This window comes from Amblyomma mixtum, chromosome 6, assembly GCF_055824585.1.
Source record: "Amblyomma mixtum isolate Tamu chromosome 6, ASM5582458v1, whole genome shotgun sequence".
NCBI lineage: Eukaryota > Metazoa > Arthropoda > Arachnida > Ixodida > Ixodidae > Amblyomma > Amblyomma mixtum.
This window is the reverse complement of record NC_143017.1, coordinates 155,062,697-155,204,421: the sequence shown is the minus strand read 5'-3', so window position 1 is coordinate 155,204,421 and position 141,725 is coordinate 155,062,697. Positions and strand designations below refer to the sequence as shown.

Genomic DNA, 141,725 nt, shown 5'->3' with positions numbered 1-141,725 from the left:
GCGACTTGAGGATAAACTCCTTACCCTGAGCCAGTGCATTGCGACTGCACAGAAGGAAGAACGCGATCTTATCTGCTCCTTCTTGGATGTTTCGAACGCTTATGATAGCACACCGCACAGTGAGCTGTTCTGCAACCTCAAGACGCTAGGGATGCCACAAGTATGGCGAACATCCTTTGTCGCCTCTGTGCGAACTTCACAGCCAAGGCTTATGCATGCGGGGTGGAACCCGAGGAGGTACCAGAGTAGAGGTTGCTGAAGTAAAGATGTTTCATGTCACCCTTGCTCTACACGTTATATATGCAGCCCCTGTTGAGCGATATCTGCTAAGATCAGGGCTAGAGTTCGCACTGGATTTCGTCAACGGAGGGTTCAAGGAGAGATCTTCACCTGCTCTAGGGTTTTTGGATGTTATTGTACCGCTGGCAAACAAAGCGCAAGGAGTGCAAGTGCTGTTCATAGTTTTACCTAAGTTTTGCTTCAGTGCCGAAAAATTGGCCGTACTGGCATGCTTCCCCGTGTCTTCCAGCACCGTAGGCCTACACAAGCTACTAAGTGGAGAGTCGCTGTCTATGGCCTCAGTTTACCGGTATCGAAACGTAGAGCCAGGGTATGAATCGGTCTACGCAGCGCAACACGAGCTGGAAATATCCTACAGAGGCAGTGCCTACGAGGTGTGACCGGTTCCTCGTGGTACGAGAGATATGGAAGATGGTGCACGTTCCCGCCCCACCATTTGCTAATACCATAACTTGCTGCGCCGCAGCAACGCGGGAGTGCTGAAGCGAACCCAACGCTCAGCTGGCTCCGCGATGCCACGGCAACGTTTACAATCAGTCCATCCAGCGAGACCATGGGGCGACCTTCGAGGCACGCGAGGCGCGAAGGAGGCATATGCCGAGCTTGACGGCTGAATTAATCAAACAGCTGGGCCCAGAGGGTGGTCGTCAAGTGCACCGCCTCGGAGTACGTCAGGTGGACCTAGAGTGATTGCAGCACCTGCGCAAGCGGTGCGTCTTGTTCGGCCGCCCCGTGAGCGAGGATAAAGAGCACGAACGGGCCCAGGCGGTCGACACCAAGGCCCATGAAAAAGATAAAGTTGTGCACGAAATCCACGCTTCAACTGAGCACGAGATTCAAACAGGAAATCAGAGCGGAAAAACTGTACGACAACATTGTGGGCAGCAAACTCCTCTTTGAGACGCGGCAGGAGCGGGCGCTCTTCCAACGTTTGCCATCCGACAGCGCTAATAATGCAGACCAGAGTGTGCAGGATGTGCTGTGCCAGTGATTGAACTGCGGAGCACATTATCTTGCTCTCTTCGGGCCTTTCTCTGACGCCAAGAGAGGGCGCTACGCTGCCACAAACGCCCAGCGGCCCGGTTTCCACAGACTGGACGATGCTAACATCGCGGTTGCGACAGCCAAACGACGGCGCTCCCAGTGGTGGACGTCGATGCCGTGGCGCTAGGGGTTGTGGTTGAGCATTTGGTTATTGGGGGTTAACCACGGGGCATGAGACTGGGCACTTCTTAACCCCATATCTCCTTTTGCTGAGTCAAAAGCAGCTTAAGGCAATCCCCCCCCCCCCCCCCCCCCCCCCCGTCCTCTTCTTTAGCTGAGCCTCCATTGTAATGCGAGGACAAACTGGGCGACGTTACCGCCACTTCGAAGCCTAAAATAAGAGAGAATTAAGGAGAAGCCGATGGTGGGAGTCAGAATTGGCGCGAAGCCAGAACTTTCGCGCGGCCAGAAATAACAAGAAGCGGATGGTGGGAGCCGCAGTTGGCGCTACACAGACACTTCACGCAACCTATACTTAGAGCTATGAGGAGCAGGTGGTCGAACCGCGCCCAACTTTAGTTCTGCTAGAGCAGTGGCCGACAAAGAAGCGCTCGCCAGCAGCCGCGCTCAACAGCTCAGCATTCGTCGTCGCCGTAGAGGTGTCCGTGTCGGGCGCGAAAGCAATAAAAAAAGAAGTGCAAATTTTCGCCCCTTTTTATCGTACGTTCTTACCATAGCGTAGTGGGCTTGTGTTTCCTGTAGCTGCTCAGCGCTACGCAAGCAAAAAAGCAAAAAAGGAAAACAAAATAGCACAGCACGCAGTAAACCGCCTCTTGCCGGAAATTTAAGCAGTAAAACTTAAAGCTGTCTGTTCTTTTTCCATGCTTTTATATTTCGCTTGTTATTTTCATGCGCATGACCTGAGCATCAATGCAATGCCCACCGTTTCGAAAGACCATGGCCTCAATATCAAGGCTCTGGTCTGGGTCCTTTACTTTTTTTGATATATATTAATGACCTTCCGATTGGCATTAACTCTTCCCTTAAGCTTTTTGCTGATGACTGTGTTCTTTTTCGTGCAATACATAACATTAAAGACAGTTCCCTCCTTCAGTCCGATCTTGATAAAGTCTTAATTTGGTGTCAGAGATGGTCTATGGTTCTCAATCCATCAAAGTGCAAAATTGTGTACATCTCACGCCAATCTAACCCATCTAAAACATTCGATTACAAGCTTAATGGAGTTTCATTAGAGAACATTTCATCTTATAAATATCTGGGTGTTCACATCACTAACAACCTATCCTGGCGCATGCACATAGAATATGTTATTAACAATGCAAACCATGCTCTTGGTTACATACGCAGAAACTTCTCTCAGGCTTCATCCCATTTGAAGTTACTTTTATCTCAGACACTAATACGGCCAAAACTAGAATACGCATCATCAATATGAGACCCCGCACAACTCACTTTAATCGATGCTATAGAATCTGTTCAGAATCGGTCAGCTCGCTTCATCTTTTCCAATTATTCTCGCACGGCTAGTGTTTCCTTAATGAAAACTAAACAATTGGTCTGACTAATCTCGCAGTTCGCAGAAATATTTCACGCCTCAGTCTTTTCCGCAGCATTTTCTTCCATAACGAGACACTAAAACAGGAATTTTTTTCTTCTATACCATCATACGTGTCATCACGTGTTGATCATCCGCATAAAGTTTCCATCCCAACGTGTAAGACGAACGTGCTTTTTAATTCTTTCTTACCAAAGACTAGCACTGAGTGGAATCACCTTCCACCCCATATCGCCTGCACTGAAGACGCGTCATCTTTCAAGCTACTTATCACCAAGCATATTGCCACGTTTCCACAATTAGCCGCTGGGCGGCTGCTCTTCGCAAGTCGCATGCACCGGCGAGCGAAAGAAGAATCAGCTCGGTACCGGCCTCCTCTGGGTGTTCTTGGCTTGTTCTCCGGTGCCGTCCAGGTCAACCCCCCATTAAAGCCTTTCGGTTACGAGCCCCAAACGGCTACGTAACACTGGTGGAGGTGCATTCAAGATCCTATGTCCCGGACCTCTTCTCGCAGCGGTTCATCGAGTCCCGACCGACGTCCCGAAGACCCCCCCGTGACGACGCAGCGTGACGACAGTGGCAGGACGGCACTGAGCGAGTGATCGCGTACGCTAGCCGGGCTTTGTCTCGTGCTGAATCCAATTATTCCACCACCGAGAAAGAATGCCTCGCTGTTGTCTGGGCAGTGATGAAATTTCGCCCGTGTCTTTATGGCCGCCGCTTCCACGTCGTGAGCGACCATCATTCTTTTTGCTGGTTAACGAACTTGCGCGATCCCTCTGGACGCCTTGCACGTTGGAGTTTACGTCTACAGGAGTTCGACATGACTATCGTGTATAAGCTCGGGCGCCAGCACAACGACGCCGACTGCTTGTCCCATTCGCCTATCCAGTCGGCGAACGAAGACGAAGAGCCCGACTTCACTCTCATCGCAACTGCCGACGCATTCACTGTTTCGCAGCACCAACGTGAGGACCCGGGGCTCGCACCACTCATCGTCTTCCTGAAAGCGCGTACTACGGAAGTACCCCGTGCCTTCGCCAGAACGCACTCCTGCGACTAATGGATAATGCACCATACCTTAGCCACACTGCCCCATTGTTTAGGAAACACCAATTGCTTACACTGTGGAATGTTATAAACAAAAAGATAGCGTTAGCCACTTACCAACAAATGCATTCTGATCCTGCCGCCTTTTGTCATAAGTATCTCACGAAACCACACAGCTACAACATACGGCACATAAGTTATAATAAGGAAAAAATACGTACTAACTACGGCGCCCAGAAACTTAGCTACAGAATTTCCAGTTTTTTAAACGATCACCATCCTGCTGTAAACATTATTCAAGAAAGCAAATCATTGAAAGCTTTCAAAAATTGCATCACCATGTATCTGTTGTCACTCCAGGCATAACCACTTCTTTTTTTCTTTTTTATTCTGTTGTCTCTCATAGTACTTCTCCAACTGTAGATAAATGTTTAAGATGAAATTACTTCAGTTCACTGTTAACCAATCCTTTCTGTATTTCCATTTCGTTTTTATGTCTATTTTACTCGCTGAATGTCTTGTGCTCTCGAATGGGAGCAAGAAGGGTGTGGACTCTTTGTCAGGCATCCTTTTGCCTGCGCCCTAGGCAACTGTACCATTGAGTTGTCTAAATAAACACTTTGACACTTTGACACTTTGACACTTTGACACTCGTTTTGTCTCGTAAACGACGTGCTGTACAAGATCAACTTTTCTCCAACGGGAAGGGATTATCTCCTCGTCGTGCCGGAGACTCTCCACGACGAAGTCTTGCAGGCATGTCATGATGAGCCCACCGCCGGTCACCTCGGATATGCTCGAACTTTGGCTCGCATTCAAAAGCGTTTTTACTGGCTCAAACTTGCGGCGGCAGTGCGCCACTATGTACGGACGTGCCACGATTGCCAGCAACGGAAAATACCGTCTGTAAGACCAGCTGGTTTACTGCAGCTTGTTCAAGTGCCCAGACTTCCATTCGAGCAGGTTGGCATTGACTTGTTGGGCCCTTTTCCAACTTCCTCCTCGGGCGACCGGTGGATAATAGTCGCTACCGATTACCTCACGCGCTATTCTAAAACAAATCCCCTCGAACGAGGCATGGCAGCCGAAGCAGCGAAATTTTTCGTCGAGCGCATCGCCCTCAAGCATGGCGCCCCGTCAGTTGTCATAACGGACCGAGGCACAGCTTTCACGGCCAAGCTGCTCGAATCCGCCATGCAGCTGAGTGGCACTACCCACCGTAAATCCACCGCCTACCATTCACAGACGAATGGCCTGACCGAACGTCTCAACAAAACTCTCGCCGACATGCTGTCTATGTACGTGGTTGTTGAACATCGGTCTTGGGATGACATCCTACCGTACGTCACATTCGCGTACAATACGGCGCAACAACAGACCACGCGCATGACGCCCTTCTCTGTGTTGTATGGCCGCGAAGTGTCCACCATGCTAGAAGCCATGTTGCCCCATCACGGCCATGATCCCGAAGTCGGTACCGAGGAATTTACTCAGCGCGCCGAGGAAGCACGGCAGCTTGCGCGACTGCGCATCCGGAACCAGCAAGGCCGAGACGCTCGTCGTTACAATGACCGCCACCGAGCAGTGACCTTCGAACCGGACGACAGGGTGTGGGTGTGGACTCCGATTCGACGCCAAGGGCTTTCCGAGAAACTGCTAAAGCAGTACTTCGGTCCCTACAGAGTGGTCCGTCAGCTGACTGACGTCACATACGAACTTCTTCCCGACGGCTCTTCTACTACTCATCGTCGCCAGCAGAAGCCCGAAGTCGTCCACGTCGTGCGAATGAAGCCGTATTTTTCGCGCGAGCTCCGCTAGCAGCCTACCGCCATGCAATTAGCGCATGCTTCTTGTGACTGTTCATTTTCTCACCATCCTTGCTTACGAACTGCTTATTTTCTCCCATGTTCTTATGAACTGCTTTCCTTGCCTCCTTTTCTTGCGCATGCATCGGGTCGATGTTTTTTTTTTTTTTTTAGGGAGGGGGGTAATGTCACGTTTCCACTAGCAGCCGCTGGCGGCTGCTCTTCGCAAGTCGCGTGCACCGGCGAGCGAAAGAAGCAGCAGCTCGGTCGCGGCCTCCTCCGGGTGTTCTTGGCTTGTTCTCCGGTGCCGTCCAGGTCAACCCACCATTAAAGCCTTTCGGTTACGAGCCCCAACGGCTACGTAAGATTATCATCGAACAAGCGTCTGCATCATGATTTTTTGCCTTTGGCCTGTACTTTTTTACTATGTATTTTTTTTCCTTTTTTCACCCACCCCCCCCTATAACGTCCTGCGGGTATTGTAATAAATAAATAAATATCATCACCTATTGTCTGATAGTAAGTGTGGTGAACGAGGCTGGATTCTTTATTGTTACATTTACTCGCATAACGAACACACATGCATCATGAACGCATTCTCTGTATTAGCGGTTAGAATAAAAAATTAATTTGAAAAGTGCAAACTCTACCCCTCCCCCGTGATACCCCCCTCTCTAAGAACAAAAAGAAAGTGCGTGAGTGGGTTCACAAATCGCGTAGCTGTTAGGGCATGAGAAAGGTTCAGGTAAGTCAGAAGAAAGAAATATGTTAAGTGGACGCTAGGGCGATAGAATGCTGGTGAATGTTGTGAAATGAAAGCCGTTAATGAGGACGATGTCGACGGTTGATGACAAACTTTGCAGCAGGTGGGCAAGGTGCACGTGCACAGCTTATTTAAGTCAGTTTAATTGCCCGCCATAGAGGCCAAGAAATTTCTGGTTACGCTACAGGATGGCTTCCCTTGATACCTGCAGCCAGGGTGTCGAACCGGAATTTTTTCGGGTTCGGTTCAGGTTCGGGTTCACGCCTTTCGGGTTCAGTTCCGGGTTCGGCTCCGGAGCGACATTCCGTTCCGGTTCGAACCGCTGCGGATAGCGTCGAACCGGTTCAAACGGGTTCAAACGGGTTCAGACTGTAAAAAAATTCTGAACGTAGGTTTTTATTTCACCCTTTTTTGCTGTTTACTTTTTTTGTGATATCAGCATGTAAAACAGCACTGCAAAATTTGCTCAATGCGAGATGTTTTACTGTCCGCGGCAAAAAGATGTAAATTTACGCAAGAGCCGCGAAATCAAATGAACTCAGAATTAGTGTACACCGGCTATGCATATATACTAGACTCTATCTGATGAGATACATAAAAAGAAAAGCTGAATGATTTTTCATCTACAAAACCTTTCAGCTTCAGCAGTTTCGGACTCCCCGTCAGGCGAATAATAGGTCTCTCTTCAAGCCTGTGTCAATTGGGAATTTCTCCGGCGAAAAATGCTTAAGCGGGCGCCATCAGGACCGCTGCATGCGCCCACTATGAGCGGAAGTTGTCTTGTATTTGCAGGTATATACAGTCAAGACATCTTTCTGTCACACCAAAAGCGGCTTGCCAGTCACCCCCCCACTCTGGCACACCTGCAGCATACATCTAGAGAGTTCACCAAAAATATTTTATCTTCATCTCCTGCTCTACATCGCCTTTCTAACTCGCATTACGAGTATATGTCTCGACCACCTATACCTCAGTTTCTTGAAAAACACAGCTAATCGTGGCTTGTCGCTAGTACAGTGTAAAATTAAGATTTTGTCCTATGCTGATTTCGTCTCCGTCTCTTGCTCTGATGAAAAGAATCTGATAAAAAAGCAGGCTTGCATTGGTTGAGGGCTCTTCGTGTCTGTACGGACACAAACTTGCGACGTCTTCGATGCGACGTTGCGCTGTGAATATGTTGCAATTGGTGCATTGCAAGAGCACGATCGTAAATTCCTTAAATAGAATCTTTCTTACTTTTCTGGGTCGCTTTCAAAGGGCGCCCATGCGGGACAGAATTAAAACTACCTTGATACAGTATGGTGAGTCTTTCGTGCAGTTTTTGTCCAGTAACCTGTTTCATGATTTTTATTTTTTGAAACCGAAAACCACCGTTTCCTGGCAGCTGGGCTTATTAGGTGACTAAATGCTATCTGTCTTTTGTGTACATAGTCATGAGGGAATTTTGTGCTGATACACTTGATTTCCTAAGTATTCGCTTTTCCTGAGAATACCTGTACGGCTTCTCCAGAAGGCAGCTGACAAAGGTTCTGATCGGTCATTACTTCCTCTACGTGGAGCCTTACCTAGCCTTTCTTGACGGCCTTATATTAAGGCGAGTTCAGAGGATGTACATTCAATAGGCCCCAAAAACCTTTCTCAGACTTCAAAAGTCGACCTTACGTGTTAGGACATGCCATCGAGCCAAGCAGACGTTTGTGCCATGATCAGTGAATTGCTACATCTGCAAGCAAGGAGGAACTATTGAACAAAGAAATTATTTGTGACGCTATGTTCGCTTGAGACATAGCTCACTTTAGCAGTCTCTTAAAAAGGACGTTGAGGTCATGGCTTACACTATAAGATTTGTGCCAGTAATGAAGGACACCGGAATTCCGTGTGAACATTTCCTGTTAATAAGACTGCTTAGCGTGTGAAGAAGCTGTACGTATGCTTGATAAACACGCACAATCGCCACTTTCGGCGAGGTCACTGTTCAGAGAACAGTTCATTTTAGCTCAGAACGTATATGCTGCGAAAGTTCAACCTCCTGACTGATCGCCCTTTCTTGACGTGTGCGCCTTCAGGAATTTTTATGTGCGGGTAGAGCAAGGGAGTGATAGTGGCATGAGGCCGTATGCCGAGGTCGCGGAATTCGACCCAGTCAAGTAAGGCAAGACGAGGTCAGGGAGGTTCCTGATATTCCATGCATGCGGCAACAATAAAAAGAATCTTCGAAGATGGCCGAGTAGCCTAAGGCATCAGTAAACGAAGCTTCTCTGTTGCGCCCGCCGCCACTGGCTCGATTGCCACTCAGGGTTAGAGCATTGTAGTAGGTTTCTTTACTGCGTTAGCAGTTTAGTCCCCTTTCTCAAAAATTAAAAGAAAAATTCCGTGGTGTGTGCGTGTGCATATGCGTGCGCGTGCGTGTGGAGGGGGGGGGGGGGGGGGGTGCGTGCGTGCGTGCGTGCGTGCGCTTAAGCATGAGTATGCACACGCGTGCATAATCTAATGGGCGCACATCCGGGCACTCACTGGCAAAAAAATTGACAGACGGTTGCAATTGTCGGTAATGCGAAGTTTCAGCGCAACTCATCACACGCTACCTGGCGTGTGGCGTATTATGCTGCTAGCCGCTCTTGGGGTCTTCCCGTGACAGCCACCTTCCAGGTGGCGTTTAATTCGCTCTGCTACTTGGACAACCGGTTACGCCGACTACGACGCGGAACGCTAACGGGCGCATAATAGCTTCGGTCTAAAATGCCCCACCTACCTGCAGCCGATCTACTTGAGATGGAATGCTGTGAATGCTGCACGTGTGCCATTGCAAAGCTTTCCATAAAAGAACGCGAAAACGCTAGCGAATCCTGACGCCGCTTTGCAATAACTTGTATTTGAGTCGTAGCGGTGGTGAACGGCGAGGTTCCAACAAGTTGGAAATTTTCGCTTGGACGCGCCGCTCAGTCGCCCATTCGCTTGCACGTGAACCAACCATAAGCCTCTCGCCTCAGACACAAACAACCCGAAGTGAGGGTTCTCGCACAGCTTCTGCCCTCACCGTTCGACCACGTTTTTCATGTGGCACTCTCGGTAAAAGAAGACGCATTACGTTCGCTGCTCTTGACGGGGGTGGCGCTGGTGAACACTCTGATGGTTCGGTTACACTACACCCCGGTTGCACCCCCGAAAGCCAAAAAGATTAGACAGTCGTCACCGCAGCGCGGAAGTAGCGGACACCTTAAATTTCCTCACTGGGGCGCTTTCCTTTAGACTACCTGCAAGGGCGTCCGCAGAATTTTTTGCAGGGGGGGGCCCCATTGGCTGTTGGCGCCGGAGGGGGGGGGGGTTATGTTCGTAGCAAAAAGACACTATTTGCGGAGTAAATTTATTTATTTATAAATAAATAAAATAAATAAGTAAAATACACACATGAAAGAAAAATTACAAACAGCAAATTAAAGCGTGGCTAGGAGAGATACATTGGAGTTTATCAACGAAGAAACAATTAAAATTAATAAAAATGCAAAAAGATACTATCACTTCGTGGAGAAGAGTGCTCAGTCTTGCTGCATACGGGTTCTTGACACACCCGGATTGATGACCAGCACACAGCACAATATGTTCACAAACACGCAACGACAGTCAGTCAGTAAACAGCAACTGTAGACTCCTCGGATTTTTCTGGGCGAATTGCGTGATGACACGGGTGATAAATTCATTCCTGTGCTTCATTACACGCTCTCGGTGCACACTCATCATACAAAGGCCGTCCAGTCTGTCGTTTGTCATCGTTGAGCGTAGCCACGTTTTCACTCTCCTCATTGTATTGAAGGAGCGTTCTACCGTACAGGTAGTAACTGGCAAAGCCAGAGCCACCTCAATGGCTTTTGCAACACCAGGGAAGAATGTCTTGGCCTGATGTAGAAGCTCGCAGTAAGTTATTTCTGATGGGTCCCCAGTTTTGTTGCACCACATCTCGTACCAAGAGATGGCCTCTTCCTTGAAGTTGTCGATGCCGTAAAAGCACTGGAGTTCTTCGGCGAGAACAGCGAACTCAAAACGGCTCAAGTGCTTCATTTTTGATGGATGCAGCTGGAGAAGTTTGAAGCTCCTCTCATTGCTTTCAGAAAAGCGCCGAGCTAAAGAAGCAGTGAGGGAGTCCAAGTACGGCACATATATTGCCACACGGTAGTATTCCTCCGGCGACTGAATCCCGTAGTTGTCTCGGTGGGCCTGACGAGAGACTTGTCTTGGCACAGATATCACCACATTTAAGTGATTGGCTGCCTCCCTTGCTGCATTCATGATGTTAGAGAACTCCTCTACAGCGTTCGTCCGGTGGCCGCGAAAAATACGTTGCAGCTCAGTGATGTGGTCATGCACAGAATGGAAGTCCATGGATACACCTTGCAGAATGTTCGTAACTGGTTCGAGCCGAGCGCTGTACTTCGCTACAATATGCAAGCAGACGATGAAAGATGAGCTTGTTGTTGCGCAGTAGAGGATGTGAGCTCGTTGTCTAGTTGCAGCGTTCGAGCATGATTCCGTGGACGCGAGCTCCTCGAGTGCTTCGACTATGGCCACGTAATGCTGAGAGAAGATCCTAATAGACTTATATTTTGCAGACCATCTTGTCTCACACAGCATCGGAATGTTCGGCACCAATTTTCTCCGGAGTACGCTCTCGCGGAAGAAGTTTATGGTTTGTTTGATTATGCCAATTGTGTTTCGAATTTCAGAGACGTCGTTCAGATCGTTGATGACGAGATTTAGTTTGTGACTTGCACAGTGGAAAAATAGTGCCTTCGGGAACTGTTTTTGTATAATTTTGTTCACTCCAGCTTCTTTTCCAGCCATTGTAGAGCATCCATCGTACCCCTGTCCAACGAGGTTCGAAAGAATCAGCCCGACATTCGTCAAAAACTTCAAGATTGCCGCGGCGATGCAAGCGGAGTTTAATTGCTCCAGCTCTACAAATCCCAAAAACTGCTCTCGAACGCACACTTCGGCTCCCGCCTTGTCAATAAAGCGAACGCCTATAGACATCTGCTCTTTTCCTGAAATATCTGCAGTTTCGTCAGCAAGAACGGAAAAAGCAAACGCTTTGTTAGCTTCGGTAACTATCTGCTCTTTCAGGATGTCGCCACAGATTGTGATGATCTCGTTCTGGACGCGGACAGAAGTGTACTTGGCATTGCCAGCAGAAGAAGCGAAGTGCTCCTGAAGTAGAGTATCTCCAGCTTCTACACGAAAGTCAAGCAGATCATTGAAGACTCCACTATCGGACTGCTTGCCGCGAATTGGCAAGTCATGCGTCGCGCAAAAGACAATGGTGGAAACTATTGGAAATAGTTTCTCACGGTTCCTTTCAACTTGCGCGTGGAGTGCTCTGTTCAGCTGCTCTACAACGGGTAGCTGCTTGCCTTTCATCACATCCATAAAGTTCTGTGAGGCCGTCATTGCCTCCTGGTGCCATTGGGATTTTACGTGATCCCTGCACGCCTCGTGCATTTTTCTGTAGTTACTGAAAGCGCGCACGATAAAACTTCCTTGAGTACCCCGGTGAACACGTGGAGGAAAAATGACGCAAAAACGACAAATAGCGCCTTTCGCTGTCGCTGAGTACGCAAGCCAGGGGGCGTAACCTCCCAGCCATTGATGTCGAAAAGGCCTCTTTCCAGGTGTTACATCCTTCTTAAAATCGTATGTAACATTTGGTGACCATGGCTTAGTAAGAAGACGTAACTTCAAAAAGTCCGGTATGCCAGTGAGTTTAGCTTTGCCTAGAAACTCTCCTAAGTCATATTCTTGAGGCAAGTTATTTGTTTTCTTGATGTTGTCTCCGGACTTCGATCCCAAGCAAGGAGAAAGGGAATCGTCTCGGCTTACTGCGTGACCGGAGCTCGCTGGTGAAGTTCCTTCCATGGAGACGACGACGTCGGCTACTGTCCGGTGATGAAAGGTTGCATCGCTCTGGTCAAATCCGGACTTAAATCCCAAGAAAGCAGAAATGGAATCATCTCGGCCTGCTGCATTACCTGAACTCACTGTTGACAGAGTCCCTTCCATGGAGTCGACGACATCAGCTACTGTCCGGTGATAAAAGCTTGCATCACTCTGTTCAAATGCTACACCGTTGTCACATATCACACCAGAATCTGCAGGGGCGCATTTGGATAACGCTTCGTCAGACAACCGCTGACGCTTGAAGAAGCGCCGAATGTCCATCATTCGGAACCGCGCGAGACAAAGCTGGCTATGGAGTTCTTCGGGGTTGGTAGTGTTAAAAATATATACACATTGATTGAAAAAACGGTTGAATGCGTACGTTGAAAACAAAAAATGACTATATATACAACGAAAACTTATTTACAAGATAAATGCACGCTCGCAGCTTCATACACCTCGCTCCATCTTGCTCGCGCAACCGCACAGTCGAGTATTTGCACACACACTACTCGCCGCTCGTCGTTTTCTCGTCCGCTGTCTTGATTGTTCTCAGCTTCGTTGACAACCGGCCACTAAAAATACCGAAGCACAAACACAGAGGCGCGCACACATGCAAGGGCCTACTTGCCGCAGTATCCCCGAATACGCACTGTTGGAGTTGAGGGTTCAGGACAGGAGTGCCGCTGAGCGAAGAGGTAGATGGCGAAAGGAGAATAGGTTTATTTACATTTTACATTGGTGGTTAGAAGTGAGACGATTCTGCCGCATCCGTTGTCGAGTTTTATATCCTTCTTGTTCCCTAAAGTCCCTAGGTTGAGGACGCCCTTGCCGGAGTGGGAGGGGCCTAGAGCTTTCACCTGTGCGCACACACACGACACTGCACTCATGGTCACGCCCCCTTCACATGTGGAGTCTGAGGGAAAGAAGGTTGTCGTCGAGGTAGCGTTGACGGCGGTAGGTGATGGCCTCCGGCCAGCCGAAGGTTTCTGCGGGTCACCGACATCTGTTGATCATCAAATGCCACCCGCCGCTCGAGGCCAGACGCGAGGTCACGAAAACGCCGAAAGTGGTTCCTCGTGCTTGGGTCGGAGATGAGGCCCGCCAGCTTGTCGCGGTGCTTGGGCACGCCAAAGAGCAACCGGAGACGAGGCCCTTTGTTCCCTGGCACGGTCACGGCAAATGGGGAAGATAACGTTCGTCTCCCCGAGGCGGCGGCGGCGTACTACACGTGCAGGCACTTTGTGAAGGGGGTCTGGTTTTGTTCCTGCACTCCAACCGGGCAAACTCCGTAATTGAAGTCAGCTGGCACCTGGGTCCTCTCGGTGCTTGTGGTCCATGGCGGCAGGCCCGAAAGCAATCACCCTCAAGTCGCTAGCAGCCATACACAGTAGAAACAGGCGTGCTGGCGGCCACCCGGCGAGACTTGTTGTCGTCGTTCCTAATAGCACTTTGGGGGTGAAAGGAACGCCTCGCGACTTCCGAGGGGAAGGGACACTCGCCACTCCGGTCGGAATATTTGTTTTGTGTGTTTTTATGGGGTTCAGAGCCCCAAAACGACTCAGGCTATGAGGGACGGAGTAGTACAGAGTTCCGGATAATGTCGACCACCTGGGTCTCTTTACCATGCACTGACATCGCACAGTACATGGGCGCTGTTGGGATTTGAGGCCCAGCCAGAGGTGACAGGCGAGCCAGGCGAGCCAGGCAGGCGCCATCGGGCTGCCTTGACCAAAGGCGCTGGCTTCCGGAGAAGATGCAAGGAACGCTGGTGTGGGGGCGCCTCTGGAGACTGCGTCGCCGTGAACAAAAGCAACTGCTAATCCCCTTTGCCGAAGATTCTGAAAGCGGCGCTTCTACCGAACTGCGCTCTCCCGTGGATCGGAGGAGACAGCGAGCGGCGGCGGCGCCAACTCATCGCCTGCTTGCCCTTGAGCAGCCCGACAAAGCGGGGGTGGACACGGCTGATTTGTCCCTCCCTCCTGAAGAATTCATCGGTGGCCGGATTGTGCACTGTCTGCCTCCGTGTGGCTATCTCTCTAGAGATCAAAGAAACAGGCACCCATCTCAAGACGCCTCGAAACACATGCTCGCCGGTGCCGCTGTATGTCTGCAACGACGCGTCCCCGGACGCGGCACTTCGCAGATGTGACCCAAAGCTGGAAGCGGGGCCGCTTTTACTCTTTTTGCTGAGCGCACCGCCGCCCCTGGTGTGCGGCCATCACTCACGGTTAGAGTGAGTGATTTTCCAGGGGGGTGCAGCCGCCCCCCCTTGCCCCCCCCTCCGGACGCCCATGACTACCTGTATAGCCTCTCCAGAAGGCAGACGACTCAGGTACTTACAGGGTATTGGTTTCCTGTACTGTTGTATCGGCCACCTTTTCTGGAGTTCCTTAACACCAGTGCTTTAAAACGTGTAAAGCAAATGTACAATTATTTCTTTTGCTGCAAAAGCGTTCTTCTCTAAAATTCACACACCGACGCTGCCTATCAAGGCATTACTTCATGCTGAGATGTTTGTGTAATGGACGGTAAATTGCCGCGTACGCAGTGCGCCAAAGACCATTGTTTTATTCTGTGCAATGATGCTACGTTCTTCTGGGACATAATAACGGCGAACGTGCACTTGAGAAGGACATTGAAATCACACGTATTAGTACCCGTTTTTTCCAGTGGAGAAAAACTGTGTTGTGCCGTGTGATCTATTTATGTTGCGGTGACTCTTTAGTTTCAAGAGCCGTATGATGGATCACCGCCGAATCACCGGGGTAATCGAAATCTTTGTTCCGTGAGCAGTGCGCTTTGGTGAGGGGAGTATACGTTGCCCTGGAAGGGCCGCCTTGCTGGCTCCCCAGTCTGGATGCATGGGCGGGCCTCACATACTTTTGATGTTCAGGGAGGTGGAGATTTGCAGGGGTATGGTGGGCTCGTATTCCACAGCCCGGTGTTTTGTGGCATGGGCTTACTCCGATTTTCCTTTTCGGCACTATTTCCATGCAATAAAGAAAAAAATCGTCGCCGTAGCTCAGTTGGTAGAGCACCGGACGCAAAATTCGAACAAGGTTTCGGATCCTATTTTCGGAATGTGTTTTTTTTTCAGTTTAATCAATTATCGTTAAAAGTAATTACACTTTAAGCTCCTATTGATGAACACCACAAATTACTTTTAAAAAAGTACATCCCCTATGCTCCTTGGTTTCGGTTATTGTTCGCTTCCCTCATGTGCGGCAGAGAAAGCCGCCCGTCAGAGAATTCAAGATACAGAAATCTGAGAACAGCGTGACGAAGCTGCCCGCTAGCGATTGGCATTTTTTTTTATATAAGCAGAACAATTTCAATGCATCGACATTAACGAAAATCACTTCACCGCAGTTACATTTCATTTCAGTAGCACCTTTCTAGGCGTTTTTCACATCTCAGCGAGCGCAGGTATTTCCGCATTGCCTCTTTGTGTAATCACTATATTTTTCTAAGTATCGTACCGCTGCTACATGCCCGCCTTTCATTGTTTATTTCCGTCGCGTGCAACAAATAATGTTCGGATTCTTTAAAAAGAAAACACATATGTATATTTCTTTGTTTTGTAATAATAGTATTATGTGTGTTCTAACGCGTCAAAGCGGCGCGGAGTCTATCAGGAACGCTGTAGTGGAGGACTCCAGATTAGCGTAGACCAGCTGGGGTTCTTCAGAATGCACTCACATCGCACAGCACACACGCATTTTTGCATTTCCTCGCAATCAAAATGCGACCTCGCTACCGGTATCAAACTCGCGACCTTGGCATTAGCAGCTGAGCACCACAGCCACTGAGCCATCGTGAGGGGTCTTATTCATTATCTGCTATCTGAGACAAGGAATACCTCAGAAAGTAAACGTTGCACAACGTGATTGGGTCATGATTCACATATTTATGGTACTCGACACAAAGAAAAGGAAACCATTCTCACTCAGTGCTTTACGAGTTAAAGCAGTGCTAACAATTCGAGTAAAGCTGCACGTAAGCACGTGAAAGGGGGATACTATAAAATCCAACAATTCACGTAAATCTGATTTAAAATACTTCAGAATTACCAAAAGCACATTGCAGAAACGCCAATTAGCTTTCTTCCTATAGACACGAGACTTCTTTCAGTTTTGTTGTTGACCTGGATGCCATTTCGACTGGATGCCAATATCGCACTCTATAGCGCCGACAGCTTTCGCTGGGTAAATCTACTGTGCGATGTCAGTGCACGTTAAAGAACCCCAGGTGGTCGAAATTTCCGGAGCCCTCCACTGCGGCGTCTCTCATAGCCTTAGTCGCTTTGGGACGTTAAACCCCATAAACCATAACCATAAGCCCTGGCATATGCCATTTGTTCTCAAAAAAAGAAAAACAAGTATGCCGTGTTGCACAAAATGGGCGGCTGAACCGAGTCCCGAACCGGTTCGGAACGGTTCCTTTGAATCGTTCCGGTTCGGGTTCAGTTCCAAGATGGCGAAAAAAATTTCGGTTCGGTTCGGTTCCAGTTCCGGGCAAAAATTCGGGTTCGGTTCCGGTTTCGGGTTCAGGTTCGGTTCCGGTTCGACACCCTGCCTGCAGCTAATACGAGGCTTGCACTTAGGAGACAGGCAGCCAACGTGACAAAGTCGTCAAGGGCTATGTACTCTCGACCGCTTAACGCGACCTCTTGATACCAAGCTCTTTCCAACGGATAAAATGTTTTACAGTCAGTATGCCAAAATAAACCGGATGGAGGGTATTATGGTTCTTCGCTCAACTTCTAATTGCGCCGCCGCAACTGTTTCCTGTGAGCAGCGTCTGAGGTTACTTTCTAGCGCCTGTCCTGTGTGTTTCAGCTCGCTGTCCTTTGCATGTATTTTAGCGCGATTAATATGTCGGAGTCTGTTTCGCATACTTCGACGGTTTCGCATCTGCTTCTTACTGGAAACCTGCTGAACAGACACTGAATATTGCTACTTTCGCCTTAAAGTCAACTTGATTGCAGTGAACTGCACCTTTGAATGCTTGCAGCGCCAGGTCAACTTTTGCGACGGGATAACCTAGGCGCACACAGTCTTCGTGCGTTTTGCTCTTGGTTTTATTAAGTTATTTCTAAGGAATTATCAGCCAACTAGCTGATTAAAAACCCCTTTTAATGGGTGTAGTTGTCTATGAATTGTTCTTTGACATTTTTCAGCATCGCCGGTTTTATATTTACCAATCACTCCTCCAAACGTGTCAGACGACCTCTGATTTATGCTTAACTGCCTAATACGGTGTTCAGCTAGGTCTGTGTAGAATTTTTATTTGTGCGTGTTGTGCTCCCAAGTCTCTTTCTAAGAAGAATAAACAGACTGGCTGGGTGTTTCATGATGTGGCAAAAAGATAGAAGGCCAAAGGCTGTTCTTCTTTTTGATGCTTATCTGTAGCCGAAAGCAAATGAGAAAGCAGATGTTTATTGAACACATACTGCGGTGAGTCGCTTCCCCTAGTTAAGTACACCTCGGCAAGGCGGACCATGAGTAGCCATGAGAGCTCTTGGGTAGATCCTCGGAATACGGTTCGTTAGATGAAACTGTGGAGTCCATAAAGCAGGTAGAATATTGGGCGAGATATGTGACGTCCACGCTTACGATATCAGTTCTGCTCTGGCGCACACAAGGGCAAGTCTAGATGCGACGTCTGTTATCATGGTACCCTGAGTGTGCGAGTCCAGCCCTTTGCTGAGCAGCAAGCTTTGTTTTGTTAAAAACGGAAGCGATTAAACTAGACTCACATCAACTGGAAGTCTCCGGACGCACGCAGCATTTGCTGCGGTGAGTTCGGTCCCTGAGAGCAAAACTGGCAACTTCTCCATAGAGGGTCTCACAGCATGGAGCCAAACTCGTCGTGAGGAGTTGAGAATTACAAAGGTAATGTTACGAGTCCCAACGCGATCACATGCATAGTCCACCGCTGACCTCCATAACGGCACCGGTGACGAAGGAACTGGTGGTGGGCAGGCAGAGGAATTTGACTGCTTCGGCGATCTCGCGCGGCTGGGCCGATCGCTGGAGCGGCGTCATAGAAACCATCATGGCCCTGTACTCGTCTCTCGTAGCCTGCGTCATGGGTGTCTCTGTCCAGCCCGGCAGCACGGCGTTGCAGCGGATGCCGCAGTGCGCCAGTTCCTGCGCCACCGTCTTGGTGAGGGCTATGACTCCGGCCTTGGAAGCTGCGTATGCCCCGGCGTTTGACCAACCACTCTTGCCCGCGATGCTGGAGATGTTGACGATGGCTGCGCCACCTGCGGGTAGGGCCTTGCCGGAACGTAGCATTTCTCGCCCGGCGGCCCGGGTCACCAGGAAGGTCCCCTAAAGAAACAAGCCAACGGATGGCACTTATATGCGATGCACTGTCATGGAAAGTTGTAAGATTTTCAATTGGGTTAACATTATGGTGAACTAAAATAGGCACACGTCGATCACGGCGCATATATATGCTCTAGCACAGCGTAGGCCTTCTATCGCTACCGCAAATCGGTGGTTTGGCCTCATTTATTCTGAACTTACGTACGGTGTCTTAATGGCATGCTTCATGCAAGGGTGTGTTTCAAGAGAACAAAAGCGTTGTCGTGAAACAGCATTTTATACACAGCAAGGAAACAATACTGACAACGTAGAGGACGTACGCTCTTTGGTTAATGCTTAGTGGCGTGAATATGATCAACCAGTGTAGATAAACATCTGATTTTCCCATCATTCGCTGCTTATTTACGGCCTGGAAATCTTCATACGCCCATATTGAATAAGCACCTAGGACCGAGGAGTTGCGGTTGGGCATCAGTTACTCCTCAAAACAAGGAAGATATCTAGTGCATGGTAAGCGAGTGTACCGGGAAACGGAGTCTGTTCGGCGCTGGATTTATTAATGCAATAACTTTTAGGTTGTAGTCTGAGAAAAAATTTCCGCTCCTCTGTCACTAATTTATCTGATTGGTCTAGAGAGGTCACGCGACTTCTCTCCCCTCTAACGACAGGTGGCCACATGCCTAACGGATTGGGCACAAACTGCCCACCGTGGCGCGTGCGGCAGTTAAATTAATGATTGGTCGATAGAGGTCCGATTGATCGATAGAGGTACAGTCGGAGACAAAAGTCTCCGGATCACGTGCTCCTGTAACGAAGCCGATAGCTCTGCTATTAGTCGGCGGCTAGAGACCACACTTGTGGAGGTAAAAGTTAAATTTTTGTTCTTTCATCTCCACAAGTGCGGTCTTCAGCCGCTGTCTGATAGTAGAGCTATAAGCTTCGTTTGAGGAGCACGTGGTCCGGAGACTTTTGTCCCCGACTGTACCTGCCCACCGTGGTGCTGCGCATGAGCCTTACGGGAGCTAGGGAAGAGCGACCTGAGTCTCACAAACCCTACCGGTGGTTGTGTGTGTAACAGTTACCTGCCCGAGCAGAGGTACATCGGTTAACCGCTGCACCAGTTAAGATATAGGATGCGCCAGTAGCGGCAAATAGTTGGCGTTGGCAAACAGTTGTCAAATAGAAATGACTGCCAATCAGGGGAACTTTTGTGCAGGCCGTGCAATACGCCCCCCATCCCGGACGGTGCCCGAAAGCATCAGGTTTTGGTCACGTGTACACAACTCCTTGTTCGAGAGGAGTGGATTTCTCCCTCGTGTTAATCCCGAAGAGGAAAGGAGGTGGTGGTGGTGGTGGTGAAAATCATTTATTACAAGTTACACATAGAGAGGTAGTTTGGGAGGTGGCCCCTAGTGCGCCACCCCCCTCACACTACTAGGTGGGGTCCCTATTCCGGGACCCCATTTGACTCTGCCGCCGCTGGGGCACGCCGGACCATGGCCTGTTGGGCCGGAAGGTCGTGGCAGCCGAGCAGGGCCGCCTCCCAGTCCTATCGGGTTAAGTTGGGGTGGGGGGTGAGGGAAGGATTTTTCTGGCATGCCCACACCATATGGTAGGTGTCAGCCACCTCCTTACAGTATGGGCAGAGGCCAGAAAAGGAGGGGTCAAAGTGTTTCATGACTGCCGGGCACAGCAATGTATTTGTAAAAAGTCTTATCAGAAGACGCTCACCTGCTTTTCCCAGCCCCTTGAGGGGGGTCAGGTACTTGCGGTGAGAGTCTTGGTAGTGATTGACTATATCTTTAAATTTTAAAAGGGGTTCGTTGTCCATACCCGAATCGGTAAGGTCATCGCCAGGGGCCCGGGAAGTGTGCGCGCGGGCGGCTGCGTCTGCAGCCTCGTTACCTGGCAGGCCTTGGTGGCCCGGAGCCCAGACTAAGTAGCGGAGCGTAGGATCTCGGTCCCGTGCCGCGTTGCGAAGTATTCGATAAGCTGTGAGGAAGACCCAACCCAGCTCGTAATTTCGACAAGCTCCTTGCGAGTCTGATAGGATATATTGCGCCTGAGGGTGAGAGGCCGCCAGGGCGATAGCTACCCCCTCAGCGTGAGTTGCGCTGGGAGCTTTGAAAGTGAGCCCGTTCACCTGTATTTGCTGGTGTATGACCGCGGCCGTGTACCATCCCCCCCTAGAGCGGTGCGGGCCGCCCAAGTCCGTATAAAATACACCGTGTTTGTTGCCATAATGGCGGCGGAGGGCATCCGCCCGCGCCTGCCGCCGGCCATTATGGTCTTCTTTGGACATTTTCGTAGGAAGGGGTCGAACGTGGATGGCGCATTTCCAGATTTCGGGCACTCGTACCCTTTACTCTGCGTGATGGTTGTGTTGAATGTGTAGTCGGTCCAAAAGGCGACGACCGGACACGGTCCGGGCAAGACGCGTGTATTGGTTGGTGAGGTGCGCTTCTTGCAGCTCCCGATGGTGTTCACCACTCCCAGCGCGAGGAGCCTCGCGTTGGAGGTGGAGATCGGAAGGTCGAGCGCCCTTTTGATGATCTTACGGAGGGTAACCTCCAAGACATCTTCGTCCTGCTTGCGTAAGTGAAGGTAGGGGGTCGAATAGAGTATTCGACTCGTAACGAAAGCATGTGCGAGTCGCAACGCATGTGTGCTTCGTAGACCTCCGCGTTTGTTGGAGACCCGACGGACCATGCGGCCCACCTGTTCTCCAACCTTACGCAGCTTGACCAATGTTGTGTCTGCGCAAGCGGTCCGTCGGGTCTTGGCGCAATAAACCAGTTTGTTTCTTTTCCCGTTCGTTTCTTTTCTGTGTCATGTTGGTTGCGCAGTCTTTATGTTTAAATAATATCGTACGCACCTTTATCTTGCCCTGACTCGCGTATTGGTTTGGACAGCGTAATTTTAAAACAATGGCGGACGATTTAGTTTTGTTATGCCAAATGCGGATTAGGTGCGCTAGCACTTCAGTTTTCAAATCGGATTCGGTTCGAGGCTCGGTTTTCAAGGTCAAGCAGGCTTCAGGCAAATACCAACGAAATCAGACTTAAGCTCCGCCTTAAGGGTATGACGCTATAGCCTTAATGGGTTAATGCCCATATAAGCGGAATTGGTCATTCTCTACATTGCATTCATAGATCGCTGGGAATCCTCATACCTCCTAGCGCATTCGCGCATCGGCTGAGCGATGCGCAACTATGGCAGCTGCTGCCATCGGTCGATCGGTTGGGCTCGTGAGAACCAAGTTGCACTTCCCGAGGAACCTCAAGGCCACGGACAGAGGCTTCGAACAGACAAGCATCGGCGAAGTCTGAGATTGGGAGCTTTAGTGCTAACGCTATATATATATATATATATATATATATATATATATATATATATATATATATATATATATATATATATATATATATATATATGTGACAGAAGCCAACCGCCACAGAAACCAAGGGGCACAGGGGATTTTTTTTATTAATTTATCTATTTTGTGGTGTTGATCAATTTAGAATGTTTACATACATTCAAGACGTCTTGGCACTGTGCCGAAAGGTCGATCCCAACATGACCGAGGACGATAAGGTAGGCCACATTCTTAAAGGCATTGCCGACGATGCCTTCCACCTTCTTCTATGCCGGGACTGCTCTACGGTTGACTCCGTTCTGCAGGTGTGTCGACGCTTCGAGCAGGCCAAGCACCGGCGCATTGCACACCGCTTTGATCGCCTGCCTAACACCGCTGCCAGTTCCACGTGCGAGGATCTGCCGACACTGAGGCAGCCTTCAAACCCCGACAACGTGACTCGCATCGTGCGCCGTGAACTGGAGGCCCTGGCTCCTGTTACGACCAACGCGCCCTTGTCGGACAACACCCTGGCCACAATATCCCTTATTCAAGCTGTCGTCCGCCAGGAGGTCGCCAACTTGGGCATGCCCTCCAGCCATCGTCCCGTCGAACCACGGAGTGCGAGCCCCATCTCTCCCGTGGTCGCTACTGCTACGGCCCGCAACACCTTCGTCCCAAGTTACACAAGGTATCGCAATCCCGATGAGTGGCGTACTCCTGACGACCGGCCGATCTGCTTTACGTGCTCGCGCGTAGGCCACATCTCTCGCCACTGCCGCAGCCGTTGGTCCGCACCTCCCCGACCTTTGCCCTACGTCGACCGCCGTTATGACTATGGACCCCGTCGCTTCACGCCTCGGAATGACCCACCCAGCGCCGAGTCCACACCGCCTCCTCGCAGAACCAGCCGCTCTCCCTCTCCGACAGCCCACCGTTCCCGCTCACCTCTTCCGCACCGCAGTTACTCACCGTCCTCTGCAGGCCGCTTCGCGGGAAACTAGCCAGTGCAGCTCCCGGAGGTGATGCTGCATTGGTGCCCCGACCTGAAAATCCTCTACTGACCCAGCCTTCGCCCTGTAATCTGCTCGACGTTTTTGTGGACGGTGTTCCTGTTTCTGCCCTCATTGACACTGGTGCCCAAGTCTCGGTTCTTAGCTCATCCTTGTGCCGTCGCCTCAAAAAAGTTCAGACCCCTGCCGCTTCGCCCACCGTTCGCGTTGCCGATGGCAGCACTGCTGCCGTCACTGGCTTGTGCACTGCCCGTGTCACTCTTGCCGGTCATAACATCCCAGTTTTGTTCACCGTCCTCGAACACTGCCCTCACAATGTGATCCTTGGTCTAGACTTTCTAACCGCTCACTCTGCCCTTATCGACTGCTCCAGCGGCCTTCTACGATTGGACCTGCCTCTCAGCTCAGCCGACACACCCTCAAGCTCCACGCCCCGCCTTCGCTCCACCGAGTACGCTCGCCTGCCCCCTGACTCTGCCGTTTATCTGCCTATGTCACCATTTCCTGCGGTTCCTGATGGGGATTATCTTGCCTGCCCACTCGCCGATGTCGTTCTCTCTCGCAATGTTGTTCTTCCGCACCTCATCGTGAGCGTCACCAAGAATAGCACCTACCTCCCTGTCCTCAACTTCAGCTTGTCACCACAAGTTCTTCCTGCAGGCATATCGCTTGCTACTTTGTCTTCTCTCACCGACTGTACCGTCACTGCTCTCTCACCTGGACCGCCTTCTACTGTCTCTCAAGCGCCCGACATCCCGTCCAACGTTCCGCAATCCATTTCTGCGATGATTGCTTCTGACCTGAGCCCCGAGCATGCACAGGATCTTCACAACCTTTTGGTGTCCTACACCGACATTTTTGACTTCGCTTCTGCTCCTCTGGGTCAAACATCGGTAGTGACTCACCGCATTGACACCGGCGATGCAAGACCTATACACCGGAGGCCTTATCGTGTGTCGCTACCAGAGCGCCAGGTCATCCAGCGGGAGGTGGACAAGATGTTGGCCAACGATATCATCGAGCCTTCAAACAGCCCTTGGGCATCTCCTGTCGTGCTCGTGAAAAAGAAAGACCAGACTTGGCGGTTTTGCGTCGACTATCGTCATCTCAACAAGGTCACGAAGAAAGACGTCTATCCCCTTCCGCGCATAGATGATGCCCTGGACTGTTTACATGGCGCCCGCTACTTTTCTTCCATCGACCTTCGTAGCGGGTATTGGCAAATCTCTGTTGACGCAAGAGACCGCGAGAAAACAGCTTTCGTCACCCCTGATGGCCTTTACCAATTTAAGGTCATGCCCTTCGGCCTTTGTAACGCCCCTGCCACATTTGAACGGATGATGGATTCGTTACTCCGGGGCTTCAAATGGACGACCTGTCTTTGTTACTTAGATGATGTAATTGTTTTCTCGCCCTCTTTTGAAACCCACCTGCTTCGCCTTTCGTCCATCTTGGCACTTTTCCGCCGCGCAGGTCTTCAACTCAACTAAAAAAAATGTACTTTCGGCCGCCGCGAACTCAAAGTCCTCGGCCATTTGGTGAATGCGAGTGGCATACAACCTGACCCTGATAAAGTTCGTGCCGTCAGTGCTTTTCCCTGTCCCCGCTCGCCCAGCGATGTCCGCAGCTTCATCGGTCTCTGTTCCTACTTTCGCCGGTTCGTCCCGAACTTCGCAGCCGTCGCTCGCCCTCTCACCAATCTGTTGCAGAAAGGCGTTCCTTTTTCCTGGGGCCCAGATCAGGCTACTGCATTCTCCAGCCTTATCGCCGTCCTCACTAACCCTCCTGTATTGGCCCATTTCAACCCGTCTGCCCCGACTGAACTTCGCACTGATGCCAGTGGTCACGGAATTGGCGCCATCCTTGCTCAGCGACAACGCGGCCAGCACTGCGTGATTGCGTACGCCAGCCGTCTTCTTTCTTCCGCCGAGAAGAATTACTCTATCACAGAACGCGAGTGCCTGGCTCTTGTTTGGGCCATTGGAAAATTCCGCACATACTTGTTTGGCCGCCCATTCACTGTTATCAGCGACCACCACGCCCTGTGCTGGCTCTCCTCTCTCAAGGACCCTACTGGCCGCCTTGGCCGGTGGGCATTGCGATTGCAAGAATACACCTTTTCCGTGGTTCACAAGTCCGGTCGCCTTCATCAAGATGCAGACTGCCTGTCACGCTATCCCGTCGATCCTCCTTCTACAGACTGTGAGTCGGATGCCTGTGTCCTCTCCATCTCCGACCTCTCCCACATTGCCGACGAACAGCGCTTGGATCCCGCCCTCACCTCTCTCATCGACCGCGTCAGCACCGACCGGCGCGACACTTCTCTGGCCCGGTTTTTGCTCGACGGAAACACGCTGTACCGCCGCAACATGCGACCTGATGGCGCTGAGCACTTGCTCGTTGTTCCCCGACACCTACGTTCCACTATCCTCAAACAACTGCATGACGCACCTACGGCTGGTCATCTTGGTGTCTCCCGTACGTACGACCGCGTGCGCCGGCGTTTCTTCTGGCCTGGTCTGTACCGCTCCGTCCAACGCTACGTTGCCGCTTGCGACGTCTGTCAGCGCCGAAAGAAGCCCGCTGTCCTGCCGTCTGGACACCTGCAGCCGATTCCCATCCCGACCGACCCGTTTTCTCGTGTTGGGCTAGATTTACTTGGGCCCTTCCCGGAGTCCTCCTCGGGGAACAAGTGGATTGCCGTCGCCACCGATTATGCCACGCGGTACGTGATCACTCGCGCCATACCAACCAGCTGCGCCACTGACGTCGCTGACTTCCTTCTGCACGACGTCATATTACACCATGGCGCTCCCCGTCAACTCCTTACCGACCGTGGCCGCTGCTTCCTCTCCCGAGTTGTTGACGAAATCCTTCGTTCGTGCTCCGTTCGTCACAAGTTCACCACTGCTTATCATCCTCAGACGAACGGCCTAACGGAGCGTCTCAACCGCACGCTTACAGACATGCTCGCCATGTACGTATCCGACGACCACCGGGACTGGGACATAAGCTTGCCTTTTGTCACCTTCGCCTACAACTCGTCGCGCCATGATACCGCTGGTTACTCGCCCTTCTATCTTCTCTTTGGACGAGACCCCTTACTGCCCTTCGACACTCTGCTGCCCACAGCCGGCCCTGTCACTACATATGCGCATGACGCTATCGCCCGAGCAGACGCCGCCCGCCAGGTTGCTCGTCACAAGCTCTCCGCCTCCCAAGAGGCTCAAAAACACCGCTACGATGGCCTGCACCGTGATGTGCGCTACCCTGCCGGATCTCTCGTCTTGCTGTGGCTCCCATCCCGTCGTGTGGGGTTAAGTGAAAAACTTCTGCCGCGCTACACAGGTCCTTATCGTGTATTACGGGCAGTGACCGACGTCACGTATGAAATCACGCCGCTGCACCCAAAGTCGACGTCCGCTCCACTGAAGTCCGACGTCGTTCATGTAGCTCGCCTCAAGCCCTATCACCCACCATCGACATCGCACGCCTAACACGCACCGGGACGTTGCCTTCAGCCGAGGGGGATAGTGTTACCGATGAACCGTGAACGAAGAAGTGGCGGTGCGCTGAACGACGACGACGTTGTCAGTTGGTAGCTGGGCCCTCGGTGTCTGAGCTGAGTGCTGGCCATCTCAGAGCAGCCGCCAACACAGACTTACCGCCGTAACATCCCCGTAACAATATTATTGAATATGTTATCGCTTAAAGCTAATTGATTAGAAAAGCAGAAGAAAAAACAACCACATGCCGCCGGTGGGATATATATATATAGACACACACATAAACAGGTCAACCTATGCGCTAAGTATAGCACCCTATATGCGACCTATAAGAGTAGATACGGCAACAGGTAAAACCTAGCGTCAGCCACTATTGACAAGGTATCAGGCGTACTATGGCTATTATTATTCGTTCACTCTTACCTTGAGGTTTATTCTTAAGATATCGTCGAACGTCTCATCTGGGCAGTCTACGATAGGCGCCGCTCGATGAATGCCGGCGCTGTTGATGACGATGCTGAGCGGCAATGGGGATGCGCTCCGTACGGCGGCGAAGAGTTGCTGCACGGAGGAAGAGTCGCCGACGTCCACGTATTCGGCCAAATGCTGAACGTCTCCTATGCGAGAGTCCGGGGCACCGTCAACATGTGTGCGCAAATGCAACAGTAGGGGGTTAGAAAAAAGCTTGAACTGGAAAAACAACTCTTACATTTGGCACATGATTCCGTTTTAAATTCAGTTCCACGCCTGGTAAGCGGAAATTGGTTTCGTTTATGGAGGTTTAACGCCCCAAAACGACTCAGGCTATGAGGGACGCCGTAGTGAAGGGCTCCGGAAATTTCGGCCACCTGGGGTTCTTTAACGTGCACTGACAACGCACAGTACACGGGTCTCTAGAATTTCGCCTCCATCGAAATTCAGCCGCCGCGGCCGGGATCGAACCCGCGTCTTTCGGGTCAGCAGCCTAGCGCCGTAACCACTGAGCCACCGCGGCGGGTCAGTAAGCAGGAAATGAAGGTCTTAATTGGGATTTATGCTTTCTCTTTGGTTTTATGGATGAAAATACAAAACACACATCTACGAAATAACAACGGGGAAAAGCAGGAGAAGGAAAGGCAGGTAGATTAACCAGAACAACAAACCAGTTTGGTATACTCTGCACTTGGGGATAGGGTTCAGGGGATATAAATATTTCATTGCTTCCTTAAAGGCCTGAAGGAATGACATAAGGGGGAAGCATTGGTTTGCAACGGCGAAAGGCGATGTGAACTTGCATAACAAACAGAAAATCAAACATACAAACTCACATAACAAGTGCTCTAATCATGTCAAGGTTCAACAGCAGATGATATACACTCTCGAAAGACAGATTAAACAGTATTTGCTACAAGGTGCGCTGGAGTGATCAAAATCTATATGCGATGAATTTTTATTTTCTCGAGGAATGTTTTGTGATCCCTGCATGTGGCGATGTCGTTAGGCAGTGAATTCCAGAGTGCTATTTCGTTGGGAAAGGATGAGTTGTTGTAAGCAGACGTGTGGCCACTGATGAGTGCTATCAGGTTTCCGTGAATGAGCCGGGAGGACATTCGTAGTGGGGCGGTTAAGATGATGAAGGCGGAAAGGGAGTAGGAGGAAAACGAAGTCAGAATGCAAAGTCAGCGAGCGTTCGGTAAAGTCCCAGCCTACCGGGTAAAATGTCTGACATAGATGTGATATTGAAAAAGCAAATGCTGGTGAGGTTTCAAAGAGCACTCATCAAAGCACAAGAGGAGTGGACGGAAAAAAGTTCAATAATCCTGAGCTGCCACGCACAGGCGCGTAGAGCGATGCAACGACGCGTAAAAACGAACAAGAAGCATGGACATGCCGGTCACGACGATAAGTTCGAGCCTTTGTCTTCGAAGTGGTTGCGTCAAACAGTTCTCAACATATCTGTCAAACGCGCCAAAAGTAGGTCACAAGCACGCCAGAAGAACGTGCTTGTGACGTGCTTGTGACCCATTTTTGACGCGCACGCCAGAAGCACCTTTAACGTGCTTGTGACGTGCTTGTGACCCATTTTTGGCGCGCATTTGACAGGTCTTTTGCGCACTGGTTGACGCAACCACTTCGAAGACAAAGGCTCGCACTTATCGTCGTGACCGGCATGTCCATGCTTCTTGTTCGTTGTTACGGCGCTGACGTCGACTAGTGCGTATCATGTTTGCATGGCTGGTTTCAAGTTCTCTGAGCAGGGTCTCCAACTTCTCGCTGCATGGCCATAGCTGCTGCCGGACCCAGTGCGTGTTTTAGTTGACAATCTTTGCAACCAGCCCAACGGAGTTGTATGCCCGCCCCGATTCGCATTCATTAATCCACGCTCGTAATCGAGTTTTCGCAGCACGCAAGTGAATGCTAAACTCACAACAGGGATAATAACCCCTAAGTTTTTGTTATTTAGGCCGTTTATTAATGCCATTAATTTTCTTTGGAAATACGCTCGGTTTAATGGTCGCACTTAGTGTTTTTTTTTATAATGTTACACTAGAGCATTTGACTTCGAGACCTGTATCTGCATTATATCCACCGAAGTGCCTTTGAAGTATACTAATGAACCGACATTATGAGTAGGTCGAGTCAGCAGCGGATTTATGCCGGCAGTAGTGTCTCCGGGGCTTGACGTCGGAGAACTAAGAAAGCAGATTTAATGTGAAGTGTTGGGTGAGTCGGTATGATTCCATGGTGAAAACCGCGGAAAGTAACAGGATCGAAACAGGCAAAAATCGGATACGCGCCACTCGTGATTAAAACTTCATTGAAGACGTCTAGATTTGTCCAAAGAACAAAAAAGGCAAAGCACGCACAATAAACATCACGAGATCGGGATCAGGCCCCACCTAAAGATACGATTTCACCACTGATGAAAATTACAGAGGGGCAACTGATACAGTCGCGAACTGATTTCGCAGTAAGCACGGCCTCAATCCCTTCCTTGATAGATGGGTTCCGCTGCATTCTAAGATCAGTGGTGTTATCAGACATGAGAACATACTCACACTCATTTGGTTAACGGAAAGATGAGAGTCCTTTTCTGTTTTCGTGTTTTCGTTCTCTGAGCCGATGATTTCTACAGCGACCATACTGCCAGATATAGACATGGTCGCCGGAGGCAGGGATTTGATATACCACACCTGACCAGTAACAAGCTGTCAACATCATAGTGTGCTTTGATGCTTCCACTTCAAGTTCAAGAACTCAACTTCAAGTTCTTGAACTTGAAGTTGATGAGTTTTTTGTCGGCTCATGTTTTCTGGCACCTGTCTTTACACATAAAAAAAAAAAACGCCGCTCGATTTTTGCTCCGCGCAGTAATGAACGGTGAAGAATTCTGTCCCTCCTTCTTCTTTCAGACCTGTCTTTTCACTAAGCTGCATCCATACTCAGGAGCTAAGCTTTCAAAACCAGGCCGCGGAATTACACGCCTTCAGATTTTCCAGTACGGTGTTTTCAAGTGCATGTGAGAAGTTTATCATTTCGATAATGAGTGCTCTGGTGGCTGAGAAATTAGAGTTACGACGAAGGTGAGCATAATCCGCTACATGCAGTGGACGTCTCAGAGGTTAAAAATAACGCTAGCAGGTGGGATGTACACGAGTGGCCTTGTTCGGACGGGTGTCGAAAGGAAATGAAAGCGATAAAAGAAAAGGTTGGAGAGCAAAGTGCAACATAAAGCGTACTTCAATGCTCCAGTATAAGTGTCTTGTTGCGACGGCTAACGTAAGAAAAGTGAAATCGATAAAATAAAGCGTTAGAACAGCAGGTTCTAATAAGAAGTGTATAAGAAGAAAGCACATTAATGCCATGGAAGTTGACAAAAGCTCTCCTCTTTCCGCGAACTGCAATGAGTATAAGGGTGCTCCCTTCTCTGATAACATTTTAAATCTTTTCAAGCACTGGTGGCAGAGATATTGTGAAGTCAAGCAGCTACTGCATTAGTCGCCCTTTGGTCGCTATTACAAACAGTGGTGAAATCGCTTTGACAGACAAGGCCTCATTCTTGCGTTGGGTGCACCCACCACACCGTGCCGACCTGCAGCCTCAACCCACCTATTACTGACCCAATGACCTCCGCCTTAGACGCACAAAAAAGTTTTCTCTCTGTTTCTCAAACTCGACTGTTCCTTTTTTTCTTTTCTGCTATTGTAATGAGGTACGTTGCGCAGGTGCCAGTTTTTTTATATCCTGTGGTCTGTCTCTGCATACGTTTACGTCCCCTTCTTGCATAAAAAAAAAATTATTTGCGAGTCGCCCATGTGGTGCATTCTTCCTGTTCTGTCCTTGCCGATTTTGCGCTCTTTTCACTAAGAAATTAAACATAAGAGTGCTATCAGCCGTTCACCATGAATATCCTAAAGAAAGCCCCAAGAAAAGTTGTTTGACTATCATGCTGCGTTATGCGTTAGGATAACAAGGGATTAAAGTGAAGACCATTACATCAACTCGGAAGGTAGCGGAGGTACATCGAGAACCAAGGATGACCACAACGTAGAGGTCAAAAGTATGAAACGGGAGCTAGGAGAGGGCTGTGCGTGGCCTTCTAACCCTTGGTTATAAAGCTTGTGCTGGCTAAGGTGTCACGTAAGTCACTTGCAAAACTGTTTCATAAAGTTTCTTTATGTGACAATACCATGAGCACGCACTTCCAAACTAGATAACAAAAACTGGGAAGGTTCGTTTTCTATCGGTTCGACTAACGCTTCTACGTATAGCTTTTGTTAGCCACTATTATTATAGAGCAGCACAAGGCACTCAATGCATTCGCATCTAGGACATACCCTTTAGTAAAATACACCACTGTAGCCCGCAGAGACTTCCAGTGCGCCTTCCGACAAAAATAAGAGAAATGCGCACCGACGCTAGGCCTAGGAGGTACCGCATTCATAACAAAACGACACGCCATGGTTCGAATGGCCGCAACGCTTTGACAGAGAAAAATTCTAGCTCATTCAGATGAGCTTGCGATTGCTCTGTTTCACCACCACCGCTAACAATTTCGGGCCGTGACTGAGTTAACCTGCAGCAATAGCTATGACCAGTGCCAATAATAACCGACTAACCTGGCAAGGACTGGGCCACTTTTTTGGCAGCCTCAAGCTGCCTGTCAGCGACGACCACGGTGGCGCCATCTTCCGCCAGGGCGTGGCACACAGCCTCGCCAATGCCGCTGGCACCGCCCGTCACCAGAGCCAGTCTTCCGCTGAAGGCCATGTCCGCTGCAGCCTCGGTCGAATCGTAGCGAGCAACAAAACACGGGGCCCGATCAGCGAGCATTTAAAGCCAGATCGAGTGCCAGAGTTCGGCGACTCCGTGCGCTTTTGCACAATCGACGGATGAACACGGTTTTGAGTTGCATCGATTGCGGTAAATCCGTGCTGTATTGTAATGCACTGGCTCACTCTTGGCGAACAATGCAGGCGGCAATCAGCGTCCTGTTTCCGCGTTGTGATTGATGATAAGCAGAACGTAAAAAATGTGATCACAGGTTTTAAGGCTGTGTGCGTCAAGAGAGAGAGAGAGGCCTGAGAGAACGCTGCAAACGGAAGCGGCAGAGGAGAAGAAAGAGGGATACGATGGGTGACGACGTGGACAGAAGAGAGGTGGAATACTACCGGTTGTTTCAGAGCATCCTGCCAGCCCATCCCTCGGTAGCATGATTAAATACAGAGAGAGAGAGAGTAAAGCTTACCAAGCGGAAAAGCGGAGAGTAGGAGGGTGGCTTTTTCGGCATAGTAATGCCAGTAGTACTCGAACGGTAAAAAAAAAAATAACAAGAGAACTTCATTGACTGTGTACATGTTTGGTTATTTCTAACAGATAAAGTTTTAACTATTGCAGTGAGGCCCATGGTCGCAATTAGACATGTTCACGTGGCGGCTAGTAATAGACACATCAGTTCTTAGTATTTCGGAAACGTTATTGCGCTCTCCGCTGTGGCGCTACGAAGTTTGGTGATCCACACGTCGCTTGGCGGCGGACTTGTTACGTGACTTTACTGCCACTTTCTGGCGCAAAACATTGCTGGCCGCTGCTCACGCCTTAATTTTTGAGTCACTACTACATCTCCCCGCCCAACACCTCCTGGGCTATAGGAGGTGGTGTTGCCCCAGTGCGAGAAAGGAGTGAAGGCCACATGGCACGCGTAGCCGTGTGACGTTTGCTTGTGGGTATGTCTGGGCGCTCTCAGAACCAGCTATACTTTCATGGAACGGGCAGGATTTAAAATAATTCGTTGTGGCCGAGGGCCGAGCGTAATCCCGCTTTCAAAATTATAAATCATGATATAATTATTACTTTAGGCCAGCTACAAATCGCTTATTTCAAGAATGTAATGTATGGTACTAGAAATTAGTTTACAGTTAAAATGACTCCTCTTTTTCCTGCTACAGTTAACAGCCTAATACAGTTAAAATGATTCACCCTTTTTTCTGATGTCCGCCACCACTGTAGTATTACTGTGTCGCAAAAGCCATCGTTTTGCGTCAGAAAATATCTATTTCTAAAAATTACTGGGGGGGGGGCTTTCCTGAATCATGCGGTATTACCAGCACCTTACAAGCGCGTCTAATCCAAACTGTGAGCTGAGACCCGAGTTTCGCTAGAAATTAAACGTAACCGAGAAACGCAGAAAACCTTTTGTGTCCTAAATGTTGACAAAAAGGTCTTCTCCATCCTGCTGCAGTATGGAGTGGGATATTCTCAGGAGATGCGCATATACTTCAATGATATGCTACGCGTACTTGACCTGCAAAGACAGTAATCCCTCCGTGCTTGCTGTCGACCTTAGGCACACGGTTCAGCATAGTGTGGCGAGAGTCGGAAATTGTGGCTCGGGAAAAGCTCATGCAATACAGGACACGGGGTTTCCTTCCAAATAACACTTCACAACATGCACCCCTTTGTATACACACCCCAGGAAACATTAACAACGCTCAAAGAAAAAAAAGAGGAAAAATAGGAGCACCGATACAACTCCCGATACAAATCCGGCGATAACAGCGCATGAATTCAGCGAGGCATTGCACTCGATTTGCGGACTTAGACGCCAGAGGGTTTGACACCGTGGCGGTCTGTGCACGTGCATCGGCACAAGACCCGGGGCAATGATATTTCGTGGAGGCTTGATCCCGATAGCCTGGCGTATTGGCCTCGCGGAACGCTTCCCAGACTTGAAGCCGCCGACCATAGGTCGGCGAACTCGCCCATGAGTGGACTCATCCGGGCTCACTCACGCTAATTTCAGATCATGATCTGAGTCGTGAGTGAGTCCGGATTCACGTTCAGATCATGATCTAAGTCATGAGTGAGTTCGCACTCACATTCGATCATGATCTGAGTTGTGAGTGAGTTCGGGCTCACATTCAGATCACGATCTGAGTTGTGAGTCGTGGCGATTCCGGGCTCGCATGCAGGTTATGATGAATCGTTGTCAGTCCAGTCGAGTTTCCTGTGCACTCGCAATACTGAGCCCAGGTGGGTCATGAGCCGAAATGAGTGAGCCCAGATGAGTCGTGAGTCTGAGTGAGTCGTTATGAGGGGTTGATTCGTGATGACTAGTGAGTTTGAGTGAGCCCAAGTGAATTCTAATCCTAAATGAACTTGAGTTCATGAGCTCGAGTGAGCCCAGGCCTCTGTGAGCGTGAGTTTGAGTGAGCGCGTAGGTTGACCAAACTTTTATGAGTGAGCCTGAGTGGGCACTCGTGATTTTGCCGAGATATGCCGCCGACTACTCCTTTACTGTAGGGCCCAAGTGGCCTCGTTATTAAGAGCCTATCGGTTACGAAGGAGAGCCGACAAAGGCAGCGGGCGGGGCGAAGGTAAGGCGGCGGGCTCACCGAGAGTATAAAAGAGGGAGCCGACGGTGGGAACGAAGTGAGCTTTCGAAGCTAGCGGATGAGACGGTCGGCAAGAGCAAGACTGGAGACTGGTACTGCGCTACGACCTGGGAGCCCTGGGTTTTGCCGTTGCTCGAGATCGGCCTCCGCCAACGAGTCCCCACCCCCGGAAGCTTAGCGAGAATTCACGACCAGGAGGAAACGAAGGCAGCGCAACCGCAAGGAAGCCCCTAGCCTGGCCACAGAAGGCAGTCAACTTTTTTTCGAACCCGTGCCACACCACACCCAGGCAGTCCCGGCGACGACGAGCCCGACATCAGCATGTCCCGTAAGCGACAACGAGCCGACTACTTCCTCTCTCTGCTTCAATCTCCTGATGCCTATAGTGTGGACCCAGGTACATTTTAAGCAAGCGGTTCATCGCAACGCACACTTATAGAAGTGAAAAGAGAGAAGGAGATGGAATGGTGAAGCCAAAGGACGGCTCCTTTCCGCACCACTGCTGTATCGCGGGTTAAGGAAAGAAATTATTCAGGTTTGATTATTCGCCTGCGTGGCGAACTTTCACTACACCTCTTAGCAGGAAAAAAACAGAAAAGAGGAAGCCCGGACCACCGGAGTTTTGCCTGGTTTGAAGTCAGTAGAATATATAGGAAAAAAAGCGAAAAGCAAATATTGTGTTGTTGCATCCTCGTAAACGGGCAGGCTCTACATTGTTGCGAGGGTGGAAACTAAAAGGCCGAACTGAGGAGCAGGCCTTCAAGCAGAAACAACAGCACCGCAAGCTGCTCGCGTCTCAAACGACAGCAAAAGAAGAAAAGTTTGGCGGAAAAAGAAGGTGATGTGCCAGCAATTAATGCACTAACAGTCGTATTTAGAGCAATGCGTACAATGTGCAATGTTATCGCCCGCAAGAAAAAGTAACAGCGTAGAAGTGTAGAAATGCAACAATGTAAAATCCATGGAACGAAAACGCAACGAAAAAATGAATTTGCAAACACTAATTTGGGAAGCAAATTAAATAAATCAGAAAAAGTAAAAACTAACGCGCACAGCTGCCTCGTTTACGCAAGTGAAACCATGCCTTTCTCTCCAGCAACCTTCATATCTTTTGAAGATATGAGGAAACGTCAATCTGCACAAATGGGACAATTTGTTTGGGGCAGACAGCACAAGGCGAACTTCAGCAGTGCGCGGCACTGCGGGCACTGCTGTTTCGCATTAAATTTGGAAATTTTTTCTGATATTCATGCACGATATATAGCGTACATAATTTATATTACGCGCGAAATGTCATGTTGTGTTGGTCCAACACGTCTGCCCACCGCAGACGCAGCTGGTGGATTGCTTAGAAGAGGGGAGAGGTGTGTGATAAGATAAAGCTTCGGCCGATGTCCCAGGTTGGACGAGAAGTGACGCGTGAGCCATAATGAAACATACACACTGCATACCTCTTATGAAGGCATGCTTAGCGGACGAATGCAGTTTTTCATCTGTACGTCACAGGTGCAAGGACAAACACAATTCGCGTATCTCCTCACTGCCCTGTGACGTTTCTTATTACCTCATCCCCCCCCCCCCCCCCCCCCCCCCCCCGTTTTTCTATCGACGTCATGTATTTCGTTCTGACTTTTCAAAACACAAAAGAGCAGACGCGTGCCGGTTGCTGACAGCATTGTTCGATAAAAGCCTGTGCTTTGAGCGAATGCATGAAGCATGGAAAAGATTTCATACTATCTGTGGCAGTTGACAGGCACGTGCGCAGATGCTCAGGGTCGCCGAGCTCCATCGCACAAACTGACTGATTGCTGTGTGGTTGACACCCCTACTTTTGCACACTGTTTTGTTTTTTCAACCGAGACAGTGCCGGACACGGCTCGCAGCGATCGGCTGGCTCTGGTGACGGGCGGCGCGAGTGGCATCGGCGATACTCGATCTATATATGCCACGCTATGGCTGCAGAAGGCGTCGCATCTCACATTTCACAGGCAGCTCACAAAGTTATTATTCTTACTCGTCGTGGGCGCATCGTATCCGTGGAGCCAAAATTAACAGACTAGCACACTACTGTGCGAGTTAGACTAACAGTACATGCTATACTGCATTGTTGTGCTAAAGTTATAATCTTTCTCGCAACGTTTTCGGTAAGATTTAAGCAGCAGTTTGACATTGAAACTATGCATACAACGTTAGGCTGCTAAATGTTAAAATAATGTTCATATAAAAAGTGTATAATGGCGTCGCTAGTATATTTGAAGCGCGGATTCGTTCAAAGTCCATTTTTAGCCAGTAAGCACGTATTTCAGTTCAGACTAATTTGCATAGTTACATCAATTGAGTGGCGCCGGCTACAAATCGCAAGCATAGCGCTAAAGTGTCAATGTAATCTTTTGCTCACTAACAGTTCACCACCAAAACTACTGAGGATTCTCTTAATGGCAGGTATATGATAATGATGTCATGCTATCGTTTAAAATCAGGTGAGTTTATGAGAATGACCAGCCCGGTACGGTGTTATTGACTGCTCAGGAGTTTGAAAATAAAAGAGTCGCAGGTCCAGCTGCAGACGCGACGATTCTGCTTGGGTGGAGTGTTAGCCGATCCAAGCGTTGTGTATAGCTATACGGGCGCATTTATATCGCCGTAATCGATGTAATATCAGAACGCCACAATCTTTATCAAAAACACTTCTGTTTGTTGGTTATCTAAGCTAGCTGCTTGTCTGCATGTTTGTTACTTACAAGGAAAAAAAAAGCTGGCTCTTTATTCTCCTATTCCTGACGAATGCGCATTGTATAACCTATTGCAGATAACCTGCAGATAACCTATTGCAGGTTCTCTGCAGCTATTACAGAAAGAAGCCATCAGTGTCCAAGGGATCCCTGCGTGACTACCATGCTCAATGTTCTTAAAGCTACAGCTTCGACTAAGTTATCCTATCCTAAGCACAGTCTCAGTTAAAGTTCACTTAAAATCACATTTGCACATCTCCATTGCCTTGGTATCGAGTGTCGAAAACATCTTTAAAGCGCGTTCGTTACGGCCAGAGCAAGAAAGCGCTGTGGGGGAAGACGACTGGAGTTATGTCAATTGCGCTGCATTCTCATCATCTGATCATTATGGCTCGCTCTAGTGAAAATGTGCGTCCACGCCAAGAAAACCTCGTTTGCAGACAATATTTTATTATGGCTTGCGGATTCTTCTCACTTAAAGTGACTCGATGCCAGCTCCGAATAATCAAGTCTATTCGCACCAGAAGCTCCAACTCCAAGAGCAGGAATACAGGCGTACAAGGCCTCAAGCAGGCTGAAACAATGGCAGAGTTTTAACGCCACTAAATCGTGTATGACATGCTAAAGCACTTGGCTTGGAATAACCTTGACTATTGCGTAAACATTGCCTAAACTTATCCTTCGAATTCACTTGACTCTTACATAGAAACTTCTTTGCATTGTCCTCCAACAGAATTTCTTTTAAAGTTCCGCACCACGTGACTTTCCCGTAGCCACACGTATCCCTGTCTTTTCATAACAAAGGTCAAGGGTCAAAGGTAGAGGCGTCAGTATTGCTAGCGAAGTGTGTTTTCGCACTAAAAGAGACGCTGGTCTAGCGTTCTTGGATCGCACTCATCTGTCTAGCGTAGTTTCTACTTTCCGTTCATTTTCTCAGTGCCCATTTAGGATATTCATCCCTTTTCGAAGCTCCTGTCCATTGTTGAAACGGCATGACGAATGTACGGATTTTTATGCGAGAACGCGAATTCAGTGAAGGAGGTCGACGAGCAGACATCTGACTTTACATTGTAAAAAATAAGGTTGCATTCAGCTTCTTCATCATTCAAAATAATTGAAGTAGTTCTGCCAACAAAGAGCGGAGGATATACTTAAATCGTCCAGCATATTCATAAGTGGCGAAGCCTGCGTAAGCACACACGTCGCACATAACTGAGAAAAATGTCTGCTTAAAAAGCGATTCCAACGCACCCTGCCTCATTGGAGAACTGATGCTATCGGAAGGTAAGCTGGACAGCTGGTCGCAACGATATCAAACGAGCTGCTGCAACTGGTGTTCATTTTCTGAAGGAAAGAGTACATTCGCGGTAACTTGCTGTAAAGCAGGTACTTCCCTCAGACAGTGTTGTATCTGCCTGCTCTAAATCCTCGAAGAGGTTCGTATGCCGTGCGATAGTGCGAAGAAAGAGGTACGACATTTGCTGAGTATTTCAATCGGCGATCCGGAGCATGTTCTCTTGCCCCGCAAACCGAAAGTGGTGCTTCAAAGGGCGATTTGTATTGGAATCCTTAGCTATATTGGCTGAGAGCGATTTTTGCGCATCTTTGTGTATTCAGGCCTCTGCTTCTATACGCCGCTTGGAATACGCCATTAGAGTAATTGAGCGCAGCCAGCAGCTAATTCAATAATTAATCATGAAGTTCCTGCAAGGTTTCGAGCTGAAACTGCTTATTCAGGCGAACTTGGGCCAGCTACGAAAAGAAAGCAACTTGGCGGCGGCGATCGCAACTCGCACGGCAATTGTTGACATCACAATTACAGTGATAGTTCTTTATATCGCACTTTTCAAGTGGCGTAAAATAAATGGCGCGTGACCGCCTCCATTCGGTAACAGTAAAGTCGCGCGTCGCGAACATACACATGATAACTCGCGTCCCGTGGCAAGCAGAGAATGATAAGGACGCGTGTGCATGGCACTGTAATCAAGAAACGCTGTTGTAAAAGTCTTGACAGTATTTGTGACCTTCGCGAAAAGAAAGAAGTTTGCGTCACAGTTACGGCAATGTAACAGCTGGTGTACAACTGGAATGTGGTGAGGTAAGTAATACGTCAGAAACGGATTTTTCAGCTTGTGGCAAGCGATAGTAACGCTGTGGGGTCAATGCTGGGCCTCATACGACCACACCCAATGCAACTGTAATCAAACACAGGTTGTCCCGGAATATCTTGCGAAATGCATCTCTAACTCCTTCGGTTTTAGCTTTTACCTCCAAAAAGACACCTAGGCAGAAATCTTTTTCGGGACGAACAACAGCCAGGGCAGCAGCCTCCGCCAACAGAGTTCCAGAATAACTACCGCGGCCGTCAAGACCTCCTCTGTCAATAAAGCATTTTAACTACCACCACCGGGAGGAACTGAAGACAATTTCTTGTACCAGGGGAGGGGGGCTTAGCGGTGCACGCTCGAAGAGAAACTTCTAACAGAAAGGGGGGAGTAGGGGGGGGGGTTTGGCTTGCGCGACGCAAGGCATTGCGGAGTTTCTCCGCTGAAGCTGCCTTCCAAGAACAACAGGTAACTGGCCCAATATTGGCAACGTATTACAAAGGCCGGCCCTAGAAAGGACCAGAGTGAAACCAGCCATTTGCAATACTGGGCCGCGCTGCTAGGCTTATCTTCAGTGCCACATACCGCAATGTCTTCACGCCTCTTTCTCTTTGCTGAGGTTTCGGCGGCGTATACTGTGGGGTCTTGACGCTGATGCCTATTGGTCTCGCATTCTGCGTCGCACGAAGTGCGGGTTCTTTACGGGCTAGACAATTTATTTCCGGCCATCTGGCAAGCCTGCCAGCACGCGCAGGCTGGCGCCTGCAGGCCGTCTCAAGGCTGGCTCACATGCAAGCGGCTGAGCGATTGAGCGGCGCGTCGCAGCGAAAATTTCCAACTTGTTGGAACTTCGCCGCTCATCGCAGAAACGATTCAAAAACAGGTTTTTCCGCCGCGGCGACAGGATTCGCTAGCATTTTCGCTTGCATGTGAAACAGGCGTCAGGCATGCGCGTGTCTCCTCTCGCAGCTACGCGTGACACGGCCGTCGTACAACAGCCGAGATGTCGTGGCTGGGCCGCTAGTATCTCTTGCCCCCTTACAAAGCTCAAAACTTTAAGACAGTAGCATAAACTAAGAGGCTCTGAATAAAGTTGCGTGCGGTATGCGGACACGAATGTGTTTTTCTCAGGCGCTGACGTTGTGGACGTGTTTCATCAGGCCAACGAATGGTTAACTGGACTGAACTTATGGCTTCTTTCGAACAGACTCCAATTAAACACAAGTAAAACTAAATACATACTGTTTAGACCGAGGGGAACCCATCCGCCCATGAACTTGCACTTAAAATTTCATAACATTACTATCGAACAATCGACTACAGTTAGATTTTTGGGGGTAATATTCCAGGAGAACCTTTCATGGACGCCTCACGTTGACGCACTGCGTAGGGACCTTGGGCGAGCCGTGGGAATTTTAAACATGATAAGATACCATGTTCCGTCTGCTGTAAAAAAGCAAATCTACTATGCGCTTTTACATTCACGCTTCTGTTACTGTTTCCTAGTATGGGCTACAACGACTAAGACAAATTTGGATTGTCTTTTCTCTTTGCAAAAGCGAGCAGTGAGAGCAATAGACAATTTAGATCTTTCGGAGGACACTGCACGTCATTTTAAAAGTAATAAAATAATGCCCATTCACAAACTCCATAAACACAAACTGGCCCTGGAAATTTCGCGTCTTCACCATACAGATATAACATTTCAAACTAAATATCATGCCCAACCTGGTCCTTATTATCTACGACAAAACTTAATACCTAGGCCCCGTTCGCGTACAACATACGGTGATCAAAAACTAAGTTATTTGATTCCGGATTTCCTCAATGCGCATCCTGAATTAGCTGAGATACTGTTTACTGCCACCAAGGTGCAAAGACTGAGAAGAACACTTATAAACTTTTTCTTAAATGAAAACTAAAGACCATGCTGTGCTGATAATTTCGTTCGCCTTCACTCCGGATCTTTACCTTCATTGTGATGATTGGAGACGTGCGCACATAGATCACTGTTTTTCATAACACCACACTACTGATCCGACTTATTGTTTTTATGTACCTGTATTTTTGTGTTTTTCATGCCCTTTCATATCATGCAGTATTGATGTTTATTTTGCTTTGTAATTAATGTGCTTATGTTATGTTGTTTCCGCCGCAGCCAAGGCGGGCGCGGCCCCGTCAGGCATGTCTATTGCCTTTTGTCGCGTCCCCCAAGGCATTCCTGTAACGGAATGTCTTGAATAATGAAAGAAAGAAAGAAAGAAAGAAAGAAGGAAAGAAAGAAAGAAAGAAAGAAAGAAAGAAAGAAAGAAAGAAAGAAAGAAAGAAAGAAAGAAAGAAAGAAAGAAAGAAAGAAAGAAAGAAAGAAAGAAAGAAAGAAAGAAAGAAAGAAAGAAAGAAAGAAACGCCACTTCACAAATATCCTTCAGCAAGATTTTTTTTCAATGCGTTTGTTAGAAGCTGAGGTATCTGTAGTATAAAATGAATTTCGGCGCATTCAGGCATTTTCTTCTCCTCTCGTTACTTTTACCAAGCTGAAAGTTAGGCGCTTTTCCGCCGGCTCCTCCCCCTCGGCCCCATCACCATGCTGCCGACGCGGGCCGCAATCCCCGCTTGTAGGAGCTTGCTGACTTGCTGGAGCGAGGGTAAGGTGTGGCATAGTTACAGCAATGTCTTTACGTACATGCCTATTTAAGTACACGAAATGTGGTTCCCCTTTCTTCCGTTATAACTGGCGTCACGAATAAAAGGTGATCTCGAGCAGTCGAGTGCAAAGTTGATCTCCGACAACGTGGGCGAAATTATAGCACGAGAGAACAGCCCACAAAAAGGAACAGAACGCCAAAGCAACACAACAAGTAATCAAACAAGTAATCAGAGTACGCACTTAAGCTCCGCCTTAAGAGTGTGGCTCGGGAGCGTAATTGGTTAATTCCCATCCATTTAGAACGCCATTACCTACTCTACATTCATAGACCCATAGGAGTGCTCGCATCCCTCCTGGCGCAGTAGTGCAGCGGTTAAGCGATGCGCGATGGCAGGGGCTCCCAGCGTTGGGCCTTACGCTGCCCAAGTTGCCCTTCCCGAGCGACCAATCCTTCAAATTCCAACTGGCACGGTGGGCAGTTCGCTCACTATCCTGTGGGCAGGTTGTGATGACGTTGCAAGGTCACGTGACCTATAGGCGACCCACCTGCCTCCTAGGTTGCTCTCTGGGGACCACCTGCTACAGCCATGCCTGTGATTTTTCTCTCACAACGCCTACGCCAGTTTTTCATCGTAACAGAGACTTTAACGGTATCGCATTAAAACATTTCTATTGATGTCTAGAGAGTAGTTGTGCACTTTTTCAACCTTACCTCGGATAGGATTACCGGGTGGAGCTCTGCATGGTCTTCCTTCTTCACTTTTAGTTGGCTGCAACAGCGTGGCTTCGGCAGGCGACCCCGCTGACCGATTAACTGAAACACCGAGAAAGACACGCAAACGTGGCACACTGAATGCGGACGATCCCACCTTTTGCCTTTACTTGTGCTCTTGATATGATTAACGGGTCGGCTTCGGGAAAGATCAGGAGTGATATAAACACCTAGATGTTTATGCTCATGATATGATCATAGCTTAGAAGAGCGGAAAGTTGGGCGTGTTGGTTGCAATGCATAGCATAAAAAAGCGTGAAAGGGAACACACGGACTTAGAAAAGAATTACAAGAACAGCCGATAACTCGAAACTGAAGTTTATTCCAGAAAAGTACCAGTATAAATAGGAACACAAACGTCAAAAAAATAAAAATAAAGGCAGCAATCATCAAGTGAGACACCATGCGCAGAAAACAAAAGCACTAATAAGATCATCATTGAAAGCTGAGTGATAAGGCTCTAAATTCGAATCCCCTATCAGACAATCCTACGGAAGTTTGACTGATAAAGTTAGAACTAGTCAAGCGCATACGCTTGAATAGTGCACATTTTTTTTTTTATCCATTTCGCACCCATACTGTTTATATTTCACAGTCCTAATTCTTTATCAGTAAAAAATGAGGGACTACACACCACTTCCTAATGTCTAGAAACAACCACTCTATGTAGCAATTCTCATCCAAAGCTCCCGCTAAATCATGTGACAATTCAACCAACTGTGTTGTAAAGGAAAAACTATTACGAAATCCATGCCATTGGAGAATGAGCAGAGAGTCACGTTTATATGGCTCACAATATTAGTTTTATTTTGGCTTCTAATATACGAGATATCAGTACTAAGTCCTCAGTCAATTTTAAATTACCGCCATTATTTAAATGTTATTTCATTTTTCATCATCTTGAATTTTATATAGCGATGCAACGGAAACAAAAAGAACATCATTGTTGTAAAATACCCCGAGATTTCAGCGAAAGACCGCCAAAGAAAATAATGAAACTTTTGTTGCTTTCCGTCATTTATTAAAACAGGTCTTGATCCCTGACACTAAAGCTGTGCGAATGCTGGAACCGTTCAGATAAACTTATCTATATTTGGGCTTTTAATCGAATTTCATTACTAAGTGAACACAGAAGTTTTTGTCTAGTTTTTTTATGTTTTGTCAATGCTAGAATCCCTTAAACTTAATATTCACGATACTTCTGTGGTCTTCACGTTTAATTGCGGTCAGGTGGTGCTTTGATTCTTTTCTTTTTTTTTTGCCAGCAGTCGCGATCTTAAATTTCCGTCTACAGCTGCCGCCCATACAAAAATATACCTCGTGCCGACTACCTCCAGCTGCTGTTTTGGCGGCTGCATCCAAAAATGGAACAGCCCGAGCTCGGCTTATCTCCTAGGCAGTTATTCAGTGCTGAGCCAGGAGGTAGAAAATCTCTTCATATCTTTGCACAATCAGCCCACCTGCTTACGTCTGCCCACTTGAGTGTGCAGAAAAATCGACACACACACAAACAAATACACGTAGGCAAGGCCATCTGCCTTGTTGACGAAGAGATGCTTATACGGAGCTCTATCTCGGTATGCTTAACTTAGTTTGCGGATTTTCCAGCGTAATCGCCTCGGTGCAGAAACGTGATGTCGCTCCTGTCTCTCACATAAATTATGACCAATAAAGCGCCAGCAGGCGTTGAGAATGCCGGCAGGCAGACACTGAGTGGACCTAGGCGTCGGAGGACATGGCTCTTAGCGGTCGGCTGGCTCTCGTGACGGGGGGCTCGAGCGGCATCGGTGAAGCCGTCTGTCATGCCTTGGCCGCGGAGGGTGCTACCGTGGTAGTTGCAAACAGGAACGTGGAGGCTGCTCGGAAAGTGGTCGAATCGCTACCAGGTCAGTGAATCGTCGATATTCCCGGTAACATGACTAATTGAATTGGTTTAGTTTGGTTTATGGGGGTTTAACTTCCGAGAGCGACTCAGGCTACAAAAGACGCCGTAGTGAAGGGCTCAGGAAATTTCGACCACCTGGGGTTCTTTAACGTGCATTGACATCGCACAGTACACGGGCCTCTAGAATTTCGCCTCATTCAAAATTCGACCGCCGCGGCCAGGATCGAACCCGCGTCTTTCGGGTCAGCAGCCGAGCGCCATAAGCACTGAGCCACCACGGCGGCCCATGACTAAATGGAAGAGAGGTACAGCTTCCTTACCCCTCACGATGAATTTCAATAACATATTGAGATAGGGATCTCAATTACAGCAGAGGAAAAGCTGGCCCTCATAAATGAAACAAAATGCTGGCATAGTTTCGACGACCTGTTTCCTATACGAATACAGGAGAATAAGTTGTTGGCCAAGTGTATGCCTGCTGTCTAAAATTATTATATGGTCTGCGTTATAAACACCTGGCTGCACTAAGTATACTTAAAGCCAATGGTGAGATCATTCGCAGTCACACTGGGCTTGTCGCATGGTTACGGCGCTTAATTCTCCCGAAAACTGCAACTTTCGCCAATCTGGATATAGTCTGCATCGCCGCCCGCGAAAGAGTATCAAGATACCAAATTTTTACGTTCTGTTTTCTTGCTGATAACAGCGCGTGAGGCCTAAAGAACAATCAAACCGGAGAAAATACAAGTAAGCCCCAGCCCAGTGGTCGCTTCTTGTTGTCTTTAGTTGGGGCTGAAACGTGCACTAAAGAGGAATTTGAACTCGTCTTTTTACTGCTGAAACTCGATCTACACGTTCCGAACAATCTTAGAAACTTCGAATTATTGTCCGGTGCGGCCGATTTTTCTGTTTAAATCGGATTAAACGTCCCGGCTCCCGCCTTTTTTTGAACTAACCGCTGAAGGTAGGAATAGTCAACTAACGCGTGGAGTGCCTTTCAGGCAGTCACGTGGCATCTTCGATTTCGCTGTTATTTTGTTAATTTTACGTTTCCGTGAATAAATAGATCCAATCAGAGAAAACTTGACTGCAAATCAGATCGGCGGAAAAAGAAAATACGCGCGTGGACTCCTCGCTTTCGCCGATCGCAACGTATCACTCCGCCAGTGGCTGAGCGGCAAGCCGTCACGGGACTGGCTGAAAGGTTGGTTCACTCCTCCTTCCGTCAGCAGTGAGTTCAAAATAAGGCGGGAGCCGGGACGTTTAATCCCATTTAAATTAGGAAAATGCAGCGAGTCAATGACTATTTAGCTGCTCCGTTGACTACTACGAGCCGCAGTGACTTTTGCTGGTTCTTTGATTCACATCAATGCACCTGCCATTGAAGACTGAAACTAAAATTTAGGGTAGAATGCTAGGTGGTCTTTTATATCAAGCAGCCTAGAAGCTCGATAGAACCTCCATAGTCATTGTTTTCTTACATAGGTATAAATGCCATATTTACGCCGAACTTGGGCCGATCCTAGACTAAAGCGACTTCAGGATTGCCTGTGACGAAGGACCTTTACGTTTCCTTAGAGGCACAGGACTTATGTGCACCATGTGAAAATTGAATGTTCGTGTGTGCGCACTACTTTAGTGGGAATGTGGATTTTTTGAAGTACTGCCATTCCTCAGCTGGAGTATCCTGTATATTATATGTATATTACCGAGCTGTTTGCCGTTAAATAACGCCTCTCATAAGCACAGCAAATGTTGGCTCGCATTCTGAAGGAAGTTAATGCACGACGCACAGAGTAGAGTCCTTCCTCTGCGTGATATTAGATTTACTTTTGCCTTACTTTTCTTCATTTTCAATGGCTAGCCACACTCACTGAAGTTGTCGTTGCCTCGGATTCTGTCCTTCAGGAGATGTGCAGCACCTGGCCCTGCATGTGGACGTCGGAGATTCCTCTTCCGTTGAGAAACTCTTCGACAACATCAGGAGCGCATCCACTCTGCCGCTGAGCATCGTTGTGAACAGCGCAGCCATTTTTCGTGAATCACTTCTCACCGATACGACGGATGAGATGTTCGACGACATTACAAGAGTAAACCTGAAAGTAAGATTGCAAGTAATTTCAGAACAGTTTATGTGCGATGAAAGGTTATTACCGCTAAGTGCCTAAATCCATTGTAGACGACATTGAAAGTTGGTGAAACTGACCTCGTCAAACAGAAGGGAAAACAGGCCTATACCAAACAGGCTTACTGACACTTAAGAAAAGTTTAGCAAACTGCATGTTTTAATTGCTCGATATGTGTCGGTGGTTATCACGTTTTTGTGCCGAAAACGAGGTCGTGAATTCAGCTGCTGGATGCGTCGGGTGCATTTCGATGCGGTCCAAATGATAAAAATGACATGGTGCTGAAGTTCGGATCCGCCCTACGTTAAGCAAGCCCAGATTGCATAAATGAAATAAAATCCGACCATCCAGTACGGGCCCCCAAAGAACAACCAAAAATTGGAGAGGAATACGCGATAGCGTATTCGGTTAATCACAATATATGCAGGTCATTCTCTATTTTACATTATTAGATATCTGGGAGCGCTTATACCACTGCTGGCGCCGTGATGCAGCGGTTAAGCGATGCGTCACTGCCCTGCGAAGGCAGGTGCTTCCATCGAAAGGCCTTGTGCGTCCCAGGTTGCCGTTACCGGTCGGCCAACTATTAATTTAACTGCCACCTGCCACAGTGGGCAGTTTGCGCACTATCCAGTGGGCAGGTTGTGATGACGCCGCGAGGTCATGTAATCTCGGTGGCCCACCTGCCTCCTAGGTTGCCCTCTGGGGACCACCTGCCAGAGTCATGCCCGTGATTTTTCGCCCACAACGCCGACAACACCGACACCGTATTTTCTGCGAACGAGGCCTACAACGCTATCGCGTAAAAATCGATCCACACGATTAATGTGGCAGAGTATGCGTTAACATTTGTGTCTCCCCGTACGAAGCTGCCGTTGCCACTGACGAGTTGAGAACCTGCGAGCGGGTGGCATGATCCAGTTCATCAATAACCGTGTTACACGTTGTACCCTCGCTCCACTCACCCGACCCAATCCAACAATCAGAAGACACGCCGTATCCCTTGTCTTCGTATTCCATCTCCCACTTTCACTCTTCCTCCTCTCTCCTGAAAGTGAAGAGCGGGATTTCACGATCTCAACTTTGCTGCCTGCCAACCCAGGCTTCAGAGAGACGGACAGACAAATCTTTCAAACGTGGGGATTATAATGCTAACGCAAAAAAAAAGTTCATTGCAGTGGGTTCCAGCATTTGAGTAAAGTGATGAGCTCAAAGTTAAAATACTTAATTACCCCACTGACAATCAGCTAGCTACTTCAGCATTCCGCATGAGATGGCGCACGAAGTGAAAAGTGCACTGCGGGGTTGTTGTCATCATCTACTTTGAAACTTATGCTCAGATTTAATCTGTATGTACCACGCTTGAATGGAGCTAACAGAGGGAAAGTTCGGGCTCGCGGGTAATTAGTGGAAACATTTTGGTCAAATTTTAGGGGAATCCCCCAAGGTGGAGTAGAATTGTAGTAAGGGAGTAATTACTCATTGACATCCACCTTAGCGCAGCCATACGGCTACAAAGGAAAGCTATACAGCTTTCTCAAAAACATGTTTCCCACTTCGAGTTATTGATCAATTCGCTCTCGCCCTACCATAAGCTTGCCGTCCCGGTTAGCTCAATTGGTAGAGCGACTGCTCCGGTGAAGCGGTGGTCCCGGGTTCGAACCCCGGACCAGGACGAATTTTTCTTTAACTACGAAGTTTTTGAGAAAGCTGTATAGCTTTCCTTTTTAGCCGTATGGCTGCGCTCAGGTGGATGTCAATGAGTAATTACTCCCTTATTAGTGGAAACATTCCTATCGCGAAAAAAAAATAACACGCGGGCAAAGGAGAGAAAACAAAGGACAAACCAAACAGTTTGTTTGGCACCCATAAGTTTTTAGTAAAAATGGTTAAGCCCAGGATGCGAAGCATGCCGCCGGCGGAGGCTGCGCGTCCGCAAGCGAGCGCACGAGTTGAGCCCCAGCTTTCACAGCTGTTGTGACGTCAGCGCCCCTAGCGGAAGGAGCGGGAGTTAGGCCGCCGGTGGAGGCTGCGCGTCCGCAAGCGAGCGCACGAGTTGAGCCCCAGCTTTCACAGCTGTTGTGACGTCATGTCGCGTGGTGCGCCGATGTAGGTCAAGTGGTAGCTACGCGGCCGCGCGCGGCGCAGCAAGGAAGAGCTCGGTTGTGCGGCTAGTATGCTTCGCATAAAAGGTGGAGAGGAGAAAGAGTATTATAAACTATTTATCACAATCATCACACAAACATTTGAATCAGGCAGCCAAAAAACTCAGACACAAAAGGCACAAGCTATCTTAATGCATGCGCAAGGCCAGCCGCATTCAAGTAAGCCAGTTGTTTTCTTGGCACCCATGGAGAGCAAAACCTAACAAATATTCAACCCTAACCTTCTTCACTTCAGTAATTGCAATGCATTTTTTCAGCGCCAAATTTGACAGTCCTATATGTTGCGTCTCTTTCCCACGTCCTGTCAAACTCCTGTCTAAAAATGAATTTGAATTACCAAGGAAAACTAGTTCGTCTTTCTACTGTTGATTTACATTGCGCGTCCTACATTGCGCGTTCCCGCCTGCATCAGTTTTCGAAGCGGAGTTCTGCTAAATGACCACTCCCTTTCTTGCCCACTGTTTTGTGGCCTTCGCTTACGCATTCGTTTGTGCATGAAACTTTATTTGCCCATTGCCACATGAAGGAGGAATCTGACTGACCAAATTTATAGCACGGGCAACAAACGAGCTCTGATGCTGTGTTCTCCTGCTTCTTGATGACAGTGCACGGAGATTTTTACGGATGGGACAGTTTTTTTGGCGCAGAGACCTTAAGTTTTGCTCGCCTTCTATCCCGCTCCACTTTACTTCCCCCAAGGTTGTATGTTGGCGCCATTGCTGCAAAGTGTTGGAAAGTGTACACTTCCACACCGCAGTTTAAATGAAGTTTGTATTCTGTTGTCCCTGAGCTCTCGCATACTGTGTGCGTTATGAAGCATATCATGCGTGGTATGTGTGGGTTCAGATATAACTTCAAAAATAGACAAACCATTAATCATTTCTATAATTTGTGAGGATTTTAATCGCCTGAATTTGCTACTTTTTCAGAGCAAATAATGCAGCAAGCCTGATATCTGTCTCAGATCCAGCGGTTAGACAGATACGAGGCCGCTGCTCTGTTGCTATCCTACAACATCACGTAGTAGGCATTTAGGAAACTGTGCACACTTTCTATATCCCGCATTACCCAAACAACATCGCTCTTGCCAAGATTGCTAAGGGTTACCGGCTGTGCTTTGTAGGCACTAGTGGTAACGCTGAAATTTCAGTGTCGTCGAGGCCCTTGAATTGCACTGAGAGTTTCCCGCAGAAACATTTTTTTTTGTCCGCAACCTTAAAGGCCTGAAAAACATCCTGCTACTACATTTACCTAATGTTGAATTCTCCCACAGCCGGAAAGAGAGAAAACGAGAGAGATTAATTGAACAAGAAACCGCGCAAACTCAATGGTAATTAACTGTAGCAGACGTAATGGCCATAGTCTTTGGTTTGGCTATTTCTCTCCGCAGGGTACTTTCCTCGTGACGCGAGCCGCCAGCCACGAGATGATACGTTCCAAGAAGGCTTTACCCGAAGGAGGCGCAACCATCGTGAACATAGCCAGCATCGTGGCCAAGGGTGGCTGGGCCAACTGCGGCGCCTACGGTGCTTCCAAGGCCGGAGTCGTGACCCTCACCAAGACGGCGGCGCAGGAACTGGCAGAGCACGGCATCCGCTGCAACGTCGTGCTTCCTGGCTACACCGAGACCCCTATGGCGCACGTCGCAAGCGAAGAGGATAGAGCCAAGCTGGTTGCTGTTACGCCGCTCAAGAGGGCCGCCGAGCCGCGGGAAGTCGCCGAAGCCGTCAGATTCTTCTGTTTGCCTAGCGCTAGTTCCTTTGTGACGGGCGCTGTCCTGGAAGTCACTGGAGGACTGTACATGTGATTTACGCGCAGAAAATGGGCGTTCCTCTATAAAATCACAAAGCTTATGTAGTCGACTACTGGGGTTCCATTGAGGGAAAAAGAGAGGGAGAATAAATTTTACTTTGTTTCAGCACGCCACTTCCCCCCCCCCCCCCCACCCCCTCCTGGCTAGAGGCTGTTCTGCAACTGAGCAGAAGGCCTCGCCCAGCAATTTTCGGACGGACTTAACAGTGGCCTGAAGAAGAAGGGATATGTGTTGCTGGATTCGAGGACCTGTGAGATCTGAGCAGAAGAGACCCGTGCATGCTGCTGCGGACCCAACTGGGAGGCAGCAAAGGTATCGAGCAGCCCATTACTTTCTGCCACACTGTGAACTGTGGGACCTAGATGCGTATTCAGAGATAAGGAACTTGACTGTGCAACAAATAATGATGTTAGGGTCTCTCAAATGTGTGGCGTGGACATTTTGGGGTGCAGTGAGCCCGCCCAAAAATACCCTCACTGTCGAGAATACCCTAACAACAAAGGCCACCTCTAGACTTTGCCACTATGCGCAGCTGTAAAATCGCGAATTTTGTCGCCTTTATATTATCTAGATGGGAGTTGATCAAAAAAGGCCGTGAATGACCAAGGAGCAAGCACCCTTGAAAGGCATCCTATGTATTCCAGAAGTGAAAGCTGGACAAGCTGAAACATAATAATGGCGGGCGATAGGAAATTCAGCGCCACAAAAAACGCAACACAGAGAAAGGTAGAGGGTTAGGCCAGTTGGTACACATTGTATCACACAGTAATACAAGCGGAAAGGCCCGTGACACAGAGAACAGAGTCAGAGAAGGAATAGGAACAAACACAGCAAATAAATGAAGAGTAGAAGAACAGCGCTAAAATCCAGACGTCGTTGTGTATTGTTCTCCATTTTTTCGTTCCTTGCTCTAGTTTTATTGTGTGGAGCACAGAGCTGAAAAGAGCACTGACGAAAGATGGTCTCGGATGAATTTTTAAACCATATCTTGAAGAACATGCATGTACTACTTCTCTTTATCTCTCCTTCCGCCCACGTTGTCCATACGAATTAAAATGATCTAAATAAATCTGCGTAGCTAATCTACGGAGACATGGACTAAATGAATATTTCAAGGCGAAGTTCGATTTGTGCACTAATGTTTACCATCTCAACAAAAAATGTGATATCACTAAGTGCTCGTTGAACACACATAATAATCTTCACTGTGTGCCCATTCTTGAGATGGCCAGGTCAGGTATTGTCTCACCGTATTTTCGCTGACCGATGGTGCTTGTTTTTTTAATGCGATGTTGATGTGCTTTTTTTGTCACACGACTTCGTCACATGACTTCGCCACAGTTACAGAGAAAACATCATAGAACTAATTCGGTTGCGAATAATCATTTGCTGCAGCGAACATAGATAACTTTCTGAAAGTTGTTGCCTATCAGTGTGAATTGTTATAAATGACTGAGTATTTAATTAAAAATAATAAGTATATCGCTGCCTTATTTTGCCTGCTTACTGGTGAAATCAGCACAGCCAGACATCAACTGTTTTAAAGCATCGGAGCCGGCGTGACGTCAGCACTGATGAGGAACGAAGTAGGTGGCAGTCTTCAACACTGTTCTGATGACAGGAAAGCATGTTTGCTCTTTCAGCGGGTCACTCATAGAGATCGGTGGTGCTTGGTTCATCGTGGCTAATTCGAACGCAAATGATTCCGCTATTTAAAATGCAGCTCCTCCTACTCGCGTTTGATGTCCTCAGTGTGCGTTTCCCTCACGTTCTTTAAAAGAAGGTGCGCTTTGCAGCAGTTTCATTGCAATTGAAAAGTCTCAGAGGCATATATGCAGCATTATCTGCTGTATCACAGATCGTTAAAATGATCAGCGAAATCTAACTATTGCATGTAGTCGCTGTGTGTCTTGTGCTGGCAGAGGTCAACCTTTTAGACATATCTTAAGTGAGTCGCATTTCGTTCATGACGACACAAAATTTAGTGTAGGTTGGGCTCCTGACGAACCGTTTTGCAGTAAGGTGGTCTGTGCAGTATTCAATATCACACTCTCTTGTATCGACCACGCACTGACTCCGCCTAGACGCTGGAATGGTTGCACAGGGTTCATCATGTTGAGTTACGTCTGTGGATTAGCCGTGCCGTTGTGGGCGGCAAACATTTTCTCCTGTAGTGGCTACGTTTTCGCAGCTAGCGTTAGACATGTCATTGCTACATTTTGAGGTCTAATGAGCTGCTGGACAAAACTGTTTGCGTTGTGATTATTAATGTCCACGAACTGAGAGGGGCGCTGAAAAATCTTAAAGGGCACTGGTAGAGGGCATCCCCCTATGCGTTCCTTAGGCTTAGTCACTTTTATTAGTTTCCTTGAAATGTGTATTATAATGAGCCCCTCATGTCCATACATTTGCGCAATGGCCTTCTGGGGCAGTGGTGGGAGTTATATCATGTTTCGCCGATGAGACACAGGCGGAGAAGTAGAAGACATTAATGACAGGCTAATGACATCTTCCATTAACACCACTACCAGTGTCCTCAGCACCAGTTCAAATCGTATATTCTAGTTACGGAGCATACCCTGCACGTATAACTAAAGTCAACTGCTGTTATACGGAACAGTCTTAAGTGCTCCTCTAGAGTTTCGCCCCATACAAAAGAGATAGGGCGCGCCGAATACCATCCTCTGTTGCTGGCTTATCTCCAACCCGACGGGTAGAAAATATCTTCTATGTACGTATATAAGCAATCTGGACGCCTCCCTACTTCAGTCCTCTTCCTTGCGCAGAGTAGTGGACGCGCACACAAACAGATAGCCGATTACCTCGTTTGGGAAGAGCTCTTTTCCCAGCTTGCTTGCTCTGCATTTTTGAGCTAGTACGCGGCTTTCACGCGCACAACGACCCGGCCAGATGAGCTTGAAGCCAGCGCCCTCTAAAACGCAATTTTCGCACTTAATGTGGGACTGCAGGAATGCCGGTTACAGGGAGAGCGCATGGACATAGGCTTCGATAGACGTGGTTCTGAGCGGCCGGCTTCCTCTTGTGACGGCAGCTCTAGCGGCATCGGCGAAGCCATTTGTCATAAATTGGCCACTGAGGATGCCACAGTGGTAGTCACAAACAGGCACATGGAGGCCGCGCGCAGAGTGGCCGAATCGCTACAGGGTCAGTGAGTTGTTGACATTTAAAGTTGCATGACTTACGCGACAGTGTCATCTTCGTTCTCTCGTGAAGGTAAGTTCACGGCGCAACGCGAAAAGCAGTCCAAATCAAGATCATAAAGTTGCCCGGCCTTTGAATCTTATGCGGTCAATGCTTCGAGCATAGAAGGAAATAAGGCGCCGATTAAGTGAATAAAAGAAAAAGCGAAGTCGCCAGTCATTGCCACCTGAGAAACAGAACTCTTACGTTTCCAGGCAAGGCCGAAGATTGCGGAGCTGTGTTCTGACGATATAGCTGCAAAAGCTGCAGGAGACCACATTCACATACCGCAGTTTAGCTATTTTGTCCATGTTATGAAAGAATCAAAGAGAAATAAATATTACCTCTACAGCTGCTAATGGTTTATGGTTTGGTTTAACGTCCCAAATCCACCCAGGCGATGAGGGATGCCGTAGTGGACGGTTCCGGATAATTTCGACCACCTTGGAATCATTAATATTCACTGACATCGCACAGTAAATGGGTCTTTAGCATTTCGCCTCTATCGCAATGCCACTACAGCTGCCGGGATTGAACCCGCGTCATTCGGATCAATAGCCGAGCACCAAGACCAATGAGCAACCGCGGTGGCTGGCAGCTAATCTACGCACATTAAAAAGGCGATATCAAAATTTGAAAAGCGTCACTAATATTTGAGAAATCCCCACGGTGTCAATTAGAAACAGTTGTCGTTTCGACAATATTTTGCACTAGTCGGAATATCGTGAATGACCCACTCGAAGGTCTCAAACCAACACTTAAGGCCCAGAAAACAAGGAACAGAATTTTCCTTCGCGAACGAATGTATCTTTATTTTCCCTACAACAATTGTCGGGAAGCGAGGGATGGCGATTTACTGAATGCTGGTTGCAAATTGCACATTCCCACCCCCTTTGCACAGCTTGATCACCGTGAAGCAAAACATTTTGACCCAAAAGCACTGGCTGCAGAAAACCTGTTGACGTTAAACTTTGCATTAAAGCTCCATATAATAATGACTGCACGGCATGCAAATAGTATGTCATGAATTCGCAACACTTGTGAAACCAAATGTGCATTGCGTTGTCTGCGATCTCTCGCATAGTCTGCGAGATATACGTTCAGATGACAATTATATACGCACCGGAAAACATTTACAGCCTCAAGCACATGAATATACAACTTCGGCTTTTTGATCGTCAGGTTGGGCGTTTTTTGCTCCCCACGCGGACTGCCGACGAGCGCTGTCTATGACATTTATCGAGCAGTCAACTAGATAAATGTCCTTTGGTCACATTGCAGGAAGGCAGCACTCAGATGGTCGAAATTTCCGGAGCCCTTCACTACGGCGTCTCTCATAGCCTGAGTAGCTTTGGGACGTTAAACCCCAATAAACCAAACCAAACCAAATTGCTTGTGTCGTAACGTCACAGCCGATTTTTGTAGCGCTTGTAGTCTGCGTTTTCTGTACGCTTCATCTGCGTTTCTGCTTGTCAGGATGAATCACCCACTAACCACAACCTTCACGCTGCATGCTAAGCACACACTTTGTACTGCATGGCCGCAGTAACACCTTGATCTGCAAGATCGTTAATTTGTATAGGCTGCGTTATGGAAGAGCTGATGGCCATACAAAACTTTCAACTGATTAAAGTTCTTGAAGATGACTCACAGCTGTCCTCAGGTTCTTGAAGTTCACTCACAACTGTCCTCAGAACTGTTCTATCCTCAAGCTATAAAGTTCACAGACACGTACATTGCCGAGAAGCCAATAAACTTGCTGCGGCTGGAGCTGCTGCCCGCATCAACAATAAAATTTTACCACTATGGGAGGCAGAAATTTACTGATCAAGAAAGCACGCGAATCTAATCATAAATCATTGCAGGTTAGTGCGCGTGATATCCACACGTTGGTACTCTTCTCGTTGCAGGGTACGCTTCTTGTCACCTGAGCTGCCGGGCGCTAAGTGCAACGTCCTAAGAAGACCCTAACCAAAGGGACCGCAACCACCGTGAACACGGCTAACATCGCAGCCAAGGATTTGTTGTGCTAACTGCGTCGTGTAAGGTGCTTTTATTGCAGGAGTCTTAGCTCAGGCTACACAGAAACACCGATGGCGCCGGGTGCGAGCTCTGAGCAAAAAAAAAAAAGACTCAAGACTTTAACAGATCCGCTGTTAAAGGGCGAGGAACGAGGCGGTCCACGGCACAACGCAGCGTACGTCTTCAGTCGCCAAAGCAGGGCTCTCACACAGATGTGCAATTGTCCCTTCGCAGCCACATCTTTCACAAGAAAGGCTGTCGGCCATCCCAGACTTCATAATAATAGTAATACCTTATTATTATTATTATTAAAAAGTGCGAAAAGAAATAGGGAACCCAAGCTCAAGTTTGGCGGCGCGACGACAGCGCCGCGCCTCCTATGGTGGCCACCCGGAGAGGCTATTGGGAAGGAGCGCGGCAGACGCTGCCGGTTTGACAGCGGCGGCGGCGCACGTGCACGCGTGCACGCTGAAGTCCGTAGATCAGCTTTTTTTAGAAAAGCTCATAAAGGGACTTTAGTGCACGCGTGCTGTTCAGTCCGGCTGGGGCGCAGCGTAGTCTCCGCGTGGCTAGTTTTGTGCGCTGCATCGACAAGGGTGTTGAAGCGGAATTTTTGCAATGGCAGAAACGGCCCAACGAAAACAAAAGCGAGGTCCGAAGTACTGCTGTGTCGTGGGTTGCCACAACAGTGCAGACAACACCAAAGATCGCGATCCGCCTGTGAAACTGTACCGATTCCCAGGCAGGTGGTACGAGAAAGAAAGGAGACAAGCCTGGATCACCGCTGTAAGAAGAGTCAAGTAAGTCATGACAGCCCTCTCTCGTTTTCTGCTTTGACCGTGGCAGCTAATCGTTTTTGTTTGTTGCCGCGACGCATCTCGATATCGAGATCGCTGCCTTCTCACAGCACGTGTGTGTGAAAGCCAAGTTACGGTGGCATGTTGAGGCGTTTTTAATCAGCTTTTTTTTTTAACGTAGCCGTCATTGTTGAAATTCACACTTGCACGTGCTCGTTGCGCTGTTAATTGAATTCATTTGAACTACGTACGTTGTCAAAGGTTTGACGCCGCGATTTGCGCATCAGGCAAGCATCTTTCTCGCGTCTGAACAGACTGCTTTTAATTTCAACAAACTTGGACATTGTTTTGCTAGTTCAATTTGCTGTGCCTCTTTATTGTGGCAGCATTTTATGTTCTGTATGTTACTACCATTATGTATACTACTACCATGTCGAATGCTTAGGAGCTCGGCGGCTCTGTCATTTGCCACCTTCGGAGCTTGAGCAATTTTCATTCATTTGTTCATGTGTGCGCATTCGTTTCTATGTTTTCGTGTGTCTTTGTGTGCATGCATGTGCGTGAGTACGTGTGTGTCTTGGCGGTGGATAACAGAGAAAGCTGTTCTTTCTTGTGCAGTCCCGATGGAACTCAGTGGCTGCCAAAAGAACATACACGAATTTGTAGCACGCATTTTGTGGGCAACAGCAAGAGTGACATCAGCCAACATCCCAACCATTTTTCCACCTATCTACAGAAAAAAGGCACCTGATCGGGAAAGGGCGCAAAGGTATACAACCAAAAATGTGACACTGCCAGTGGAAGTTACAAGCTTATGTTTTCAAGTGTGTTCTGTTGTTTACCTGCTTTATGAAATTGCGGTCCAATCATAATATGATCATTAGGTGCATTCTCATGTATTTAGTGACTACATTTCATGGCAAGTTTGTTTGCAGCCTGCACAAGACTCAATTAGTAACCTAGAATTTTGATTGTGCAATGCAGGTGGCAGACACGTTTCAAGAAGGAAATCTCATCCAAACAGCTTGTTGCAAAAGATGAGCATCCATTGCAAAGTGCAGCCGATGAAGCAAAAATGCAGGTGCTGGAAGCCTCCGTTCTGGACGATGTGCATCGTGACTTGAGCCCAATGGATTTCAGTGATGCACCTCTGGAAACAAGTACAACTACCTCTTTGCTCAACGACACGAGTGATTCACATTCTTTGGAGCTTTTGTGTGGTGCAGGACAAGAAAGTCATTCTACTGCAAAAAAGACAGACGCTGTAAGGGCACCTTTTAATTTTGGGCTCCTGTTTAGTCAGTGTAAATATTGCCACGTATCATTGTAATATTTGTTCGTTCACGCTCAAGGCTGCAGGAAAGGGCTGTTATCATTTTTGTTCGTGACGCGAGAAGCGACCAGTCTAATCTCGATTGATCGCAGCCATGAAAGGCTGCATGTAGGTTTTTCCAGATTACTGTAGATGATCTTGTCCTGCTATCTGGAAGTTTCCTTGCCGGCTTTAAATTGAGCGATGCCGCGAGCAGCGGGCATTCTTAGTTCGACGACCGACGAGCAAGTTTGTTGCTTACGCCGCCGCCGAGTGATTCAGTTCTTTTGCGGGCGCAAGTCAGCCCAAATAAAGAGCTTCGTTCGCAAGTTATGTTGCTGTCTTCTTCACTGCTGGATTGCCGTCACTACAGCGTGACATCTGGTGGAGGTGCTGGGTAGCCTTCCAGGTACCGGGCAACCCCTGCAAGTCGTAACGCCAGCCCTTTGAGTTATTCGCCGGAACACCTGACTCCAGTCTACCACGCAGTCTCTGGAGCCTCCAGCCATGACTTACGCCGCAGCAGTGCGCCGTCCTGTACCTCGACGACGGGACCCAAGCCCCTATCGCCCTTAGGCAGCTGCGCTGGAGCGCCGCCCTCTCGCCCCAACTCGCCCGTCCTACGAGCGTCGTACACGGCCGAGGAAATGCGTCGAGTGGAGAACACCCGACCAGCGCCACCCACAATGCTTCCACTGCAGAGAAGCAGGTCACATTCTCCGGTACTGCCCATACAGGATAATGGGCATCCGAGGGTTCCCTTACGACGCCCCACGCGCCGACCCGGCCAGCGACCAGCCGAAATCGACGACTTTTTGCGTCGGGAAGGATACTCATCGCCGAGCCGCCTATCGCGTTCTCCGTCGCCATCGTCACTGTGCTAAGTATCTCCTAGCCGAAGCTACGCAGTGCGTGGACGCTTCCCCAGCTCCCGAAGGTTAAACTGAATAAAACAGCCTCTGGAGGTGAGGTTGCTTCTGAGCGCAAGAACTAAGATCCTCCATCGACGAAAACAGAAGACCATGCCCTACGACGGTGAAGAACCCTACGACAACGACGAGCCCTACGACAACGACGAGCCCTACGACAACGACGACCCCTACGACGACGACGACCCCTACGACGACGACGACCCCTACGACGACGACGACCCCTACGACGACGACGACCCCTACGACGACGACGACCCCTACGACGACCCCTACGACGACTACTACGACGACTACTACGACGACTACTACGACGACTACTACGACGACTACTACGACGACTACTACGACGACTACTACGACGACAAAAACTACGACAAAAACTACAACACCGACGACAACACCGACGACGACACGGCCAGACTTGAAGCTTTTACCGCTCCCCTTACACCTTATTAGGAACGCTAAAGGACTCTAAGTTCTCGAATCATTCTCCGTGTTTAATTTCATTTTAAAGCATCGAGACGATGCTTCTTTGGAAGGGGGGTAATGCCACGTATCATTGTAATATTTGTTCGTTCACGCTCAAGGCTGCAGGAAAGGGCTGTTATCATTTTTGTTCGTGACGCGAGAAGCGACCAGTCTAATCTCGATTGATCGCAGCCATGAAAGGCTGCATGTAGGTTTTTCCAGATTACTGTAGATGATCTTGTCCTGCTATCTGGAAGTTTCCTTGCCGGCTTTAAATTGAGCGATGCCGCGAGCAGCGGGCATTCTTAGTTCGACGACCGACGAGCAAGTTTGTTGCTTACGCCGCCGCCGAGTGATTCAGTTCTTTTGCGGGCGCAAGTCAGCCCAAATAAAGAGCTTCGTTCGCAAGTTATGTTGCTGTCTTCTTCACTGCTGGATTGCCGTCACTACAGCGTGACAATATAGCTGACACTAGTGCAACATACATTTGCTTTTAATAATGTCCTTTCAATTTCCCCAAAGAATACAGAAAATTTGTCTAAATACCTCAACATATCCTTTGTTTGATTTTTTTCAGACAAGCCAAACAGAAGAATGCGCAACTTCAGGAAAGCTAACTATACTTCTCTCAGCAACAAATGGCACTGAAGCTTCTACTCAAGTCATGCACACAGAAATGACTCACAAGGTTAGATGATGCAGCTGTTGTTCTTTATCTGTTCTGTTGAACTGTGGTGTTGTCTTGCTGTAGCACCCCCTTTTGTTTTTCTCCAGTTTACTTGCATTATTGGGCAATGTTCATTTTTATTTTCCTTTCCTGCATCACTTTTTTTAAATTTTATAATGGCCATGCTGCTTTTCTCTTTAGAATGAACTTGTTTATCTGCTTGAGAGTACAAATGTTATTTTCTCTTTGTTATTCATTTTACCTTAGTGTGGTTCCTTTTTGCATTTCATCATTCTGTATGTTTATTCTATCCTGAAGGTTGCAAGCACAGATGGAAATTGGAAGCGGAAATGCGGATTTTATGGCTTTGATTCCTTGAAGGAAAAGGAAGAGGCACTGCAAGATATGTGCGGTGTGACGCTGCCAGTTTTCTGCCTTCTTCTGAACTTGTTGCCAGCACCACAGTACAGGCGCAATGGGATGTCAAGGGAAGACAAGCTATGCTTGTTCGTTGCCAAGCTACGGCTTGGGATAACGTACAGTGCCTTGGCCGCTATGTTCAGTGTCACAGCCGCAACAGCATCAACTGTGTTTAGAAAGACGCTTGATATTCTAAGCATTGCCCTGAAAGAGTGGGTCTTTATGCCTTCCAGGGAAGTAATCAAGCTGTGTTTGCCTCCCCCATTCAAAGAAAATTATCCAAATTGCACCCTAATAATAGATTGCACCGAGCTCCGCACAGAAACACCGTCTTATCCTAATTGCCAACACGTGTTGTATTCACATTACAAAGGAGGATACACGCTCAAAATTTTGATCGGCATAATTCCTAATGGAATGATAAGTTTCATTTCTAAATGTTATGGAGGACGGCATACAGACTCTTTCATAACACAGGACTCCGGCTTCCTGCAGCTTATCAAACCAGGGGACTTAGTTTTAAGTGACAAAGGATTCCCGAGCATACGGACAACTGTAGAGGGTAAAGGTGTAGTGCTACTTATGCCTCCTTTTAATTCAGGGGGTGGACAGCTGTCTGAACAAGACATGGAAAAGACATACAAGATTGCGTCTGTGCGAATCCATGTGGAAAGAGTTATTCAAAGGCTGAAGATATATCATATTCTAAGCAACAGAGTACCGCTAAGCCTGGTCCCACACATGAACAGAGTGGTTTCAGTGTGTGCTGCCCTTGTAAACATGCAAGCACCAATAATTCAGAAGTAGGACTGCTTGGTTTGCTGTGGCATCCATAAATTGGTTTGTAGGCATAGATTGCATTTGCAAAAAGATGAAAATTTAAAGGAAAACTAGTTCTGCAGTTTCATATTAGCACACTGTGACTTGATAACTGCAACTATGTGCACTTCAGCCAATAAATGGGTTCTTCAATCACACCACTGTTTTTTGTCTGAATTTTATTTCTTAGTGAGAAGCCCTGTGATAGTTCTGTAATGTGTTATTCTACAAGCAAAATATACATGTAAAAGAGGCAATAACAGGACTGAAAACCAAACGGCAGATATATAAGTCAGTTGAAGTATGCACAGCAATAAGTTTGATTTCAGGCAAGGATCGTGCATCAGTCCATAAATATAGAGCATAGAAACCTACAATAAATACAGAACCAATAACTTGAAATAAAAATGCTCCATCTTGGGGATCAGTTCCCACAGAAAAGCCTCGTCCCGAGTTACTTTCACTATAACTGCATGTTTCGGGCTGTAGACATATAAAATGGCCCACTGCAGGTTCAAAACATACATCTGGACTTGTATTTGTGTGTAATAAGTATGTGTGGTTCTGAGCACAATCACATCTCCATTAAACATTAAGTAGGGGAGCAAGCTTCGCCTTTCTTCATAGTCGATGAATGGTTCTTCCTTGTATTTGAATGTGCACTTGATTTCAATCAACACAGTTTCACTGCCAATTTTTGCGAGTCCATCTGGGCTGCAACACAGTCATGGCTGCTGTGGAAGCACAACGAGTCCTGCCTAGAACATGAATAATTGAGATTAGTTCTTGAGTTGAAATGTACAACAAAGAGGAAACTGAGCATGCCAGGAATAACTCCTGATGTAAACTGGTAAGTGAATTCACCTGCACAATACGGGTGCCAAGCTTTCGTTGGAGCTCTTCTCGTGCTGTGGCTTCTGTCTTGATGCCTAGTAAAACACATTTACATGTTTAACTTAAGAGCAAATAAACTGTGAACATAACGGTTTATGTCCAAGCTTGTGGCAGCACAAGTGAATTTAGTGTTGGAATTCCATAACTAAGCACTCCAAATGTTTCTTTTAAACAAATTTTTGTGCTGTTGGAAACATACCGTAGCGCATTGAAGCACTTGTGTACGATGATGTTCTGCAAAGGCTAATAGCAGCTCTCTCCAATCCTTCATCATTCTTTTTTGTGCGTATGGCATGTGCTTTCGTGCTGCTGATGCGAAGTCGACGTTCTTCATGCCATCTGAAAATTGGCAAATTTGAAAATATGAGTCAACAGAATGTATATGAAATGTGTCGCCTACCTTTTACTGCACTTTAGTTTCATACCGTGAGCAGTTTGCTTGGCCTATGGTGTGGAAGCCCTTGTCACGTGGTGCTTCTTTCAGTACTACTTTTGTTTTGTACATATGCGCCCTTTCACGGTCCATTTTGCTAACAAAATCTTTTACTTCAGTTGTTTTGTCATCGAGGACATTAAGATACCTGTAAACAGGCCGGTGCGACATTGACTGCAGTAAATCCTCTAGGATTTCCTTTTCCACAGTTTCTGAGACTTTGTCAACAATGTCATCTAGCAAGGTCGCACAAATGACATCTTCAGCGCTTCGATTTTGCAGCTCCAATATTTCTCTCAGTAGACACACTATGTCCGGATAGCTGAGAATGATATTGGGGTCAGCTGGTTTGGTATCAGGAACCCTGCTGCCCTGTGCTGTTATGGAGAATGAGACAAGGGGTAAGGAAGGTAACGATTCACTCATAAAATGGAAACTGCCGTTTAAAGGTGTGGCACATCGGATGCCTAAAAATACTTACGGGGGAAGAGGTCCAAAACATCCTCTTCTAAGCGCCTCTTGGGCTTTCCGCTCGGTTTTCCCCACTTCTGGGGCTCGCTGGTGCATGAATTTACTTCGAGGTCGTTCACATGGAGGCACACCGCAGCTGCGTGCTGCGGTGTGCCTCCAGCTGTAATTCCAGCTTTGCAGGAGCATCGCCCCTCTCGAACAAGCAGCTCCTGCTTTTCCTGGCACGACCACGACAGCTATGAGAGTCAGAAATAAAAGTGAGACAGCGTAGACGCTTGCCGTCTTCTTAAAGAAGGCTTCCTCCCGAAACTTCCCTCTACAAATTTTCAGCTACATGTCATGTGGCACGGTGTACATTTTTTCAGCTAACTCCGTCTGCCCCTCCCACACTATTCCGTGCGCGCGTACAAAGCTAAAATTAAGGCGAAAGATTTGGTTAAAGGCTTCATTATTTAAAACACCCAGTACAATGTTGTGAGTGCGTTTTTATGCTAGCGCAATTACGCGAACGCTCCGCGCGCTCGATACCACAGCTACGACAGCGCGCCTCTAGCTCGGCACCCCTCACGCTGAACATCGCGTTCGCGGAGCAGATTTTACGTATTTAAGTCTGTAAATCTAACAATCGCGAACAAAAAAATAAAGTGCAGGCATGACATTGCAACTGAAAGAACAACGAGCCACCGAGAAAAAAAGGCGAACAATATGTGTGGCTTCTGAGCGCTTACGTCCAGCTGCCTCCCAGCCAAGTCAGCGGGTGATGTTCTAAGGGATGGAGTATGTGTGTCTCGTACTGTCCCAGGCTTTATAGCGGGTATTATGGTTTGGCCGCAAAGAATTTCTTCCCCATGACGCAAACGTCGTTCCCGAAAGTGCGCGATTAATTTCTTCAAAAATGACATGTGGAAACAACTCATTCCTATATGCATTCCGACAACGGAGAACTTCAACCGAGTGCACCGCTTCGTTTCGTAGCTAGTGCTTATAAAAACGTTCAGTTATTTGAGCATATAACAAATGGACAGGCTCAAGGTTCACGTCGTACACAACGTTGTCGCTAACTTGTGACACGCATTTTCCATTCAATCGGGCTTAGTTGTTTTCAATTACCTGCTCTACGGAGTACACATGGCTTAAAAGCCTTTCACCTTTGATTAGGTTCGCTTTCCTGAAATAGTTGTCGAGCTGGCATATCTTTTTGAACCCGCACTGCAGCCGGATCATTGCGGCGCGCGACAGAAGCAGCGCGAGACGTCTGCACGTGCGCGGAAGCGAGAGAGCGAAAGGAGAAAGCATGCACGGTGAGCCCAGGTGGAGCGCCACGTCTATCCCCAGTTTCTTTTTTTCTGCCAGAGATGGCGCTCCCTGTCAAGAGCAGCAGCGCCGCTCGACGTTGCTTTGGGTCCCTATTGGCTGCAACTTCCACTCGAAAAGCAGAACGGCCATCTGCCCGAGGTAGGCAACGGAATGGAAAGGGTTTAGACAAAGCGAATAGAGAAAACAGAAAGAAGCTCCGCCAACTAATATGCGTCCGCCTGTGGAACCGTTTCACGAACGCATTGCATTGTTCGTGAAACGGTTCCACAGGCGGACGCATATCGCAGGGCGATTGTACGCTGTTTTCGCGCTGCAGATAGCACAGGGGACAACGCTGCACTCTAGTGGACAATTTACGTTCGAAGGAATCGGCAGACCGTGTGAGCAGTAACCTTTTGAGAGCGCGAGAGGACCAAGGCTGCGGTGAACATGGCCCTCAACGAGCGGCTAGCTCTGGTGACGGGCGGCGCGAGCGGAATTGGAGAAGCCGTGTGCCACGCCCTGGCCGCAGAGGGTGCCACCGTGGTCGTCGCGGACAAGCAGCTCGAGGGCGCCAAGAGAGTGGCTGAGTCCTTGCCAGGTCAGTCGACCATCAGTCTCAAAGAAATGAAAAAAAAAAGATCCAAAAGGAAAACCGACCTACTGTTAATACCATTAAGGCGCCTCAAATCAGACGTAATCTAAGCAAGGTGTAATAAGTGCTACCTTAACGCATAGAAAAGAGAGACAAATTGGATGAATGCATTGAAATTACGGGCGGAATCTCATGGAAGACTAGCTGCAGTCATTACCGCCTTTGCTGATTCTCTTTGGAGAGGTAAATATTTGCTGGGGTTGTTAAAATCTCGGAATTAGTGAACTATTTACAGCTTCTATGCTAATAGTTTCCGCAAGCTTCAGCTTCGATGAAGTTGTGTTTTCAAGCTCGCGCTGAATCGCCACCATTAGAGCAGTCAGTAAGCTTTTATTTGTTGCTATCCTGAAGTCGGACTCCCCTTGCCAGAAAGAAAGAACAAAGGTTTAGCGATGCCTCACAGCCTTATCTATTCTACTCGCTCTAAGGGTGAAGGCTTTCTTAACAAAAAAGACAAAGATAAAGAAAAAAGGTCATACACCTCACAGTTTATCTACGGTCTCTGCGTCAAAGAACGGCTATTACACTCTGCGTTGGATAAAGGTTGGAGTGTTTTTAGTGTGGTGCTATCTGTCAACGTCCAAGTCGTCTCGATAACAGTATTTCTTAACTAATGAAAAGAAAAAAGACTGTGCTGCATCTTTCACGGCAGTGAATGCTAGGCTAGTGCCCTTGAACTTGTGTCGAAAGCTTCTGCTGGAATTTTGAATTCAGTGCAGAAAAGGGTTTAGCCTTCAGCGCAGTAATACGCGATTTGGCTAACGTACGGAGAATAACAGCTTCAAAAGCTTTAACCTGTTTCATTCTGGATTCGTGCTTAGTTCTTATCTACGCAATGAATATTTGTTAGTTCGCTCAGAGTACAGCTCTCTTGAGTTTCACGCGTTGGCCGTACTAAATAATTTCCCCAGCTTGCGATCAATTGCAGTGTATTGTGTCTGACTTGATCAAACGGGCCACACTGTCTGCTGATGTTTAGACAAAGTTCAGTTCCACGTGTAATGAGAAAGTGTACCTGCATAGCCCTTTTCCCTCTTAGAAGTTGATTTCCGTTTGAAGGCCATGGTTTGCCGTGCGTTATGAGAAATTTGTGTTTATCTGAAACTTCGTTAGACTGCGCCTAGGAGAACCAAGCGCTATCCCCGTTAGAAACTCCAGGTTCACGGCTCTGGTGCGCTAAAATGGTCGTTGTGGCATTCGATGATTGTTTACTGATGTACAAACAAAGGCAGTCACGCCTTCGCATACGAGGAAGTGCTGTGGTGGAAATGGTAATGGACGCGACAGAATAACCGTATTAATTAACAAAAGAGATATATTTCAGCTTGCGATGTTTTTAATGCAACCTCCCACTTATCTCTCGTTCATAAAATAATGAGCAAAAATAGAGTTTTAGGTCGCGCGCAGAAACGAACGATTTTTTTTTTCGCTGCCTGTTCCTAGAAAAAAAAAATGGTCTGGAAATCTCCGAATTATGAACCTTTATGCTTAATACCCGTACTTGTATTAGAGCGCAGAAAATACTGACCAGCTTTCAGCCTCCCACTCCGCAGTAATCTGGAATAAATGAAAGTTGAGAATTAAGAGCCCTAGTTATATACAAAATTCCCACCGGAGTATCTGTGTACACTGCGCATGCAGCGAATGCAGAGAACAGGAGTTTTTGCGCACATGCGCTGTATACTTCTACTTCCTAGTCATCTTCGTTGATCTCTCATTGTTAGCCCCGCCCATCAGAGTTGTCTGTGTCCCAATCTCTGTTTCACAGGAGAGGCGAAGCACCTGGCCGAATACGTGGATGTCGGGGACTCCTCTTCCGTGGAGAAACTCTTCGACAACATCAGAAGCGCATCGGCGCTGCCACTCAGCATCGTCGTCAACTGCGCGGGCATTTTGCTCCAGAGCCTTCTCGTAGACTGCCCAGATGAGCTGTTCGACGACGTCATAAGAGTCAACCTGAAGGTAAGGTTGGAAGCAAGAACATTCGTTTAGCCGATATTGTATGATGCGCGGTCATGACTACAAGCCGTCCATCAATATATGCTAGTATGTGTGGTCAGTAACTGATGACACAGAATTTCATCAGTTGACCGAAGAGAGCAGTCTGATCGTCACTGACAGGTTGACGAACGGGTGAACGAATTGCCGTGTTTTAACTGGCCTGAATTACTGCGTGGTTATGGCGTTCTGTTGCTGAATATCTAGATGGTCGCATGTTAACTCACTGCAGCGCCAGGCGCGTTTTGTTGGGGTGCAAATGAGTAAAGTCCCGTTTAGTATAGATCAGAGTGTGAGATAATAGAAACTTCATCATAGGTCACGTGTATGGCGGCGTGGCCTATTTAGACAACGTTTTCCGGGCTGCGTTCTACGAATGCCTTCCTAACGAATGCGTTCAACGTGGAATTACGGACGTGCGCGCTAGCTCAGGTACTCCGGAAGGCTTTAAAGGACGCTTATCTTATTAAGGAGATGCATTCATTTTTTTTTTCACTAAGAACTATGTACTTAAGAAGGAATTATAAACAATGCTCTTAATATCCGCCTGCATATCAATATTGCCAGCGCATCTAACAGTATGCAGAATTTCTTGGGTGCCACGTTCTACTGCTCTTACAGTGTGCGCTTCTCTGCGACTGATATTTACGGTATCTAAGGATGAGCTGTCAGCTGCATGCGAGTTCGGTTCTTGGGGGCCATTCTGAAACACAAAGTCCTAAGGATCCTAGGTGAAGGACCACACATCCTAGCTATTCCGACCGCATTAAAAACATGCTTTCAAAGTGTGCTAAGATATACCGATTTTAGCGTATGTGCGCTGCTGGCTAAACGGACATTTCACTGTAATTCAGACCACAGTCGACTGCCTGCACCGTACGCAAGGGTGCTTTCCTGAAAGGTGGGAACATTTGGAAACAGGCACTTCATTAGCCAATGATGTGAATGCCTTGCAGAGATAGCTGGGCAAGGAAATTTCTCCAGTGTAAGCGGTGTCGTGATATGTCGTAGTTGAAAGGGCTACTCCCGTCTACTGACCAGGGGAGAAGTTATCTGAGTCGTACAAGTTGCCCGTCGATTGGAGACCGTCCAGAATGTGGTCTAGATGAGCCTGGACGACACTTAGCGGATATTGGATACAATACTGCCCGCGGGAGGGAGAAGTCTTGTGACTGTGTGTCCACATCCGCATTTGAATCCTGGTTTTCTTACAGGGCACTTTCCTCGTCAACCGGGCCGCCAGTCGCGACATGATTCGTACCGAGAAGGCCTTGTCCGAAGGCGGCGCAGCCATCGTTAATGTGTCCAGCATCATGGCTAAGTGCGGCTTTCCTCAGGGGGCAGCGTACACCGCCTCCAAGGCCGGAGTCGTTGCCCTCACCAAGACGGCGGCGCAGGAACTGGCAGTTCACGGTATCCGCTGCAACGCCGTGCTGCCGGGTTGGACCGAGACACCGATGTCCGCACAGGCTAGCGAAGAAGAAAAGGTCATGGGCCGTGCTATGACGCCTCTAGGGAGAGCCGCCCAACCCAAGGAGATCGCAGAGGCCATCAAGTTTCTCTGCACGCCCAAATCCAGTTCCTTCGTCACAGGCGCTGCTTTGGAAGTCACCGGAGGCATGCTCATGTAACATCCTTGCCCTGAGGGCGCCTCCTCGAATGTGCCCTGGACGGGTGGCCAGTGACTGCTTCCCGATGAACGGGAGCCAAAAGCAACGGTCTCGTTGACAAGAATCAAAATTAAAAGCTGCCGGCTTTGAAACTCGTTTACGGGGCAAACAGCACTTCTACTGGTGTCGATTCACTTCACTTCATTGTCCCTTTTGATCTTATCTCTACTTTAGGACATGCAAAACACCACAGTCCTTGCACACAGCCACGTCTCCCTTGTTTGAATGCAGAGTTCGTTGCTATATAATAAATGGGTGCGCTTTACTAAATAAACAGGCACTCAGTGATAACTGTCCCATCTGAGCGATATACACACAATTTTCTCTTTATTATAAGCCGCTTTCGTCAGGACGCAAGATCCCATCAATGCCCTCTGAAGTTCCAGCAAGAACTAAAAGGAAAAGAACTGATTGAGAGTGACAGCCTTGGCTAGCTGGTTCATTTGCAGCATTGAAAAAAGCAGCGAAGTCTTTGCCTTTAGCGTTGCTTTTTCCCTCGCTGTAAAAGAAAAAGTTGCAGTGTAACCAGCATGCACAAGGTGTGGCGCCCCGATGCAGCACAGCCCACCCCGGGGCTCAGTGGCTAAGGGAGGTTTGACCCGTACAAAATGGGCGCTCTGTTACGACAGAACATCTGGTGCTGTTGAAACAGCAAACGTATAGCAAGCGTGATCCATCTTGCCGCGGCATTAAATGCTTTGTTCTTAAAACGTCACCGGCCTCAAAAACCCGATGTGTTTAGGACAGGTGCAACATAGCCATTTAAGACGCTATACTCTTTCATTGGCACTGCCCGCTGCTTATTGTATCAGATTGCAGTTTATCAGCTCGGAAGCAAAGCAACTTGCCCCTTTCTTCCTCCCAATCCCTTTCCCTCTTTTCGTTCCGTGGTCTTGATAAAGGCCCGAAATAAACCGCCGAGGGCACATTTCGTGGGTCGGCGTAGCACCTTGCTGCAGTCAGAGCCTGTGTCTTTTTAACGCATGGTATGCTTATTACCCTGCATGTTAGCTTCAGTGTGTACAATAAGGAAAAAAGAAGACCACATGTTGCACCGATCGCGATTTGTAATTACACTTGCATGCCGGTCATGAGTTCCTTAGCGTTGTGCATGGGCGCACCTGTCCGCACCAGGACTGCAGAGGTTGTAACGCCCCGAAATCTGCACACAGCCATAAGGAAGAGTGGAGACCCACTGGCTGCATTAAGACTAGTATATGTAAAAAGTAAGCAGGATGCGCCGACTATTGTTTTGCGTCGTGACAGCAAGTGGAACGAATGGATCTACGCATGCGAAAGAGTGGTGTGGCTGATTATATCTGCGCTCTTAACGCTGAACTGAAGGCTTGAACCAAATAGCAGAACTTCACTATTATAAACCGTTTTAAGCAAGCGTAATCTGTACTGGCCAGTTACCTCTGTCGTAATCTGCAATTACTTGTTTACCCCGTCAAGTAATTTCCACTACAGGCCGCTGGATCAGGCTGCCCTCTGGCCTTAGTATATTAGTTTCGTGAATAGGTCATAACTGTGTGGTGCAAAAAAAAAGCACGTGAAGACAAGAACGCAGGCACTTATCGCACACAAACAGTTGGCGCTCATGGCTTGAGAAGCGCAAGCAGTAATAACGGCCACAGTAATGGCAGTAATGTCCGACCACAGGTCGTCAGCGTCACCATCATCAGGTATGGTTATGTCTACTGTAGCACAGGAATCTCTTCAATTAATCTATAATTAACCTTATCCTGGGCCAGCCATGGCCACGCTATTCAAGGTGTTTTTTTTATTGCACCTGCCCATGTCATCTCCTGCTCTACCTGCTATATGTTCTTCTTGAAATCTGTTACATTACCCAGAGACCCCGTATTACTTGTTCACCGCATGACGCACTCCTCCCAAGTCCCATTGCTTCACTTTATTTGGGCCAAAATATCATTGACAGGAGTTTGTTCTTCAATCCACTCTGCTTTCTATATCGCTTGCTTGCCTTACCATACATTTTAATTTCAAGTCCTTACCTTCGTGACTGGGTTTCAGCTACATAGCGAGCAGTGGCAAGACTCAAATGCTTCATAGGTTTCTTTCGAGGATATCGGTGAGTAATTATTCATGACCTGAGAGTGGCTCTCAAATGCGCTTTAGCCTAACCTTCTCGTAAATCTTTGTCATGGTCTTCGGCATGGTCGGAAAGCTACGTAACTAATTATTAGCCAAATGGTTAAGATTCAAGCGGAAAGGTTTAAGAGGCAGCTGTGGGGTACGCTGCCAAAGGCTTCTGCAATGTCTAAAAGCAGGAAATATAATGGTATGTTAAGGCTTATTTGAGATCTGATATATTGTTAATGAAAAGTATGAGTTGTATATCGGAAGATACATTTTGTACAAATCCGCGCTGGCTAAAACAAAAGAAGTTTGTTAACGTGATTACAGCAGCCCATTGTAGACCGCTTGTTGGTCATGATCAAAAGGTGGCGAAACGGCCTTTCAGCCAGAGCCGTAGCTTATACGATAGGTTTTATCGCGGCGCTGAACTACAAGGGGATACGTTGAATGTCTCTTTGTAGTCTATTTTTCAGAAGCATACTACGCTCTCGCACGTATAGATATTGTGTCTAGGTAACGTGACTTGTTGGCCATAGTAAAAAGATGTGGTGAAAGTGGCGGTATAGTCAGGCTCATGCGTTGTCCACGGCTCGCATTACTGAACTACAAGGTGGAGCAATGATTGACTCCTAATGATCTGTCAGCAGCATACTGCACTCTCAAATATGTGTACACTACATAGAGATAACAAGTCATGCAATGCCGGGAAGCACTCAGTACATCGCTTTGAACGTAGCGGCCAGCCTTGCTTACAAAATACAAATCTTGTTCTACGTATCTGTCACCCACAAAGTCTAATCCGGACGACCGCATTCAACCAGTGACTGAAGGCAACAACGTAAGCGTGCCGAGGTGCGGTAAAAAGCGTCTCTTTCGATAAGGCAGGCCGACTCACCGGAAGCAAGCAAGATATTTCGACGTAATCCCAGCCACACGACTCGGTGGTTGTAACACAGCGCCCTTTCCCACCCTTTATTGGCGGCGCTCGTGCGAGTCGTAAAGCTGTCCTGTCGCAAGGGCACGGTCCTTGGGAGATCGTGTGAATCCTTCACTTGTGGGCTAATTACCCGCGCGGCAGCTCAGCTGGAAGTATACAATGACCGACTGTGGTGGTAAGCTGCTCTGGCGTTCGGCTGCTGAGCTCATGTCCGAGGTTTTCATCCAGACAGTTAAGGCCCCATTTCCATTGAGACAATTGCCATGGAGGTGATTTCCCTGGATACAATCTTCACGTGACACCGCGAAACTGTGGGCTGTATGACAAGCCGTTGTGAAGGGCTCCAAACTATTTCTGGCCGCCTAGGTCTTAAAAAAAACGCACTGAAATATCATCATATAATGTCTAAATCTGTTCATTCAAAGTGGTGGCGTAGTGCTTTGAGCATAAGCAACACAAGCGGGAGGTGCGGGATGTGATATCCCCAGTGCCATCGGCTACACACCTGTTTCCAGTAGGTACAAACTTTTTCCTGGCCTGGTGTTCGGTTTCTCAGGAGAAAAATGCTTTGAAAAAAAGTCTCTGACCCCACCTAGAGCAGATAAAAGCATCTTAGCCATGCTGTCTTTTGCCAATCCATTTTTGCGGCACTAAAATCAAATAATCATCGTCATCATCATCAAACACTGTTAAAAAATAAATCCGCTGATGGATTAAACTACATGAGCAAGCTGATCGTTGGCTATGGTAGTTTGCGACAGTAGCAGAAAAAAAGTTCAGTCTATGTTTTTGGCTCACGAATGCTTAGGTTGGTCCATTCTTAATAAATAGGCCTCAGTTATGGCAGTTCGAGAAGTGAGTGGAAAATGGCAGTTCGAGAAGAGGAAGGCAAGAAAGCAAAACTTGGAAATTACGTCACACATTGTACTTCACATCACACGCGCCAGCGCGTGCATGTCATTCCTTGTAATGAAGTTTGCAGGGAAATTTGGTAGTATTTGTACAACTAAAGTGTCTACCCGAGTGTAAACACAGCTCAAGAGTGCAGTGTCCTCAATATGCGCACATCAGGCAGAGACGGAGACTTCGTGACGAGTTTACTACCGCGTAACTCGTTCACGAGGCTCGTCCACTTGGCCAGACTGAACCGGTACTCAGAGGTCCAGTGTAGATAGGCGCTAGCTGCCAGGCGCGAGCCGTTTATTGTTTGTTCCGGTGCCACGCGCCAACAATTATACTGTGGCCTTCGCGGCCGAATACACTGACAACGACTTCTAGGAAATAGATTTACTTTTTACTTCAGCTTTACGTGATATGCACACTTTTAACGTGCTGCATTCTTTATTCGCTATGGCATTCTTAACGAGTTTTCCCTCCAGCCATTTGAAGTGCCCGGTTGTTATTTGCTTACGACTATTTACTAAATAATGAACGAAAGAAAAACTTGGCCGCTTGATCACTTTATATTTCGTAATTAGAGCTAACACATGCACCAAGCAAACAGCACAATCCATCCCCCCCGCCCCACCATGGTATGTTCGTCGTAGTAACTAGCAGCACATCTTTCATACCAGGGGAGAATTCATGGGTGCTTCTCAGAGGCGGCGGTTGGGTGAGGCGGTCCTGTAGCCTCTGAGAGTAAAAAAAAAAATGAAAAAAGAAAACGAGAAAAAAGGGGGGGGGGGTTATTGCACAGTTTTCTCATAAAAATTTATAGCTTGGGGAGGGGGGGGGGCGCCTCTCATAAATTCGTCACTATTTTATAATCATACTGTACCTTTAATGGAGACTGTTAGCACAGAGGTAGCAATGTACTTATAGCAAACCATTTCAACACGTCATGTGTAATACGGCTAACAAGCGCCCAGCTGTCTCCCATCTCTTCGAACGAAGGGACGATTCGCCTCGCGTAAGGTCGTCTCCTCTTGTTGTTATTGCTCGGCAGACAAGGGCGCACGTGCCAAAGCTCTTCGCACACGCCGCTTGGGTTTAATGTCGCGTGGCCGCAGGTTGCGAGCACCTTTGAAGTGCGTGTTGTAAAGGTTCTCGCTACATAAATACCCCTCTGTTACGGGGCTTGAACTCAGTCTTTCCAAGGGTCCTGTAAAAGGTGAGTCTCACCGAAAATGTCTGCATAAATGGCGTGCAAATGGACCTGTTGTGTTCTACCCATTTTTAACTTCTGTATTGCTTCCAAGCTTGTAACATCATCAGACTGCGTGCCTCACTTATGTGCATGCCCTGATTCGTTAGTGCACCTTTTGCGTACAAGGGATAATGTCACAGCATATAAACATAGTGGTATACGAGAATGCCGGATATTAGGAACCCTGGGGATGCTGGATTGCTCACAGCAGCGTCGCTAGCATGTGTGGAGTTAACATTGGTTCAGAGCCTGCTTAGAAACGATTATCATAAAACTGTGCTAATGCGTTGAATTTTGGAGTCCGATTGTAATTCACATCAGATGTTGTACCCTCTGTGTAGTGCAGCCCATCTGGTCATAGCGCCATTTAGTTATCCGGTTTAGCTGGATAACTAGATAGCTGAATAACTGGATAGCAGGGTAACTAATCTGTCTAGCAGTCGCCTTGAAAAATAAATCTCTCGATGTGTTATTGTGCAGGATAGTAAAATAGCGGAACCCAAATTATGTTTTCTGATTTGTTTCTAACCATGTGTACGACAGATTAAAATGTGATGTCATAGTGGTTTCCAATGTTTGCAAAGTTTTTTTTACTGTGTACCTCATCACTTCTATTAGGTGTATGATGCTTGCTTATGTCTAATTAGTTTTGCGTTTAGGTTCCCTCTCTAACGCATGTACGCGAGAAATCTGCAAGAGTGCAAGTTTTCTGTCTGCAGTCTTGTGATAAGCTTTTTGCCTGGCTTCCTACATTTCTTGCGTTAGAAATTAGCGAAATAAATATGAATGAAACAACGCGGTCAGTAAGTCATTCGAATCGCTCTGACATCAACATTTTTTGATGGGTTCAATCAGATCCTTCTAACCAGGATTACGCCTTGACGTCAGGTCAGCTTAATCATACGACATCAGTCATGATATCAGTCCTGCATTGAGCACTACGTCCTATTTTACGATTTGTTTCGCCATTAACACTCCGATTTCTGGAAAACTTCGTAGAGTCTTTCGTAATTAATGCGCAGCTTTGGCACGTTAAACCTCCATAACATAACATAAGATAACGTAACATAACATAACATATAACATGACATATCAAAACGTAAAATCACATAACATAACAACACATCAAACAACATAACAGCATAACATAACAACATGACATAACAGAACTTATAATCACATAAAAACATTACATAAAACAACACGACATAACGTAACTAGGGTCACTAACTATGTTACTTTCTGATATATGTGGTTATTTTCTAGACATTTTTATTTACTTCTCTGGACTGAAAGTCCGCACCTATTCCTGTTTGTGGGCCACCCTGCCGAGTCCACAAGGTATATACGCCTTTTCGTTAGTTGCAGCTGGTCTTTCACTCCAGTTCCGGGCTTCGCCATGCTTTCCGAAGAAGCCCTCCGAGAGGCCGGTGACTTCGGGCCGTTCCAGTACCTGCTGATCGTCTACCTGTGCGTGCTGGTGGCGCCCGTACGAGTGATGCCGTTATTTGCGCACATGTTCAGCATGCTGGTTCCACCGCATCGCTGCCGTCTGGGCGATGTTAAGGACGGCATCAGCAGGAAGCAACCAACACGCACGTATCGCCTGGATGGTTTCGAGAAACCCCTGTCACTCAACGACGCTTGCCTCAAGTCGTTCCGGATTCGGCACGAGGCTAGGGCAGCCTCCTTTGCTACGTCTCCGTGCAGGCCCAATGGACACAAAAGCGCCCAATTCTCCGGAGTCGGCCCACGTGCGTGGGGACATCAGCACGTGGACGTTACCTCTCCCTTTTCGCAGTAACCGTTGCGAATGTCAAGGGCCGTCGTCTCGATGATTGTTCTGCGTACCGAGCACCGCGGCGGGCTGGCGGGGGACTTCCGCAATCTTCAAGAACGTCCCCAAAGGACAAAGGCCCACTTCCGCCCTTTTGACGGTCTCGCATTCCGATCCTTCGTGACGGATGTCTTCTGACGGACAGGTGTCAACAGCCCGGGGGAACATTCGTCGCGTCCGAGAACTTCACCTCAACTTTACCTCGAGGGCCTCCTTTTCTCTCCGGCTCAACGCGTGACGTGTCCACAGGTGCGGGAGTGGAAGTGTGTGCGCGCGAGTGAGTTTCTGGCCTCACCTGCCCTGGAGTTGACGTCATCATCCTAGGGAAGCTAGGGAAGAAAGATGGTATAAAACTCGCAACGAATGCCGTCGAAGAGCACTACTTTCCGATCTTCACTCATGTAATTATGTAAATAAACTCAGCCTTCTTTTGCCACCTTCTAACTCCGTCGCTCTGCGGCACTCCTGTCCTTGGCCTGGAGGTGGGAACGGGCGTCGTACAGACCGTGGATCCGTCGAGCCGCGACCCCGAACCTCGTCTTCAACAACTGGTTGGCAGCGGTTGGATCGACCATGCGGCGTGGTGTTGCTTCTGCGGGTAAGTGCTTGAACTTTGCTTGAGATTCGCCAGGCTTCAATTGTTTGGGTAATAACTTTGAACTGCTGGGAATCGAGGGAAGTTGATCAGTGAGACAAGTGTGTTTAGCTCACGTCAACAGTTGATCAGCAAAGTCAAGGCTCAGAGCAGCAAACATGGATCTAATGAAGTTGCTAAAGACAGATTTGCTGTCGTTGTGCGAAGAGGTGGGTGTGGAGGTAGACGAGAAGATGAAAAAGTCAGACATTTGCACATTACTCTTGGAAACCGCCGAGGAAGAAACGGTTAGCTATACATGGGAGCTCCTAAAAGCGGAGCGAAAGAAAGAGGAAGATGAGAGGCTAACGGAGCGGGAGCTCAGAAGGTTGCAGCTTGCGCATGACGAAAAGAGACTGGCATTTGAGAGCTCTAGAGGCACGACTCCAGAGAGAGCGAGCGAGGCCGAGCTTCGAATGGACAGACTGATGCAGCCGTATAAGATTGGCGAGGATCTTGGTTACTACCTCGTGAATTTCGAAAGGGCATGTGAGAGACGCGGTTACGCTAAGGAAACATGGCCACAAAAGCTACTAATGGTGTTGCCCTGTGAGGCGGCCACTATAGTCGCGAGGCTTAATGCGAAAGATGCCGATGACTACGAAAAAGTCAAAGCGAGTCTGCTTAGAAAGTACCGCCTGTCAGCGGAAGAGTTTCGACAGCGGTTCAGAGGCGCCAGTAAGAAAGGTAGCGAGAGCTATGCAGATTTCGCATTCAGTTTGAAGGCCAACCTTACAGAATGGTTAAAGGGTGCTGAGGCGTATGAAACCAAAGATAAGGTTGTAGAGTGTGTAGGCCTCGAACAATTCTATAACAGTATCCCTGAGACTGTTAGGCTATGGGTGCAAGACAAAGAAAATGTGTGCACGGTAGAGAAAGCTGCAGAACTAGCGGACGAATATGCAACACGAAGAAAGTTGAGCTCAGAGGCCAGCGGGTTTGAAAAGAAAACTTTCGGGTTCAAAAAGCGATTTGTACCCAAAAATGGACCGCAATTTAGGAGTCGCGAGGCGGTTGAGGGCACTAAACCGGTCCCAGAAAAAAGTGAGGATAGGATCAAGCAGGCCGAAGCTCCAAAAACATTGACGAGGGAGTTCGAGAGCAGGAAGCCATTCCGTTGTTTCAACTGTCATGAGACGGGGCACATCGCAGCTAGGTGTAAAAAGTCACCAGTAACCCTCTCATATGCGGACGACAGTGACGATAATTTGGAACTTCTGCGTCCGTATATTCACGAACTCCAAGTGAATGGAAAACCGTGCAGGGTCCTTCGGGACAGCGGGGCAACAATGGACATTGTTCACCCCTCCTATGTTAAAGAGGAAGACTTCACGGGAGAAGTTGCTTGGATAAGGCAGGTGCTGGAAGAACAGAGTGTGTGTCTACCTATGGCAAGGGTGGTTATTTCGGGTCCGTTCGGAGAGCTAGTGACAGAAGCCGCCGTCTCGTCGGCGGTTTCGTCCCAGTATCCATATCTATTCTCCAATAGATCGAATCAGTTGCTGTGCGAAAGAGGTCAGAAGCTGGCTGAGGGAACAGTAAAAGCTCTGACCAGGTCCAAATCACGTGAGCTTGCTCCCAAGCTTAGCTACAGCCGACAGACAGAAACAACTGGCGAGAGGGAGGGAACTCCCGAGATTCCGGAACCCAGCAAAGCAGGTGACACTCAGGCGCAAGAGGAGCAGCAGGAACCGGTTACCGAAAGTAGCCCCACCAGTGTCAGCATACAGGAGGAGGGCAGTCCAGGTTCCGTGTTATTACCAACCTCCCTGTGCATGGATCGCCTACTACGCGTGGACAGAGAGTCCTTAATCAAAGAACAGGAAAGCGACCCTAGCTTGTCAAAATTACACTTTACAGCAAAAGAGGGTATCGCTAGGCGTAATGTGACATTGCACCACAAAGGCGGATTGCTGTACCGCCATTACAAGGATAAAAAGGGAAAGACGCTGGACCAGCTGGTCGTGCCTGAAAAGTACCGCTCTGACCTTTTGGGCCTTTGTCACGGAAACAGTTGGTCAGGACACTTAGGTGTCAACAAAACGAAGGAAAGGCTACTTGGGGAATACTACTGGCCGGGCTGTTTCCGAGATGCTGAACGCTATGTGCAGTCATGCGACGCATGTCAGCGCGCAGGGAAGCCAGGAGAAAGATGGAAGGCCCCGCTAAAGCTGGTGCCGCTTATCTCGGAACCTTTTCGACGTCTAGTCATCGACACTGTAGGGCCACTACCCAGAACTAGGTCAGGTTATAAGTATATACTGACTATGATATGCCCGGCTACCAAGTTCCCGGAAGCAGTTCCGCTAAAGGAGCTTAGTTCGGCAGAGATAGTTGATGGCCTTCTCTCAGTTTTCGCCCGAATTGGCTTTCCTGCAGAAATACAAGCTGATCAGGGCACAGTTTTCACGAGCGCACTCACGACTACGTTCTTACAGAGGTGTGGGGTGAAATTGATCCACAGCTCTGTTTACCACCCTCAGTCGAACAGCGTCGAGAAGTGGCATTCAGTGTTCAAAAGAGTGCTACGTGCTTCCTGCTTTGAGCATAAAAATGACTGGGAAAGCTGCTTGCCAGCAACGCTGTTCGCCCTGAGAACAGTTCCGCACGAAGCGACAGGCTTTACTCCCGCAGAACTAGTATACGGAAGGGCTCTTCGTTCCCCACTTAGGATGCTTAGAGAGATGTGGGAGGGGACCGGGGAAAGCCAGTCAGTAGTAGAATATGTGTTGCAGTTGCTAAACCGTCTGAGTGCCACGCGAGAGCTAGTGGACCGGAATCTTAAAACTGCTCAAGACACGGCGAAGACTTACTACGACAGAAAAGCGAGACTGAGAACATTCCAGGTGGGCGATCAGGTGCTCATTCTCAGACCCGCACGCAAAAATAAGATGGAAGTTCACTGGGACGGACCAGTAGAGGTTTTGGATCAACTTTCGGAAACTAACTACACATTGAAAATGCCAGGGAGAAGCCAGCAGATTAAGATCTATCACTGCAATTTAATGAAGCCCTATGTCGAAAGGAGCGGGGTCGTAAACTTGGCAGTTAATATGCCCGAAGAGCTACTAATCGAAAACCCAGAGTGGAAAGGCCCCGCCAACAAGGCTGACAAAAGCATAGAGGAAATCCTGTCCCGTTCCGCGAACACTAGGGTGCTAGAACCAAAGCAACTGCAGGAATTGAGGCAACTATTGTGCGAATTCCAGGAGAGTTTTAGCGGCCGGCCGGGGAAAACCAATCTCATCACGCATGAGATAGAGCTAACTTCAGCCGATCCAGTAAGATCGAAACAGTACAGAGTTTCTCCAAGGCAGAAAGAAATAATTGAGGCAGAGGTAAAGCACATGCTGGAACTTGGAGTAATAGAGGCAGCGGAGAGCGACTACACCTCTCCTCTGATACTCGTAGAGGCACCGGGCAAAGATCCGCGACCCTGCGTGGACTACAGAAAGCTGAACGCCATAACGAAGGACCAATTATACCCAATACCGAACATCGAAGAAAGAATCGAGACAGTTAGCGCAGCACAGTACATCTCCACCCTTGACCTAGTGAGAGGGTACTGGCAAGTTCCCCTCTCGGAAAGCGCGAGCCGGTATGCGGCATTTATTTCTCCTGTTGGAGTATTCCGACCTTTGGTGCTCAGTTTCGGGCTAAAGAATGCCCCTTTTAGTTTTTCGAGGCTAATGGACATCATCCTCAAAGACATGCAGGAATTCGCGCTGCCGTACCTTGACGATGTGGCCATTTTTTCCAGTTCATGGGAAGACCATATTTCCCATCTCAGGAAGGTGCTGACGAATTTGAGGGACGCTGGACTAACCCTTAAGGCCGAGAAATGTAGTTTTGGCTGCTCCCATGTGACCTATCTGGGACATGTAGTCGGCAGAGGGACACGGAGGCCATCAGACCTCAAGATCGCCCCTATTGTTGAATTCACGCAACCCCGATCTAAGACGGACGTTCGTTCATTTCTGGGGCTCGTGGGATACTACCAAAGGTACATACCCAACTTTTCACAGCTAGCGAGTCCTCTGACCGATGCGCTTCGCAAAGAAAAGCCGAATAGCGTAATCTGGGACGCGGCAAAGGAGAACTCGTTTCAAACCTTGAAAAACGTGCTGGCCTCACGGCCCGTGTTACGCGCACCGGACTACACCAAGGAATTCGTGGTCCAGTGCGACGCCAGCGACAGGGGGATGGGGGTCGTATTAAGCCAAGTCGGAGATGACAATGAGGAGCACCCCATCCTCTACGCCAGCAGGAAGTTAACCGTAAGGGAAGAAGCCTACAGCGCTTCAGAGAAGGAATGTGCTTGTTTGGTTTGGGCAGCACAAAAGCTTGCCTGTTATGTTTACGGGGCGAAATTCACTTTCGAGACAGACCATTGTCCGCTTACATGGCTGCGTCAGATGTCACCCAAGAATGGCCGCTTGCTGCGCTGGAGTCTAGCCCTCCAGCAATATAACTTTTCTGTGCGCTACAAAAAGGGCAAATGCAATGGCAATGCCGACGGACTGAGCAGGTTATTCCCGTAATTGCAGTGCCCGTTGTGTCGCATTTCGGCGCCTTTTCGTCTCTTTGTATATGGGTGCCAGTTTGTTTTTTGTTGTTAGCATAGTGCCATCATCATTAATATTGTTTTGATTCCAAATTTGCTACCGCTCTTCGCATCGTGTACGGCAAATCGGGCTTTCGCAGCCAATTTAGCCAACATGGAAGCTTGTCTTAGTTCCCGAGACTATTGCTGTCAGCTTCAAAATTTTGTGATTAAGTTTCTGCCAACAATGCACTAGTATGGCATAATAGCCTGGCGGCTCTCGGGCGAATTTCTTGTACTGCCTGGGGAGTGGCGCTATGTTGTGTGGTTGGTTTGACTAATGCCTCCATTGTGCGAGGCGTAGGACTTTGCTGTGGGTTCGCAGATTCTTGAAAGGCGTAAAGGCATCCCGCACTACAAACCAAGCCCATCTCTCCTCGGCAAGCGATTGTGACCACTAGCCGGTCGAGATTCTCCTGGCCGCGGAGGAGCTGTTAAGGACGGCATCAGCAGGAAGCAACCAACACGCACGTATCGCCTGGATGGTTTCGAGAAACCCCTGTCACTCAACGACGCTTGCCTCAAGTCGTTCCGGATTCGGCACGAGGCTAGGGCAGCCTCCTTTGCTACGTCTCCGTGCAGGCCCAATGGACACAAAAGCGCCCAATTCTCCGGAGTCGGCCCACGTGCGTGGGGACATCAGCACGTGGACGTTACCTCTCCCTTTTCGCAGTAACCGTTGCGAATGTCAAGGGCCGTCGTCTCGATGATTGTTCTGCGTACCGAGCACCGCGGCGGGCTGGCGGGGGACTTCCGCAATCTTCAAGAACGTCCCCAAAGGACAAAGGCCCACTTCCGCCCTTTTGACGGTCTCGCATTCCGATCCTTCGTGACGGATGTCTTCTGACGGACAGGTGTCAACAGCCCGGGGGAACATTCGTCGCGTCCGAGAACTTCACCTCAACTTTACCTCGAGGGCCTCCTTTTCTCTCCGGCTCAACGCGTGACGTGTCCACAGGTGCGGGAGTGGAAGTGTGTGCGCGCGAGTGAGTTTCTGGCCTCACCTGCCCTGGAGTTGACGTCATCATCCTAGGGAAGCTAGGGAAGAAAGATGGTATAAAACTCGCAACGAATGCCGTCGAAGAGCACTACTTTCCGATCTTCACTCATGTAATTATGTAAATAAACTCAGCCTTCTTTTGCCACCTTCTAACTCCGTCGCTCTGCGGCACTCCTGTCCTTGGCCTGGAGGTGGGAACGGGCGTCGTACAGACCGTGGATCCGTCGAGCCGCGACCCCGAACCTCGTCTTCAACAGCGAACAGTTCTACTCGTCGCCGCTGGGGAACGCATCATACGATCGGGAACTGCTCTTGCAGGCAGCGATACCTCGCGAATCAGATGGCAGCTTCAGCCGGTGCCGCATGTACCAGCCCAACGACACAATCGCAAGGTATGGAACACAAGCTCGAAGGGTAATGCTTCAGACGAGAAGACTTTGGGAGCCACGTAAAGGCACACATTACTTTTGTATGGGTGCTTTGGAGAAAGAAAACTGTCGCGGCAATTTTCAGTGAAATGCATCCCTGCTTGACGAGCTTTACTAGTGAAACCATGCATAAAGAGGTACCAAATGCATTCGCCGGGGGGATTATTTTGTCTAAAAGAACTGCTGTCACTTCTACAATCCACTCTGTGGTCGGTACATGACAGCCCGTTTCGCGCAGCCTTTTGTTCTGAGAGCTGATCACCACATCCATGCGCTCAGGAAGCTTGCACTCATCTGCTCACGATTTTGCGATCGAGATAACTGGAAAAATTGAAACGCAATCGAGGCCTCTTCCTTTAACTGCTACGTATATTTGTGGGCGGGTCACTGACGAAGGTGTCAAATGAGCGCTCGACCGCGGTATGGTCTCAGCAACAGTTGCGGTAAAAGTGGCAGACACAACAAGACAACCTAAAGAACCGTCTGTAGGACGCAAAGGGACCTGCACATGCGCAAAGAAAGAATTTACCCATCGTTTTAAAATCTGTGTTTAACCTGAAGCGTTTCTCCAACGATCCCTGCTGCTGTAACCTTTATCCCGTTGGTTACATTACATTTGCGGCTTCGTTATTAACGCAGGTTATTGAGACAAGCCATAAACTACTCCAAGGACGCATCGGCACCCGAAGACGACGCTTACTTGCGGACAACAAGCTGTCTCTACGGATGGGAGTACGACAACTCCTTCATTTACCCCACCGTGGTGTCAGAGGTTACTTCTTTCTTCTTATGCTTCGGGTGGTTGCAAGGATGACATGTGCGTCGTTTCGGGGGCTCGCAACTCTCTGCCCTGATGTCGAATAATCTCGCGCTATAATCTACAATTGTTAGGTTGACCAAAGGGATTGGAAAAATAATGGCACTTCGTCCTGCACCGCTTACGTATAACAGGCTGAACCGAATGGTGATTGTAGATGACTACATGCTCGCTGACAGAGAAGTTTTCGCCAACCATAGGATAGGCAAACAAATTTAAGGAAGGAGCTACTGTAGTGCCACATAGCCGGGGGAGCGTGCTCAGGGAGGCCCACCATATCTTCGCTGGGAAGTAGCATGTAGGCATGGGATGAAGACTGACTGTACGCTTAGGTCGATAGAAAATCTTACCCACACCAATAATGTATCGCAGGCGGGATGCAGACACTCAGTATCTAACTTTAGCTGGCTTGTATTATATAATGGCTTACACGATGGTTTCTGATTTAGAAGGTGGCCCTAAGGATTATATTACATTGTTCTTCCTGGAAGTACCGTCAAGTAATGTCAATGTCACTCATCGTACGGTTGACGTAAATTACGTGCATTTCCTGATTTCCTGCCTCTATATCTTGGTACTACGTACATCGCACAAGGCAAATCTCAAATGCTTCAAAGCTCATGTATTAATTCAGGTAAAGGTTGTCATGTAACTTGTTGCCTACTATTTTTTGCTCAACATGTTTTTTTTAAGGAGGAAACTGGGTCATTAAAAAAGAAGAGGCAATCTGCACTGGCTAACATTTCATACTGGTTTCCATTTACCTAGCAATGGAAAATGGTTTGCATAAATTCGGCCAGCAGCCCTTCCACTTACTCACACCTTTGTGATTTTCGCTTTCATTGCTGTTCACTCTGGTTTTAATCGTTATCAGAGCAACAGCGACGGGCGTAAGCTGTCGAGGAAAATTTCGGCTTAATGTATACTTCGAAATAAATTACCTCCAACTTTCATTTTCATTAGTGTTAAAAATGTGCCTTTAGCGATTCTTAACTTCAGCATTAAAAAAACTTCAAAAAATGAAACGACCACTCGTGCAGATGGAGTGAACACGGGTCAAGACGATAGTGCCCTTCCAGAGTTGGTCCACTTTCTTTACCAAAAGATGTCACGCATTTTGATAAACAGGTAAAGTGAATTTTCTTTCTGTTGTTTTTAAATATCACGTGCTTGCATTTGCAACAGTCGGACTGGGTGTGCGAGAACCGCTGGAAAGCATACGTGGCTGACACGACGTTCTGGGTGTGCACGGCTGTCGGCGTACTCATATGCGGATATCTCACGGACAAGTGAGTAGTATTTATTGTTTTACACGCAATGTCCTGAGCTACAGTACTGAAGTTAAGCCCTTAGTGCTGCGACATTGCTTCCAAGTATAAGTCCAAGGCACATGCACAAGGGCCGTATTCCCCATGGCCAAAAGAAAGCTCTGCCTAAGTTTGCGTTCTAGATTTAGACCAATTAGGCTGAAGGGGAAGGGTAGAATGATACGAATGGCAAAGATAGAGAAGAAAGCCAGTGCTCTGCAGAAGTCATCATAAAGAATGAAACAGCGCTATCCTGTTGTCTCGCGATAGTTTTGGGCAGATCGAGCCGTGCGGCTGCTTTAGAAATTATGACAAATGCCAGTAGTTTATGACCAAGGTGGTGTTTTCACAGTGGACAAAAATGAGGACCTACTAATGTTCAGTCAGTCGTAATGGTCGACACCAGCAGTTTTGCTACGAATGGATCACTGTTTTTTTTTATCCCCAGTTTGTAGACCATCGGTTGCGCTTCTAATAGTCAGGAGTGTACCAAGAACGTGATGAGGATGAACGATTTTATTTTGCCGCATATAAAACACCCAGGACGACCTTAGCTTGTTGCACCAAAGGTCGCCCCGTTGGGGCGACGCCAGCCAAATTGTACAAATCGACATTTTGTGCGACCTAGCTGCAGTGATGGTCATTATAAATGACACACCTACTGAGCGCTTTTAATTAACAATCTTTATGCCCCGCAGAATTGGCCGGGTTCCAGTCATCGCGGGCGTGAACGCGCTGTGCGGGTTGGCTGGCCTGTACGCATTCTTCTCGACGGGCTTTGCGCACTTCCTCGTCAGCCGCGTCTGCATGGGCCTCGTCATGCTGGCGCTAAGCATCACTCCATTTGTGCTCGGTGAGCGTCAGGCCGAGTTAGGCTGCCAAATTTGAGCGCTGTCACTCACTCACACTCGGAGTGCAGGCCGAAGATAAACAAAGTAGGCCTCTGCCATATTTCGTAATTACGGCGTTTTCACACAGAAGTGAAAACACGTATTCTTTGGACTGCTGCAAACTCGTGCCAAAACGCTCGTGTTGACACTTTTTCCGCGCATGCTTCACGAACACGTCATAGCTAGCTCAACGCAGAACGTGCGATGCGCAGGGGGCGCTTTCTAAAACGGGCTTAATCTATGTTTCTGTCCATCCACTGCTGCCGGAGGAGAAGCTTGACATGCATTGCGAAAACTTTTTCTACAATTCCCCTTCTCGTTTTTTTGTCATTTTGCTGCCTTAATCAACTGCACTCGAGCATAACCTATCCTTAAGCTAACTGCCGGTAAACTGTGCTCTGGTCGCAATCAGTAATGTGTGGCTGTGCACAACGTGATGGGCACAGCATTAACTCTGCGGAGTTCACGCTAAGCTGTACTCAACGCACTGATCATCTGCAACTTCATATGGCGTCAGTCAGCTCACTGCCTCATATGTACAGAGATTAAGGCAGATAGATAACGCGTTCTGGGAACATATGCAAATCTGACATTATCTACCTCTAATTGCAACAGCTTCTAGCTTCCTTCTGGGGTCACTGCCCTCATTCGCACTTATCAGATCAACAACCGGCTCTAGGAGAGCATGCGCTCCTTTTCATGAGGCCATTGCACTGGTCTCTAATTCATTAAAGTCGTTTTCCTTTTCCTCATTCAACGCGTGACCGGTATGCTTCCGAAAGAGCAATCAGCCAGGCCATTGAATACATGAGTGACAGTTAGCGCTGAGTGCAAAACGGGACAAAGGGAAGAGAACGCCATCTCAGCATGCCTTCGTTTCTGAGCGCGCACTTCCACTTCCGCTGGCGCAGTGGTGGAGTACGTGGCCCCGGAGAGGCGCATGATGGTGCTGAGTGGCTTCCAGGTCTCCTACCCCATCGTCGGTGCGGCCTTTCCCTGGGTGGCACGCGCCCTCTTCCATTGGCGGACACTGACACTCGTCTCAGCCGCGGCACCCCTACTTGCCACTGCGTTCTGCCTGTGAGTGCATGCACAGTCCGTAGCCTTTACTTCGATCAGAAATACTGTGTCCATCGCTAGACTGATCAACTATGAATGCACTAATCCCGACACAGTGGTCAAGAGAGAGAGAGAAAAGTAAGGACGGAAAGGCTGAGAGGTTAACCACAAAACATTCCAATTGGCTATCCTGCTGTGGGGAAAATGTAAGCACGGGAAAAGGCTACTAGGTTTTCCGCCGAACCCCTGAGCGAAGTGACGGCTGTAGCTGCATCGCAGCCCCTTAAAGGGCACCCATTTTCCGACCACCTTGATCACGTGTCTGTGAATGACTTGTACTCTGGAGGGTCGCTTCCCCCGACAGTTTGGTCCTTTTGGATAAGACCATAGCGATGTTCGCGCCATCCAACAGCTAGGGTAAGGCGGTAGTTCTCGGTTACAGCCCAGATGCCGATAAAAGAGGGAGTGCCTCCTACACAGCTCTCTCGGCGAAGTGTTAAGAAAGAAGAAAAGAAGTAAAAGCGTGATGCGTACGATGTGCATCAAGCAAGTGCAGGGGATGTGTACGGCGGAAGTCATAGCCTACCACTCAAAAGTGAGAAACCACATGAGAAAAAAAAAATGAAGCATTTTCGGTTGTTCGTACGGTACTGCCGCCTAACGGCGTCAGAAGCCTTGAGACGACAGGTAGTCATGATCAGGTCTTACGCACGAAGACGGATGAGTAGTCCTATAAATCTAGTCTCCTGGTTCTTCCGCTACTTGTCTACCAGTAGCTGACTCTGTTTGCGAAAACCTCTTGTTTTCAAATTTTCTGGTTCAAAGCTGTGTCATGGGATAAACCCTTTGAGGAAAAAAAAAAAGAAGAAAAAAAAAACAAAACAAAAATGGAGCACGTAATCTACAGAAAATTACTGTTTTGCGTTTAGCGAGCGAAAGCTCGCGAGTTTGTGGCTTTTTTTCTTACTTTTTGGTTTTTAACTCGATATATTACCCTCTAACGGCACGACGTTGCTCTTACGAAGAGACTGTATTGTCGATCAGATTAATTAAAGATGTATACCTACAGGTCCGTGCCGGAGTCACTACGTTGGCTTGTGTCCCGTGGAAAGGAGAAGCGTGCCAAGAAAATCCTCCTGTTCGTCGCAAATATGAACGGCAAAGAGCTCTCCGAGGAGTTTCTACAAAAATGTCAGGTACGCAAGCGGTGGGCAGACGCAGAGGGCAATCAAGTGTATTTTGAAGAAATAAACTGGTTCGGCCGGAAGACGCCCGAGATGCACCAGGCTCGGAGGGTTGAAACCATGACCTACTGAACTACAGACCTGCACATATGGCGGGGTCCTATGGAGCAGCGTGCGCCAACTTTCGTTAGCTTATTGGCCGTTGAGGGCGCTCGGTTGACCTGTTCGTCTGCTGTCATCATCATCATCGTTTGCCAATTTGAGCAAGATATTTAATATATTTGTTTCGTCTTCTTCTGCTATCTTAACATCAACGATAAAAATATCCACAATAACGACTTTTTTCGCTCTGGATGAGTATAAAAAACGTCTTTCTTTTTATCCGCTTTCTTTTCGTCAGCACCACCGTGCCTAGCAGACGAAACTACCTGTTTGAAATAAAATGATGGAGGAGGCCATCTTGTTCAACAGGTATAATGTAGCGCCACGCTTCCCGTAGGTGCCTTTTCCTAGCGGCAAAAGGCATGAACTAGAACATGCGCGCTAGAGCAGTGCCAAATGTGCAGGTCTGTAGTTCAGTAGGTCTTGGTTGAAACATACTTTTTGTTGCTACGAAATCCGATATTACACATCGGTCTACTTGGTAAGGTATGCCATGGTATAACGACTGCGTGATGCCGATTTTTATATTCGCAGTCCATTTTATATACAGGGTGTTTCACCTAAGACTTTCTGCCATTTAAAAAAAAAAAAGCTATTTGAATTAGATGCGCCCTTTTTCTGGCATAGCATTGTCAGTGGTGTAGTACATCATAATGCAGCTAAGACGTGCTAACTAGCAGGCTTGTTAACCAATATTTAATAGTTAACTTTTAAACTATTACCGTTGGGTTCCTAATTATTGAGAGGCATGCAGCCCACCGTAAGTGATGTCCATATCCGTTTTTAGAATTTCGAGAACGCAATTATCCTCGGCGCCGTGGCCCAACAAATTTCGCCTACATCGCGCCAAAATACATGCGGTTTGAGAAGCTTGCAGGCAAAGCAACCTCTCCAGTGCACGTAACTCGTCGAAATAGCCAAAATTTGTTGGGCCACAGCGCCGAGGATAATCGCGTTCTCGAAATTCTAAAAACGGATATGGACATCACTTACGGTGGGCTACATGCCTCTCAATAATTAAGGAGCCCAACGGTAATAGTTTAAAAGTTAACTATTAAATATTGGTTAACAAGCCTGCTAGTTAGCACGTCTTAGCTGCATTATGATGTACTACACCACTGACAATGCTATGCCAGAAAAAGCGCGCATCTAATTCAAATAGCTTATTTTTAAAAATTGCAGAAAGTCTTAGGTGAAACACCCTGTACACATGGACATGTAGGGAGAGGCTGGTGCCTGAGAGAGGCGCCTTTCTGAGTGTTGTGAGCGCATTATCGCAGGATTAAGGTTTTCATTTAGAGTTCCCCTCAGCTAAACGATGGTAAGAGGTACCGTAAACGAGAAGATCAATCTTTTCTACCTGCATTTCTGTGGAATTTTCTCAAAATATTTCCGGGGCAATGCTTCCAACAAATGATGGACAAGTGGTTTGTTGCTGCTACGCAGTTGGAGGACCAGAAGGTTACTGCGCGTCGAATTTCGTCCCCATCAGCTTGCAAAAAAAATATGCACAATACGATCTTGCTAAGCGTGCTCGAATGGCTGCGATGGCTTTGCCCGGCCTCACAAAGGATTTATAGAGATGGGTTGAGGGGAGCGATTGAGGTGCATTTTCAAGAAAAAGTTTGCACGGGATAATTTGAAAGTTGATACTGAGATGCGGTTGCACGAGAGGCTGCTGCAGAAAAGAAAAATTTGTTAAGAAATAATCAATCCATTGTTTTGGACTATTAGGAGACTACGAAGACTGCCTCGTGATCCTTGTAATGTGACGAAGGAAGGGGTCGAGGCACCGCTCTCGCCCGCTTGGTGCATGTGGTTCGCGGAACTCGCCGTCATTCGCATTTGTCCCATACACAGAGGTTCACCCGAGTGTCTTCCCCCAAGCGGCAAGACCGTCAAAGTCATCACCCTTGATGCGGCGTTGGGGCGAGAAAGTAGCGCGTCTAAGAGCAACGCAGTGTCTAAGAAAGATGAGAGAGCGAGTAGTACGTTCATGCGTTAGCTAAACACTTCTTTCTCTTTTTGTTTTGTCAGGTCACGCATGCGCAGTTTGACGAAGTATAGCGACTTTAAGGTATCGGGTCGGTCGGCTTGTTCCTTCGGGACATCGCACTAACAGCTACCACATTTCTAATTATCGTTTTGAAAAATCCTTGGAATCAGAGTAACGGCGCCATGCCCATTGACATCATGGGTCATGACTATGATACGAATTCATTTTTGAAACAGCGCAACAAAGACGGGACTTGGAACTGAGGGGTAAAGACAAACAGGCGCTGACTAACAACTGGGTTTATTGAAAAAAAAAAAAACACACAAATATATAGACAGAGTTAGGAAAGATTATATTTGTATGTTTTTTTCAATAAATCCACTTGTTAGTCAGCGCCTGTTTGTCTTTACCCCTCAGTTCCAAGTCCCGTCTTTGTAGCGCTGTTTCAAAAATGAATACGTACCAAATTGCCCAAATTTCTGCTTTACTCTATGATACGAATCCTTGCACATGACGCATAAATATATATTTAATAAATTAACTAAATTGTTCACACGAAGTGAGATACCTAGCTCTAGAATGACAGCACTTCTAATGTCAAGGCAGCACTGTATTCTAATGGCGGCCTTGGTCATTTACATAGTGCACCTAACTGACGCGCTTACACTTGCTCCTGACTCCTTGAAGGCTGGCAAATATCTTCGAGAGAAAGCAAAAGCCGATTTGTCGAGTACAATATAAAAAAACTGGCAGTGGCTTAGCTCTGCTATGCCAGGATATACATAGCGTGAGGTGAGGACGAGGTGTCCACATCTCGGTGGACACCTGAACCAGAGGGAAGGCGCATAACTGCCCTAGGTGGCGGTAGTGACAGGTGTGCGCTGCATGCGTTGGCATTGACAACGTTGTGCCAGAAACGCGGGTGGTTGTGGTGAAAACTTATTAAGCATGAAATGCTTTTAGCCCCCGTTGTCGGCAGTGTGGTGACGTCACGCCGAGACCGAGAGCCATCATCCGGGCACTGAAATTCACTCATCCGGGCACTGAAATCCACTTATCCGGGCCCTGAAATCCACTCATCCGGGCTCTGAAACAAGAACATCCGGGCACCGTACGAGACTTGACGAGATTTCATGAGACTCTGTAAGCCCTCCTACGCGACCGGCATGCAAGCGCCGGTTGGTCTCGAAAGGAGTCACAAAAAATAACTGCTGCCAGTGCCTTCTCAATGTTTATCAAGATATCAGTCGCTGTGCGTTTGATAATGCACGAAATTATAATTGCCGATTTCTAATAACGCGTGCAAAAAGCACATAAATGCCACGATACACTTCGTTGTCATACGTGAACTCTTAGGGGCTTCGCGCATCGAAGCAAAGCCGCGCAGGCGCACAGGGGCCCGGGGGAGAAGCGCTGCGTTCAAAGGGCAAGGCATCGCGCCGAACGGGTGGTGGCGTTCCTCCCTTCCATTACGGTGTGGTTCGGGTGTCCACTGAGATGGCAGAGAATTACTGCGCGATTTCCTTTCCTCAAAAAACCTTGCGTTCAAATGGCAAGGCATCGCGCTGAACGGGTGGTGGCGTTCCTCCCTTCCTGTACGGTGCGGTTCGGGTGTCCACCGAGATGACATTAGGCCCGTAAACATTTCATGCTTACTCTACTCTCGGTTACGGGAGAGGCAGAGATTTTTTTGTGGAAAAGAGTTTGGGAGCTACAGAGTGGCCCCGCTACATGGTCGGCGTCCCTAGTCCGGAAAGCCGCATGACGAGGCCCCGTCTCTCGCCCGTTTCACCAGAGCCCTTTGGGACTCAAGCGAGGAGCAGTTGAGGAGGGCCCATGCCTCTCTGGAAGGGGTAGGGGAAGGGGGGAGGTGGGGATTTTGAGTACATGCCCACACCATGTGGAAGATATCACAGGTCTCCCCACAGTGTGGGCATAGCCCATCCGTGTTAGGATCGTAATGTTTTATTATTGCAGGACAGAGTAGAGTACCTGTCATGCAGTTCGCTCCTCCGTCTTACTCAGCCCTTTTGCAGGGGCCTGGAAAAGGCGGTGGTTGTCGCTATAATGTGTTAATATTTCCCTGAATCGCAGCAGCGGCTGGTTAGTCTCCGAGCCAGAAGAGCTGGGATGAGGAGCCCGGTGAGTAAGCGCTCGGGCAGCCGCGTCAGCGGCCTCATTACCTCGTAAGCCCTGGTGGCCAGGAGCCCAAATGATTCGTTTGGGTGTTGGATCAGTGGCAGTCCGTCGTAGAATACAAGCAGCTAAGGGGGAGATCTCCCCTGCCAAGTAATGTTCACATGCTTTTCGGGAGTCCGTGATGATTATTCTCGAATTGGCGTGGGCGGCAGCAAGCGCTATCGCTACTTCCTCGGCCCACATTGAATTCGGGGCTCGAAAGGAGAGTCCATCAACGTGCATTTCCTGGTGAACGAGAGCGGCCGAGTAAAATCCCGTGGGCGATGGCCCTGCTACGTCTACGTAATATACACCGTGTCGGGAGCCGTGTTGTCTCTCAAGAGCCCGAGCCCGCGCTTGTCGTCTGTTTTCATGCATGTCGGTGTCCATGTTACGGGGGAGCGGGGAGACCCAGAGCATATGGCGCCACAGTACTGGGATACGCTCCGCCTCCTCTGGAGTGCAGTCGTGTTGGATGTGTAAGCGGTTTAGCAGGCGGCGCCCAGGAGCCGTCTGCGTGAGCCGCGTGTATTGGTTCACGCGTTATATGCAGATGATATTACAATTTGGACCACTCAGGGGAGCCTTGGGGACATGGAGGACCGCCTTCAGCAGGCTGCTTCCATAGTCGTTGCGTATGCTAATGACTGTGGGCTCCAATGTGCTCCAGCGAAATCAGAGCTTCTGCATGTCAGAGCGAACCCAAAGGATAGGACAGCAATACACATCTCTCTGTCAGGAGGTCCTATTAGAGAGGTGGAGGAGCTCCGTATTCTGGGCCTTTTCATTCACCAGAGACTCAGACCGGACTCCACTATTGCGAAACTCAAGAGAGTAGGCGAACAGGTAGGGCGCATGATCCGCCGCGTTTCCAACAAGCGGGGTGGTCTGCGGGGCAGGGACGCGCTTCGGCTCGTCTATGCCTTCGTGACTATAGCCGGATCCTCTACGCCATGCCATATCTCCGTCCGATCAGGAACCCGATTTTAATCCGGTCTATACATTCAAAGATATTACAACATATTATCAAAATTGTCATCGCCTTTACCCTAGCCCATGTAAAGGCCTTAAGAAGGCGGATGAGCGGCTCCTTCTCCGCCTTCTCACCAATACATTGCTGTGCCCGGCAGCGCTAAAACATTTTGACCCCTCCTTTAGCGGCAGCTGCCCACACTGTAGTGCAGTGTCTTCTGACACTTATCACATGGTGTGGGCCTGCCCCTCCAACCCCGCTATTCCCCCCATCCCCAACCCAACCCGGGAGGACTGGGAGGCGACCCTGCTCGGCTGCCACGACTTACAGGCCCAACAAGCCTTAGTCGGGCGCGCCCGGGCGGCGGCAACCGCCACTGGGGTCCCATACTAGGGACCTCCACCTAGTGTTTGTAAGGATCGGTCCCTTACGGGCTGATCCAAACATACCTCCTGCTCATTCGTAATAAATGTTTTCACCACCACCACCACTACTAAGCAAGACGAGGCGCGAATAGACGCCATCATCCGCAAGGCAACTAAGCGAGCCCTGGATCTCCCGGTGGCTACCTCTAATGCCAAACTCAAGGCATTGGGGGTGCTAAACTCCTACCAGGAGCTGCGGGAGGCCCAGAAACGCGGCGCTGCAGCCATAGTTCGTTGCGTTCATTGGCGTTTGCGTTGACAACGTTTCACACTCCGATCATTTCAGGGAGCATAATGGCTCCCTGGGTCAGTGGACGCCTGAATCATGCTTATAGGTACGTGGGGTGATGACAAAGAGATGTGGGCTGTAGGCATTAACAAGGTTGTGTCAGAAACGCGGCGCTGAAGCCAGAGGGGGTGAAAACTTTATTTGAAACTGTGGAGTTTGGGACACGTAGGTCCTTGGGCTCCCGCACGGCCCCACTGCACTCAAACGTTCATGTCCCGGAGGCTCATGACGCTGGCAGCCCGGCCTACGGCGATGGCTTGCTTGGCCGGGTCCTCGGAGCGCAGTAGAGTCTCCCGTGCCTCCCAAGTGGTAAGGTTCTCCAGGCCCCGCGGGGGAGGATCCGCCGGGCAGAGGGCAGAAGAAAAAGGTATGGTCGAGAGTGGCTTTGGGGTGGTGGCAGAGGGTACAGGAGGGGTTTATGTGGACTTGGTGATAGCGCGAGCGTATATAAGGGGAGGGTAAGTGCGTGTTTGGAGTCGCCTACCAAGTGCCTGGTGGTAATTGTCGAGGGACGGATGGGGTGGGGGGTATACTCGACGCTCGGCTTTGCAGGCCTGCGTCAATTCACTGAATGAGTGCATGCGCTCCCGCGAAAACCCCAGGTCGGAGGCCGCCGGTGCCCGGTTGAGAGAACCTCGGGCTAAAGCGTTGGCGGCCTCGTTTCCGGGATTCCCGGAGTGGGCAGGCACCCATATCAGCTCCACGTGGCGGGGCGGGTGTGCGGCGAGGGAGTTCAGAATGCGAAATGCAGGGACGTGAACTCTCCCGCGAGCAAAATTTAGTATGGCAGTTTTAGAATCAGGTAGTATAAATCGGCCCTCCGTGCGTGCGTGTGATGGCCAGGGCAATGGTGGCCTCTTCGGCCTCCTCCGAAGTGGCAGCGGGGGATATGTGAAGGGTGGCAATTGGTTGGAGGAAAGAGTTTGTGATGGCTACAACCGCGTCCTCGCCTGTGCATGCGGCATCCACCCAAACAGTATACGGTTCCGTGCCATAGTGTTTGTGGAGCGCCCGTGAGCGAGCTCTGCGTCGGGGTTCGTGGTAGGTGGGGTGCGTGTTTTTGGGGAGAGGTTTGATAAGTAGTTTGCGGTGGATATGGCGGGGGACCTGGAGCTGTGTGGGATCCATGGCTGGCATTCGGATCCCGACAGTGTGTAGGATGTGTCTGCCAGTGGTGGTTCTCGCGAGACGTATGTATTGTGTCTGTCGGTGGGCCTCGATAAGCTCCCCTATCGTATTGTGCAGGTCTAGTTGCAGTAGTTTTTCGGTTGAGGTATTTAGGGCCGTCGGCGTTCTTTGTGTTATTGGCCTTGGCGTTGTCAGCGTTTTACACTCCGATCATTTTAAGGAAAGGAAGGCGCGCGCGCGCGGCGAGGCACGCCAACTGTGCGTAGTGACGCCACTTGTTCCTCGCGCATGCGCAGCACGGCTCTCCAGGAGCCATGCGAAACTGTTCAGCCTCGCCCAGTGTAGCTCACGCTACAAAAAAAAGAACCATAAAATGAATGCTACGGTTTTGTTTTCGATTGCAGTTCTCCAGTGGCGATCACTCCGACAAGAGCAAGCATTCCGCATTGGACATGCTGAAGACCAGCAACCTGCGCAAGAATTTCATCCTTACGGTTGCCTGCTGGTGAGTAACCTTGTGGTAGGTCAGCACGAACGCGAGGGCGCCCTGCGGTGCAGTTTCATGCCTCGACAAAGAGCACTAAAAGTCACGTCCCCTAGCTGTGCTGGCCAACTTTACTAGAAGACCTAGTAACATTGGTGTTGGCCTAGCGTGTGTGGTGTTCTAGTGAGTGCGATTTTGTGGACTTTAATCCCTGCTGCCACGATCACATTTCAATGCCCTGATCCACATGCGCCTGGAAGCCGCCACTTCTTGGTCGTAGCTCCGATTTCAATGTCGTCAATAAGATCACATTTTGTTATTTTTTATTAACAGAATAGTGCGAGCAAGAAGTCCTAGCCAAGAGTGGCGTGCAATAACAAGCATTAAAACCAGTGAATAGTATCACATAACAATGCCACAAACATAATAAAAGGAAGCGAAGCAATTTTTTTTTTTTAAATGGAAAGACATGTCAAGCAACTCAACTTCTAAGACACGACGCGAAAAAAAAAAGTTTACAGTACATTAAGTCACTGAAATATAGGACAAGCATGTAGTACTCGACGTAAATTTTAAACATTGCATTCAATTAAGCCTAGTGAGTGAAGGCAGTCAGAAGGCAAGCTTTGGAAGTCTGTTATAGTAGCTGAAAAAAAAAAAAGAGGCTTTAAGTCACTGAACTTGCGGAGTAAACGATTTGATTTACTATGGTTTAACGTCCCAAAGCGACTCAGGCTATGAGGGACGCCGTAGTGAAGGGCTCCGGAGATTTCGACCACCTTGGGTTCTTTAACGTGCACTGACATCGCACAGCACACGGGCCTCTAGAATTTCGCCTTCATCGTAATTCAGCCGCCGCGGCTGGTTCGAACCCGACGCTCTCTGTCTTCCCTTTTATGTTTGTAAGTGCAGTTTCAAGTGTCCTCGCAAACATTCTTGCAGGACACTGGCTTGCCTGGTGTACACGGCTGGTCAGCTGTACGCAGCCAACGCAAGCCAAGACCCCTTCGTTATGACCACCGCGGTGAACCTAGTCGATGTCGTCGCAACTTGTACGGCGCTGCCTCTGGCTGACCGCTGGGGCCGCAGACCAACCATGATGACAGCCTATGGGGCCGCCGCCTTGGCATACTTCGGCGCGGTGGCAGTTCCCTCCGGTGCGGTTGTCTGCCGTTGTCGCTTGCCTATCTGCGGTGCGCTGAGTTCTGGCTACTGCGACACAAATGGGTCATATACGTGGAAAAGTTTTAATACTTCTCGCCCAACATAATCGCCCGTGGATTGCCACGGTTGGCATCGGTTAGCGTGCAGCTAAGAAAGCTGTTCTACAAACAACTGCTCCATAGGAGTGCTCGGTCTGCTTTGATGGACTAGGCGTTCACCCGAACCACCGGCCATCATTACGCCACATATTGTGTCACTGAACTTTATTTCTGGGCTTCTAATTAAAAGCAACATATCTGCCGCGATGGAGGGGGGGGGGGGGGGGGGGTGCGTTTCATTCTTAGCCGAACATCGCTAAACACACCACTTAGTCCTCACGACGAGCAGTTGGCTCGCGGGAGACTAAACGTGGATGGGCGTCCTTGTGCAGTTAATGTATGAGGGAGAAGTGACTGCTGTTTATGGGAAAGTGATGGATGCGGCATCGCGGTTAGTCTCCGAAGGAGAATGCATGTAGCCCTCTCAGTTTTTTCTGGTTCAGAACGGAATCGTAATTTCTCAGACCTGTCCACCCTTGAATGTACCATAGGGAGATCAGTGTGCTACACGTTTTGCAGTGTTGTTCACAATGAACTCCCATTCCCTGCAGACGCTCTGATGTGCGCTACAGCGGTGTTCATGGCGGCCCGACTGGCACTGACAATGGCGTACGACGTAGGGTACCTTCATGCAGCCGAGGTCTACCCCACTGTTGTTAGATCACAGGCAATGGCCATGCGGCAGGCATTTGGCTCTGCTGGAAGATTTCTCAGCTCCCAAGTCGCCCAACTGGTACGTGCCGCGCTCGAAATGCACGCTTGCTATCGGGAACAAATGGGTCAGAAAAGCATGAAAGTTTTTTTCATTTTTCGCTTTGTCTGCCTCTTTTTCTGCCCCAGTATACAACGCTCATGGCTTCAAAATGTTTGATTTTTAGGAGCGTCTCATTATTGCGTAATGAAAAATGCATGGTGTTTTCTTCCGTTTCCAGGCACAGTTCGGGCGGCCCATACCTCTTGTGATTATGGGAGCCCTCTCCTTCTTACTCGCAATGCTTACGTTCCCTCTGCCGGAAACGTTACACCAGGAGCTCCCGGAAGGACTCGCAGACGGAGAACAGTTCGTTCACGGACAGAACACTTGCTGCTTCTCGACCTCTGCCCCGCCCTCCGCAGTTATGGCTCCCCGACATCCCAGAACTAGAACGCAGTCGGTCATTTAAGCACACGTCACTGCTGATGCTCTGCTTTGTTGTTGAGGACTGGAACAACCCAGAACACAAGGTTCAGCACAGTCGTTTGACCACCGGCTGCTGTTTCGAATCGCCCTGTGCTGAAGTCGTTCGCACCAGGAAATTCGTAGCGCGCCAGCTGAGCGAACTCTCCTGAGAAGATGAAGAGGCAGCTGAAGATGCCTTACCTGTCATTTGAGCTTCCAGCTTTAGCTGCAGTTACTAGCCGAGAGACAGTTTCTTGCGGTTTAATCTGTCACCGCGAACCGCACTTCCACCGTCATTTCGATCTCGGTGCCATCTCTGCCACGCACAGACACACAAACCTCACGACAAGATCTACTTATCAAGCGCTGTACAGATCACGTCAAGAAAGCTTCAGGTAATTCCACTGCATCTGCGTAGTGGATACTGAATACTCGTCCAACCAGTATCCGCTCCCGGAGTTCCCAGCAGCTCTCCGAAGTCCACATCACGCCTTTCACAATCTTCTTCATAATGTTATCCCAAAAGGCTAAATGGGAAGCGGCCATCGTCTCCCTTCTCTCCAACTGTTCTAGAAACTGCGTTGGCCATGTCCTTCATAGCATAATGCCGGACGACAATTATGTCTCCGCTACACAGACTTGGAATTGGTCTTGCTGTCCAGGCAGGGATTTAGACCGAAATAAAATTTTCTGCCTGTGCCGGACCTTTGCTCTTGGCCTCGTCATCGAGCTTGTTTCTGTTGACCCACCTCCTTCTTTATGCGAACTTTCTGCCGGTATTCTTTAAGACAAACACATTCTAAGGCACTTGAACGTCATACAACGCTTTTAGCTAAAAAAAAAATAGAAGAGGCTCTCCGCATTCGGACCTTTGAGGCTGCCTCTAGCCTCTTTTGCATATCAACACCGCCTAGCGGAGTACACCCGCTGCATACCTACGAAACATAATTCATGAGATTCTGAACTTGGGGCCTTGCCTTTATTATTTATTCGTCCCCGAAGTTGCTCACTACTATCGCTATTGCTGTCTTAATGTTCTATATCATGGTGAGCAGGGAGCAGTAGGGAAATGAGGGGTTCGCTACGACATACATATTGTAACGAATGCGAAACCGCGAAGACGTTGAATCAGGATTCGCGCTCAGGTAGCCAACAGTGGTAGAAAAAAAAAGCATAGGGAAAAGTTTTTAATGCGCTATTATTAGGAGGGTCATGACCTGTCTATTGGAGTCAGTTTCTGTGTGAAGCCTTCACCTACCAGGTGGCGTTAAGAGGAATTTTCCTCTCTCCACCTGTAACTTGTGAACCGCCCCCCCTGGAGAAGACAGAGACGCCGTACCTAGAATGACTCAACAAAAATTAAATCGACTAAAAAGTAAACGACTCAGACAACAGCAGAAATATCTGTGTAACCCACAGCAGGTGAATGCTGTGGGCTTGCCCGGAGCTGAAGCCGACAAGAATTCGGCACCTGGCGGCAGCGGATCTTTCGCCCAACAATAATGCTTCATGCACCACTTGGCCACAGGGACCTCATCATCATTCACTCCTTGGTTTCATTAGATCAGCGAAGCTTTTCTCATTTATTTAGGCATCCTCATGTATGATTACACACCGTTTTATGCCTCGAGGCAATCAACACCGCTTAAAAAAAAAGCTATCTGCGTAAAAAATGAGGCTGGGGGAGCCATACCTTCTCACATTGCTCGGGAATAGTAACCTGGGTCTCAGAAGACCATCAGCGGCTGTGGTAGAAACAGCCGCCTGCCAGTGCATTGGCGGACCGCTTAACCGCTACGCCATTGCGCCAGTAGAGGTATGAAGACTGGCAGCCATCCACCAATGTGACTCATTTTGCACAGTTACCTAGCCGCTATTGGAAAAGAATCACAATTACGGTAGCTTGGGGAGTGAAAAACAATGGACTCAGAATTGGAATAAATTAAGAGCTGGAATAGATTGGTGATCAAAAGAAGAATGCTGTCATATTCCCACCGCATCCATCCGTTTGATCGCCACTGAATTTTTCTTTTTTTTGTGGTGTGAATTAATGACAAATTAGCTGTTTAATCATTCCTTAACTGAACGACATTTGATTAGAAAGTAGAAGAAAAGACAACCACATGTCGCATGTAGGATCTCAACATGGCCTCGCATATCGCGTACGGTGCTCTACCAACTGATCCACGGCGGTGGCTGTTCTACCTTCTACTTTCTAGGGTGTTTCTGCTGCTGTGTGCTTCTTCACCTTGCAAATGTTCTCCAGCGCCACATTCAAAAACTGACGGACATTCTATTTCCGCCGCTGTGTTCTTTTTTCATATGGCTTCCTTATATATTATAGTGAAACTTCTATTCTAAGAGACACTCTGCCCCGTCTATGCGTTTGCCAGCCGCTGTGGAAACCGAAAAATCCGGATATAAAAAGATTTGGAGATGTGAAGCACAACCGGCGACAACAGAGCTGAAAGCGGTAGCAACCAGCCCACGCACAACAGCATATTCAATACAACCGGTAATACCGTCCCGTAAGTCGGTGCAGCAGCACACGGAATGAAATTGTGCTTCAGACTGATTGGTGCGCGTACCTCGGAAGTCTGGTACAGAGTCTATAGCTTTCTTGCTGCATGACTACAGGGCTTTTTGTTAGCTATTTTATATAAATGAACTCTTTCTTACAAATTCACTATCTTTATATTACATGTGCTTCAGGTATACGCTTATGGTGTCTGAGAGAAAATGTTGCACAGAACGTGAGTGTATTCGAACTTGCCGAACTTCAGATGACTGATAAATACGCATCCGAAGCAGCATGCAGCAAAAGAAAAACTGCCAATGAGACACGTAGAAAATCGCAAAAAAGAAGTCAAATGCCATAACTTCCGCGAACTCCATCAGTGCTATATAGCATTCGTACTATGCATGCAGCCTGCCCTTCCTCCCGACGCCTACACAGCTATGCCCTCTATTTGCAGACGCACAAATCGCGCTTTATACTGCAAGCACCCAAAGCTCGTACCGCGCTGGATTTTGTTGCACTCATGCAGACTCGATGTCGCCTCGTGTGCGCGCTGAAATTACCTTGATTTCCACAGAATGTAGTTTCTTCGTCATGACGGCTAGCCCAGAACTACTTACGCATAAGTCCCAAAAATATCTCCCTATGCCTCTTTGCATACCAGACAATAAACGAAGTTGGCGCTAAAAAGTAGCACATGCATAAAACATCGTGGAAGGGTTCAACATTAGAACGTATTTGAGATGTTAAAAGCCTCTCGGGACAATGCGGGCTAGCCTCACGCATGTAGTAAAAAAAAAAAATCAGACGGTTTCGCGTGGCCTAGCGCGGAATACCGTGCAGTAGCACTATTTAAATTTCGCAGTAAAGGTCCTTACGTTCTCTGAATGCGAAAGCATCCTTTGACCTAATGGCGTTTGACTGCAGTCTTTGGGTTAAAGGCCTTTTACCTGAAGGTTTTTAGCCGGAAGGCATTTACCATTAAGGCCTTCACTATAGAGGTCTTACCATAAAGCCTTTACCCTAAAGGCCTTTGACCGAAAGAATTTTCCCACAAAGTCCTTTAAGCCAAGGGCCTTTACCCTGAAGGAATTTACTTTGAAGGCCTTCACCTGGCAGGTTGCAAACAACCCGATGGGCAGATGGGCCGCCAACCACAAACAGGCTCCAGGGAACTACGTATGCCCGAATTCGGAAAATGCGCCTAGTCCTGCTACTGCCCTAAAACGGAACGACGACGACAGGCATTATACTCGTACAGTGGCATGTTCGGATTGAGGGCGAGGAATACGGCCCTTACATGATGGGAACACGGGGTACACCTCAGGGAGCGGTGTTATCACCGCTCCTGTTCAACATAGCTATGATGCACCTCCCAAGCCAACTGGCCCGGGTGGAAGGCATTCAACACGCGTTGTATGCAGATGACATTACAATTTGGACCACTGAGGGGAGCCTTGGGGACATGGAGGCCCGCCTTCAGCAGGCCGCTTCCATAGTCGATGCGTATGCCATTGACTGTGGGCTCCAATGTGCTCCAGCGAAGTCAGAGCTTTTGCATGTCAGAGCGAACCCAAAGGATAGGACAGCAATTCACATCTCTCTGCCAGGAGGTCCTATTAGAGAGGTCGAGGAGCTCCGTATTCTGGGCCTTTTCATTCACCACAGACTCAGACCGGACTCCACCATTCTGAAACTCAAGAGAGTAGGCGAACAGGTAGGGCGCATGATCCGCCGCGTTTCCAACAAGCGGGGCGGTCTGCGGGGCAGGGACGCGCTTCGGCTCGTCTATGCCTTCGTGACTAGCCGGATCCTCTACGCCGTGCCATATCTCCGCACTACTAAGCAAGACGAGGCGCGAATAGACGCCGTCATCCGCAAGGCAACTAAGCGAGCCCTGGATCTCCCGGTGGCTACCTCTAATGCCAAACTCAAGGCATTGGGGGTGCTAAACTCCTACCAGGAGCTGCGGGAGGCCCACCTCGTGAACCAATACACGCGGCTCATGCAGACGGCCCCTGGGCGCCGCCTGCTAAACCGCTTACACATCCAACACGACTGCACTCCAGAGGAGGCGGAGCGTATCCCAGTACTGTGGCGCCATATGCTCTGGGTCTCCCCGCTCCCCCGTAACATGGACACCGACATGCACGTAAACAGGCGACAAGCGCGGGCTCGGGCTCTTGAGAGACAACACGGCTCCCGACCCGGTGTATATTATGTAGACGTAGCAGGCCCATCGCCCACGGGATTTTACACGGCCGCTGTCGTTCACCAGGAAATGCACGTTGATGGACTCTCTTTTCGAGCCCCGAATTCAATGCGAGCCGAGGAAGTAGCGATAGCGCTTGCTGCCGCCCACGCCAATTCGAGAATCATCATTACGGACTCCCGAAAAGCATGTGATCATTACTTGGCAGGGGAGATCTCCCCCTTAGCTGCTTGCATTCTAAGACGGACTGCCACTGATCCAACACCCAAAAGAATCATTTGGGCTCCTGGCCACCAGGGCTTACGAGGTAATGAGGCCGCTGACGCGGCTGCCCGAGCGCTTACTCACCGGGCTCCTCATCCCAGCTCTTCTGGCTCGGAGACTAACCAGCCGCTGCTGCGATTCAAGGAAATTATAACGCATTATAGCGACATCCACCGCCTTTTCCCGGCCCCTGCAAAGGGGCTGAGTAAGAGGGAGGAGCGAACTTTAAGGCGCCTGCAGACAGGTACTCTACTCTGTCCTGCAATCTTAAAGCATTACGATCCTAACACGGATGGGCGATGCCCACACTGTGGGGAGACCTGTGATATCTTCCACATGGTGTGGGCATGTACTCAAAATCCCCACCTCCCCCCTTCCCCTACCCCTTCCAGAGAGGCATGGGAGACTGCCCTTCTCAACTGCTCCTCGCTTGAGTCCCAAAGGGCTCTGGTGAAACGGGCTAGAGACGGGGCATTGTCATGCGGTGTCCCGGACTAGGGACGCCGACCATGTAGCGTGGCCACTCTGTGGCTCCCAAACTCTATTTCAGAAATTAAAAGTTTTCACCACCACCACCTCCGGTTGATGTATCTTCATGCTGCATTCCTCTTGCACTGAGACTCTAGAGTTCTGTCCGTAGGTGTGGGAACTCTGTTCCATTTTTCTTTTACCGGCCGATGTTTACCGGTGTTTTCCAGGTAAAACCGGAAAGTACACGACTCGTTTACAAGCTCGAGCTGTTAATAGAGAAAGATAAAGAAGAAGAAGAAGCAATCCGCTGTGACAGCCAGTGCTACAAATGTCTTCCGTAGGGATACTGTTGAAGTACGGCTTTGAGCAAGCCGCTCGTACAGCTAGCATGTCCCACGCAGCTGCTACGCTGCTGCTCCTACTCTGCCTGGCGGTCCAGACCCCGGCAGACAGCACTTCAGTGAGACCGACTGGCAGGAGCCTGGCGCGTTTCACGAGGCAATTCTCTGCCCTACCAGACTACGACACCTACCGCTATGTGGAGCGCATCAGGTCTGAGCAAGCTCGAAGACTACCCGCGGACGACGGTGGCAACGCTAGCAGTCGCAAACCCTGGCTTCCCATTGAGTGGCCTCGCAGACCCGGCTGGCTCCTCATCAATGGCGACGGTGGACCTCAGGACCCTTCCGGGCCCGACTATGCCCACCAGCTGCTCCAGTTCATGCAGGACCACCAGGTGTGGCCACTACTTGGGTAAAACCGAACGCGCTGGCTGATTCAGATACATTTGGTCATTGGTGTACAGTTTGCATCCGACTGCAACGGCAGATGAGGTCCAAAACACAGCATTATTCTTAGGCACTTCTTGTCAAATTTACACGCCTTTTACGGTCACGCGTATACCCACTGCGTGCTGTTATCCTGCTTAAGTTTCTCAACCATTAACAAACTCTATGCAGCTGGGCTGGGCGACATGTTTCCGTGATTTGCGAGGCGGCACGAGACACACATCGTTGACCAAATTTTGACATAATGTATACATGATGCACCAACCATGAAATGTAGACATGGATTGCATTTGGCCATTGATATATCGCTAACGACTGCAAGTTATTTATAACCAGCGATGGGAAATTTCGCATAATTTCATTGATTGTTCAGCATTGGCCGTCTCTCATCTCGGCGTCATACCTTATCCCCAGCTGATCTTCTACATAGCATGTTCCAGCGTGTTGATGGCCGTGGTCTTACTGGTCACCCTGATGGCCCTGTACGGTGCGAGGCACGGATCGAGCTGGAAGACTCCTTGGTCGCGGAGGAAGCAGAGACCGTACGGAGGGTCGTACGCGCTGTTGGATCAGCGACCATTGCTGGCCGATAGAAGCTCGGCACTTGGCGAAGACGATGACGACGAAGAGGCGGCTGCCAGGCACGACGTGCACGAAGGCGTCAGAGCGGAGCGATGCGGTCTGCCCGGGCGCGCCTCAGGTTCGGCGGCCGGCTCCCTTTACGAGATCAGCACGTTGTCCGAGATCGGTGCAGGAGAGGGGGCAGCCACCTGGTCGGAGCCGGACGGTATTTCGGCACCGTTTCAGTTTGTCTGTTATGTGTGCTGTGTACTTTAAAGGTTTTCCCCTTTAAATGCGAAAACTTTGTTTGGCAAGCTTGTGACCCAGAAACTTTGAGATCATTACGGAGATCCGCATTGGAGCAATGCGAAAGCAAAACGTCCCCATACTATATCAACTTTCATGGCTATTCTGACGACCATGTACTATATCGACGTCCATGGCTATTGTGACTTCCAAGTGTAATTTGCGCGTGTAGTTAATGAACTAATTACAACTCATGAGCCAAATTTTTCCCACAGAAAGGTCTCATCGCGCACTATCTAACCCAAACAAAGTTTTGCACCTTTATTTTTACTAGACGACACAATCGTGCGGAGTTCTGATGACGCGACACAGCCATCTAATGCTTTCGCATTAAAGAGAAAGGAGCTGAAAGGAGGCAATAGCAGCAAGTCTGTTCGGTGGGCGTGAAATAACAGAATGCCGGCAGCTCTCAGCTGCGCTGAATTTAAAGGCAGCGTCTAAATTTCGAGATAAGGGCCTTAGTTGAACGGGTCGAACGAAAACGACAGACCCACTGCATCGAACAAGTCATGTATTTCCCGTGGCGAAATAATTTCTGATAATATGAACGATTCCTGCTCTGCACAATACTGTCCCTAATCGTCAACTTTTTTCTAATACAATACAAAAAAACACATGAAGCAGCATAACAAAAGCTGCGGCCACTTAGCGTTGAAGCAATGCATGTCCCTGCTGAATTTTCGGGGCTCTCTGGTGTGTTCAGGCACAAATCTCGCGCAGAAATTTCATGCCATAAAATAATGCATAACCAGAAGGTTAAAAAATTAATGGCGACTTGAAGGCAAACTATAACTTAAATTATGGGGATGAATTATGGCATCCTCAATAGGATCAACTGATTTTCTTTGAAAATGACCTTTAAACGCAGCCGACTGCTATTCAGTTCACAAGCACAAGCGTCAAATGAACGACATTGAAACTACCCGCGTCACAGAGGGACGTTCCCTTTAGGCTGAGTGCACCTGCGCAAGCATGATAAAAAACCATTCTTTCACTGCACTGGTAAGAAAAAAAAAGAATAGCTAGAATGCAGAACAATGCATCCAAGCACCCAGTGTGGTTACTACAAGACAAAGACTTTTTTTTTCTTTATTGTACTACAAGACAAAGACACTGCCAGTTATCGACCAATCAATCAATCAATCAATCAATGAAACAAACGATAAGTCAAATAAATCAATCTATCAAATGAAGATCTGACCTTGAGCACGGGCTTCGTCACTCGTTGGTACAAAATAAAGATAAGAGAACTACACGTAATGGCATTCGCCCTAACGTGTCAGTCCATCAGCAGCTCATTTTCTCACTTTTCTGAGGTAATTTACACGCCTTTTGGATTTCGTTTTTTTTTTTTCTGCTGTCAATGATCGGGATTCTGGGGTGGCTCCTCAACATTCTCTTCCTAAACGAGCGCAACGGTGCGAAGCAGAGCACGACAATTTTCGTATGAGACATAATGCTCAGTGAAATTTAGCGCCTTACGATTGCCGTCATGTCTAAAACATGCCATAACCTTTTCTTGTTTTCAGAGCCAGCCGAAGGCCTCTGGAAGTCCGAACAAGCTGTCAAACGGGTAACGTCCACAGCAATTATGGCACCTGAAATACACTTCTTGAAATACTAACGTTAGAGCTTGCGTATACAGTCGAAACCAGAATAATTGAATTCAAACGGGATCGCGAAACAGTCCGATATATCAGTAATTCGTTATTTCCCAAGCTGGGAGTAAATAGCTTATGTGTAACCTAGAGGCAGAAATACACTGCAGACTGCTAGTGGCCCACTTCTTGCAGGGACGGGCCGCACTCCGGCATAGTGGCGACTCACCACTCGCTAGGGTGTTTCCGGGCCTAAGCTGTTTTGCATCGAATCCAAAGAGCATGGTGCCTTGCAAACAGCCAATGCCAATCTTTAGATGTCTATTTCAGTTGCCAGTACACTATATCTGAATAGAAAGATCACTAATTAAAACCAAGCTACAGTTGGTTGCCTAAACTCGAGTGTCACAGCTAGGCTCTAGGGGTGAGGTTGGCTTCGCTGTATGACAGATATGTGGCGAGGATAATAAATAGTCTAAAAGAGAGAGGGGCAGCCTTAAAGGGCCACGGACCAGGGTCCGGACATTTTTGAAAAACAAGCCCACTGCATAGATGAGGCATCGAAGATAACCTCTGCAAAATATTAGAGCCATGCGCGCCCCGAAAAGCTGCGATAATTCAAATCAAAGCCCGTTCGTTCTTTCCTTCCTTCAAAAACGGGCCCGGCCCACTACTCTGCACCCCGCTGACGTCAAGGGTGGCTACTTTCGCTAAAGGCACTCCATTGGTGCATCGTTCTGACTGACGGGAGAAGGTTGGGCGTAGCCTTGGCGTCGCGTCGTCTGCACAAGGCTTTCCGCAGCGCCTTCTGTTCTGGCTCATGCCTACAAACCCGCATGAAGGAACAAAAAAAAAAACTGCGGAGGCAGCGTGCGGCGACAGCCTTGAACCCTAGCCATAAAAAGTAAAAAAATAGTAAAACTGAGGGAGTTGGTTCGCCCCCCCCCCCCCCCTCCCCCCCCGCGCCGTGATCACGTCACGAGACGCTCTGCGTGCGCGCTCCCTTCTCAGTTTCTTTTCTTCTATGCGAGCCCCCCAAAACAAGGTTTTAATTAGTAGTGCAGCAGAGCCTTTCCCTCGCTCGCCCACATGACCGCTCCGCACACACACCCCTTATCTTTCGTGCATCTTGCGTACGCCTTGACTCCAATGAATGACATATGCTTTGGAGCGGAGAAAAGACACAAACACACAGAACACAAACACGCATGGAGAAAAGCAAACGGGCGGTTGCCGGGTCCGCGCTTCGCCGTGTGTTTCGAACACAACCGACTTCCGCCCCTCCGCTCGTGAAACGGTGGGGAGGCCTAAAAGAAAATGAAAAGGTGGCTCGTTAACTGGGAATGACAAACAGATGTATGAAAGGATGCGCTCGCTAACAAGTCTAGGTGGTCGAGCCGATCGCGCCTCTCGATCGTTCAGTGTGCGGAGAAAATGCAAAAACCAAGAAAAGAATTCTATTGAAGGCGGGGCCATGACGTCGCCCTGTGACGCACTCCACAGACACCACGCCTCCGGCTTACACCGGAGAACGAAGGGGTGATTTTGCCTTGCCGAGCCTACTCGACGAGGAGCGGGAGAGAAGAATTTCGAGGAGGGAATGGAAGGAGAGGAGGCTCGCTCAAAGAGAGGTAGAGAGTGTCTGCTGAGCTGGGGTGGTCAGTTGCCCTTTAAGCACTCCTGAAGTTCACTTCGTCACGCGATTTCACAGCGCTAGCGCTGCCAACAAGTGTTCAAGTCCGCGTAGCCGACCGGTCCCCCGAGCGCAAAAAGTGATCAAAGAGCGCCGCTACGAGAAGCGCCACTGGCACGGTCGCGATATATGTAACGACCAGCGTAATTGGAGCCCGATATACTGACTGGATTCCAAGAGAAGGCAAGAGTAGCAGGGGGCGGCAGAAACTTAGGTGGGCGAATGAGATTAAGAAGTTTGCGAGGATACAGTGGCCGCAACTGGCAAAGGACAGGGTTGATTGGAGAGATGGGAGGGGCCTTTGCCCTGGAAAGGGCGTATTCATGCTGATGATGATGATACTTTGCGACTTTTCTATAATTACACACATCTTATTCAAGAGTATATTATGTGTGTTCCATACATCCAACAAGGCGAAACAACCGATTTCGACGTATCCGGGCTCGACTGTGGCAGCTTGAAGAATACCCAATTTCTAGCCAAAAAAATTCGCGTGGCTACGCCATGTATAGTCATTTATTCTTTTTTTTTCTGTGAACAATTTTCCTTTGCTATATAAATCAAGGACATTAACTTTTGAATGCGCTAGTATGAGCTCACTTATTTCCAGATTAGAAGGAGGGACTTAAGGTAACTGTAGCCGGTGGTCGTCTAACTACTAGCCTAGAGCTAATTTCTGAGCGGTAATGTGATAGCTCTGCTCTCTGCTGGAACGAAACTATCACTCAGAATAACAAACGTTGCCATGCTTCCTGTCGCTTTAATGATGACTGCGCTTGGCGTAAAGGCGAATCGCAGAAATTCTTTACCTGCCAACACAGCCAAGATTTTGGCTTCATGCTGTTTCCGCACGTTTCCTTCTTTCGCTCCGTGAAGGGGTACTGAAAAAAGTTTTTTGTTCTTCATTCGATTTTGGGTCTCCATTTGGGTTTCTGTCCGGTTGTATTTTTTTTTTCTGTATTCGACTTTTTAGCGCACCACATTTTTTTCAAAACGATGTACGAACTAGCCCGCCAAAAAGTTACTACGCAAGCACTGGTTGTTCCCGTGAGCATCCACTTTGACGTCACAGTTATTAGGGAAAGTTTACCTTGACGTCACTCGATGCGGGTGGAAGTGCCCAGTGGGTTCTCGAACTTCTCGAACAGTGTTCAAAATCATATTAAATTATGTTCCACTCAACGCCTGCGACTTAACCTTGACACAAGGCATTCTTTAAGATCTTGAAACAAATCATAATTCTTTGCGTACAAAATTTTGGGTCTGTACCTCTTCAAATACCGTAGAATTGCCACTTGACGTCTCCAGCTGACTCCAGGATTCACGCGCGGTGGGAGCTAGCACATTATATTACTCTTTGCAAAAATTGCAGATCGCATGTTTCAACAAGCCCTACCAATATTACTGTAAAAAGCGTGCTTGAAATGGAGTGAGTCTTTTTCAGGAACATCCTGTGCATTTGAGGGAAAGCGTGTCACAGCATGACAGGAGAGATTGAGACCAGTTATCGTTTCGCATGCTTGCAATACACCAGTTTTCTGTTTTCTTTTCTTCTTGAATTTTTAGAATTCGATTTATTTTCCCATTTCGTTTTCCTGATATGACTGCCAAATGACTAACTCATTTGTCATTGACCACTGATATAAGTTATCACTCCCCCCCCCCCACACACACACATAGGGGCCTTTAAGAGCTAATAAACGATGATGATTTCTCGCTTTGATATATTACCCTTTTTTAATGAGTTGAATCATTTTCTGCGTGTTCTTTCGAGCTTTGTAGGTGACTATGCATATTTTGCATTTTTGAACAACTTTGGTTTGCGTGAATCATTTACATTAACTGTGGCTGTCAGGTTTCGTTTTTCTGCAGGCTCCTTTTCCAAGAATAACAGCGTTCGATTTAACTAGTCTATTCACTTTCGCTTGCAACCCCCCCCCCCCCCCCCCCGCGCACGCACACGCACACGCGCACGCGCACGCACGCGCACGCGCACGCGCACGCACGCACACACACACACGCACACGCACGCACACACACACACACACACACGCACGCACGCGCGCGCACACACACACACACACACACACACACACACACACACACACACACACACACACACACACACACACACACACACACACACACACACTTGAAATGCCCTAAATGAATTCCTCAATCAATTAATCACTCCCTCGCACTGCACTGTGTTTCTCTTGCAGCCCATCGAGGTATTCCCAGGCAGGCTGCTGGACATGTGCAACCAGGAATCCCCGCTCACTTTCCTCGCCTTCCTGCCTAGCGGGTGAGAAGTTAACGCTGTAATAGGGGAATTCTTTTTAATCTGCGGACGCGGCACTATTGATGCACCCTCGGTGCCTTCTGAGGCCAGGGCCCAGTCAGGAGGACCAGTCACCTCCTTCTGTCTTGCCTCAAGGACAAGAATTCTATAACATAAGAGTAGCGCAAAACCAGGACGACGGACACAAGGGGAGAGAACACACACCAACAACACAGGCGCTAACTTCCGACTGACGAAGAAAACCAAACCCAACCAAGTGAACGGAACCTGAGCAAAAGTAGCGCATGCGCTGACCTAAGATAAAAAATTGAAAAAAGATGCGAAAAATGCGATAAAAAATGTGAGATCACGGATGTTTTGAACCCAAGAAGGCCAGCTCTCGTTTAGACAAGGAAATGGACGGAGTACTAACGCAGTTATCTTGTAAGGCAGCAATCTGTGCAGCTTCCACAATTTCGCGAGTTAGCTTATCTCTACTCTTAGCAACGACTGAGCATTTGTCCAAAAAAGGCACGCACTTGCAATCTTTGCAGTGCAAAGCTATATTGCTGCCGGTATAAGTCTTCATGTTATTATTGTACTTATACCGGCAGCAATCTAGCTTTGCACTGCAAAGATTGCAAGTGCGTGCCTTTTTTGGACAAATGCTCAGTCGTTGCTAAGAGTAGAGATAAGCTAACTCGCGAAATTGTGGAAGCTGCACAGATTGCTGCCTTACAAGATAACTGCGTTAGTACTCCGTCCATTTCCTCGTCTAAACGAGAGCTGGCCTTCTTGGGTTCAAAACATCCGTGAACTCACATTTTTTATCGCATTTTTCGCACCTTTTTTCGATTTTTTATCTTAGGTCAGCGCATGCGCTACTTTTGCTCAGGTTCCGTTCACTTGGTTGGGTTTGGTTTTCTTCGTCAGTCAGAAGTTAGCGCCTGTGTTGTTGGTGTGTGTTCTCTCCCCTTTTGCCCGTCGTCCTGGTTTTGCGCTACTCTTATGTTATGGATCAGTACCGACTTGCCCAAATTTCCACCCTGGTGAAACAAGAATTCTGTACTACTTTAATAAACAATAAACTTTGATGCAATAAAAGGAAAACGAATAGGACAGCCCAATTCGTAACCGGAAGGAAAAGTGCGCTTGAAAGCGACTGAACCTTTATTATCTTTCAAGAGCCGCTTCGCGCCGGTGTCAGCGCTGTTATCACATTTCTCATAGAAGCCACTACTACCAATTCCTGTGCCAGGTGATGTTCGTAGTCCTTGGACATGTTCGACTTGATACGCTAGCAGTGCGAACTTACGATGGCATTGCCGATAGTGTCGATAGAGCAATGTTGGAATTGCAGATGGTCGACGAGTTTCACTATCTTCCCTCATGTGCCGTGGCAAGTTTCAAGAATAATTTCCGAAAGATGCGGAATGCCTGATTCTAGTAGCTTGCTAAGAAACGATGTATAGATTTTTGTCCATGGCCCTAATTCAGGAATTGATTCCCGTCTGGTGGTGCAGGAGCCAGAGGCGTTGCAAGTGGCTTGCCCGCGGCCGCCATGGCGAGGTCTTCGAGGTTGTCTCGCTGGTCAGGAGGACCGTCCTCAAGGTGGTGCCAGTCCCGGCCGACTTCTCCAAGCACCGGGTCGATGCCATAGCCGCTGCCATCGAGTGTAGCGTGTGAGTGAGATAGTCTCGCTCGTACATGCAGGGAGGCGATGACTACTGCAAGACAACAAATTCAAGTGCTTCATGCAGGCGCGTAACCAAGCTGGAAAAGTTGGAGGGAGAGGAGAAGGAACCTGCCTCTCGATTTGAAATTAAGCTCAAACCTCCTTAAACCTCCATGCAGTGCCATATTTCTTGTTGAGCATGCGTTGGCCTGCATGCCCCCCCCCCCCCCCCCCCCCCCCGCGCAGTTATGCAAAATGTGTCACGGTGGACAACCCACGAAAAAAAAAAGAAACATCACTTACAGTGCGGATACTTCTAAATTCAAAGGGAAAAATTAATGGTGTTAAAGGTTGCACGCTCCCACAAAAAGCTGTGACGATTCAACGTAAACGTACAAATTTTTTTGACACTAGTGTCGACATGGTTCCCTCGATAACATAATGTGCTGTCAAGCTGTCAAGTGCTAGTATATGCATAATGTACTTGGAAGCCTTGAACAAGGCAAGGTGCATCATGAGAAAATCTACTTAACAATTAGAAAAAAAGTGGTCCCTAACCCAAAACACACCGAAGTAATTGCAGGGACTAAAATTTGCCACTGGCCCCGCTATCTTTCCGATTATCCGGCACTGTTCTGACTTCGCAAGTGACCGTTTCTCCGTTTACTTTTCAGCAAGCTCAGCATGCTTAGACATGGAATGCGCTACCGGACACCCAATTTCATCGAAGTGCAAAGGTCGGTGTGTTTGCCATTCTGTCCATCTTAGTCAAGCCTCAGTTTGTCTAGTACTCCAGGCTTTTGAAGTGTCTGGTAGACAACGCCACCTTTATTTCCTTTTCCGTTGATATTCGGTGGATTTTGACGTGCTCTGTATGAGCGGCGCGTCAAACGCATGTGGTCACTACCACGCAGAATCGCTTGCGTCTTCGACCAGTTCCCGAAGCGGCTGCTGAGTGGAGACGGAAGCCTCGGATCTAGAGACTCCCTGGCCGAGAGCCTGCACTCCGAGGGAGCCGGTAAGGTCGACACCGAGCGTCTATGATTCCCGTGATGACTCCGACTAATGGAAGGGTTTTCAGATCGCATCTGCGGAGCTTACTTGCGCACACGCTGGGACTTAACTCTGTGAACATTGCATCGTCGCACTATACTCAGACATACCTGCAGCCCGCAACACGTCCGGCGGTAGGAAGTGCGAACACGGCGCACTATCTATATCGGCCCTCAACTTTCTGTTGCAATGCAGCACAGGCTGGACACGAAAGGGGGGAGGGGGGCGGGGGGGGGGGGGGGGGGGGAGACGGGCCTTTGTCCCCGTGTCGTGGTGTGTGAGGTACTTCAGCCCTCAGCGCTATAATGACCCCGCACCGTCTCTTCAGCTTTCCCCGTCATCCGTTCTTACCCATAGCCCGAACAACGAACAACCCACTCTTCACGCCACGGGGTCAAAGGCCCGTCTGTTTCCCATTCCTGCTTAGTCTCTGCTGCGATGCCACAGAAAGTTGACCACGAGTATAGAGGTGCTTGAGGTCTGCGGTTAGTTCCAGTGCACTTTCCGGCACACAAACTGCCAGCCTTCAGATAGCGTCTACGCGACTTTGCACTAAATTAGCCTCACATAATATGGTACCTTAAGAATTGGTGCGACGAAGCCATAAGGACTAAAAAAAAATTAAACGTGCACAGAAGCACTGCGCAGAGTCGCACCTTTATAACATTGACAGCTTGCAGCCATTTGTTTCAACGAGGCAGCAGAACATCGGAACGCCCGCATTACTCAGTCGTGCAGTGGCACCTACTATCAGCGGGTGTTCTTTACATATAGCCGAAAAAACTGGTACCAAAAATACAGCTTTAGCTTTATATGGCTTCCAGTTTATCCGCAAAGAGATTTACATTGTTTTCTTACAGCGGAGTTTTCGTGTATGCGTAGACTTTTTCTACGTATATTCCCTCAGTAACAACAAACAATGTCAGCAACACATAATGCCTGCCAGAAAATGTGCGCCTTGGCGTTTCTACAGCATGAAAAGTTTTACTGCAAGGTTTTTTCAACTATTGGATTGAGTGTTGGAAATTCTGCCCAAACTACGTAGCCGCTACTCTTCGCGTCTCTTCAAAGTAGGGCGGAGCTCATGGAATATTTTGCTAGTTCAACTTTTTTCGAGAAGTAAATATATCACTCTCCTCATTTCTTCTTTATTTTTCAGGCACGAATCAATGCTTCCCAACCCGGCATTTCATCGTGTTCGAGCTTTCTTATGCCGGCAAGCCACTGTCGCATATAACGGTGCGTTGAAACATTGCTAATGCTTTTTTCGACCTTATACAATAGAATGCAACATTCGACTTCGTGCTCATAACAAGTTCGTTGGTCTTGTGACAGTCCTCTTAAAGTAAATGTGACAAAGCTGCTAAGGGTAACGTCGTAGATACTGAAAAGAAGAAATAATCGGGGACTTCGGCAATTAGATATGAAAATGTGAAGGGCATGAATGCACTGTTTGCCGAAAGACCGGAAAAACCAAAACAAAATTCGTGAAAGTACCTTAACCTGCCACACAGCCAGCCAACGCTGCTCGCAAAATGATATAAAAAATTCGTCCTTGCAAGCCACTTACTGTGTATCTGAGGCATATTCACGCCGTACTTTCTGCTACTATCTATGGGCAACGTCATAGTGAGAACAGACAACTCAGCAGTTGACTGCTTGAAATACAATGCGAAAAGCTTGAACTCCCGAGGAATGGACACGAAGGATTCTGGACAGTTGATGTCCAGCGTTGATGGTTTCTATCTCTTGCGTTTTTGCCTTTGACGTATAGCCCCGGTAGTATTTTGCAGCTTATGGTCGACAAAGTTACTTTCGTCTCATGCGATAGCACCCGCCGTACAACAGGCGCGAACACTTCAGAGCTTGACAAATAACTCAGCAGGGTGGAGGTGACGTGGAGGTAACAAGGGCGGTGAAAAGAGACAGGAATACGAACACCGCGTTTTTGTTGCTCTTGTCTTTGAGGCTACATTGTCTCTGCACTGCTTTTTCGCATTGTTTTACTGACTAGCCAAACCTACCACTACCTCTACTGATTAGGTCCCAAAAAGGAAACTGCACTAAACTCTCGCACAAGCGGCCCGTCACAGACGTTCTCTTCGAAGGAACAACTAGCTACCATGTATGCTCGCAATAAAGCAGTGCAGAAACACATGCAAAATGTTCAGTGCAACTGCTTCAGAAATGCATTCCCATCGGTTACCAAGTAAGCTTTACAAGTCCTTACAACTTTACACGCCTTCCTCCCTCCCCCATCTCTGATTTACACCGACCCGTCTCTGTCGCTGTCCGCCACAGCTTCGGAGCGCGGTCCAGGGCCGGAGCCTGGTACTGCAGGCCTCGTGCTGCGTGGCTGTGGCCGAGCGCGCCCTTGGCTTCCGACTGGTGGGCGCAGGCACGGACAAGCTACTGGTCGCGTTCACTGATGCTGCCAGCCTCGAGTACTGCCTACCGGACAGGTCTCCCCTTTCCGTGGACAGCGCGGGTCTCAGGGCGCACCTGGCAGGATGCCTGTCGTTCGCGCTCGGACCAGGCGAGTATGAACACGGGCATTTTCTTGCGAAGTGTAACTGGACAACAGGATACTTCATTGCGGAGTATTCGCCAAGTGCAGCCCGTACAGAAGCAAGGTTTGAATCCATATTTATGGACCTCGGCGACTGAAGAGTGTCACAGGCGCTTGCCTAAAGAGGATAACAAACCGAAGAGAATACGTAAATTTAAATATCAAGTCAGTAATTTTTTACCTTAAAACCCAAAAATGAATACGCGGCGTTAAGAATGAAGTGAAGGAAAATGCACGGGCCTGTCGAGTCACATCAAGTGGCCAACTGTGTATCACTGCCTCGTGAGGTGTTGAAGAGAACTGAAAGAATCAAGAGGCGAGAGCAAGAGATAGATTAAAGAAAAAAAAAATAAAGTTGGTTTTGAGCAAAGAAAAGGGCACAGTAACACTCTCACTTCTGGGTGGACATCTCAACTGTGCCCTGAGGGAAATTATGAAGGAGGGATTTAAAGAAACAAGAGGGCTCAGAAATAATTTCTACCACCCGGGGCTATAAAATAAACTGACATCGCACAGCATAGCGCTTTTGTTTTACGCCTCTATCCAAACGTGGCCGCCGCGGCCGGGGTTGCGCTGTGTAAATGGGGAGAGCTCGCCGTACCCAAATTTTAACGCGATAGTCCCGTTCAGTGATTTATGGAGAAACCACTGTCCTTGGAGTCGGGAGCCGGGCACGCTACACCTCTACAAAACTGAAGAACGTTTGTTCAGCGGTATAAATGGAGGCCTTATACGAACACCTTACACTCCACAATAGGAGAATTACATTACAAGAACACTTAGTTAATTAGGATCACTATTTAGAGTCACCAATAAATATGGACGGCGATGTGTAATAAAGCACTGTGTCATGGCAAGAAACGTGTCGGTGTTATAAAGAGCGTCCTGTTGATACTAACTGGCAACTTTTTAAAACCGAACTGCTCCGTCTAATCGCAAAGTACATCCCCACTATCACAATAACAGAGCGTGCACAGTCGCCATGGTTCAATTCTGTACTAAACCGGTTGAATAACAAGAAAAAAAGGCTCTTTCGCATTGCAAAGCATTCTAACAACGACGCTGCATGGGATAAGTATTTTCGCGCCGCCAGCGAGTACAAAAAATCTTTATATACCGCCAAACACAACTTTTTCAACAACACTCTGCCCTCTATGCTGCGTAACGACCCAAGACGGTTCTGGAAAACAATCAATCCTTCAGTTTCAACCAGTATTTCTTTGTTCCATAACGACGGCTGCAATGTTCCTGAACACGAAGTTGCTGGTGTACTAAACGATGCATTTTGCGCTGTCTTTACCAATGAGACACTTGTGCACCTCCCTTCACCCCCGAATTATGCTCATCCTCAAATGTATTCCATAACCTTCGACCCGTTCGGTATCTCTAATGTAATCGACAAACTAAAAAATTCATCCGCCGTGGGAACAGATGGCATTAATGCCAAAGTGCTTAAAAATACTAAACAAGTCAGTAGTTTTGTTTTGTCACTCATATTTCAGCAATCGCTAGCTAGTGGTGCCATTCCTGCTGACTGGAGGATTGTGAAGGTCGTTCCTGTCTTCAAAAAAGGTAACCGTTCATGCCCCACCAACTACAGACCAATATCTATCACAAGTGTTCGTTCAAAAATCATGGAGCATATTATCTACTTTCAGGTTGCATCTTTCCTTTCATCGGTCAACTTTTTCCACCCCAATCAGCATGGCTTCCGTCAAGGCCACTCTTTTGAATCACAGCTTGCTCTTTTCCTTCATGATATTCACACCAACCTTGACCTTAATACACCCACTGACGCATTTTTTTTAGATTTCGAGAAAGCATTCGACAAAGTATCGCATCGTCACCTGCTACTCAAACTGTCATGCCTTAATTTAGACCCTTGTGTGCTCATCTGGATCAGCAGTTTTCTAACCAATCGTCTCCAGTTTGTTGTCGCCAACTCACATTCATCCGCTCTCTCCCATGTCCGGTCGGGTGTTCCTCAAGGTACTGTTTAGGCCCCGTTCTTTTCCTAATTGATATTAATGATCTGCCAAATAACATGTCATCGAACATACGCCTGTTTGCCGACGACTGTGTGATTTACCGCTCCATAAATAACCAATCAGATGTTGCCGTCCTACAGAACGACCTCGTTAAAGTGCAAGAGTGGTGCGATACCTGGCTCATGAAACTAAATGTCAATAAAACCTTTTTAGTCTCTTTTCACCGCCGACGTAACTACTCACCTCCCAACTACCTCCTTTACGATTGTCCCATAACTCAAACCGACAATATTAAGTACCTAGGTGTCCATATCTCCAGTGACCTATCCTGGCACAGTCATGTTACTAATATAGCTAACTCAGCCAATCGCGTCCTTGGCTACTTACGGCGTAACTTTTCCTTAGCACCCCCTTCCGTCAAGCTAATTGCCTATATATCACTTGTCCGACCTAAACTAGAGTACGCCAGTTCTATATTCGATCCTCACCAAACCAACCTGTCGAATTTACTGGAATCTATTCAAAATCGCGCTTCGCGATTTATTCTTTCAGAGTACTCATATCGCGCTAGTGTAACTGGACTAAAATCTCGACTTGAACTTCGAAACCCTAGCATCCCGTCGTCAACTAGCTCGCCTTTCTCTTTATCATACATTTTTTCACAGCTTGCCACCGAACAACGCACTCATCCGCCCAGCCCATCGTTTATCCCGTCACAGCCATCTCAGAGCAGTCTACCCCCAGCGCGCCCATACCACAACGTTCCAAAAATCATTTTTCCTCCGTACTGCCCTGGACTGGAACGACCTTCCCGGCCATATCGCTTCCCTTGAAGATCTTCAACAATTCAAGACTGCCATCGAAAATCATTTTTTTTGTCATAACTGCCGTACTCCCCGCCCACCCCTCATGTAATACCCCTTAAATGGGGCCTTTGAGGACTTAATAAATGAATAAATGAAATGAAAATGAAATGAAAATGTGCTTCAGGAGACCCCCAAGCGACCGTAGGGACCATTGAGCACTATAGCGTCACACTCTTAAGGTGAATTTAATAGTTAGTTATAAACTTTACTATTCCTTTTAAATTATTTTCTTAGTTGTTTGTTTTGTTTTTTTCCTTTCATGCGTATTTATACTGAACTTTGCTTTATCATTTCACTCACACAAGCAAAGCTCTAAGATGTTGAAAGGAAAAGCACGTGGCCTGCAAAACGCAAAACCATCTCGTGATAACTGCACGCGTCATCGACGAGGTTACGCGCAAGCGCAGTAAGGCGAACAGTGGTAATGAACCGTGAGCGCATCCATCACTCGAGGGAACAAGTGTGCGAACCACGCTGACTGTGCAGGCCGCCGACATTCATAATGAAATTGAGTCACCGCTAATAAAAGTAGGAGACTGTGCCGTCATCCTGCATCCTCGATCGCGCTAAGCTGCTCAAACACTAGGGCGGCTCAGCTGCCCTTGCTTTTTTGTCCTCTCAAACACTTCCTTTGACAGTAGACTTTCAGTGCACATTTACTGACAATCAACCATACCTGAGAATTTACGAGAATTTTCCTCACTCGCCTTGTTACTGTTAGCTTAAAAAAACGTCTTCATGGAAACGGCTTTCTCGCCCCATCAATTTAAAGCATTGTCCCTGAAAAGCCGAACTCACTCCCTTCTCACCACTGCTGCCTATGTCGCTCTGCGCACGCGCATAACTTCGGCGACAACGCAGATGGCAAGTGAGTGTTTCACATGTGGAGTGTTCCTATGTTCCTATCAAAATGTTGTTGGGTGGGAACTCTGGGCTCATTACGTGTAAATCCTTCTTTCACCGCAGAGGCAGACTCGGACGAAGACTCGGCGCTTCACAACACCACGTTCGGGAGCGCTTTCTCAAACTGCAGGTACAAATCTGTCGTAAATGATGAACTCTTGTTTCAGCACAAACTATTAACAGAGCTATGTTGTGTAATGATGAGGCTCACCTATGTGTAAAAGGGTCATGATAATGTGCAAGGGATTTAAGGGGGGAGTTTATTTAAACGCGTTATCATCGTTTACATGAAGTGCAAGGGTTTAAGGGCGGAGTTTATTTAAACACACTGTCGTGTTTTACATGATACGAGTGATGTGACAGTTCCTTTTGATGACGTCATTTTATGCCCTAGAGTGGTGGTTTGGGCATCTTGGTCTGGATGCATGACTAAAGGAGGCAGCGCTAAAAGACGAGGCCGAACACAGAAGCTGTCAGGAGAGATTGTTGATTGTTGAGAGAGGTTGATTGTTGAGTTAGCTGGTGCGTGAGAGCTTAAAACCAGCAGCAGAGAAGAAACAGATACAAGAAAGAAACACACAGACGTGGACGAGGCGCCAAACTACCAACAATTTATTATGAGTAACTAGCAGGTTTGTAAATGCCAGCTAAAACCCACGTGACACCAGAAAAAGTTATAGCTGACAGGACAGGCACCGGATACCAAAATTTTATCGAGAGCAATGAGCAACTTTTTTTAACACCAGCCAAAACCCACATGACACCAGAAAAAACTAAAACTTTTTCTGGTGTCACCTGGGTTCTGGCTGTCATTAAAAAAGCTGCTCGTTGCTCTCGATAAATTGTTGGACGTTCGGCACACCTGTCATGTCGGCTTCTGCGTTCGACTTCGTCTTTTCGCGCTGCTTCCTCTAGTCATTTTACGCGCTCGATGACCACAAGATGGGACAGGGGAATCTGTTCATGGCAGATGACACTGTAAAATACGAGCCATGACATTCATTCAATAGCTGGAATTGTAACATTATTGTTGTTTGACTCCACACAGCGGCCCTGGTGCGCAGCGCTTCTACGGCAACGTCATGTGGCTAGGCGCCGTGCTGGACTGCGTGGTGCGCAAGCTGCGCGAAGAGGTGCCCGAGTCCCGGGCACGCAACGAACGCGCCATCTTGGAAGAGCTGCTCTCCTGGCAGGGCCGCCTGAAGCGGTGCGGCTCTGCCGGAGAGTTCGTCGCCTCGCTGGGCCTTTGAGGACGACGACGACGACGCCGCTGGCCCTTTACGGACTTCCCCATCATGCCTCAACTTCCTTATCGGCCGCGATAAAACCTCCAGTCTTTTGGTTATCGCACCAAGGCCTGACCTTGCCAGTAGTCAGCTCTGAGGGTACAAACTCGGAGGCAAATATCAAGCTTCGGAATTGATTGTAGGCAACGCAGCGAGCACGTGGAAAGAAAACTGAAAGGAGTAACCTTCTAAGAGGCAGAAAAAGATCAGAGCGGGTTGAAGGACATATGCACTACTCTTCGATAAATCTGCAGTATTGAAGGATACAAATCTATGTAAGCAGTAGGTAAAGCACGCAAAGTTTTTTTTGCGTTACCATTTTAACTAGTGAGGTAATCAGCAATTAAATTTTAGGCTGCTCCTCACCGCACCAGAGGAGCGCGGAAAAGGTTGGTATGACGTTACGGTCGATGAGATTTCAAATTTTCGCTGCCGTCATCCATACCCTGCCGTGCGTCGTCGGTTGCTGCTAAACAACGCTCGGCAGACTTTGCATTCGGTTGCATTGGTGTTCCTTCTTCAAAGCAAGCGTTTATGCGTTGGAAATGTACCGGTACTCTAGATGACGTTTTCGTGCGCCCTCCCATGGCGCAGGGCACTGCTGAGAAGCTTGAAGGTCGTAGCGATATTATTCGATGATTACGTCACCATTTAAAATGTTAGCCCGAAATGACCTCGCATACTTTATCTGGAAGTTTCATATATTCGACCCCTGTAAGTCGTCAAATCCTAACACCTCTGCAGCCTTTAAGAGGAAAGTACTATCACTGACAGAATTAACCAGGCTGCCGTGACCGCGTAAAAGAAAGTCTGGCGTCCGCAAGCGGCGTCACTGTGGTCGCCAGCCCTCGCGAGCTGCGAGAATAACCTGCTTGACAAGAACCTGCGCCGGCGCTATACTTATACGGGTGATAACAAGCCTCCTAACAAAATGAGAAATGGTCAAGGCAGCCTGATTATACATTTTGCGAAGACTGCACATGGGAAATACAAGTTTATAAGGAGCAGACCGAAGAATCCAAGAGCACGCTGAGACCCGGGTAAGTGACTACCCGGAAAATTCACGCACCATGAAATCATATAATTGAACGTTCTGGCAAGAGTTAACGAATCTAGCTGAGCTTTGATTCCAACGTATACAGCTGACATCTTTCTTTTCCGCGAGTCTTTTTGACAAAACAGTTCGTTCCGGGCTTGTAAAATTGCTGTTTTCGAAAATGCCGCGACAGTAGGTGCGTTCCCATGGGACTGCTCACAAGAGATCGTTACCTAGGAGCCCTCTAGTCGCAACATCTGCAGCCAACAGCGCACTGGTAGTTAATTGGACGAATTGCTTGGGGTTGGTAGAGGCATTATTAAGGTTATATATTTTGTCGTTTGTGAAGAAGACAGGTGGGAAGGTCAGGTGGGGTGGCGGAAAGATGACCCGGGAATCCTCGCGCTCCTTAATTCTGCTTCTCACCCATACCTAGGCCAGACAAAGTATGGCCGCACGACAAATTCAAACGAAAATCAAGTTCAGTAGGGTAGTAGGGTAGGGCTAGTAGGTAGTTGGTAATCAGGAAAACAGCACGCAAGCGGGCACACTAAGAAGAAACACAAGAACACGAGCGCTCGTGTTCGTGTGCTGCGTTTTAGTGGCCAGTCTTTTGGTGCGCTGTATTATATAATGGCATACAAAACAGCATTCAAGCAATACCAAAGTAGAAGCGAGGGTTGCAGAAGCTACACTGTAGAGCAAGCACCGCTTCAATACAATACCGCATCCACTAACGCGATGCAATACACGAATATAGAACAGTTACTAAAATGTAACGTCAGATTCAGCGAGAGCTGTTTGTGAAGGTGAATATAAAACGTTGAAAAGGGTCGAGAATTAGGCGAGTTGGTACGAACTAATACTGCTGTGGCACCACGAGGACAGGGACGGAGACGGAGTGACGACAACAGAAGTGCTCACTAGCAACTGACAAAATTTATGGAAAGCACAAAACATACAGAAAAAACCAACGGTTACGTGCACAGTCCAGAACATGGTTACAGAGGCGCCAGGCAATAACACGTGTTACAGCACCACGAACATTCCTGTTATCATAGTTTAATGCTCTTTCAAGATAATCAACCTCAGCATCAAGTAGCAGCCATGATGGCGAACTCACGCATTCCGATCGGCCGACTTCATTATATGGAAGGCCTACATAATCTCCTGGGAAGTCTTATCTCTATGTTTCCAGAGAACGCGCGTTTCTTTCAACAATGGGACACACTTGTAACTTCTGAAATGCTTGGTCAGGTGTGTCCCCGAACCTCCGTCAAGTGACCTGGCATGGTGCTGGAGGCGTACATTCAGACAGCGTCCCGTCTGCCCCGTGTAGTGTCGACCGCAGGTCAGGGAAATGGTACAGACTACACCGCAAGCGCAGTCCACAAACAGATTGGAGTGCTTCACACCACAAGCCTTTCTTCTCTCCCGCGGTGCGTCACACCTCTCAATGGCGGCACATATCTGCCCTACCTTATTCTTAGCCGAAAATACCAAGTCCACCTCATAACGGCGAGCCACCTTCTTAAGGCTGTGAGACACTCACTCCATGGATGTAAGGGATGGAGGCGAGCTTTTTCCTTCCCTGTGCGCTCTCTTTATGTGACCTAGTCTCCATTACAGTTTTTTTCTGTACCATAAGGATCCGTTGCGACACCGAACCCAGCAGAGAGGCTGGGAACCCCTCGTTTTTTAGTCTGGCCACCTGATCGGGGAACGCTTTGTCCATCCGATGGAAACAGGACTTTGTGAAAGCCGGATTCAAATCATTCAACGCAATGTCATTCTTAATCAACTTTGAATGACCGGAAGCAAAATTGAACAATGGTTTCTTTGACTTTGGTGAAAACGACCAGCACACATGGTTGCCCTCGAAAAACAAGGAAAGATCCGTAAACTGAATGCGTCCATTTTCGGGAGCTTCACACGTAAAATTCAGGCCACGTCCTCTTTCTTTGAACGCATTCAAAACATCGACCATTGTCCGGGTGGGGTGACGACATTTCAGAAAAACTATAAAATCGTCAACATAACGGAAAACTTTCGTTACCATTCCTTCCAAATCACGCTCAAGGCACCAGTCAACCGCACACAGAAAAATATCGTCATATTGTCGTCACTCCGTCTCCGTCCATGTCCTCGTGGTGCCACAGCAGTATGAACATAAAACGGTTGTCTTCTCTTGTAGAGAGCGCGTGACGTCACTGCATACTGACCTACAAGTGTACCTAGTGTTACGCAAAAAAAAAAAAACCTGACCTTGTACACATGGGAGCAGACGCCGCCTAGAAGCGAGATAAGGGAGCATTATTTTGGTTGAGAAAAGTCTCTGAATAAAACCTAAAAGGCAACAGACACACCCAGGTGTAATGGAATGATTTGCGTGCTGGTAATCGTAAGAGAAGAAATTCATTTTGAGCAGCGGGGTTCAGCGATTTGTTTCAAGGCATCTAAGAATGCAACATAAAATGTAACGAATCCCCAGGGCAAACGATAAATGTCTTGATTGCTTTGTTTTATTTTTCTCAGAAAAATTCTTAGGAAAAGCGCTCGAACTTTTGTTTTAGGCATTAGAAAACGCCGCAGTAATCCGTTGTGCCAGCGAGCCAACGGGAGCAATATTCTACTTTCCGTTAACGGGTGCTGTAGGTCTGCCCTGTGCATTGTAGGAAGCGTGATGTCGCAAGCAGACAGCCTGAGGTTGACAGCTGTCGCTGTATAATAATAGCGACAGGTGGATGGTGGTGTAAAACTTTTATGAATAAAACACCCATAGGTGAAGCGTCAGGGAGAAGGCAAGCCTACAACACCGATGCATGGCAAGGATAACCTTTTGCGAGGGCCCTTGCACTGCAGTGGATGTTATCCGGCTGATTGTAATGACTGTGCTGGACATATTTCAGTGTTTATGATGAACTACAGCAATGAAGGAAACATATAACGGTTGTCAAATGCGGCACCGAGACCTCTTCGCCATATTTTTAGAGCGTTAGCCCTAATACTCAAGGTCTCGTCAGTATGAAACACAAAGCCATTCAAGTGGGACCAGTGGGTGGTAGCACTGGCACACAGATTGTGGACCACCTAATTGGCGTAGAATGTTAGGAGTGGTATCAAACGATTCAGCGCGTTACGGAGCATAAGATGCTTAGTCGAATCAAGGCGTAGCGAAATTAGGGATTCGTACCGACGACCTTGGTTCTCCAAACCATGACTCCTTGAAACTTCAAACGTTCATTACCGCCAAACCAATTGACGTAAAACATTCGAAGTGATGCCAAACGATTTGTCTTCTTGCGCTGTATACGTTGGCGTCAAAGAAAGTAGATATCCGTATATAACGAAACATTTCTACCGGATATAGACCGTTTTCGGTGCGAGGAGGAAAATAGCCTCAAACCGGCGCGCGCGCGCCGCCGCTTCTCCTCCTCCTCCTCTCCGCCTGGTATGCGCGGGCGGCGAAGTACGCTTTGAGTGACGTTCGTTTCCTGCTGTCTTTCGCACGAGAAAACAGTTTTTACATGTTTTGACGCTAACTGTGCATATGAATCGTGAGCCGAGGTCGTCAGGATACTACTGCGCTGTTGTTGGATGCACCAACTACTATCGCAAGCGGAAAAAACTAGCCGCAGAGCCATGTGCACAGCATCAACAGCCGCAGGGTCAGTGCGGCTGTGACCTGTTCCATATGCATCGCTTTTCGTCAGATGAAGACGGGCGACGTCTTTGGCTAGCTAGCGTCAACAGAAAAGATTTTATTTTCTAACAAGTAAAATATTACGTGTGGCATCGGGACATGCGGCCACTTTTTTAAGTCGTCACTCCAGTCAGTGACAACACTTGGGTGCCTGTACAGCTTGTCACCTGCAGACAAGTATGAACGTCACAAAATCGGAGCAATGGAAGTAGATAGTTGAGATAAGCAGAAAAAAGACCTCTCCAAAATTTTTGTTGCATGCTAAATATGACAGCAAATGATATGCGATAATACAGCAGTGCCGAGTAAGCAACGTTGTTGAAGCAGTGTTGTTATCGCGAACAACCGGGCATTGGCAGACGCAAAAGAGCGTGCCCATTACACCAGCCGTCAAGGTACCAAACCCTGCAAAACTTGTGTGAAGACGCGTAGCGTGGACGACCGCAAACGCGCTTGCTCGCCAAAGCCCAATCGAGGTAGAGGTGGCGTGGCGAATTTCTACTGCTGCGTAGCAAATACCCATGCAACCTCTCATCTAACTTTGTTTAGAGCAACAGTTATTTAGGACCGCAACACTTATCTTTCGTCGATTAGTGAGTACGAGAACATCATCATCATCGACCATTGCCCGCGCTCGTGCGGTGGTCAAGCCCCCAAGCAAGCGACGGTGACATACGGTATGTCAACTAGCGTAGACAGTGCTTTCGTTCGGTGCCTGCGCGATCTGGCTTAGTAAACATTCTCGCACCTACCGCTAGATCTGTTCGTAGGCGAGCATTTATCTCAAACTGATAACCCGCTGAAACGCAGAGAGGGCATCAGGTATCGAGCGTCTGAATCTGGCATGACGCGTATCAAGCTGAAAAGTGCACAGTACCTGCCTGAAATTGTGAATTGTATTCGAGTCAGCTTTCAAGAAAGGAATTCATCCCCGTGAGTGGCCGAACAATAAAGTTCGCGTCTGCACACCAGGCGCAGTCAAGCAAAGTTAAGTGCGGCAGACGTAAACATTCATGAAGTGACTTTGCTAAGCTGGCTGGTAATTGTAGTCTATCGAACTCAATCAAACAACATAGAAGCAGCTTGGAGGCTGCCTGTGTCGCTTCTTCGACTGCCGTCGTAGCCAGCGGTGCGGCCGTTGCTGCGCACTAGAGCAAAAAAACAACTCGTATACAAATTTCGCTTACCTAGGTCAATCATCGAAACGACAATGGAAGTGCCGCCGGACCTATAATCCGATGAAGTTCCGGCCATCACTCAAACAAACGGCGGCAGTCTTGGTCGAAAAGCTTTTCCCTCACCCAAGCACTTTTCTAACCCACACACAGACACACACACAAAAATCAGAGCTCCGAAGCGTCAATTTGGTGCACCACCGTCCTGCACCACGGGCGTAGCACAAATGCGCGCGCATACCGGTGGCGTTAGGGACAAGAACAGAACATAGACGGCGCCACCTTGCTAAAATGGCAGCACCCTAGATGAAATGGCCTATAGATGGCTAATGATGCAACATTCGTTCGATATTACTAACACTCGATGTTCATACGTGTCTCAGCGTTTTGCTATTTTTTTTTTGTTTCTCAAGGCGCTTAATCAGTTCGACATCGACATCCTCCCCTCCCCCGGCACAACAAAGAAACAGGTAGCAGTGCATGCGATAGACAAAAGCTGGAAAGTTTAATACGATCACTATAGGGGCGGTGAAAACATATGCAGCCGGGGAGTGGATCAAAGACCCAGCGTGGCGGCGAACTCGGCTGCGGAGTTGCACTGCTGCAGGCGGGCCTGCCAGGACAGCACCTCCTCGAAGACTGCGCGCTCGGAGCGGGCGCGTGGCTCGGGAACCTCGGAGCGCAGCTTGTGTGCCACGCAGTCCAGCACCGCTCCGAGCCACATCACGTTGTCGTAGAAGCGCGGTGCACCGTAGCCGCTGCGTGGCGCGCCAAGCAGTGCAGCGTGTGAGCAACCGTGCTGTAACACTCTTACGAAGCATTCCAATCTCTCATTCGTTGTTTTGGCAGGGGCAGACCCTGTGTTTCAAACGTCGATTCAGAGCAACTTGTTCCGTAGTGTGCCAAGAAACCATGCCATACTCAGTTCGGAGCGCTTCGTGAGTTCTAGTCGTTGGTTTCACAACAGATATTTTACTTCTCAAGATTCAAAGCTACACTCCGAATCATTGATTGGGATTAAATTGGTTAAGGGCCAAATAAACACGCAGTAAATGTGTCACCCTGTGGACACCTGTGTGCGGCAAAGGATGAAGGAAGGGGGCGAAAGGGGCAAGAGGGAAAGAGGCATCGTAGTGGAGGGCCCCGGAATAGTTTAGACCACCTGGGGTTTTTTGATGCACTTGCAACACAGTGAACATGAGAACCTCCTGAATTTTTCTTCGATCAAAACGCGGCCGCCGCAGACGGCACAGATTCCGCGTCCTCACGCTCTACGCCCGAGTGTAACAACCACTGAGAGTCCACGGCGGATCGCAAAAAAGCGCGCAGCTGGGCTAAGGAAAGCGCACACTACAAGAAAGACAGCAGTTCGGTGCGCAAGAAAGCAAGACGGTGCTGCAAGATTTCGCCCTTTGGGTGCTACCTGGGCTACCACAACCGTTAGTCCTTCAAGCAGCAACCGTTCCTCCCTCAGACTAATTGCAAAAGGGGCCGTCACCTGCACATTCAATTTCCTTATAGAATAAAACCGTTCGTCAAAATCAATTAGTAGCGCAGTTGTCTCCCACTTTGAGATTGAATCCACTTGCAGCAAAACCACGCACCGGTGGCTTAGCGCTCAGAGCATCCGCGTCGCATGCGTATAGATTTTGGGTTAGATCCCCATTGTCGCTGGTACCCTCCAGTCAACGCTGCTCAAACTTTCCTGAGGGCCATCGGAGCGCTGACCACCAAAAAAGGTTCACCTAAAGCAGCTATACCAATTAGCTTCTCATTTTAGGGCTTCAGTTAAGTTTATCATCAATGAGCGACATGATCAGAAACCAATGGCGTTCAATAGACCACTCCCATAACCACGCGGCCAGACCATTACGGCCTGCGTATAGAGGTACTTACCTACAGTCTGAAGAAGGGCTGTCGGTTGCGTTGGCCCGAGACGCAGAGTCGTCGTCTTCTTTGCCCTCTGCAAAGAACACATTTGAAGTAGAGAAGGAAATTGGGGCCGGATGTACTGCGTAATCGAAAGTACTAACAATTCGGCGTTGCCACATATTCCTTTTTCCCCCTTTTTGTCACTGCAACGTGAAATTTCCATAGGACATTGACATCTATAAAGCGAAGCATTCTTAGAGCACCCTCACAGTTTTGAAGCGCGTATACAAAATAAACTGCCTCATGACTCCTCCATGACAATCTTGGGTATCTCTGTCATAGGTATCGCATTTAATGCGCAAGGCCGAAGATAACCGGCCGGAACGCCTCGTCCCTTTCCTTTGCTACGAGTGCGGAGAGAAGACCCGCGCCGTGACACAGTGATACCTTTCATCCAGAGAAACCCAAAGTGTCATGGCATCACTTTGTGCGTAAATATGCAGCCAACATTCTGAAATCTAGAGAACATACATTGCAGCCAGGTTTTGTGCATAGTGTGCTCCTGCTCTCAGCTCATGGCCTCTTTCTTTCCTTAATTTGGTAACACTGAATCTGCTGTCATGTTCTGGTGCTTCCAGCCGTGATCACGAATGGCTTTGCGATGACTACACGGCCTTATTAGCGTTATCAGGGGCGCCCGCATTCGCTCCGCTGGTGCGAGGTGCCGTAAACTAATTGTTCTTGGTACAGATTTCTGCCTACAGCCTGTAACCTTTTAAACACGTACGCGCTTTCACACATCCCCAGCTGATGTAGACGGGTTGCGAAAATTGGAAATCTTCTCCGCAACGCGGACAAAGTTCCTTTACAATGGCGGTGTTCACTTTAGCCATACTTTGGGGCACTAACTAGGCGCAGAGCTGCAGTCGCTTAGGCAGAGGAAAAATTTAGAGTACACTTCACTACATTATGTGTTGAGAAGGCAATAGCGTATTAAATCCCATTCGGCCTCCACCTCCGTCATTGCTGCTCGCCGCACGTGAGCCATTGCAGACGCCGGTACTCTATCTCCAGCGACAAACTTGTGTGGTCGCTCTCTCCAACTGCGGAGATTTTCCACTACGGGAGACACACGGCGTTGATTCTGGCACCGTTCCAACCTGATACGCGGAGCTCTCTAGGCAAGTCTGCACACAACTAAGCGCCACTGGCGACAGCCGCCGAGCACACCCAGCCATGTCACGTGACTAGCGCACCTACCAAACCTGCCAACTGCCAGCCCACCTGCAAACTCGGCCTGTAAAGTTGCCTCATGACGTCACACACCAGCGACCAATCAGCGCTCGGCCATGTCACCTGCCAGTATACCTGCCAACTATGCCATGTGACGTGGTCTACTGACGTCACACATCTCGTCTACCAATCAGCGCTCGACCATGTTTCGCGACGTCTCTGTGACGCGTCATGGTCTCGACCAATCAACGAATTTTATGACTAACCACGCAGTTTTTTTTTCCGTCATGCGGCTTCTAATTCTATTGCATTATTATGTTCGCGACAGCTGTGGATACACCTGCCCGTAATGCGTTGCCAGCACTGTATTCAATACGCATAACCACCGACTCACGGACCCTGATGCAGTGACAATATTCAGCGCTCATTACCACTGTCTACGCGATGCCCCGGGCTGACATTTAACTGCCGCCTTCAGTCACAAGTTCGTTCACGCCATGGATGCAGCCGAATCCAAAATGCTTAGCGCCTTTAGCGAAATTTTCACCTCGGCAGTGTGTGCGAGGCAACCTTGTTACCATAAGCTCTCGCGTGCAGGTGCCAGATAGATGCCATATCCCTGTTGAGTTTGTCATCGGTTACGGGCAGACTTCTCTTATAGGCCGAATAACTGGCCACTAGTGACTCTGAGCGCAGCGCCGATGGTGAACGTGAAATGTTATCTGTAAGCGCTGACCACAACCGCCCACAGTGGGTCACAGCGTGAGTTCCGTCACTGTAAAAGCTAAGGTGAAACTTTCCTAACCTTGTCATTGTTTTGAAACGAAAAATTCGGACTCCTCTTGCCTTCGCCTAATTTTTAACCATGACCTGCAAGTCGAACGTAAAATAATACTTAACTTCACAGTATATATAGAATCAAAATTATATGAGATGTCGTGTATTGCTATCAGCCAGCTTGCCTCCGTGGCGCAATCGGCTAGCGCGTTCGGCTGTTAACCGAAAGGTTGGAGGTTCGAGCCCTCCCGGGGGCGTGGTACTTTTTTTAACCGATATCTGTGTTTTTTTTTTAACTTGTAGCCGTACTAGCATGAAGTGCAGCAATTAAAGGCAGGAGGTAAAGTTGCGCTATGGAAAGAACCCGCCCCAGACCCTTTATCAATTTATTTTATTTTCATGCGATATTCAATTATAATGCAGTACTGAAATCTTTTTTTCGGTCTACGGCAGCAAAAGTGACCCTCGAGCTACAATGCAGCTGCGCTTCTTTAGAGTCGATACAACATAGACATTTAGCATGACGCGCAACGCCAACGATACTGCTTATAAGACGTTTTTAGCATACCGATGGCGTATTAGCGTAGACGCATGCCTGTTTACCGGGCGCCCGCTGCGCATGGGCACACCAAGTCTCTATTGTGTACCGCGCGCCGTCAGTAATCAGTACGCACGCGCTGATTGGTCCCACAGCCAGCCGACACCTGTGCCATCTAGCGCCCTCAGGACTGTCTGCGCGTGCGCAGTGGCGGCACGCAGTAGGGGTAGGGGTAGCGGTGGCAGTAGGCGCATGCTAAAGGTCTCTAATAAATGACAAACGAGCATAGCTTGAAGCTGGACAGCGAAGCTTGGGCAGCTACCAGGACTGAGTCGTTCATGCACGCTGAGCTTATTTGCAGTGTACGTGTGGCTGCCTAACCCAGGCTGCACACATCCAATCTAAAAGAATGGATGCTTTTCTCTGCGGAATCCCAGAAGGAAAGAGAAAAGAACGAATATCCGTGAGCCATTTCGAGCTCATCAAGTAGCTCTACCCATCTCCCCCTACCTCCTCCCGACACTCACATGCATATACCAATGCGCCGCCCCGTGAGAGGGACCACTGAAAGGTCCCCCCTGTAATCAATGCACTCCTGGTCTATATGACAAAAAAAAAAGTAAAAATGCGCCTGATCCCCTGCCTCTTTTCACTAGGCCGTGAGGTCAGGCTTTATAACACATAAGGCTATTGAGCGGACAAGGGCAGGGAAATCAGGGGCTCGTTACGATATACGCATGAAGGAGGCCAAAAGCCTAAGAAACCAGGGAAAGCATAGGGGAATGTTTCAACCACTTTTTAAGTGTGGAAACACTTCTAGCAGCATTCTCGGCGAAAGCCGTGGGGTGAGTAAAGCCTGGCGGGTCACGTGACTCAATCTGCGGCGGCTGTAAAATCAGCGGTGGAGAGATTTGGCAACGGCCGTGAAGGTTGGAAATGTGATTATGGTACACCATGACATGGTTCATGCCCAAATATGGCATGGACCACACAAAATTTGACCTTGAAGTGACCTTGTTCGAATTTGACTGCCGGAGAATCCGCGTGTGACCGGGTGGAAGACAGGCTTGACCTAGCCTGCAGATGGGATTAGTCCACCTCCAAAAATTTGAATAGTGAGTTGACCCACGTTCATAACTGACCTAGGACATCCCCAATTGAGCTTGTCCCACCCGCAAAACTTGAGTGGCCCACCAATCGTTTGCACAATATTTCGTGTTTAGCAATGCTAACTCGCCAGCCATTTTTTATTGATGTTATCTGCCTCCAGTATTGATTCACTGCTTGCTTCCTAGACTGACAGGCCTACCCGAATGACCACAGGGTTGGCTGCTAGACTGCCTGGCTTTTGATTAATTGACTAATACTGATTGATTGATTGATTGATTGATTGATTGATTGATTGATTGATTGATTGATTGATTGATTGATTGATTGGCTGACTGACTGATCGATTCCGCTTGTGCATTAATGACATTTGCACCTGCACATATGAGGAACCTGGAGTATATGTAATTGCACCCGCTCGTCCCTAAAGGCACGGGAGAGACTGGGGAGGACCCGTACCTGCCTCGAAGGCGAACGACATGGCCCCAGCCAGGTGCGCCTTCAGGCCGGCGCAGTCCACGCGCAGCGGTGCCCTGCCCGGCAGGCGGTACTCGAGACTCGCCGCGTCGGTCACGGCCACCAGCAGCTTGTCGCAGTCCACGCCCGTGTGGCGGAAGCCTAGGGCTCGCTCGGCTACGGCCACGCTGCACGAGGCCTGCAGAAACAGGCTGCGGCCCTGCACCGCGCTGCGGAGCTGCACACGGCAGCCAAGAAACTCGTTAGCAGGCAGCAGGTAGACGCTGATGCGCATCCACTTTTCGCTACTCCTGTTTATAATTCACCCGTTGCGGTGCATCAATCGCTTCGCTATTCGGTTGAGAAGGCCAAGATCTCCAGATAGAATCCCGGCCACGGCGGCAGCATTCCAAAGCTTCCGAAATGGAGAATGTCAATGCCCGGCTCAATATCAGTGCATGCTAAAGAGCCTCAAGTCCGGCACGTAGCCAGGATTTTTTTTTTTTTTCGGGAGGGGCCTAAGATAATTTCTTGCTGCTGGAAGGAAGGGGGGAGGGGGGTGCTGACAGCTGGCTGAGCACTGCCAAGAAAACAGGAGAGGGCGGGGAGTTAAACTTGATTTTAGGAGCAGGGGGACGGGTCCCCTCGGTGTCCCCTCCTGGACACGTGCCTGCCTAAAGTTATCAAAATTTACCCGGAATCGCCCCTAGTAGGGCTTTTTTCATGGCCAATGTGTAGCTTCCGCACGCAAAACCCCGCATCCCGTGCAGTATAGCTTTTATTTGCGCACCATCGTTGGTACAATATGTTTAAGTATCTGTCTCGCTTTCGCACCATTGGTAGTTAGCTCACCCTACATGAGTTTAGGCACTCTCGCAGCCATAGGTACAACAACGCAGTCAAGCCAGTCAACTCGGCAATGAGAAACAACAAAGGCAAACACGCTGAAGTTCTGGCGGCTGTCTATCTATCACATTTAGCTAACATGATCAGTACTACAGCACCAATGCGGTCGTTGCAGCCATCTTAAAAAACACTGCTTAAACTGGCGGCCGGCCATACGCGCATCAATACTAAATATGGACTGCGATACCTTGCCGTGGGTTGACGCTACCTGCCGATCAAAAAAGAAACAATAAGAAGTTTCCTGCCATCGCAACAAAATTTGTCTAGTATTTTGGGAAACGAACTTGTAGTGAGAGCAGAAATTTTTCTCGTGACAGTTTTCTGTAGTATTGCGCTTTCTCTTGTCGTAGCGAAGGAAATACAGTAATATTCTACAGCAAAATAGTGCAGTACTACAGAAAAATACTGAAATTCTACAGAAAAATTGGCTGTTACGACAGGACGACAACACACTGCCCTATTTGAGGCATGATTCTTGTACCTTTTTTTCGACTGTGCTGCCTCACAAAAAGCTTGAAAATATGCGATTTCCGAATCAGTGCCAGCTGCATTCCATTGAGAGAGATAGAGCTGCGTTCTCTTGCATCCCAGGCTATTTTAAACATATTAATGGATTATTATGTGCTAAGTGATCACCGTAGGCTATTGGCCACGTAGCATACCAGATGAGTTTCTACCCACCGGATACTTCTAAAGGGCATCAGAACCGAACGCCTCGTGGATTGAAACTTTCGAATATCGTGCATGTTTCCGCGTACTCCTGAAGTGTGCAGATATTCAAGCAATAGGGGCAAGTTCTGTACGGTGACTGTCCAGAACTGCTGTTGAGTGATTTGGCTCCTAGGAAAGTACGCATAGTTACAAAGGACGCCCCCAGAGCATCGCACTCACCGTGATACGAGTGAGGGGCTTCCCGGCGTAGTGCTGCTCGAACACAATGAAGTGCCGAGTTAAGCAGCACTGATTCGTACCTGGAAGGGAATAAAAGAACAGGCGTAGAGAACATTGCAATTGCTTGAATTCTAGACGCCGCAATAGTGAGTGCTTGATTAGAAACTATCAATAAAAATTCGAACGGACCAAACGAAACTAAAAACAAATGTTGTCATTCCTGTCTGCTACAGGTCTTTCTCACTGTGGCTGGCTGGTTATTCATAGCAGCATTAGTGGCAAAAACGTTCTTGCCAATAGTTGCTGTTGCCACTTCAATGCTCAGTTACAAAAATTTTTCTAACGAGAGGCGTCGAAAACTAAGCGTAAAGGATGCATAAACGCAATACACTGGTGCCGACCTACCAAGTAATTTATTCTCAGGCCCAAGTGTTATGTAGGATAAAACTTAAAAAGAAATAACAATTGGTTGCAATGGGTCACGGTACGTGGCATCCGGTATTACTCCGCCGACCAACCTCTACAGCAAATGAAGTCAGTTTTTTTTTTTATATTTGACTTATATGTGTCAAGCCGCTTGCATCAAAATTTTTGACCTTGTAATTTCTTCTGCGGGTTTGCTCCTTGTGTAAGTAATAAGAATAGCTTTAACAGCGGACTACCTTTGGTCACGGAGGAATTCTGCGTGTCTCTCACTGCAGATTCGAGTTGTATCGGACTATAAGAGTAAACACTCAGGTTGCCTTCTACAGTACAGATTCTACACCACGGTGCATATTTGGTGCGAGAAAACTCATTAATCTTTACTGGCATTTGTAACTCATCCAGGAGCCCGCCTGCACTGACCAGATGATGGTTTATGGTTTACGGGGTTTTAACGTCCCAGATCGACACAGGCTATGAGGAACGCCGTAGTGAAAGACTTAGGAAATTTCGACGACCTGGGGCTCTTTAACGTGCACTGACATCGCACAGTACACGGGCCTCTATAATTTCACCTTCAACGAAATTCGAGCGCCGCGGCCGGGATCTAACCCGTCAGCAGCCGAGCGCCATAACCACCGAGCCACAGCGGCGGCCTGACCAGACGATGTCGGTAGCACAAAACACACACTTTTCGGCACGTCTTCGTCTTGCTCTTGACTTTCTCTACAGCCAAGCTGCCGGGAAAGATCGAGCTAATGCAAGATAATGCTAGCTAAAAGAGGAAATGCGACTGGCATGCTAAGCGAGAAGCCATGCTCGCGAGATAGACGGCGTGGATGACACGAGTGAGAGGCGTACCCTTCCATCGGCGGAAGGCCGCGAGCAAATCGGAGGCTTCTGGGCTGCCCGCATCGGCCATCTCGGAGGCAAGGCTCTTGGCCAGGGACTCCCTGGATCCGAGGCCACAGTCGCTGCGCAGCAACCACTCCGGGAACTGGTCGAACACGCACGCGATCCTGCACGAGCAAGCACAAGCGCTGCAGCATGGCACGGCAGGATACAGAAGGCGGTCAGAGGTTGGTGGAGGAGAGCGGAGAAGCAGATTAGAAAAAGAGCCTGAGCGAGAGCGCTACTTAACGTGGACATTGATAGCAGCCATTGGCTGAGGCTGACACTAACCGGGAACAGATTGTGTTCGGGCTAGTAGCCTGACCAGTAGAAGAACTTGAAAGCGTGAGTTCCACAGTGACGATTAAATACAGGTTAGGAAGAGACAATAAGGATGAGCAACATGGTTAGGACCACACTACCAACGCGAAAGTTTAATGGCAACTTGAAAAAAAAGGAAGGAGCAGCATATACATAATCAAGGGTAGACACTGACAGAAAAAATCACATTGATTGCAGTGTGATAGCTGATTACAGTACTAGATGAGATTGCCATCGGTTGCCTCGTGTCTATGCGGAGACCGGCAGCCACACACAGCACATTTTTAAACAGTCCAGTTTTTGTTTTGCTATTTGTGCCGATCCTCAATGTCACAACTCTTGCGGATGCTGCATGTATTGGAGCGCGTGCAGCGGTGGTGGCTCAGGTCGAGCCAGTTGGCAGACCCATGCAATTTCCTTTTCATCCTCCTTTCAGTCACAACAACTACCGCAACAAAACAGTCCACGAAACTAGTCTCTTGCCGGACACCCCCTTGCCACTGCACTGGCTGCTGGTCCGATGGTTCCTATACTTATCAAAAGCCTTGAAAGCGAGCCAGTCAAAGCATGATGCTAGGGTAGCCAGAGCCTAGGAAAAGCAGTAAAAGAAATAGTTGCAAGCTTTTTCTTGGCACTTGCTAATACTGGGGATAAGCAACGAGGCGCAACTAGAAAACGAGGAAGGCTCTCTAACCGTTCGACCTCGATGAAGTTGGCGGTCCTGTAGCGGGTCCCGTGCCTCAGCGAGTTCAGCTGGCTGAAAAATAAAGAAGTTATGTCAAGAGTTTGGGGTGAAGATTATCCGGTCAGCCATATCAGTAGCGGAGGCCCAGCTTTGCAAGAATTCAGCACTCGCTGCAAGAAATAACCAATAACGATTTCGATAAGCAGCGCTGTCAGTGTAGAGCGCTAAGGCATGATAAGACAACAAGCAATTGCTCAAGCGCATATTTGCTTTTAACGGCAGTTTGATTCTTTCGGCTCAGCGCGATATATTGAACACTCAGAGGCTCTTCCCGCTGAATTCAGCCATTATTCTCAATCGACGCACAATGGAAGTTTCAAAAAAAGAATAATCCCTAGTGCACCTCCTTGGATTACACTCGAACAGAATTCCGCCGGATAACTTGAGTTACCTGTGATGCAAACTATATGACTATCCAAACCAGAGTGTACTGTACACTTTCTTCCTTCCCGAAGCTGCTAGTTCATTTAATGCCTTATAGGACCAATATGAACTGCCCACTAACAACCAAGCTTCTGTCTAAACTAGCGAACATAAAGGTTTGCAGCGGTTGAGCAACTTGGGCACTCAATCAGGCAGAGCACGAGTATGGTGCGAGAGCACGGAGCATTCAGATATGAGCGCGTAGTGAAATCCTGAACATGTGCGCGGACTAACCAGCCAAGCGCAGCAATTAAACGTACGATGTGTGTACCAAACAATCGTTTGAATCCGCTATGTGCTCCCCAAGTCTAGTGCCCTCAGGAATAATGTGACTCAGTGGAATCACTTTGTCACTTTCCCATAAGTGCGAAGATTTAATACAGACAAGCATGCAAGGAGGGCGCGAGAAAACAACCGGGGAAGAAAAAAATTCCACAAAACGGCATCTGTCATTGCACTTCTAAAGCTCCATTTATATGCATACATGGTGTACAGAACTTCAGGGAATGAGTTGATGCTAAACTCATTTTTACGCACTCATCAGGAATAATTCTGGCGGATTTCAAAACTTCCACATGTCATAAATGCGTTTTTTAAGGTGCAGTAGTATCCGTAGAAATGTGTTCAAATATTTCAATATACGAAGTAAAATGCCGCCGGGCTCAAAGCAAGGGCCACTCTGATATGCCTTGAGCAACCAGGTTATTTTCTTCAAAGAGCTTTAGTTATATCCTGCACTGCACAGTTTCTGCTTTTAGAATGTAGGCTGGATATTTGAGGTTAAGTTAACTGCCCGCTCACAAGCAACCCTCGATGGCGGCGGCGATGGCGTCCACTTGGTGCTCGGAGAACTCCCCGATGATGGGCATGATCTTGAGCACGGTCCTCCTCACCAGGGAGGCCACTTGAAAGACCTCGCTGTGGCGACCGTGGGCGAGCCACTTGGAACGCTCCTGGCTCCTGCGTTGCCGGGCAGGGGATCGGTTTTGCATACATTCCTCCCACACGAAACTGAACAATGTGTAACCATAAAAACCGGAATGATGGCGGTCACAACAAGAATAATTAAGTGCCAGCCTTTTAGTAGCTATCTTTTAGCTCTCAAGCAAGCCAAAAATAAAGACGAAAGGGTTCCTTTACGGCAGGACTGAAACGATAGTATTCTTTTACTTTTCGTTGGCCCGGGTTGCGTTGTTGCACGCTTTTGTTATGGCGCATGTCTTTGTTAGAGTGCTTCGTAAGGATTAATGACATCCCAAAATTTCACTTGGGCTATAAAGGACGGGACAGTGGAATGCTCTGGAGTAACCTCGACCACCTCGGGGATCATTAAAGCGGTCTGACATCGCATCGAATGCGGGCGTTCAATGTACCTCGGTTGTTGCAGCCGAATGTCAAAGCCCCCTCAGACACCACGACGGACCGTACGCTTTGGCAGTTAGGTGGGTGGATGAGATCAAGAAGTTTGCGGGGATATGGTGGCCGCAGCTGGCGAAGGACAGGGTTAATTGGAGAGACATGGGAGAGGCCTTAGCGCTGCAGTGGGCGTAGTCAGGCTGATGATGATGATGAAAGTTGACACAGCAAAAGGGAAGGGATCCTGAACAATCGGGCGTTAATTATGTCCTAGATGAGATCAAGAAGAGGAAATGGGCTTGGGCGGGGCATGTGATATGACGGCAAGATAACCGATAGTCCTTTAAGGTAACGAAGCGGATTTCCAAAGAAGGCATACGTAGAACGGGGTGTCAGGAGACAGGTCGACGGATCAGATCATGAACTTGCGGGGATGAGATGGCTGCCAATGGACTGGGTTAATTGGAGGTTAGTGGGAGGGGCTTTTGTCTTGCAGGGGAGTTAGGTTTATGATGTCATCGGTGACTGAAATGTTTCCATCGGTATGGCTGCGCGCGCTCTTGGGACTCGATGCTTTGGTTTAACGAGCGCAGAAAGCCAAAACTCCGCAGCGGTGCACCACAAGGAGAATCACATCTTTTAAAATTTAGAAACTGATATTATTATCACCAATTTTGAGCTGCAAATTGCTCATTATGAAAATTAGGCGCCCACGCGCCAAAATATAGTTAAAAAACAACTGTTAACCCTTGTTGAAGCTTCTCACCCGATTGCCTGCATCCGCCATTGTTTCCATAGGTATCTTGAATGCACCACCGTGCACATCAATCAAAATTTTAAACACAACTGAAAGTATTCATTGAAACATTCGGTACGTCTATAGGTGCCACATTATATCGCCAGCAGCGACCTTTTAGTTTCAGTTCTCCGGTTACCTGCCACGGGAGGCTTACTGAAAGCAACCAAAACTCCCCACAACGTTCGAATTTTACCAACTACTTCCACACAATACATTTCAAATGCAGCTCACCCGTTGGGCAGGAAGGCGAGGAAGGTGAGCGGGGCGCACTGGTTGCACAGGCCCAGCAGCCGACCCGGGAACACCTCGATGGGCTGCCAGCACGGAAAATGCGAATTACATAAGTGAAAAAAGTAAAAAAAAAAACAATTCCACGTTTCTTCCAGCTTGTACCGACGGTTTTCAGAAAAAAAAAGCCATGGCTGCACAGTTTTCATATAGTGAACGTTAGTGTCGTGATAGACGGTAAAACTGGGATGAAAAGTAGACGATGAAAACAGTTTGTCATGCTACAGTGTCGCTGAACAAAATAGGATTCCGTATGTCTCACAGAAGTGGCTGGAAAGACAGCGAACAACAATGAACTTTGATCGAAAAAAACATTTTTGAAGGTTCTTGTGCAACTCATCATTAAAAAAAGGCTTTAATAGAACTGCACAGGCGCCACCCTTACGCACAGGTGTCGCCGCTATGCAGCTGGGCATGGCGATAGTGGGGAGGCATATCGAATACAAATACGTGGTATAATGTACACGCAATTTTCTGTTTCTAGCAAAGCAATACCGCTCGAAGCTCCGTATTATGACCTCTACAAAATGACGCACTTTCATAGTATAAATATCACCTTATTCAGTCAGAACTCCTCATGAACCTGCGGTTGAGCGCACTAAGCCAGCAGCGAGTACTACGCTTACACGGGCTCGAGTCTGGTAATTTATTGATTCTTCCCTTCCTCGTATGTCCCGCTACAACACCATCCGTGCAGTGAGAGGCATACGTTCGATGCCCTTTGAATGCATTGCTTAAACATTGTTGCACTTACCCGCTTGACAGCTTGTTTGGTCTCGGTGACGAAAAGGTCCGGGTCTGGAAAGACAATGACAAAAAGAGAGCAATGGATAACTTTTAACCCACCTAGAAACTCTACTGCCCAACCGCATATTTCCTTCGTTACGGTCACGCCAGGCTCTTTGGCACAACAACGCATGGTATGAGCTGCTCTGTTAAAAGGCTACACAGAACCGCACAACCACTTCAGATTTAGATCCCCCAGAAATATACTCCTCTTGCTTGTGTAAACTGAATGATGAAGACAGTTGAGGACTTGAATACTGCACATCTTCAACGTGCGGCAAATAATGCTACGAAAGTGAATGACCGCGTGAAGCCACGTTCTCAGCACTACTAGTTATACGAGAGTTAACGCTCCAAGCAGGCCAAGTCATTCAGGGCGTTGGGCAGCGCCAAAAAACAAGTGGAAAGAGACGCCGCGTCTCGCTGGGTACACTTTAAGCTAACAGAATTATGCTAGGGCTGTTCCTTGCACGTCTCGTTCACTGTGATAATAATAAAAAAAACGGCCCCGTTTGAAACAGCTCGAATCTCTGCGCCTACGAAGGCCTCGCTGCTTTTTTTCAGTGAGCAGCGATATCACGAAAAAGCCGACCGCAACGACACCATCCATTTCGCGAAAGGCAATAACGACAAACTTTTATAGGGACCTAGTGCATGTGACTGAGCGCCTTCGCTATGACTAGCATTGTTTAAAATCAGCATGTTCGATGACGCACTAAGAAAACCGTGGCAAGTAATGACAGATAGAACTTCACCGAAGGTCGCGTTTTGCGAAGATTTTAGGGTTGTGCGAACAGCACTTTCTCAGACCCGAATGAAATAAAAACAGCGCAGCTTTTCTACTAAATTAATACGAATATGCCCTTTTCAATGCCTATCACGCGGAAGAAGCAGCCATTAAGTTTTGCCTATACTATTAATAACCATCCCCTGTCTACCGTGGACAGCTACAAGTACTTGGGATTAACGATTAGCTCTGACCTACGGTGGAACAAACACATTTCTAATATTAAAAATAAAGCTATGAAAAAACTTGGCTTTTTAAGAAGATCTCTCCGGTACTCCACGCCGGAAATTAGGTTACTAGCTTACAAAACTTTTATCCGACCTGTTTTAGAATACGCCTCTGTTGTGTGGGACCCTTATACAAAAGAAAACATTAAAACACTCGAAAGTATTC

General features: G+C 48.3%; 7 protein-coding genes, 1 non-coding gene and 1 pseudogene across 10 annotated transcripts in view; 6 read left to right on the top strand and 3 right to left on the bottom strand.

The window, feature by feature from the left end:
• Positions 1–18,324: 18,324 nt before the first annotated feature.
• LOC149340896 ((3R)-3-hydroxyacyl-CoA dehydrogenase-like) lies at positions 18,325–31,874 on the bottom strand. Its single transcript, XM_089551357.1, has 3 exons — positions 31,712–31,874; positions 27,036–27,229; positions 18,325–18,741 (listed from the first exon to the last, which is right to left on the bottom strand). Exons 1-3 carry the CDS (start codon positions 31,860–31,862, stop codon positions 18,325–18,327), a joined length of 762 nt encoding a protein of 253 aa, XP_089407483.1. The 5' UTR covers positions 31,863–31,874.
• A 12,554-nt stretch (positions 31,875–44,428) lies between these two features.
• Positions 44,429–50,834, top strand: LOC149340895 ((3R)-3-hydroxyacyl-CoA dehydrogenase-like). Its single transcript, XM_089551356.1, has 3 exons — positions 44,429–44,628; positions 46,536–46,729; positions 50,309–50,834. The coding sequence occupies exons 1-3, from the start codon at positions 44,478–44,480 to the stop codon at positions 50,723–50,725; spliced, it is 762 nt and encodes a 253-aa protein (XP_089407482.1). The 5' UTR covers positions 44,429–44,477; the 3' UTR covers positions 50,726–50,834.
• A 9,884-nt stretch (positions 50,835–60,718) lies between these two features.
• On the bottom strand, positions 60,719–64,391 carry LOC149340894 (uncharacterized; annotated as a pseudogene). The gene is made up of 5 exons (XR_016283659.1): positions 64,191–64,391; positions 63,178–63,403; positions 62,463–62,602; positions 62,234–62,298; positions 60,719–62,127 (listed from the first exon to the last, which is right to left on the bottom strand). The product of XR_016283659.1 is annotated as an uncharacterized LOC149340894 (transcript).
• A 360-nt stretch (positions 64,392–64,751) lies between these two features.
• Positions 64,752–69,744, top strand: LOC149340893 ((3R)-3-hydroxyacyl-CoA dehydrogenase-like). The gene is made up of 3 exons (XM_089551355.1): positions 64,752–65,064; positions 66,887–67,080; positions 68,331–69,744. The coding sequence occupies exons 1-3, from the start codon at positions 64,914–64,916 to the stop codon at positions 68,745–68,747; spliced, it is 762 nt and encodes a 253-aa protein (XP_089407481.1). The 5' UTR covers positions 64,752–64,913; the 3' UTR covers positions 68,748–69,744.
• A 4,069-nt stretch (positions 69,745–73,813) lies between these two features.
• On the top strand, positions 73,814–98,491 carry LOC149340891 (organic cation/carnitine transporter 2-like). Of its 2 annotated transcripts, XM_089549819.1 has the most exons (12): positions 73,814–73,936; positions 75,335–75,532; positions 82,307–82,438; positions 83,114–83,246; positions 84,477–84,580; positions 85,297–85,451; positions 86,400–86,568; positions 87,617–87,743; positions 95,287–95,387; positions 96,309–96,559; positions 97,180–97,361; positions 97,561–98,491. In XM_089549819.1, the coding sequence occupies exons 2-12, from the start codon at positions 75,372–75,374 to the stop codon at positions 97,789–97,791; spliced, it is 1,746 nt and encodes a 581-aa protein (XP_089405945.1). In that variant the 5' UTR covers positions 73,814–73,936; positions 75,335–75,371; the 3' UTR covers positions 97,792–98,491. The 2 variants fall into 2 exon arrangements, with proteins under 2 accessions (XP_089405945.1, XP_089405944.1); XM_089549818.1 differs by lacking the exon at positions 73,814–73,936 and having other exon boundaries at positions 75,232–75,532; positions 96,309–96,523.
• On the top strand, positions 75,586–82,290 carry LOC149340892 (uncharacterized). Its single transcript, XM_089549817.1, has one exon. The coding sequence runs from the start codon at positions 76,563–76,565 to the stop codon at positions 80,982–80,984; it is 4,422 nt and encodes a 1,473-aa protein (XP_089405943.1). The 5' UTR covers positions 75,586–76,562; the 3' UTR covers positions 80,985–82,290.
• A 5,149-nt stretch (positions 98,492–103,640) lies between the features above and the next one.
• On the top strand, positions 103,641–120,783 carry LOC149340890 (uncharacterized). The gene is made up of 11 exons (XM_089551199.1): positions 103,641–103,988; positions 104,455–104,827; positions 106,437–106,480; positions 110,421–110,503; positions 112,003–112,161; positions 112,829–112,891; positions 113,069–113,172; positions 114,367–114,446; positions 115,509–115,743; positions 119,597–119,663; positions 120,582–120,783. The coding sequence occupies exons 1-11, from the start codon at positions 103,641–103,643 to the stop codon at positions 120,781–120,783; spliced, it is 1,758 nt and encodes a 585-aa protein (XP_089407325.1).
• A 6,506-nt stretch (positions 120,784–127,289) lies between these two features.
• LOC149340888 (uncharacterized) overlaps positions 127,290–141,725 on the bottom strand; it is a 19,470-nt gene continuing 5,034 nt past the window's right edge. Inside the window, exons 3-11 of the mRNA XM_089551198.1 lie at positions 140,514–140,557; positions 139,703–139,785; positions 138,118–138,276; positions 136,843–136,905; positions 135,798–135,955; positions 134,514–134,593; positions 132,720–132,954; positions 128,630–128,696; positions 127,290–127,491 (exon numbers count right to left, since the gene is read on the bottom strand). Of these exons, the coding sequence (XP_089407324.1) occupies positions 127,290–127,491; positions 128,630–128,696; positions 132,720–132,954; positions 134,514–134,593; positions 135,798–135,955; positions 136,843–136,905; positions 138,118–138,276; positions 139,703–139,785; positions 140,514–140,557 (1,091 nt within the window). The remainder of the gene's footprint in view (positions 127,492–128,629; positions 128,697–132,719; positions 132,955–134,513; positions 134,594–135,797; positions 135,956–136,842; positions 136,906–138,117; positions 138,277–139,702; positions 139,786–140,513; positions 140,558–141,725) is intronic.
• Positions 130,799–130,872, top strand: TRNAN-GUU (transfer RNA asparagine (anticodon GUU)). Its single transcript has one exon. It is a non-coding gene; the product is annotated as a tRNA-Asn (tRNA).

Bases quoted from the DNA above. Each gene is read 5' to 3' on its own strand.
- LOC149340896 (XM_089551357.1), bottom strand. From the start codon at position 31,862: ATGGCCTTCAGCGGAAGACTGGCTCTGGTGACGGGCGGTGCCAGCGGC. The intron at 27,230-31,711 runs GTTAGTCGGTTA...ACTCTCGCATAG, and splicing joins AGTGGCCCAGTCCTTGCCAG to GAGACGTTCAGCATTTGGCC. The intron at 18,742-27,035 runs GTAAGAGTGAAC...TTGTTTCTTTAG, and splicing joins TCTTAAGAATAAACCTCAAG to GGGACCTTCCTGGTGACCCG.
- LOC149340895 (XM_089551356.1), top strand. From the start codon at position 44,478: ATGGCTCTTAGCGGTCGGCTGGCTCTCGTGACGGGGGGCTCGAGCGGC. The intron at 44,629-46,535 runs GTCAGTGAATCG...TCTGTCCTTCAG, and splicing joins AGTGGTCGAATCGCTACCAG to GAGATGTGCAGCACCTGGCC. The intron at 46,730-50,308 runs GTAAGATTGCAA...TTCTCTCCGCAG, and splicing joins TTACAAGAGTAAACCTGAAA to GGTACTTTCCTCGTGACGCG.
- LOC149340893 (XM_089551355.1), top strand. From the start codon at position 64,914: ATGGCCCTCAACGAGCGGCTAGCTCTGGTGACGGGCGGCGCGAGCGGA. The intron at 65,065-66,886 runs GTCAGTCGACCA...TCTGTTTCACAG, and splicing joins AGTGGCTGAGTCCTTGCCAG to GAGAGGCGAAGCACCTGGCC. The intron at 67,081-68,330 runs GTAAGGTTGGAA...GTTTTCTTACAG, and splicing joins TCATAAGAGTCAACCTGAAG to GGCACTTTCCTCGTCAACCG.
- LOC149340891 (XM_089549819.1), top strand. From the start codon at position 75,372: ATGCTTTCCGAAGAAGCCCTCCGAGAGGCCGGTGACTTCGGGCCGTTC. The intron at 75,533-82,306 runs TGTTAAGGACGG...CTTCAACAGCGA, and splicing joins CATCGCTGCCGTCTGGGCGA to ACAGTTCTACTCGTCGCCGC. The intron at 95,388-96,308 runs GTGAGTAACCTT...ACATTCTTGCAG, and splicing joins ATCCTTACGGTTGCCTGCTG to GACACTGGCTTGCCTGGTGT.
- LOC149340892 (XM_089549817.1), top strand. From the start codon at position 76,563: ATGGATCTAATGAAGTTGCTAAAGACAGATTTGCTGTCGTTGTGCGAA.
- LOC149340890 (XM_089551199.1), top strand. From the start codon at position 103,641: ATGTCCCACGCAGCTGCTACGCTGCTGCTCCTACTCTGCCTGGCGGTC. The intron at 106,481-110,420 runs GTAACGTCCACA...TTTCTCTTGCAG, and splicing joins CCGAACAAGCTGTCAAACGG to CCCATCGAGGTATTCCCAGG. The intron at 112,162-112,828 runs GTGAGTGAGATA...TTTACTTTTCAG, and splicing joins GCTGCCATCGAGTGTAGCGT to CAAGCTCAGCATGCTTAGAC.